The 144,179-nt window shown below is 33.3% G+C and overlaps 1 protein-coding gene across 2 annotated transcripts; it reads right to left on the bottom strand.

Moving 5' to 3' along the window:
* Positions 1–8,315: 8,315 nt before the first annotated feature.
* On the bottom strand, positions 8,316–97,449 carry MTX2 (metaxin 2). Of its 2 annotated transcripts, none has more exons than XM_051986165.1 (10): positions 97,191–97,449; positions 61,826–61,873; positions 60,818–60,864; positions 27,612–27,684; positions 23,961–24,037; positions 22,726–22,818; positions 21,496–21,534; positions 20,952–21,077; positions 19,650–19,726; positions 8,316–12,099 (listed from the first exon to the last, which is right to left on the bottom strand). In XM_051986165.1, exons 1-10 carry the CDS (start codon positions 97,228–97,230, stop codon positions 11,916–11,918), a joined length of 804 nt encoding a protein of 267 aa, XP_051842125.1. In that variant the 5' UTR covers positions 97,231–97,449; the 3' UTR covers positions 8,316–11,915. The 2 variants fall into 2 exon arrangements, with proteins under 2 accessions (XP_051842125.1, XP_051842124.1); XM_051986164.1 differs by lacking the exon at positions 97,191–97,449 and adding an exon at positions 96,651–96,756.
* Between the last annotated feature and the right edge of the window lie 46,730 nt (positions 97,450–144,179).

Genomic DNA, 144,179 nt, shown 5'->3' on the forward strand with positions numbered 1-144,179 from the left:
CCCATTGCTGTAATGCCTTCCCAAGGAGCCAAGATTGGAACCTTATGCTCCCTTGTCATGAACCTTTCTTCGTTTCTGCCTGGGTTTTCCTCCCTCTGATTTACCCCTATAAAAAAGTAATAAATCCACAAATACTAACTAAGCATCTGCTATATGATCCTAGGGTTGTGGTAAGACTCAAATGAGAAAATGCAAATAAAATAAGTTTGAACTATTATTAGAGAAAAATTAATTTCATCTTTTTTCAGTGGAGTTCAGGGAGAAAGAGTCCTAGGACAAGTCACTTTCTGATTATTCCTTTATTTTTAATGGATAAAAGTATTTCCTTTCAGTAGTTATAGGTTTATGAGAGGGAACTTTGATAGAACTGCAGCAACAGAGAGGATGATGGGGATGACATCTATACTTCATCCTGTGTTATATCTCTGGATTTTGATTCGATTCATTCTATGAAGCTTGGAGTTCTTCAGAATGTTTTAGGATGGCATCAACCTAATGTCTAAGAAATTATAGACAATGGTTTAGTTTGTGATAATGCCCCAATTCCAGTACATTTTATTGGTTGAGTTATAAAGAGGTATTTTCAGATTTGTGTTTGTTGTATTGAGATTTGTTCTCTTGTCAATCCATGGAAGATAATGAGCTTATGATGGAGAATACATCAAATTATATCTTGTGCAGGTACTAAATTTTCACAGCTTTCAGGAATGTATTGTTCAGTTTTTTCCTTTCCCCTGCATAATCTGCATTGACCCCTACATTCAGGCTCTTCTGTAATTCTGGTGCTTGTGGTCTAATTCTAATTGTCATTATTATTAAAGCAGAATGAAGAATCTCAAATTTTGGCTTCATCTTCCCTCTTCTCAGACCTTAGAAAACCAAGAGAAGGACCAAAAATTTCAGTGTCAGGTTATCATTTTGTAGAGAAGACTCACTTCGTTCATTTATAGCCATTGGGCAAGGTGCTGTGCCAAGGATGGGGATTAGATGACTCCGTGTTCTAAAAGAGCTCTGAAAACAAAAACTCATGTTAGGTAGACATCACAACCTCCGAATCCAGTGTACTCTATGCAGCAAAGACAGCCTCAGATAATTTCCTCATCAGGAAATCAGGGAGAGGGACTAGTCAAAGCAAAAGTATAGAGGCAGGAAAGAAAGTAATTGTATATAAATGGAAAAATAAAGCAGGAAAGATTTGGCAGGGGGAGGGTATATTCTGAAAGGCATTGAATGCCAGCATGACCAATCAACAGAGATGACTACATGTTTGCAAGAGAATTTATACAATTATATATGTTTGTAAGAGAATTCATATCCTGTTAAGCCACTTATACTTTATTCAACAAATATATAATTCTGAGAAAATTTTTATTTCCCCTGACAACTAAATGCCTCATTGTGCTTTAACAAAAATAGATCTGCATAATTCAAAGTCCATTTTTTCCAATCCCTTGTGTTTCATATTATTGAGATAATAAAACTTGAAATAAATAAAGCTAAATATAATTGAATAGGAATATCTGAAGAATATTAATTCTACTTTTAGGTAATCAACTATGCAATAAATTAATCATTTGTTATCATTTCTTATAACAAATGTAAAATAGCAATTTTGAAACCTTAACATACACTAACCCTATACTGAGAATTTAACCATTTAGAAAGGGCAACTAATAATATGCAGCAATTCTAAAAGAGTTAAGTTCTATTTCACCAATAACTATGTCAAAAGCTATGTACTCATGGGCTCCCACATATATATTTACATGAAAGACCAGTTACAGTCTGTCAAATCAATGATCCACAAGCTAAATGGTCCCAAAGTACATAGTAATTATGGTATTGCTTCTACTTCCATAGCCTCCAAGGAGGAAGTTTCTTTGAATCTGAGTATTGCAGAGGGATTCAAAACCACTTTTGTGTAAAATACGCAAATTAGTCAGTTGATAATAGTGTTTGCCAGTATTTTAAATGTTTCTAAGTGAGGGATATCAAGCCTTCTGCTTTAGAAAAGTAATATTTTAGAGTAACAATTTTTGAAGTCAGAAAGAATAAATGAAAAGAAGAATGAAATGAAATAAAAGAATAAAAGAAAGAAGAAAATGAAGTAAAAACAAGTGACAAAATATGAAAGAATGTTCCAAATAATTAAGGATATAATAAATATAAATCAAAACAACTTAGAGATTTCAATTCACATCGATATACTGGCAAGATTATGAAAGATATAGTTTTGCAGAGGAAATATGCCTATCTTGTGGAAAAATACACAAATTAATAATGCCTTGCTGGTAGAGCTATGAATTGTGTAAAGAAATGAAGAATTATGCAAAGTAACTAAAGGGTTCATCACTGAACCCCAAAGTTCTGCCACTAGATATATGACCCAAGGAGGCCAGTGACCCAAAAAAAAAAAAAAAAAAGAATGGTCACTTAAATGTGCATACAATCATGCAAACACACACACACACACACACACACACACACACACACACACATTGTAAAAATGTTTTGTTGGTGAAAACAAAGAATCAGAAACAAACAGTTGCCCATTGATTAGGGAATGGCCAAATGGTGGCATCCAGATAGGATGAAATCTTTCTATGTTGTTAAAAAAAAAAAAGTAATGAACATGATAAATACAAAAAAGCACAGAAAAACACCATGAAGTAATACAAAATGAAATAAGATGTAGGAAAATAATGTCTATAATGACAATAATGTAATATGAAACAATATAAACAGAATGTGACTCGGTGATTAAGAGAGTATGAAACTTCAAGTTATAAGCCAAACAACAGAAAGTTCAAAAGAGGAAAGGAAGTGAAGACACCGACTAAAGATGGATTTTTCAGCTTAGTGAGAAGAGAGATAAGAGTAAATGAATGTTAGGATCTAGTAGGGTTTTTGGCTTTTTTTTTTTTTTTTTTACAATGGAGACTTGGGAATGTTTTAAGGCAGCAAGGAAAGGACTAGTAGATAGGAAGAGACAAGATTTAAGAGACAACATAAGATTTAAAAGGAGGATGAGAGTTAGGAGAAATAAATTAACCAACCAGCAAGAATTTACTAATCCACCTACTATGTACCTGGCACCTAAGGTTGATGAAAGAAATACTCTCTACTCACAAGTATTCACCCTAATGTGAGAAACAATAAATATCCATATAAGTATCTACAGAATAAATATGACGTGAAGAGAGTGTGACAAAGAGAGAGTGAATTCCAACATGAAGATGCACTAGTGAAAGGCACTGAGATGAGATTTGAGAGGAGGAAAGGGGAAAAGAGGAAAGGAGGAATGGAGGATGGGAGGGAGAGAGAGAGAGAGATAAAGACAGACAGAGACAAAAGGAGACAGAGATAGATAGAGAAGCACTGAGAGGATTATGAATGCAATTTAATGGAGAAGACAAAAGGGGAGAGCTAACTCACATTTAGAAGGGCTGGTCCTGGGAGCAAGGACCAATTTTCATTAAAGACTGGGGAAGAGTATTAGAGAATGGGAGATGATATCAAAAGTTTGCAAGAAGAATAAGACAGACAAATAGTTATCAAACTGCACATACCTTTGATCCAGTAGTTTTACTACTGGGCTTATATCCGAAAGAGATATTAAAGGAAAAGGGACCCCATCTAGAAAAATGTTTGTGATAGCTCTTTATGTAGTGACAAGAAACTGGAAACTGAATGGACACCCATTAGTTGGAGAATGGCTGAATAAGTTATGGCATATCAATGTTATGGGATATTATTGTTCTGTAAGAAATGATCAGCAAGATGATTTCAGAGAGGCCTGGAGAGACTGACATGAACTGATGCTAAGTGAAGAATCAGGAAATCATTATACATGGCAACAAGATTATGTGATGATCCATTCTGATGTACGTGGTTCTTTTTAACAATGAGATGATTCAGACCACTTCCAATGGTCTTGTGACTTGGTGATTAAGAGAGTAATGAAATGAGTGTGGCTCATAACATAACATTCTCACTCTTTTTGTTGTTTGCTTGCATTTTACTTTCGTTATTGGTTTGAGTTTTCTTGTACAGCAAGAGAATTGTATAAATATGTATGCATATGTTGGATTTAACATATATTTCTACCATGTTTAATGGACTACTTGATACCTAGGGGAGGAGGATGGGAAAAGAAGGGGAAACACTGGAACTCATTTTGCAAAGGCTAATCCTGCAGAATTATCTACGCATATGTTTTTAAAAATAAAAAGCTTTAATTAAAAAACATGTAATTGGGGAGGAAAGAAGGAAGAAGGAAAGAGGAGGCGGTGGCAGCAGCAGAAAAGTCAGGTATCATGGTGAAAAAGGATACTTTGGGCCAGAAACTCAAAATTGCTGGAAATGTACTCAGGATCAGTAGATATGGCCACTAGGAACTGGAGAAAGAAATTTGGATAAAGTGAACCTCAAAAAAGAAGATACTTAGTGATGATAGAATGAGAATCTAGACTCAGCAATGAGCAAGCCCAATAAAATCAGTAACAGATCAAGTGAATGCCAAATCTGGAAAGAGAATGATAGAAAGAAGTCTAAAATGAAAGGTTGTGTGTCAATCAGAAGGCAAGAGTCCCAAAAGGTACAAAGAAAGAGACAATCAAATCTGAAATAGGAATTGGTGACTTAAGAGGGGTTAGAATGAATGAGACAATTGAAACAGCAGGAAGAAGGGGGGAATAAACACTTATTAATGGCCTACTGTGTGCCAGATGTTATGCTAAATGCTTTACAAATATAATCTTATTTTGACCTTCACAAGAAATTTGTGAGGCAGGTGCTATTTCTTATCCCCCAATTTATAGTTCAGGAAACTGAGGCAAAGATTAAGTGACTTCCCCAGGATCACACTAAGATTAAGTGCCTGAGTCTAAATTGAACTGCAAATCTAGCATTCTATCTACTGTGCTACCTAGCTGAGGAGTGGAGAAAAACTGGAGGTCTTGATGAGGGCCAAGAAGTGGTATTGAAGAAATGAGACAGGTGGAAAGACAGAAAGTTTTGGTCAGAAAAAGAGTTTCTAGCAAATAAATGGGACAATGATGGAAAAAGGAGAAAGAGGGAATAAAAAAACTAGGGATAGGAGGCACTTTTGGTTGTCAAGGGTTCAGTATTGGGACAGTGGGAAAAGTATGAATCAAAGCAGAGTTCAATGGATAAATCAAACAATCAAGTATTTATTTATCACTTTCTATATGCAAAGGACTGAGGACATAAAGGAAAATTTAAAATAAAATTCCAGCAAAAATAGTGTGAAAACAGTTCAATCAATGAATAAACATTAAAGCACCTACCATATGTCAGACACTATAATATATTTTGGGGATAGAAAAAGAGACAAAAGAAAAGTCCCTGTCCTCAAGGAACTCACAATACAATGGAGAACACAAGAAAACAAATACATATGAAGCAAGCCATATAGGAGATAAACAGAACATAACAAAGGAAAGGCACTAAAATGAAGAAGGATTGGGGAAGGCTCTCAGTAGATGGGGTTTGAATTGGGTCTTATAGGAATCCAGGAGGCCAGTACCATTGAATCAGAGATATGTATCAGGGGATAAGATGTAAGACTGCAAAAGGGACAGGTTAAAAAAGGGGGAAGTTTACAGGGAAAGAGACTAAGATCTATTTTGGCCATATAAAATTTAAAATATATACTGTCCTTCCAGTAGACTTCAAACGTTTTTGAATATGGGAGATCGGAGGTCAGCAGAGGTTGGAGGAAAAAGTAGATATGAGAATTATCAGCATAGAGCAGATAATTAAATCCATGGAAGCTGATGAGATCACCAAGTAAAGCTATGTAGAGGAAGAAGTGAAGAGGAACTAGAACAGAGCCTTGAGAGGCACCTCTGATTAGAGGGTGTGATCTAGAAGAGGATCCAGCAAAGAAGACAGAGGAGGAGAGAACACCACAAGAATGGTGTCTCAAAATATAGAGAGAAGAGCATTAAGAAGAAGAGAATAATTAACAGTGTCAAAGGCTACAGAGGGTTAGGGGGAAAAAAAAATGAGGATTATTCAAAGGTCCATCCTGGCCTTGGTGACATCAGAAATATTGTTGTTGAAGAAGAGTAGTGGTGGGAAGAACTAGAAAAAACAAGTATTGCTTGGAGGAATGCTAAATAAATGGAGTTACATAAATGTGATGGAATACTATTATACTATAAAAAACAGCAAATATGAGGAATTCAGTGAAGCTGACTTCTATGAACTGATACACAGAAAAATAGGAAATTAGGAAAATAAAACACACATTGACAATTTAAATAAATGGAAAGAACACCATTAAAAAAAAAATCTAGGCACTAGGAATCAAATAGATTTAGGCCAATTCCAACGGACTTGTGATGTAAGAGAGCCATCTCCATCCAGAAAAAGAGGGAGAGATCAGGGGAATTGAATGTGGATCACAACACAGTATTTTTACTATTTTTTGTTTGCACTTTTTTATCTGATTTTTCTTATGCAGTGTGATAAATGTGAAAATATGTTTAGAAGAATTGCACATTTACCCTGTACTGGTTACTTGCTGCCTAAGGAAGGAGGGTGAAGAAGGAGGGAGAAAAATTTGGAACACAAAGTTTTACCAGGATGAATGTTGAAAACTATCTTCACATGTATTTTGAAAATAAAAGGCTATTGTTAAATTTTTTTTAAATAAAATAATGTAGAGCCAAAGAAAAAGAAAAAAAAAGTTACCTTACTTTGTTAAGGAAGAAAATAAATAAGTTTTCTGCTAACAGGAGTCAACAGTTTGCCATAATTGATCAAATGTTCCAAAATAAGGCATGCCTATTGTTAAATTAACATACACACACACACAGACACACACACACACACACACACACACACACAAATATATATAAAACAATTCTTGCTTAAGTGTAAGAATACCGCTTTACATTTTTATCATGCATTGTAATTTTCAGCCAATATATCTTCTTCTGCCACCCAGTAAAATACTCCATTAGAATAAAGTGAAGTAAAGTCTAAACGACACTAAACCCATTACAGTGTCTGCATACATACATTCTGCACTCTCCACCTTTCAACCAAGAAGAGAAATACATGCTTCATCATCTGTCCTCTAAAATCAAGATCCATTGCATTTAACCAGAGCTCAGCTACCTTATAGTGCTACTTTCCCTTACATTATTGCAATTCTCTATACTGTATTTCTGGTTTTGATTGCTAAGCATTAACTCAGCCAAATATTTATTTCTCTGATTTTTCCCATTATGTTTTTTTCTTACAGTACAAAAATATTCATAGGTCACAATTTGTTCAGTAATTCCTTCAGATACCAGGATCAAAGATTTAAAGCTAGAAGGGGTCTTAGAGGCAAATCCCTATCATTTTACAGATGAGAAAAATGAAGCTTAGAACACTTACAGTTGACTTGTCTATGACTATACAAATATTATCAAGAAATGGCATATGAACTCAGGTCCTCCTGATTCCAAAAGCTGCAAACTCAACACTATACTACATTGTCAGACACTAGGTATATAGAGAAACATGTATTTGTATACACATATAGATATCAGCTATCTAGCAAGTGTATCCCAAGTGTGTGGTATATATATATATGTGTGTGTGTGTGTGTGTGTGTGTGTGTGTGTGTGTGTGTGTGTGTGTGTGTATACACATATACATAAACATTAGAGATACAGATATATACATATATGATAACTTGTTATTTAACCAGAATATTAAACTTAATTAGTTCATCCTTCATAAGGATCCAAATCACAAGAATCTTTGTACTTTAAAGCTTTTAGGTCATCCTATATACAGAATTTGACAGAGAAATATAAAAATTTATCCTATATTTCATGGTAAAGCCACTGTCTTCCACTCAGGGGAAGTGTAAGTTTACTTATGAGAAAATTAAACCTATATGAATACACCACAACAAAAACAACAGAAGTGATATGTCCATTTTCGAGCATTCCAAGATTTAAAAAATCATACTGAGTTGTGTAACATGGGGAAAGTGAGCATTACAAAACTTGGTAACAAATCAGGAATGCCACTGGTAGACTTTATAAAATGTTAAAAAAAAAAAAACAAAAAACAAAACAAGTGTAATATGTGCACAACCTTTTTTATCGTGACAATCTAACTGAACAGCTGATTTCTATAAAAACTGAAATCATTAAGCAAGGTATTCCTGTGGTCTAACTTGTTACAAGAGGCTCAAATCTCTCTTACAGAATGATAACTATATCCAATAGATGGCAAAAAGGTTTTAAGTTATTGCATGAACAACGCACAAAATCCTTCTCAGAAACCATTTAAAAGGCTATTTATTCTTAATTATTTATTTTTATCTCAAAAATAACAGTTAATATTCAAATAAAAAGCAGGTAATTTGGCACTATCATTTGCTTATTACAGATTTTTCTTTTAAAAATTTATACACTGCTACTTTTTGGTAAGTATGATAAAGATCTAGGCAAGTGAATATAAATATGCTCTCAGAAAACACTTTTGCTCTTGTTCCTATTAACATGACTTTTAAGGACACCAATCCTCCCCAAGGAAGTCATGCAATTACTAAAGGTCATTCCAAAAATCAAACAAACAAAAAAACTTCTTAGGAAAGAATTAGGTCACAAATATTATCCACAATTCATAGATATAAACATTTGGTACAGACAAATTATTTTAACTCAAGTCACACAGTTTTTTGGCAGATTATCCACTAATAGAATAAACTTTTTGATTCTATTTGGCACTATAGCAACTTAATTACAACTTAAAAAAAAAAAAAGAAAACCCAACAAAAAGCACATTCAGAAGGAAAATGAGATAAATTACACAAAAGAACTAAAAGACAAAGATTTTCATCCAATTATATTACAGCTCCAGTTACCATCTTTAGTAGGACAAGAAAGTATTATTATATGAACAGGGCTCCAGACCAAATGATTTAAGAATATAAAGGGTCAAATATCAATTTAACATAAAGCCTACATAAAGATTGGTCCAAACACTCAGGAATTTAAACAGCATGGACATATCGTTCATATAATTCTAAATATTATTTTATTTGAGAATCATAGTAATTTATAAGTCATAATATAAACACACACATACACATACATGAAATCAGAGAAGCCAAAATGCAAAACCAAATAGGCACCTGACCTATTACTTTTAAAATACAACTTTTTTGTTGTATTTTAACTACAAATATTTAAAAATGTTAACATTCCACTCATAAGCTTTCTTCTAGTAATGAATAAACTTAAAGAGTACCAATAACCTGCCACTTATTAGCTATTTTTCAAAAAGTAGTAGGTGCTTACTATGCTAAGAAATATTCTATCAACCATCAGTCAATCAATTATCAGGAACAAAGTTACAGATGAACTTAACTTAACATTCTCATCTATTATCCCAAAATTTAGGGTATCTAAATATAAGCTAATAATTTGACTTTATTACTACTAAATGATCTTAGACAAGTCACTTAATTGGGCCTGGTTTCCTTCTATGCAAAATGAAGGGATTGAATTGATGATTCCTAAGGTTCTATTCAATTCAAAAGCTATGATCTAAAGAAAGAAAAAAAGAAAGATATGCTCTTCCAAAGGTTTAAAACGATCACACTACTTTTTTCTTAAACCACCCCTCTTTTTACTCCTTTTTTCTTTTCTGTTTTTTCCCCCTGAGGCAATTGGGGCTAAGTGACTTGCCCAGGGTCACACAGCTAGAAGTGTTAAGAGTCTGATGCCACATTTGAACTCAGGTCATCCCGACTTCAGGACTGGTGCTTTACCTATTTCACTAACTAGCTGCCCCAACAATTATAATTCTAATAGAAAAAAGCTTCACAGAAATAATTTGCATTAGGACAAATGGGAAAGGAAGGGATGAAATTAAGAAAGAAAGAAGTTAAAGAGTTAAGAAATTATTAGTTTCAAAGTTGGAAGAGAAGGAGAAGGGAAGAGAGTAGGAAGAAAGGAATTTTTAAGCATCTGTTATATGCCAGGCACTATGTACTAAGTTCTTGACCAAGGTCATTTTTTCATATAAGAAACTCAAAGTACATTAATATTGTGTGTAGAGTATCTCAACTACAATAATTCTTTTCTTTATTGTTCTACTCAGTATCCTAATGAATCACTTTGTAAAATTACACATTAAAATTCACAAAATAGGGCAGTATACTACTTTTAGAGTGTTCAAAATAACCTCAAAACATTTGGCAGGAAGAAAAAAAATAACCAAACACACATCTAGCTTTTTTTGTCAGCAAGCAGAATGGGAACAAGCAGCGCTGACTTTTCAGTGATAATTTTTAGCTACTATGACTTGGCTTTAAATGCTCCAATTTAAAAGGTAAGGCAGGAAACTGAATCACCATAATGGGATGTCAAGGTTTCCATTTTCTAATGCATTTTGCCTTGATGCTGATTCACCTTGACAGAGGACAGCAACAAGACCTAAAGTGATCCATAGATAGTAAGTCTTAAATAAGAGCAGAAATCTCAGCTTAGAATAAACAGCCACTGTCTCCTAAAGCTCTTTATCTTAAGAGAAAGATGAGCAAATTACAATGATAACAATAAAAATGAATCTTGTGCTAATATTGGTGCCTTTCCATACAAAAAAAATCAAGAAAAAACCCTAAATTTCATGTACTGAATGATTCAGAAAGAATATCAAAAGTATAAAAGTATGTACAGAAGATATAAAGATTATCAAGTTAATAACATGGTGAAAATTTTAAAATCCTTAAAGAATAAGGTTTATATAAAAAGAGAATTAGAACACAACAGTCAGCATAAGCCAAAGTAACTGAGAATTAGAAACTTTTAAAAAATAAAGCTGGTTTAAAAAGGCTAAACAAAATGGCATTAGAGACTAAATTAAGATTTCAAAAAATATAATTTTGGGGAAAGTGAAGTGGAAGTAAAAATAAACCAAAGAGGAAGCCACAGTACATACCTAGAATGCATAGTAAAAATAGAACTTTGTTAAAATTTTTATATGATAAAATTTCCCACCAATAAGAATAACATTTTCCATTGGAGAAAACAATTCCCACCTAATCCATTCCAGTATTTCATTTATTTAGAAGGGAAGCAAAAACTTAAAAAACAGAAAAATATTTATTAAAAAAACCCCATAAAAACTTTCAATCACAAACCCCATTCCCCAACAAAAACTTTTCAATCACACTTTCACAATTATTCTCTAGGTTGCATATATCTAATGGAATTGTAATCACATTACAACCTTTGTGATTAATAAGTTTAAGGGGAAAAATTTATAAGAAAAATTCTTAGCAAAATAAGGTCCCTTCCAGGTCTAATCTATGCTCTTCTGATCTGTGTCACAAAATAAAGCTATTATTATATCAATGTACTTTAACTACTTTCTAAAAGTATTACTTTTTAAAATGTTAAACTAGCATATGATTCAAACATCTTGTAAATAGGCAAATTTTCTTAATGAATATTTATTCAGTCCTAAAATGACCAGTTTTTTCCCAATAGTCAATTTTATCATCTAACTAGCAAGATCACCTTTGGTATCTTTTCTTTTGTCTTTGTTCTGGGAAGAACTTAAAGCACTTTTTCAATTCACATGCATAAAACTGACATCAATTGGGGGAAAAAAATCATCATTGTTAAAGCTTTATTTTTAACGTGCATACATGTTTCAAGGAAACAAACATACATAATCCAGAACATAATAGAATAATTCAAAACTACTTAATATACATTGGCTACCAAAAAAACACATAAAGGGTCTGTTACACAATTGGAGGTTTCTAAAAGTGTGTTCATTTTAAAAATTCTAATACTATTACAATCATGAAGTTGAACCTAATTTAAGAGTTACACTTTTCCTTGAAGTAGCTTATTCAACAAGTCTCTCTAGGCCAACCTGAGAGGGATATGTCCTTTCCCATTTTCTCCAAAATAATTCTGTTCAATTCTTCTACAGAAAGCAAGGAGGTTGCTGTAATTTTTCACCTTGTCAGAGAGCTCATCATTGGTCAACTGAGTGGTAAGGATTGTGAAGAGATGGCCAAAGACTAAGGCATCAAGTTCAGTTGGTCTGGGAAAAAAAAAAAAAGAAGGAAAGTGTTGACAAAATGCAGTATATCTTACTTTGCAAGATCAGTCTTAACATATTCCCACTGGCTGCTTTAAATATCAAATTTTAAGGTACAATGTAAAGCAGTATAAAATTTTTTCATGATCCTGCCATGTTACAATGGCAACTTCTTTATTTAGCTTTAAAAAATACTTTTACATAATATCATTCACAAATTCAAAAATAGTCACAGAGAAGATTAGGTCTTAAATTAAGCCACAACAAAACTACACTGTATTTTACTTTATTTTTCTTTGTAGTATATTTTTTAAAAATTAATCAGTTCTTTGGTTTGTTTTGTGCAATGGTACTATCCTTAAGTGAGTAAGAAAATAAATTTAGGTTAAATGCTCATCAACAATATACATACATGTATATGAAATGTAAGTGAAATACCTAACATTAGAAAAACAAAAACAAAAAGCCCTATATTATTCTGGCTGTACCACTTTTAAGAACTTCATTCCAACTTTATTTCCTCAGCACTTTAACTATAATTTCTTTTAGAGATACTTTCCATACAATTAAAATATGTATGCCTAAATTTACTTTGCATGCCATATTCTTTTCATAATTGGTATTTAATAAACATCTGTTATTCTATTCTTTAGTGCAAAAGCTCATAATTCTAAATAACAAAGAAATACGCTGTAAGGTGTACATGGATGATGGCATCACTGAACCAATGTCAATAGGGCATAGGCACGAACATACATAATCTATCTATACTAACATCATTTAGCAATGGTAAAACTCAAATGTGTAAACCTTGTGTGAGAGGAAAGCTGAGACCATGAGGAACTCACAAGTGATTAGGAAACTTACCATGATGAATAAAGAGCTGGTCTCACAACCAGAAACCTCTAGATTAAAAGCCAAACCTGTGAAACATCTTGACTATATAATCTAGAGCAAGTCATCTAATTTTAGTGTTCTAGGTAACACTAGTTACAGAGAAGACAGATCAGTTAGGGAGCTTCCTCATCTATAACAATAAAATCAAAGATCCAAGTCTTATCCTATCCTAATTAAAGCAATGATTTTTTTTTTTTTCTGTGAGCTACAAAGAGATAGTAAACTGCAGGTCCAACAAAGGATAAACCCCTAAAAAGAACCAAGACAACATGAGAAACAAAAGCACAGAAGAAAAGACTGGAAAGATTGAGGGAAGTATCTCGGAAATTAACTTTTCTATTTCCCCCAAATGTTGTTATAACATTTTGCTTTATAGATTCAAGCCCAAAAGAATGTGAACCCAACTTCCTGCAGTCCTAATAGTAAGAACTTCAAACACGGGGTATCCAACAAGATTAGTGAAGACTATGACCAAAAAAAAAAAAAAAAAAAAAAAAAAAAAAAAGGAATGTTTTCAAGTTGGAGAGATATAGAAATGTATTTGAAATGTCCAAAATATTTGCTGGAAAGATTTATCTATATAATCCCAAAGGTGGTGAATTATGCATAAACATAAAAAACCTAATTTTTTGTAACTTTGTGGAACATTTAAATAGGGTAGAACACAATTTATTGAAACAAAATGATTAAATTTTACTTGTATTTCTTGACTTTATATTTGCATGTCACTAAGTGATCACATCTTAACCCCAAAACATCAAAGCAATTTCTACAAGTGTTTAATTACAGAAAATGTTCTATAGACACAATGTACTCCAATTTTTTCTTTTGTTTTTAAAATGTGCATTTTCACCCAAATTTTGGCTTTTAACCATTTTATCACCTCAATATACCTGCTGCTGCCTTTTATCATTATCTTCTATCTACTCCACACCACAAAAAGTTAAAGGAAAATCTTCTGCTGGTCAAAGAACATTTGTTGAATAAAATTTGGATGCATAAAGCAATCACTAAAAATTTTTAAATGTTTCAAATACATCTCATTTATACATAGAAAATTTACCAAAAAGATTCTGAGATAACATACAAATATGTTTGTTCAAGGTACCTTTCCAGCCAAACAAAAGTAAGGGAAGGGAATATGCAGTTATGTAGAACCTATATAGTCAGACAGTATGCTAGGAAATTTACAAATATTATTTCATTGGATCCTCATAACAATCCTGTGAGGTAGGTGCTGCTGTTACCCCCATTTTATAGTAAAGGAAAATGATGTTAAATGACTTGTCCAGGATCATGCAGTTGAGTGTCTTGGCATAAAGCTTAACTCCTGACTCTAGGCCTAGCACTGTCTACTGCTCCACTTAGCTGTCTTGTCTATTAGCTAATAGCCAAAAAAATAAATAAATAAATAAATAAATAAAAATCCTTAAATGGTGATGAAAAGAATTGCTTATATTTGCTCTCTCTTTTAATTTCTTTCCCATTGTTCTGCTTCTTTCTTATCTCTTTTCTAGCTACTATAGTACCAAGAGCTCTTTTAGCTCTATTTTTCCTTTTCTAAATTGGTTAAAGTTACTGGTCTAACACCAGTTTCACAATCTTTCCTACAAAGACAATGCAGCTTTGTTTCTTTGAGAAGGAAAAAAAGTTAAGGGGGTTACAGTCTCAACTGTATTTTTCCTTATGGATTCCGAGAGTTAATGTGAATTTAACAATGATCTATGAAATCATGAAGAAAGAAGGTAAAGAGAAATTTATTTCTTGTTAGATTTATCTTTTTTAAAAAAATTTTTGTTTACACTTTCAAATTCTTTCCCTTCTCCTACTCCCTCTACTATTCATTTAAAAGGCAAGAAATTATATTCATCGTACACATGAAGTGTGTATAAGTGTGTATAATGAAGTGTATTTCCATCAGTATTCAGTGTCTATCAGTTTTCTCTCTGGAGATAGATAGCATTTTTCATCATGAATCCTTTTGGAATTGTTATAGATCACTCAAGTTGATCATTGCTACAATACTGTTGTTACTATATACCAGGGATCTTCAAACTATGGCCTGCGGGCCAGATGGGGTAGCTGAAGACGATTATCCCCCTCACCCAGAGCTATGAAGTTTCTTTATTTAAAGGTCCACAAAACAAAGTTTTTGTTTTTACTATAGTCCGGCCCTCCAACAGTCTGAGGGACAGTGAACTGGCCCCTTATTTAAAAAGTTTGAGGACCCCTGTTATGTTTTCTCCTAGTTCTACTTTCTTCACTTGGCATCAGTTTATACAAGCCTTAAGGTTTTCTAAAAATCATCCCTTTCATCATTTCTTATTCCTTCACATCATATGCCACAATTTGCTCAGTCATTCCCCAAGTGATATGCATCTCTTCAATTTCTAATTCTTTGCCACCACAAAAAGAGCTGTTTTGATTTCTTTGGGATATAGAAGTGGTATTAATGAGACAAATAGTATAAAGTTTTATAGTCCTTTGGGCATACTTCTGAATTCTTCTACAGAATGGCTGGAGCAATTCACAATGTCCAGCAGTGCATTAAAGTCTCAATTTTTGCAATGTCCTACAAAAGAATTGCCATTTTTCTTTTCTATCATATTAACAATCTGATAAGTATGAAGTATAACTTCATGATTGTTTTAATTTGCATTTCTCTAATTATTAGTGATTTAGAGCATTTTTTTTCACATGACTATTATTAGCTGATTTGTTCTTGTGAAAACTGCTTCCTCATATCCTATGACCATTTATCAAATGAAGAATGACTCTTATTTTAATAAGTTTGGCTCAATTCCCTATATATTTGAGAAATGAGGCCTTTATCAAATCAAGTTTGCTGTAAATCAACCTCCCTCCCTGCCCCCCCGGCCCCCCGGCCCCCCGGCCCAACTTCCTACTTTTTTTTTTCTAATTTTGGTTGCATTGTTTTTATTGCTTGAATTATCTTGTTATTTTATGGAGAAACATTATGAAGAAAATTTTATGTGAAATAAGGAAGAAAACTATATGATTGAGAATTTTAAAGGAATTGATGAGACACTTATCCAGCTCTGGTTGAAAGTAAATTGAAAGAGTTATAAAAAAGAAGGAATTAACTTTTTTCTTTATGAAATCAGGTTAACCTTTATCTTACCGAGAAATCTCATTATTCTGAATGATGTAAATGGTATAGGCCTAGGATATCAGAAGGGATCACTTTTTTGTTATAAATGGAATTTAGGGTGCCTCTAGGTTTTCACAACTAAAATATTGCAAATAATTATGTTTTTATTTTGCCATTGATTTCACTATTAATAAACAGTATGTTCAGTAATTTTAGTATTTCCTATGATTAATCATAACATCCTTAAAGACAGATGTTAAGAATTTCTTGTTTTACTGTAAAAGGATTTTTATAATATATACTTTTTTGGGTAAAGAATCACTTTCAATATAAATAAAGAATATAATCATAGGAAATAATTAAGGAATTTAATATATAAGAAGAGTAAAAATATTGAGAAATAGGTTTTCTCTAGTTTATTACATTAAAAATATTAGACTAATTGGAATTAGAGTTCTGAGATCAATTTATACCTCTTCTAACTTTGAGCATAGCCATACCTACTCCTGGATTATTCTAGCTTTTGAAATTATAGATTAAATAAAGGGATGAAAGATATCTAGAAGATGATACAGAAGTGAAATTGGGTCAGTCCAAATAACCCTGCTTCATTGGCTTTTACTTGTCACTCACATTAGTTAATATGACAGAAAATTTTAACTTCTTTTAATGCATGAAAAATTAGCAATGCATAAAAACAGTCATCTGCCTAAGGTCTACAGTCATTGTAAAAATATGATTATAATTCAGAATGTATTGACAACTCAAATGTGGTCTGGTAATCTAGCCACTAAAATAGAATGTTTTCCATAACAGGAATGAATGCTTTAAGAAAAACTCTAGTTACATGAAAAGATAAAACCACTTACTTTTTAATGAAGTCTACATAATATGATTAATAAGCAACTAAAACATACTGTGTATAATTCCCACTTTCTTTACTAGATTTTAACCACTGTTACAAAGGACAAGCTTGTCTAAAATTAGTCTAAAATAAAATTATTCTGGTGCTCCTAAAAGTAATTCATTTTCATGTCAATCAAAATTCCTTCAACTCTTTCAAAGCAGGCCTTCCTTTTTCTTAATACCTGTCCTGAATTCTAAATCCAAAGCTCTCATTAAGAATTTAATTATAATTGTACCCCTTTATAATGAATAGACATTTTGATATTTCCTTTAAATAAGCTGCCAACTGATCTCTGATCATCAACCTATTTGCTTTTGAGATCTAAGGATCAAACTGCTTCAGATGGTTCCCTATACCTCTCACCAGGATGTCGTGAATAACAAAAACAACCTTTAAGAAGAATGATGCACTTCAAACAGTAAAATACACCCCTTCTGGGTCTTTCAACTCTTAAGAATTTCTAAATTAGTAAGAAAAGGAACCACAGAGCAGCAACATGTAGATACATTTCTTTTGTGCTGGGGACTAAGCTAATAAAAAGAATTGCATAGCCAAAAATCAAAGAACAGTGATTTCTTCCCTAGAACCACATGAATAACTGTAGTTTTACCTATCATGCTTTCTTAATTTGAACTCTGTGACCTTTCTGTTTTGGGGAGCAATAGGCCCTAAAGTGCATTTTAATATTTCTAACATATATCTTGTTTTGTTTGTGCTTCAGGTTATATGTATATTTTTAAATATTTAAAAGCTGGCCATATACCCACTATAAACTAATAAAGCTCCCAAATAAATGTTTGATATATACATGAAAATGCAACCCACAAAAATGTCATTAACAATCAAAGAATAAAGCTGTGAAAGACAAAAGAAAATTTCAGTGAATTAGAGTTTTAAAACAAACCCCTGGATTTATTAATATTAACTCAATTTAGACAAACGATCATAAAACCAGGTGGCAGATATAATGACATATTTTAAAATTGTAGTCATGTGGAGAAAAGAGAAAATTATATTCTTTATATTGAAAATGATTCTTTACCCAAAAAAGTATATATTGTAAAAATCCCTTTTACAGTAAAACAAGTTCTTAACATCTATATTTTTTTAAGTTTGTTAGTATTTTCACTTCTATGCTGTATAAATACTTTCATTAACTTAAAAAATTTTGATGGCAATAAATGTCTTCAAATTTATATAAACATCCACATGAGTTTGTAAACGTACATACGTGTGTGTGTATGTGTGTGTGTGTGTGTGTGTGTGTGAGATTCACTCCTAAGAAGTGAATGGGAAATTCTGACTAGTGTTGGGGTACCTAACTACACAGAAAAATGTCTTTATGCTTTACCAGAAGGTGGGAAAATAACAATTTCTTCCTAAAAGTCTTCATAAAAATTCCCAAAACTTTATTAATTTCATTTTTATAATAAATTTTATTCAGCTTTATCATGTTATATCAGAACACTATAATTTTACTTATAATCAACAATTCTTTTAAAAATTCTATGACATATTTTCACAGATACTACATTTTTTATTATCGTTGCTTAACCACATAGAAAAGCTGTTAAAGAAAAGACAGCAAAGAATTATATGTTCTGCTCATCCACAGAATCCCATTGTTGGAAAGCACCTCAAAGAACAACAACCTGACTGACCAAGAATTCCTTCTATTAACAAGTAGTCATTTTAGCCTTGCCTTGAAGACCTCTGAGGAGGTAGAATAAGTGAGGCTGCTCCATTTTTGGATAATGCTAATTGTTGGGAAGTTTCTCTTTATGTCAAGTCAAACCTGTTTCTATACAAGTTCCATGCAATGCTCCTGGTTGTGCTTCATAAGAACAAGCTGAGAAAGCTCAATCTCTTAACAGAGCTATTTTCAAATAAGTGATAGCAGCTCTGATGGAGGGTAGGGATGAAGGATGGGTTAGAGCAAAGGTATATAAGAGAAAGAGTGAAAGTTTTGGAGTCAGGCGACATTAGTTCAAATCCTAGATTTAGTACTTTTAAACTGAATGACCTTTGACTAGTAAATTAAATCTCTCTAGGCCTCAGGATGGGGTTGGACTAGAACATAACTAAAGTGCCTAAGGCATAAGGGACCTCATCTAAGAAGCATTTAGTGAAACAACTTTTATTTTACAGATGAAAAAACTGAGGCCCAGGGAGGTTGACTTCTCCAAGGTCATGCAAGCAATAAGCATCATCAATGGGATTTTATCTTCTACTCCCCTTTTTTCTCACATGTTTTCTTCTCCATGCTAAATATCTCTAATTTCTTCAACCAATCTTCATTTGACATGACTTCAAAGCCTTTCACCATCCCAAATGTTTCACTCTAGGCTCTCTCCAAAGCATTTATTTATCTTTACCATTACTGGTATTCCTTCTAGAAAAACTCACCTGAATACTTTAAGCTCTGTATGAAATAGAAGTGCTACTACATTCTAATAAACTTTCAATTAATATATTTCCTATATCCACCCATAATACTGTATCTGTAACTCATTTTTAAAGAAATTAGATCATTCTATCCTGTATGATGTATGTATAACATAACATTTCTATTAATTTTGCCAATTTTATGCAACATATTACACTTTGGGCACAGTCACATGAAATAAAATTACTTACTGCTTATTAAAGAAATAAGGTTGTGTTCCTAGTCTTTGAGAAAGAGCCTGACAGCACTGGTCTACATCTTCTAAGACCTAGAATATTAAAAACAAAACAAAACAAAACAAAAACAGAAAAATAATGTTTTAATTACCCCAAAGCAATGAAAACTTACTTCATTTACATCATATTTTACAATTAGAGAAAAATATTTTATAAACACACACATATGTGTGTATGGGGATTATATGTCTATTTATACAATTTAGGTCAAACTATATTTTAAATCTTCCTGTGGTATGGAGGTGATTTGAGTTTCTCAAAGCTTTGTAACTGTAAGCTTTGAATGGTCCAAAATACAAAAGACTTTTAAGTATGGCTCAAGCAACAGACCAAGATTATTCTGCTTAAGTCAAGAGAGGCTTATACCCAAAAGGTTTGCCATCAGGATGTCAATCTTTCAGACAAATCAACTAACTATACTAAAGTATAGAGAAGTTATAATTCATATCAGTGCAGGGAGAGGCATCCACACTTATGAAATCACATCTTTGTTAAGGCATTGAAACTCAGTCCATCCATTATCTCTAATACAGAAATAATGGTTTAATACTATGGAGCACTCTGGGAGAACAGCTGAGAGAGGGCTATTTTTAAAATGCCAAATATTGAAATCCCAAAATTTAGAAACATTATCTTCAGATACATGCCATCCCCCCAAAATATTTGCATATTAGATTAAACAGGGAAAATATTTATTCAAAACCAATAAGCTTATATTACTTTGTGCAAAATCTTAAAGCCTTTTCTCATCTAATATTTCAATTCTACCATTAGCTGAAAAGATCTGTGTTGTTTTTCCACTAGTGTTGTGGTAAATTTTCTTTGCTCCATTTTCTCCTTGCAACAAAGAGCTATTTCTGATACTGCTGGATAGGGTTAAAGGTAAAAATGGGTAAGGACAAAGCAAATATGCCAATATATTTTCTTGAAGTATTTTAAAATACTATTAATTCTTCTGTGAATTAGTCAAAATGAAGAGAGAAGATATGTTCAAAGTTATATGACTAAGTCAAACTACATATAAGGTATACCAAAAATCTTAGGGCACACTTACACTACTAAAGCTTAACATGTAGATTTCCCAAAATAGATAAAAACTACATTAAGATTTTTGGAATACCCTGTATTATTAAGAAGTAAAGAAATGATTTCCTGGTTTTACAATGCTTTAATATTTCAAATACAATAGATGTCATAGAGAATTTTTTTAAATGCAAGAAGCCTGGAAATATCAACTTTATTAATTACTAGACTGACCTGATCCAAAGTCTTGTTGCCCCATCCAATGGCTTTCATCTTACGTTTTACTTCCCATTGTTTTTGATAAGCCAAAATGTGGTTCAGAGGCCAAGGATAAGGAAATCCATATCGAGAGTGAGTGATCTAAATCAGGAATAATTTTTTAAAGGAAAATAACATTTTACTCCTAGAAATAAAAGATATTTTCAAAAAGAAATTTCTGGGAATAATGTGTTCTTTGAAAGTTGATCTCATTAGTATACAAATGAACATTGTTAGAAATAGAAAAACAATAAATACTACCATCTTAAAAAAAATTAAAATTTTAAACAATTTCCTTTAAAAACCATATGAACTTTTATGTACTTTACAACCAGTTATATCAAACAATGACACATAGCTTCCTTAAAATGTATATGCAAGCAAAATTAAAGTAAGTGAAAAACTATATCACTAATGGTATAAACCACAATGTTTCATTTATGAGCAGGGACTTGCAATTGTGAGCAAAAGTGTTTTCTCATTAAATTTTAATTAAGATAAATGTTGCAGAACCACTCACCTCCCCTACTGTAGCTTCATCACACCACTGAAGATACAACTAGGAACAAAAGAACATTCACTAAATTTTGGAACACCAAAGAAAAAATAAATGAATAAAATGATTTCTTACTTATAATTTTTATAAGCAAACTTTTTATAAGCTATATCTGTGGGACTTTTCCTTTGATTCACATTTCTAATAATCATTATGTTCAGTGGCTATACTTTATAAAATTATTTCTTATTCACAAAGCACATCTCTAAAGAGTTTAAACTGCTTTACAGATATTACTTGACAAAGCCTCTAAGAACCTCTGTAAAACTATAAGTAAATTTAAGATAACAGAAAGGCTCAAACATGAAATGGGTCGCAGAGGTCATCTATCCTAACTCCATCATCTTATTGATAAGAAGTTAAGTAGCATGCCTAAAGTGACACAGAACATGATTTGAACCCAATTCCTCTGACTATATCCAGTGATCTTTCCACAGTACTGTATTACACTATACAAAAAATTTTGCACATCATTTGTGTATTTACAATGCCAAAATGAATCACTTTATTTCTTTAAAAAAAATTCAAAAAAGTCAAGTGGCAAAATATTTGTAGAGCTAGAAAGAACCCAAGTGTCTTGCCTACAGACAGCACTGCTCCACCCTAAAGACTGATATAGGCCTTAGATGTCAACTGGCTAAAGTAGTTGAGAGAATATGGCCCAGAACCAGGAGGAAATTCTGAATTCAAATCTGGATTTAGGCACTCACTGTGTGACCCTGGAACTTTTGTTTGCCTCAATTCCTCATCTGTAAAATGGTGATGATAACAAAAGCACCTGTCTGCCATGGAGTGGTTTCAGAATAAAGTGAGATAACATTTATAAAGTACTGAATAAATGCCATTATTGTTCTTATTGTTACAACACACTTGGGATTTTGTTAACACATGCAAAAACACATTCATCAACTTTTCAAGTAAGGCTTCACAAAGAGGAACAATTTAAAGATTTTTTATGAGTCACTTACCAAATTTTATGAAGATACATAAATGTAAGCCATTATTACTATTGCTATTAGTAGTAAAAATAATAAACTAATAGGATTTTTTAATGAGATAATTTTTCAAAACCTGGCCTGTTTTCATCACTTGATTTAAAATAAAACAAACTACATATTACTTATTTTACAGGACAATAAGTATATTTTCAATTACTCTTACATAAAACCATACAAAAGTTATTATTTATTATACCTCTGCTGTCAACAGCATATTATTGACTAATTCCATGTAGGCTTTCATTTCTGCTTTTTGGACTTCATCCAACCCATCACTAAGAGAATGGCCCTAAAGGGAATTAAAAAGAAAATTTAAAGCATTATATTGTATCAAACTATACTAAAACTTCTAGTTATTTTCCTATTAGTGTATATAGCATTATATCTTAAATATAGTTACTATATTAATCTCTCAAAATACTTTCCAAAGTATATAAAATCTTTAATATGACACCATGCATTAAACTTTATAGTTACTGATGCACAGCTATGCAAATTCATTTCAGATACTTTTCCAACATAGGAATGTATGTATCTTTTAGCTGAATATAACAATGTCAATTAAATACTATAAGTAGCTAACATTTACCAAAATGTCAAATCTATCTACAATGCAATTTTTCATTATTCATTTAACTTCCATTCCTCAACAAAACAAAACCATAATGGTTATTGAATACTTAGATTAACACTTGGGAAACTTGTTAATAATACTCTTCATTATAGGCTAGAATTCACTATAAGTAGGTTTTGCTTAGCTTGCCATCCAAAGGAATTTAGCAACTGAAATAAAGAAAGCAAACTGTTAAAAGGTGATTTCACCTATAAGGCAGTTCAGTGTACTTACAAATGGAAGTCAAAGCACTAAATATAAATACACACTGCTTAATGCACAAATGATGCTTTTACAAGGACAAGAATGCAAGAAGCAGAAGCTTTTATTAGCTCTAATTTTAAGGCTTACGCATACAATGCATCTTTTTTGAAAGTACCATACCTGTTGCCAAGAAATAAAAGTATGATACAAAGATGTGTTAGAGCTATATTCTTAATGGAGTTGGGAACCAACCAACAGCAAACATACACACCACTTGTAGTCCAAACTGAGTAAATTTAAGGTAAAATAACTAGAATAAATAGATTAACCTTCCTAAGTTAGCAAATATGACATTTTGTAATATTTCAATACTTTTTTATGACTGAAGCTCTCATAAGCTATGGTAAGATGGAAAAATATTTACCAAACTAAATTTGCCAATAATTTATAACAGAAAAAAAATTAATACTTTAGAAAAATTTCTCCACTAGTTTATATTGACATTTCATAAACCTAGGTTAAAATCAATGTAAATGTTAAGACATGCTAAAGAATGATGAATGACTTATTTAACAGTAACTGTGATCAAATGCATTTAATATCTTTTTTATTACCTTGGCTTTTACGAACTGGACTATTGGACCAAGTTCAGATACCACTTGATTTCCCACATGAATAAAAGGTACTTTACCTGTTGAGGAAAAAAAAAAACCAACAAAATTCTTCTGGGATAAATTCAAGTTTATATGAAAAAAATTAATACATGAATATGCATATTTGTTTAAAATAGTGCATTCTGAATTCCATAAAAACTGATACTGATTTATCAAGTTTTGACAGAAAAATAAAAATTGCACCCACCTCTAAAGTCTGACAACCACATATAGCAAAGACTTTTGTCTCTCAGTATGATAAGGATCAAATGAGGTAACACATGTACAGTACTTTGTAAGCGTTAAAACACTATGTAAATGGTAAATATTGTTATTACTATTATCATCATATCCTTTTCCTTTTCCTATGCAATCTGCAGATTTTATAATCTAAGAAATTGAGACTACTTCAAATCAGGGGGAAGTATGGATTCAGAACCACTGGGCAATCTCCAAAAGAAGAAGAAAAAAATAATATACTATATTGGCAATAAATCCCCTCAGAATAGTCATGTTCTAATAGTATTCTTTATAATATGATTTAGAAGACATTTTTAAAACCTTGTATTTTAAATTCTTACTGATTCTAAATCATAGAAACATGTACCATGGATATTTAGTATCATTTATTTTTAATACTCTATTATTATGTCTCATAGTCATTTTTGTCAAAGTCTATTAATCTGTGAACTGAATAATACAATATATTCTGCAAATGTGAGGGTGAGGGGTAAAGGGAAAAGAAAGACTTTCTCTGGATTTTAAAAACTACATCAAACATTTAGTGCTTTATTTCAATGCTTATCAACCTTAGGTAATAGCACTAGAATTTATATAATCAAAATATTTACCAAAAATGAAAAGTCTGCCTCAAAGGCCAGTGGATGAAACCTGCTGTCAAACCTAGTTCAAACAGAGTTCACAGTAACAGCAGGCTCCTTCATGCTCCCTTTCAATAGATTTGCTTCTCTCTGGCTCACAGTCAGCCTAAGGGTAATGGATGAGGTGCACAGCACCAACAAAAGCTTCATCTGCATCCATAGCATAAAATGCATTACAAAAGAAATGCAGGCCTTTTTGAACTACAACTCAATAGAGTTATTTGGAACATACTTCCACTGTGGTCAGTGCAAGGAAATGGCTTGGCATTCCTGCTCCTCATTTTATGAATCTTATCAGAAAAAAATTTCTCATTTCTTCTACTCAGTACCATGTTGCCTCTTCCTTAAACTTATCATGTCTTACTTGAAAATGATCACATCAATTTAAGCTATAAATACTTCACCATCCTTTTCTGACTCCTTCATGAATGAAAATAATTTATGATTGAAAGGGTTCTATGAAAAGGCTAAACTGAAAGTAATTTCCCAGTGTGCTTAATTTTAAAATAAAATTTATTTCTTATTCCTGCCACAAAAATAATTTGGATCAATAATTATAATCAAGGACATATAGGGGAAGATGAAATACAAGATTACTTCTTACACCACCAGCTTTGTTTAGAATTGGAAACAAAGCTATTGGCTGATTATTTTGCAGGTATCTGACATCTGCACACTGAAGCTGTCGTTGTCTGGCACCAATCATAGGACACTGTCTGAATTATTCTCTTCACAAAAGAAAACTCTGGGTTTCATGCTTTTCACAAGATATAAAATAAGAGCTGGTCCTGCCTTGGTTTTTATTTTTTAAAGTGTTCTTTCCATTTCTGTACAAAGTTAACTAAATCAAAATACCAAGTTTGAGGAATTTTCTCTCTCAGATCTCTTTAAAAGGATACTCATTCTAATTTCAACTATATAACCTATAACAAATTGCTTACTATTTTAAGGAGAGGGAAAGGAAGGAGAGAGAAAGAAAAACTTAGAAGTCAAAATTTTTTGAAAATGAATGTTTAAAATTGTTTCCCCTAAAAAAGGCAGATATTCAAGATAAAGTACAATCCTTTTTAGGAATGGGGGATGCACTAGATGGCTTCTCAAGATTTTTTCCTGTTTAAGATTTCAATTTTAGCTACCAGTACAATAAGTCTTTTATATGAGATCCTATGTTACCATTTTTAGAACATTAGCTATCTTGGAAAGGTCAATTGAAATTTGTGTTCAAAGGACCATTTACCAATAGTCACACAAACAATTCTCTTCATCTCTTACTACAATGACTTTCATCATGGAAAAAAATAATAAAAAAGCTTGTGAAACTATTACCTTGAATGCTGGCTCTTAAGTCAGGAAATATAGATTTAAATCCTGCCCATGTAACCATGCTACTTATTATCTCAAAAGTTCAGTTTCCTCATTTATAAAATAGAAATAATAATACTGTTCTACTGATTGTTTAAGATCATGAAGAAATTATTTTGTAAACCCTAACCACTGTAAGTATACAAGTATTTATTTCTGTTATTATACAAATGCTCAATAAAAAGTTTTGCTTAAAGATATCTGAGAGATTTCATCATAATAATCACTCTTAATTTGTAGAGTAGTTCAGGAAATAAAAAGATGGGAATCACTTTAAATATGGGAATGTTACAATTAGGTAGTCATAAGGCTAAAAATATAGGTGGTATTCAAGTGGAATGTTGAAGTAGGAACAAAGTGAGGGAATTTTCTCATTCTAATTTATTTTATTGGTATACTTGGGACGGAAATGATATTTAACACTACACTTCATTCAGCTATCACTGCAATGATAAGACACTGTTTTTCCCAAAAAGCACTGTAACATATTTGCATTAGTTGGTTACTACCAAATGATGCCTATTCATGAAACTTACTTCTAACCCAGGTATTATTATTGCCATATACAAACCAACATTATAATTATTATGTCAATAATACATTTGGAATTCATTTTGGAAAGTACATAGCACTATACTTTTTAAAAAATTAAATGAACTAAAATTATTTAGTCCATATCATGTAATAGCATTTTAAATGGTAAATATTATTTTTGTATTTGTCATTTTATATCTCAGAAATTACAATAGATATGAAAATATCAGAAAAGTCACAATGTTAATAAAATAGCATCCTAAGACCTGCCATCTAAAAAAGTGCTCTCAGCATTTAAAGAAATAAGAAAGATGGAACTAGAAGCCATGAGTTTTCAATTGGTAATTTCATGTAAGATCTATGGCTAGTCATTTTAGTTATGCTACTTATTGATGTTCTTCCATCTGTAAAACTATAAAATTGAACAGAAGTCTTGAATAGATTAATATTTACAAAATGTTCTGAAGATGAAAGAGCTCAACGTAAGGGCTAAATGTAAGATGACCAAAAAAAATTGAAGAATTTAGGGATAAAAATGCTAGGTTATACACTCTTTTAACACTTAATTTTTTGAAGCAATTTATACAGCATTCTAAAAATGGTCTTAACTCCATTTAAGTGAGTGGGCTTTACCATCCTAAGACTCTACAGTTTAAAAAGAGTTGATTTTATAATTCCAAATAACAGCAAACTGTAAGATAGGCAAAAAAAAAAAAAAAAAAAAAAGTACAAGGGCATTAAAAGGATATTCTGTTCTTTTGTGTTTGGATGTAACAAGAATATTATTAACACTTAAGTAGTTTATGTAATACAACTAAAAATCCATATAACTTACCAGATGGAGACATGTATTCAGCATTTGCTCTACAAACCACTTTGATGGGGAGCTCGCACATTTGCAAAAAGGCCTAGAAACCAGCAGAAGCAGAGTAAACCCATGAGAATTATCATTCATTATGGTTTCCTAAAACAAACTTCTGGTAGAACAGTCAGAGTTCAAGCCAGTAGCACATTATAATCTCTTTATGGCAAGAAAATAAAATATGCATGTTTCAATTTAAAAAAAAAAAGCACTATAATATATGTGAGCATAGTCAAAACAATATGAAAAAATCTGGCAACACAATTTAGCTGTGAAGCACCTATTTTCCAAACACAAGCAAAATGTCAGTTTACTATTAAAAATCAATATTGCTAGTCAGGTACCAATAGATAAGACAAAGAATTCTTAAGGATGTAAATGTAAAACAGTACAATTCTATTTTTTTTTTTTATCAATTGTTAATTGTTCTACTTCTCAAGTCTAAAAAACGATGAAAAGTGAAAAGTCACTATTTGACTCCTTTTCCCCTTGACTTGTGATTGATTTTCATTTTCTTTTGCTCCTCCACACCCACTCTTCATATTTTGCCAAAATGCTGCAGATTTCTACTGCTTCAATTCCTCTTAACTAATAATACTGGTTTCTTTACCAGCTAGTTCACTTAAAAATATTGAAGGTCAGTAACATCTTCCTTCCATGGTCTCTCTTTCACAGCTTTTTACACCCCTCTCTTATCTGGAGGAGTCCAGGGCAATCTATATAGATATCATTCCTATTGTTTTTGTCTTTCCCTAGGCCACAATACATGACTTCTCTTTGTTTAACAAACATATGTCTTGAGTTTCTTAAGCAGTTTTCAAAGAAATCCCACCTAATAACAAATATATGGAAAATGTCCCAAATTATCAATAAATGCCCCCAATTACCAATTAAAGAAATGCAAATCAAAGCAACTCTGGGGTCAGATTGCCAAGGATAACCCCCTCACTCACCCTGAGAAAAATAACAATTACTGGGAGCTGAAGGAGAAGAGGCATTATAACTACACACTGATTTTCCTATTCTGAAAAGCAATCTGGTGCTATGCTCAAAAAAAAAAAAAAATCACTAAACGGAAACTATCCCAAGAAAATCAAAGAAAGGAGATAAGGTCCCATAAGTACAAAATTATTTAGACCAGCTGCTTTTGTGGAAACAAAGAACTAGAAACTAAGGGGGTATCCATACATGGAGAAATGGCTAAACAAATTATAGTATACAAATGGAGATTTCAAAGAAACCTTAGAAGACTTGCATGAACCGATGCAGAGTAAATTAATTAGTGTTAGGAAAACAATTTATTCAACATTATAATGGAAAACAACTTTGAAAGACTTGAGAATGCTAAACGACACAATGACCAATCAGTTTTAGAGGACTAATGATGAAGAAGCATGTTACCCACTTCTTCATGAAGATTTTACAAAGTGATTTTTATCTCCTTTTATTCTGACAACAACTTGGGAGATAGATCTTATATCCCCATTTTACAGATGAGGAAGTTGAGGCAGACAGAGGTTAAGTGACTTCCCCAAATTCAAGAATAGAAAGGAAATGTCTAATAGAAAATATTGGGGAAATAGCAATATTGGGGGAATCATTTCCTCTAATACTTTTGGAATATGTTACTACCACTTAATATAAATGACTTACTTATCACAGACTTGAATTCAAATATATGTTTTCATTATTAAAAGTCAGTCAACTTTAACAATACCCCTTAATTCTCTATTAAATTAAAATTTTTCATCTTAGGCTTAAGGCCCTTTACCAATACTGGTCCTGAGATGTATGTTTTTTAGAAGATGATCTTTGTGAATCTGAAAAATTCTTCATTCCCATAGACAATCTACTGGTAAGGCTGATTTCAGACCAAAAGACAGACAATTACTGGGCCCTATTCAAAACTTTTCCAATTTGGTACATAACCTATGAGAGCTTGTGCTTAGTTGGTGTAACCTTCAAGAATTCAGGATCACCTCCATACCACAATGAGGCAGGCATAAGAATAGTTTAATGGAAGCATAAATATATCTGATAAAAACTGACATTAAAAATCAATAAGCAATTAACCCAAATTTATAAATGTAAGGTCTATTCCCTGATGGATAAATGGCCAAAGGACATGAACAAACTGTTCTTAAAGATGGAACACAAATAATCAGTAATCATCAAAACATTTTTTCAAACTATCTTAAAATCAAAGAAATCCAAATTTTTAGAATTCTGGTATGTCACAGTACATCCATTGGCAAAGAAAATTTAAAACTATAAAATTCAATGTTGGTAAGGCTGTGAAAAAGAGACATGATTCCACTGCTGGTAGAAATGTGAAATGGTCCAGATAAAAATGCTCATCATTACAAAAATTTTCTGATGCAGTGATTCTAATTCTGACTATATACTAGAAATTTTTTGAAAGGGGGAAAAAGTAAAACAATAAACAGCATACACACATGTAATATATATCACAAATTTAGAACTATCAGGAACCTTCAGAAAAAAAATACATATATGTGTGTATATGTATGTTTGTGTGTGTGTGTGTATGTGTATGTGGTATGTATCTCACAATTTTAGAGCTGGCAGGGACCTCCAAGGTCATCTAATTTAATCCCTTCATTTTATATTTTAGAAAACAGAGCCTCACGAAGTGAAATGGCTTATTAAGTGACAGAACTGGATTTAAACCCAAGTACTTTCTGACTCAACCTTGTCAACTTTCTCTTTTTCAGCCAACAAACTGATTTTCTTTTAATAGCTCAGGTCATCCTATTTCCCTCTTCCCCACTTATTCCAGGGGTTCCTTATTGTTTCTAGGATCAAATACAAACTTTTCTGGTTGGTATTCAAAAAGTCCTTCATAACTTTGCACTACCCTTCTACTTTTCCAGTCTTCTTACACCTTACTCTCTTGCAATGTACTCTTCAATCCAGTGACACTGAACACAAAGTGCCATCTTTTGGCTCTGCTCTGAGTATTTTCTCTGGCTATCCCCTCTGTTTGGAATGTCCTTTCTCTTCATTACTACTAATTGCCTTCCTTGACTTCCCTTTCAGTCCCAATCAAAATACCATCTTCTAAAAGGAAATCTTTCCTCATTTCTCTTAATTCAAGTGCCTTCTTTCTCAATTATTTCCTATTTAAGAGTCTTTGCAAATACTTGCTTATTTGTACCCTTCACTCTTAAATTGTGAGCTCCTTAAAGGCAGGAGCAGCCTTTTGCCTCTTCTTGTAACCCTAGATAGTGCCTGACATATAGTAGATACTTAATATTTACTATCAGCCTATTATCTGACTATTTTTTTCATAGTACCACGTCCCTGTACAAAAATGTCCAAACTTTATAAAAAAAGAATAAAAAAATTTAAAAACCTATAAAAAACAAAACATGAACTCTCACTCCCCAAACTGGAAACAGCCCATATATCCAACAACTGAGTAGTTGCATATATTGTCCCTAAATGAATATAATGCTATTATGTCATAAGAAATGTTATGTAGTAATATTCAAATATGCAAAAATTTGTTGCTTGTCTTTTGTTCTGAAAGGTCAATGACAAAGCGAAGAAAGCAGAATCATAATAATACAGAGACAATGACTAAAATAAATAACAGTAACAAATTTTTATGGAGACAGGAAAAACATGGAATAAACCTTTGTTCAAATTAACTAGACATTTTAAAAACAGTGTAGGGGCAGCGAGGTGGTGCAGTGGATAGAGTACCAGCCCTGAAGTAAGGTGGACCTGAGTTCAAATTTGGTCTCAGACATTTTAACACTTCCTACCTGTGTGATCCTGGGCAAGTCACTTAACCGCAATTGCCTCAGGGGGAAAAAAAAAACTAGCATAAATTTAGAATTTATAATTTTACATACAATCCTTTTAAACAAATTGTTGAGTTACTAAGGTAACTTTATGGTTACTAAATTTAGAACAATTTTTAAAACATTTTTCAAAAGTCATCATGACATTTCAGTTGTCCATCAGTTAATAAATTCTACAGTTTGTAAAACTGTAAAAAGAGTATCTTCTCGCTGGCATTACCATGCATAGTGGCAATGAACTAATGAATAATCAGAAATTCCACAAGCAAATAAGATTAGAAAACAAGTGTATGCCTCTTAATTCTAGTTTTCTTTCTTTTTTCAAAAAAGCTACTGCTGTTTAATTTTGTCTAACAGGAAACCACAAAGAACACCACAAACTATATTATTTTAGATATGATGAGTTAAATTTATGCTCGGTATGTCTTTCTCATCTTTTGAATCATTCTAACATTTCTAATTTACAGAATTCAAAAGATAAACAAACTTATTAGAATAATTTTGATAATAAAAGCAGAATCACAAATATAACTTTCTATTTAAAATTTTTGTTAACCCATGTGGGTTAAGGTAGGGAAGACTATTCGTAGGGAAGACTATTCACATACCTGAGACTCAGCCTTGGAACTTTCATTAAATTAATTCTCTCTACCAATATATATATGAACAATCATTCTGCAACTTAGAACTTTAAATCACTGAGAGGTCAAGTAAGTGATCTTCCCAGAGTACAAGTGTATCTATAAAGCTTCACTTAATTTTGCTTCACAAATATTGCACTTAAAAAAAAAAAAAACCTAACTAAAGGTTTGTGGTAACCCTGATTTGAACACTTTTCTTGATAACACTTTTCTAACAACAGCATGTGTTCATAACATATCTCTTGTGTCACATTTTAGTAATTCTCATAACATTTTAAACTTTTTTCTCTATTATTTTATCTATTACGGTGATCTGCGATCAGTATTCTAGTATTCAATTAATAAATGTGTATATCCTGACTGATTTACCAACTGGCTGTTCCCTATCTACCTCCAACCTCTCTCTGGGCCTTCTTTCCTGTGATACAATATTATTGAAATTAGGCCAATTAATAACCCTATAACCTCTAAGAGTTCAAGTAAAAGGAAGAGTCAACTGACGAGGCAAACCTCACTTTTCTTAAGAAATTGCCAGAGCCACTCCAAGCTTCAGCAACCACTATCCTGATCATTCAGCAGCCATCAACATTGAGGGAAGACCTTCTATCAGGAAAAAAGACTAGGGTTGCTGAAGGCTCGATGATAGTTAGCTTTTTTTTTTTTTTTTAAACAATAAAGTAGAATTTTTTTTTTTTTGGACAAAATACTAATACACACTTAATAGACTATAGTATAGTGTAAGCATAACTTTTATATGCATCAGAAAACCAAAAATTCATGTGATTCAGTTTATTATAATATTCACTTTATTTAAGTGGTCTGAAAATAAATCTGCAGTATCTCTAAGGTATGCTTATATAACCATTACTTCAAGAATCCTTGATTCTAACTATGTTCATATAGCCATCACCAATACAGATCACAATTCCTCTACAACTGAGATTATTCCATAGTGGGCAGGGGGAGAGGGGCAGGGGTTTCAACCTTTTGGTGATGGATCTTTCCACCTTGGCAGGGTATGTGGCATACTATTTAAGAAGAAAGTTTGTATAACACAGCAAGACATGAGATTGGGGCTTTAATGAAAATAAGGGAGAGATGAATAAAAGTTGACTTTACTAAGAATTAAGTGACAGGCACAGTTATAGGTGGAACAATGGATAGAGTCTAAGTCTAAAATCAAGAAGAAATCCGAGTTAAAATCCAATCTCAGACCTCAGAAGCTATGTTATCTGGGTAAGTCACTCAAACCTCTATTTGTCTATTTTCCCATCTGTAAAATGAGGACAGGAGCACCTCAATGCTCTTGTGAGGATCAAATGAGATAATAATTGCAAAGTGTTTGTAAGCTTGACACATAGTAAGCTCTATATAAATGTTAGTTATCAGTAGTTGTTGTAGCAAAAAAGGTCATGGTTATGAGGAGTGAGATATTCCAAAACTAAGTCATTTCCATTGAATTCTTGCAGAAAATTTCCCATTTATCATTAACTTTGCTATAGGTTTTTTAAGTGAGTAAAATTGAAGTTCAAGTAAAAATGAATTCTATAGGTCTGAATATCGAAAAATCAATTTAAATAACACTTCTATGATTTTTAGAAAGGAACAAGTAAATCTTAATAGCAGCACCTTTATCAAGATTTCATCTTACCAGTTCTAAGAATATTTTTAATCTTTGACCACAGAAATAGTTATTTGTTTTTTATATATACCTGAACCCAAAATGAACCAACATACATTTTAATTATGATAAATAATCAAGATCATTCAACTTGTTCCCATACTTTAGATGGACACTTTAATGCAAACTAAATGACAAGATGAAATCATTGTGATCAAGGATTTGGCACACCCTACCAGAATAATGTTCAATACCAATGTCAATCACTGCTAAAATCAGACCTCCTTAAAGAAAAAGCTGACATCTGAAAGTGATTAGGCTAAATAGAATGAAAACAACTTGCATTAATAGAGTAAGTACTATGGCATCCTGTGGGTGCTCAATCAATATCTGATGATTATATGAAAGACCATAATGTTTCTAATTCAAAATGAGATAAACAGCAACTAATCTGAGGCTTCTTTCATTTACTGTATAATTGCCAGCATAAAAAAATATTACAATACTGCATGGTTATACAAAGCATACTAAAAATATAGGGATCAAGGAAGTGTCTGAGTAAGTCTGTCTCAATCACCAACTTGGGCAGGATAACAGCTTGAATAGAAAATGAACTATCTACATGAATTAAAATAGAATGAAATAAAAGAGTCAAGAGAGCAATAGTTATCCCTTCCACATTGTGAGGGTTAGGCATGTGCACCCCCCAAATCTGGAAAATCTACATAAATTTTTTGGCCCTCCCTTCGAACTAGAGAAGATATCTGAATTACTATAGTATTAAAAGGTAAAATATGTTGATTTTATACAATAGTATACATATATTTTACGCATTCTTGAATTTCAACTTTTTCTGTGGTATTTGCTGACCTTTGCATGTCATCTACGGCTTCTGCAAAACTCCCCAAAAATTCTCATTTAATTTCTTATGCCAACCTGTATTATCAAAACCATAATAGAGAGAGTTGTTGTGGAAAGTCCCAATGCAAATGGGATAACTATAGCCAGTAATGACTACAACACCATAAATAAAAAGAACTAACAAACACACGCAAGCATACACATGAAATCAAAGGTGAACACTGCAAAATTTTTTATAAAGGAAAAGCTAGGCTTGAAAAAAGAGACATAAGATATTCTTCCATTCCACCCCTTTGCAAAGAAGGAAGGTCCACAAATGATGCACATTAAATATATATTTCCAAATTTTTTAAATATAATTAATCAGCTATGCTGATGGAGGATGGCTTTCTGGGAGAGGAAAAAGGAGGGGTACTGGGGAAAAATAAGGTGGTGGGGAAAAAAAAGATATAAAATGCCCTGAATCAATTTCAATCACATCTATATTACATTGACTTACCAGGTGTCCATGAAGATCAAGGCAGCAATGTTCTACCTTTCAAAGTTGTCCATAGCAATCTATATATTGAAATGTTAGTCCAGAGGGACAAGAAAAAACCTATTTCTTGGGCAGTCATTGGACAATGGATAGTACAATGTACAGAATCTTCCTGCAAGACCACTTGACAAATTATAAGCTCCACAAAAGGTAGAGATGGCAATAGTAACTAGAGGCAATTTATCATGTAATGAAATGCTGGACAGATCACACAAATATGATGACTAAGAAATGGACAGCCTGCATTTTCAGGAGGATCCTAACAGATCAGAAGGTGGTTAAAAACTAGGTAGGATAAACCAACAGTCTAGTTGTTTATACAAAAATGGAAACAGCAACACAAAAATGAAAACTTGTATATTAAATGGTTCTGTTTATCATATTTGAACAATTACAGATCTCAAGATAAATTACAGATGTATTCAAAGAGAATGAACGTGACTGACTAGAAATATGAGTAAAAGAAAACTAGGATGAATGCTTTTTAAATGACAGTACCATTATTTAAATCAACATTTTTTTGCATGACATTTATACAAGATAGGTAAAATAGGGCAGAAGAAATAAGTAAAACAATTGTGCTCTAAAATACCTGTCCAATATGCCTGAGTTCCATTGTATTCAAAGTATTATGGGGATAATGAAAATGTATCTAAGGCAAGATCCTTAACAGTAAGAACTTAAAACCTCAAGGGATACTAACTATGGTTTATCTTAAAAGACCTCATTGTCAGAAAATTTTACCAAAGAGAATGGACAGCAAAGTATTTTTAATAAATTTACCCCATCTCCTCCCCTCTCCCCCCAAAAAAGATCATCGTGTCATTGGAATGACTGAAAACAGTATCTAATGAGGATCAATGAGTAAACATACTACCCATCTTCTGATACAAAGAGAGTAGATTCAAGATATAGAATGAGTCATACATTTTTGTACATAGTCAATGTGGAAATTTGGTTTGCTTAACTATGTATAATATACTAAAAAGTTGGTTTCTCTTTTTATTTTTTTTTCAATGGAGGAGACAATGGGAGATAGGAAAGAAAATAAATGTTTGCTAACTTTAAATTTCCCAAAAAAGAAGCAAAAAGCCATAACTTTAGAACACAGAAGAATTCTCTTCTGACCTTCAAGAAAGGACACAAAGGAATAACTTAAGGATAATAAGTATCCAAGGAGAATGTGATGAAACAAACAAAAAATGCTGAATAACATAACACAACAAATAATACAAGAAAACTACAAAGAATCTTTGAACATAGAAAATGAAGTGCTAATTGATCAGTTTGCAATGAACTGCCAATGAAAAACTCCTCTAAATTTCACAACTGTATTTAAAAGTGAACTAAATTTCACAAGCTGCCAAGAGATCCTAATTTCTAAATGAATGCCAATTTGAATAGTTTAGGTTTATACCACATGATTTCAGTCATGAGAAATCATAGAAAAACAGTAACACAATATTCAAAGTCAAGGAATTTAAGATGCAATTCAAAATAAGAAGTCTTCAAAATTAAGCCTAATCTCAATGAAAAAAGAGGGGGAGGGGTAAGAGGAAGGAGAAATACAACTGAAGTATTTTTATAACAAGGACAAAGAGGTGACCAGAATATTATATTCCAAACAAAATAAACACAAAAAAGGTAAATAAGTAAAAATTATCAGGAAAAGACTAAATAAAACCACTTATCTCAGATAAATACTTTTTAAAAAGAGTGATAGAAATAAATTGGGTTGAGGGGTAAAATAAACAATCAAGTTACAAAAAGAACCTAAAAGAGCTAAAGGTTTAAGGGAACTGAACGAGATAAAATGAGATCTCTCAAGACAGTTGTGAAAATCGAGTAAGGCTTCATTTTTTTCAAAGTTTGAGTAGGCCTGAAGGACTTTAAGGTCAAGGGCATACTTAAGTCCCCTTCTTGATATCCTCCCTATTTCAGCCAAATATGGGCAACTATGTACTTGTTGGCCAAGTTCAATTTCTTGGGTAGTTCCCGCGTTTAGAATGTAAGATCCTCAGCCAATAAGGATGAGGGTCAGTGGTGGGAGGGGGAATTTGCGTTAGGGATAAAAGCGCTCACCCTACCCCCTAAGGTGCTTCCTCCCTTCGACTGTCTGCTCGATGGTGGGACGCCCGATTCTTGGAGAACGTAAATAAACTTTGCTTTGCTTCTAGAGATCTATCCAGTTGTTTTATTAATGGTTTCTGACCCACACAGAACCATAAAAAAGCATGAGAAAGGAAAAAAGGGAAAGCTGAATTTTTGTTTTGTTTTGTTTTAATTAATAGTTTTTTATTTACAAATTATATGCATGGGTAATTTTACAGCACTGACAATTGCCAAACCTTTTGTTCCAATTTTTCCCCTTCTTCCCCCCACCCCCTCCCTTAGATGGCAGGATGACCAATACATGTTAAATATATTAAAGTATAAATTAAGTACAAAATAAGTATACATGATCAAACTGTTATTTTGCTGTACAAAAAGAATCGGACTCTGAAATATTGTACAATTAGCCTGTGAAGTAAATCAAAAATGCAGGCAGGCAAAAAATATAGGGATTGGGAATTCAATGTAATGGCTCTTAGTCATCTCCCAGAGTTCTTTCGTTGGGTGTATATAGCTGGTTCAGTTCATTACTGCTCCACTGGAACTGATTTGGTTCATCTCATTGCTGAAGATGGCCAGTTCCATCAGAATTGATCATCATATAGTATTGTTGTTGAAGTATATAATGATCTCCTGGCTCTGCTCATTTCACTCAGCATCAGTTCATGTAAGTCTCTCCAGGTCTTTCTGAAATCATCCTGTTGGTCATTTCTTACCAAACAATAATATTCCATAATAAGCTGAATATTATTTAAACAATTATATTCTCTCCTATCAGTGATTCACTAACAGGAATAGAAGGGAAGCCAATACAAAATGTGAGTTATGGGAATGGGGAGAAAATAGTCAAAAGAATTAATTAAACTAGAGATGCAACTTCACTCAGTCTGAAGATAAACAGAGAAAAGAGCAATTTCTTTGTCTTAAGAAAGAGTAAGTGGTGTGAGAAAACAAGGTAAGATCAAAAAAGAAGAGATTTGGGGGTAGACATATTGTAAGATGAGGGTCAATTATGAAGAAGTTAGACCATGAACCTGTCCTTTTAAAAAAATATTTATTGATAAGATTGCAATATAACTGGTTTCCTTTATAATCCTACTTAATTTTTTATGCATTTAAAATATTCTAAAAAAAGATTCTAAAGTAGGGAAAGGGACCCACAAGGCAAAAATGTTTGCCTTTTTGTATGGCAAGAAACTGGAAACTGAGGGATGCTCATTGCTTGAAGAATGGATGAATAAGTTATGATGTGAATGTTATGGAATATTATTGTTCTATAAGAAATTATCAGCAGGATGATTTCAGAGAAGCCTGAAGAGACTTACATGAACTGACGCTAAATGAAGTGAGCAGAATTAAGAGATTATACACAGCAATAGCAAAATTATGTGATGATCAATTCTAATGAACGTGGCTCTTGAATAATGACATGACTCAGACCAGTTCCAATGGTCTTATGATGAAGAGAGCCATCTGCACCCAGAGAAAGGACTTCAGTGAGAATTGAATGTGGATCATAACATAGTATTTTTAACTCTTTTTGTTGTTTGCTTGCATTTTGTTTTCTTTCTCACTTTTTTCCTTTCCGATCTGATTTTTCTTGTACAACATGATAATTGTGGAAATATGTATAGAAGAAATGCACATGTTTAACATATATTGGATTACTTGCCATCTAGGGGTGGGGGAGAGAAACAGAGGAGGGGAGAGGAACAGAGGGAGTGAGAAAAAATTGAAACACCAAGTTTTGCCAAGAGTGAATGTTGAAAATTATCCATATATATGTTTTAAAAACAAAAAGCTTTAATTTAAAAAAAAAAAAAGAGATTCATAGGTTTAAGCCTACAAAAAGGTCTATGACAAAAATTTTTTACAAAGTAAGAATATCAATACTAAAGCTAATATGATTTTTAATGGCAATATTACCTAAATTAATTTATAATCAATATTATACCAATCAATTACACTTGGAAAGGTACTATGGAGTTAAAATAAAATAAAAATGAAATTCATTTCAAAAAAGGGTTCTGAACTTAGGATCCACAGAATCTCAAAAGATCTATATAGACAAGAATTCAGGGAGTCTATTAACTTATATGAGGGGAAAACTTTATATTTTTATTTTTACTACCTTTAACTAAAATGTATAATGTTTTTCCATTTAAAATGTAAGTAACAAACATTATTCTGAAGAATCTGAAGTTTTACTGTTCCAGCAAAAGGGTTCATAACACAAATGCTTAAGAATCACTGACGATGTAACTAAAAATCTATAATCCCAAAGGAAATAATTTTAAAAGGCAGGAATAAAGGGGGATATAAATAGAATTCCACATCAACTTTCATTATAATGCAGGAATCATTAAAAATTATTTGGTACTAATTTTAAAATAGAAAAGATCAATGAAACACAGAAGAGAAGAAATAATTAGAAGCATTAAAAGTCAATAACCAACTCATTGTTCAATAAATCCCGTAACAACTAACTATTTGAGGAAAGATTACATACATGCCAAAAACTACTTGCAAAAACGAAAATGTAGTTTGGTAAAAAAAAAAAAGTAGGCTTAGATCAGCATTTGACACTACATGCCATAATAGATCAACACTCATCTGATATAAATCATATAAAAAATAAATGCAGAAAAATGAACAAGAATCTTTCATTGCTTTGTTTATATATGAAACTGAACTTTTTATCACAATGTTTTTAAGAAAACAGTGATTTTAAGGATGAAAATAGTTACCTGGTTTAAATCTTAAAATGTTTTGTATTTTTACTTCCACTTTATCATGTCCAACTCTATGTGACACCATTTGGGTTTTCTTGGCAAAGATACTGTAATGGTTTGGATTTCCTCCTCCAATTCATTTTACAGATGAGGAAACTGAGGCAAATACTGTTAAAGTGACTTACTCAAGTTTACATAACTAAGAACAAGTTCACATAGCTAAGAAATGTCTGAGGCCAGATTTGAATTCAGGAACATGAGTCTTCCTGACTCTTGGCCCAGCATTTTATCCACTACACACCACCTAGCTGCCCCAGATGCCAGATATGTCCAATCTAATGAAGAGGTAAGAGGGTCTGAACAGGATAGAAGAAGTGATCCTTAAATGGCACACATTTATCTAAAGGAAGGGAAGAGAAAGAAGTCCTTGAAAAATTTATTTCAGATTAAAATTGGGATACATATTTGGCAATTGAAGTAAAGGAAAGAAAAATATGTATTGGAGGAGAAAGAAAAGGGGAAAAGTATATGATCATACATTATCTGACTTTGGAAAGATATCAGAAAAAGTGGAGGAATGACATACAATGCTGGTGAAATAATGAATGTGCCAAATTATATAATACAAAGGAAGAAAACCCAAATTTAACAATTATATTCCAAGGCTGAATTCACTTGGGTGAATATGGCATGGGGAGATCCAATAATAATATGCTCACAGAAAAACATACCTAAAACACAAGGTTACAATATAGATTAAAAACAATAGGCTGGAAAAAAATTATGCCTCAGAAAAATTAAGCTTAAAGCATAATAAAGCAAAATAAAACATAATAAAGCAGCATTATTATATATTATAAAATACACTACATACACACACACACACACACACACACACACAGCTTAAGCCTCAACATTCACGCATTTAACTTTTAGGTCTTCAAACATTCACATCATTTTATTAATAACCTCATTTTTACTTTTGCATTGGCAACTGTACACATTGTAACTATACACAGTAGAGAAATAAAAGATAGGTGATATAAGCAAATTTGTTAGATATGATAATTTAATAAGGTCTTTGGGACAGCAAGCTCCCGAGATTGGCCATTCAGTTTCCAAGACTGAAGAGTGGCTTGACATAACTGACCAGCAGGCCAGAGACATCAAGATTGCCAGTCCCAGAAGCAGCTACACCCAAAGAAAGAACAATGGGAAACGAATGTGAACTATCTGCATTTTTGTTTTTCTTCCCGGGTTATTTTTACCTTCTGAATCCAATTCTCCCTGTGCAACAAGAGAACTGTTCGGTTCTGCAAACATATATTGTATCTAGGATATACTGCAACATATCTAACATATATAGGACTGCTTGCCATCTAGGGGAGGTGGAGGGAGGGAGGGGAAAAATCGGAACAGAAACGAGTGCAAGGGATAATGTTGTAAAAAAAATTATCCTGGCATGGATTCTGTCAATATAAAGTTATTATTAAATAAAATAAAATAAAATATTTAAAAAAAAAAAAAAAAGATTGCCAGTCCCATCATCTACTACAGTCTCAAGGTTAAACATCAACTCACCTCAGCTATATTCCAATACTTCGAGACCCTTAAGAATCTCAAAGAGTCATAAAGCAGATGTTGCTGACATTATTTCAAGCTGGTGTTTCATTCATGATTTCCAATACTAATCACCAAGTGACTTATTTGGTACATAATACAACACATTCACACCACCATCTGACACAATGGAAGATTAAGATTCAAGTTATACATGTTTTCACTTTAAGAATTTTATTTACTGCACAGTATTGATGGTACTATAAATTTCATTTTACTAAGAAATGAATACTAGGGGGCAGCTAGTTGGTGTAGTGGATAGAGCATCAACCCTGAAGGCAGGAGAACCAGAGTTCTAATCTGACCTCAGTCATTTAACACTTCCTGGTTCCCATATATGGGAAACTGGGATTCATCTTCAGAGGTGGTGACTAAAGTAAAAAAAAAAGCTTCTACCCTAAACAGTAACATAATTGCTTCCTGCCCAATTTACAGAATTGGGCAGAATTTACAGAAGAAAGAGAGAATTTACAGAAGAAATCAAAAGAGAATTTAGAAACCAAATGAGAGAACTTGAGAAAAAACTTAAAAATTAAAAACCATCTAAAAAAACAAGGCTATGGAAAATAATAATAATAACCAATTAGAAAAGGAGATAGAGTCTCAAAGACAAAAATAACTCTTTGAAAATTAGAATTGAGCAAGAAAAAGCAAGTGAAGCTATGAGAAACCAAGAAATAACAAAACATTATAAAAAATGAAAAAATAGAACAGAATGTGAATCATAAAAAAAACAATAGATCCGGAGAGCAGATCAAAGAGAGAAAATATAAAAATAAATTGGACTATTTGAAAGTTGTGAAAACTCTTGCCCTCTCCCCCAAATCACACAACAATTCAAGCAATGATTTAAGAAAACTACCCTGAATAGAACAGGAGGGAAAAGTAGAAATAGGAAAAAAAAAAAATCTACCGATCATCACTGCCTCAATGAGATCCTTTGTGGAAAACACATAGGAACGTTATCCCCAAATTTCCAAATTCCAAAATCAAAGAGAAAATTTTGCAAGAAACAAGAAAACAATTCAAATATGCTAGAACTACAATTAGAATTGTATTTATTTATTTATTTGTTTGTTTAGCAGCGGCCACAATAAAAAACTATAGGTCCTGGAATCATATCTGCCTACAATCAAAAGAATTAGGCCTGCAGCCAAAAATATCATATTCAGCAAAATTGTCTATAATACTCAATGAGAAAAAAATTGGACATTCAACAAACTTGCAGATTTTTAGGACTTTCTATCAACCAAACCTAATCTTAATAGAAAATTTAACTTATAAAAGCCAATATCAAAGATCAATTTTAAGGAACTCAACATGGACAAATTGTTTTTTTTTTCCTTACATGGGAAATATATAGCATATGATTAAGATTGACATCAACAATAGGACAGCTCAAAAGAAAGATTGGGGCAAAGTTAAGGTAAAAATAATAATCATGTCATATAAATGAGGTACAGAGGAAGAACAGACATAAGGGCACAGAGAAGAGAGGGGGACTTACAGTTCTGAAAACCTACTCACATGGGAAATGTGTTTAATAGGTTACACTACATATATAATTATGAAGGGTATAGCACTCTCCAAAATCTATAAAGAAATAAGGGGGTAGGGATGGTTGGACAGGGAAGCAAAGGATTTGGCTAGAAGACAAGGGAGGGGGTTCATGAATGAGAAAAGGTTAAGTAATAGCAAGGCATGGCAGAGGCAGAATGATAGCAAAGGGTTAGCAGGGACAGGATATATTTGTGTAAGGGGTGTGTGTGTGTATTTTTTTTCCTTAACTATTAGTGTGTTTGTGTATTTTTTTTCCTTAACTATTGCCTCCTTGGGATAGGATAAAAAGGAGGAAAAAAAGAACAAAGTAAAAAAGGTTAAGTAACAGAAAACAAAAGAACAATTTGCAAGGAAGTAAAGAAAACAGACAATTATGAATATAATTTCTTCTATTAATATATATATTTTCATGAATTAGTATTTGTTGTTATATACTTTGAATCCTCCCGAATGTTCTGCTGGTCCCAAGACAACGTTCTCTTTTGTTTTGTATTCCTTTTCTGTTTTCCTTTTTTCTTATTTGATAGTTTCTTTAAATAAATTTGAAAAGCAAATACTAAAAAAAAAAATTAATACTGCCTGAAATCATTATTTTGTTTTGTTTATTGAGATGTTAGCATGAGGGCACAAAAGTCTAATGTTTTACAGTTACCAATTTTATTTACTGTAGTTATTTACTTTATTTTGTGGGTCATTTTGTGATTACTGTGTTAGAAAATATGCCTTTTATCAGAATTAATGTTTTGTTACATGGGATTAAATGCTGCATAGTTTTGTGTGGCCATAGGAAACTAACTTCCTATTTCCCATAAGTTCAATGTATAAACATTGCATTTTTTACTTTTGCATTGTTTTCCAAGAAAGCAATTACCTCCATGAAAGTGGAGTATTAACTACATATGTATCAAATGGAATATCATCTAAGTAAAGGAAAAGAAAAGAAATGAAAAAAGACATAGCTTAGGAAATTATTAAAACCTAACAAGATTTTAATTCCTCTAAGAATTGGACAAATTTAACAAAAGGATACACAAAAGAATTAAGGCCTCGAACTAGTGGAGACCCAATGCTTAGTGGAATTCCATGTATATGGTAGTCACTGAACAAATTTTGTTAAACTGAGAAAGCAAAAATATCCAAGGGAATGGACAGAAATTAATTATGTTCTAAGGTTAAAGAACTCATTAATTAAACACAATAAAGGCAGAAATTTTAAATAACTTTGTAAACCTTAATATAATGAAATAGTAACAAAGGAAAGATGAGCAGAAGAGGCTGACTTAAATGAAGAAGACTGATTTTCTAAATAACAAAAAGGCTAGGTTAGGGGGAAAAACCCAACCCTATCAATATTTTAAGTGCTCATCCATTGGTAACAAATTGTGGCAGATGAATAAAATAGTATATTAAAGTCAAAGAATGAGAGAAAATTAAAAACTTTATTACAATTAATGACAATTTAAGTACAATGGAATTTTTAAATTAGTACAAAAACAAAAACAATTTTAAAAAGTAGATTAAAAAATATCAAAATTTATATGGAAGAACAATGGGTCAAGATTACTAAATAACACACATGTTCCTTGATATATATATATATATATATATATATATATATATATATACACATATATAGCTCTCTATGTATGTATATACATATTTGCCTATTTATTACCTGTAAAGTATCAATCCAAACTAATGGAACCAGTCCCTCTTCCTTCATGATACATAGATCTAGATATGTAGTATCATAGAATCAAAAATCTGGAGCTAGGAGTGACTCCAACTCATTCACTTTACAAATGAAGAAATGGGCATAAAGAGATTAAATTGTACTATAAAGTAATCATGATCCAAAGTACTCATACTACATTAAAAATATATATCAATAACAAAAACATGGATTAATGACATATTCTAGATAACCAAGGTTTAGAACCAAATGTTTATAGCAGTGTTGTGTTTGTTGAACCTAAGGAGGAAATTCATTGCTTCAATAGATATATACTGTCATCAATATGGGTACTTCCTCCAATTATATAGATCAAAATTTATCTCCATCTCATTCTGTATAATTCCTTTCCTTATTTTCCAATAGGTTCTCTATCAGTCATCATCACTCTAGGGCCCCTCTAAATCTCTTGACATTACTTGGATTATTATCTCGTCACTATGTGACCAGTCCTCATTTCCTAGTCATACTTGATATATATACACATAAATAGCTCTCTATCTATGTATATACATATTTACCTATTTATTACCCGTAAAGTATACATCTTTAATGATTTTTACTATGTGTTCCTTATGCACAATTTTTTGTTATTAATATGTACCCTACTAATGTCCATCATGTGCCTATCTAATGACTTTTTGGTGAACCACAAATTTATTTCTTTGTAAATTGTCACATTATATATGTTTTATGAAAAAAAAACTTTTCAGACTTCTCCACTATTCTACTAATAATTTAAAAAAAATAAGTGTGTATATTCTAAAACTGTTCCTATTTTTGGCTATCATTTTCATATTGCAAAGAGCTCAAGCAAGAAAACACTGAGGCAATTTCTAAGTTTCTCTGATTTTCTTGCTATAACAACTGATTTAAATTTGTTAAATTTTCCCTATGGAAATGTGATGTCTCGGTCAATTTACTCATGAAATAAAACCTCAGAGATGTTTAGGTTTGAATCTCTCATTACTAGTAATTTAGAACAATCTTTCATACAATTATTAATAGTTTTCTTTTTTCTTTTTTAGAATTCGGTTCATAATTCTTTTGTTATTTACTATGGGAGAATGATTCCATTTCTTGTTTCTATATGAACATAGGCATATAACTCAATCGTTTTCTGAATTTTCACATTCACCCAATTTATCTAAGTGCTTTTACCAAGCATAACCAATCATAAAGTAAAACAAAACAAACAAAAATCCAAACCTCACATTAAGCAAAATAAAATAAAGTGACTATAAATGCCATATCACTATATTCCTTTCTTTTACTTGCCAATTGGAAAAAACAAAAACAAAAACAATGTTTTAAAGTATGTTATGCAAAAATAGTATATAAATAATATCGAATTTGTGAACTGTTCCTCTTTGAGATTTCATTAAATAGTGAAAATCAACATGTATGCTCTTTTTGGGGGTCTATATTTTTCACTCAGGTATCATTTCATATCAGTTTTTTTGATATTAAAATATACAACCACTTCATAGGACACTGGATTTAATCACAAAGTTCAAGCTCTTGCTATCTGTGTGATCCAGCAATCCAACTAACCATCATCAGCCTTACATTTCCTTAACTTTAAAATGGGGACAATAACACTTACTGCAAAGGGCTAAGAATGAAGAACTAATGAGGTAATATATTTAAGTACTTTGCAAATGTTAAAGTGCTATACAAATGTCAACTATTATTATTTTTAGTATTATTCATATTCTATTACATGAATATACAACAGTTTCGATATCCGCCAACTGTTGACATATCATTTATTTTACTATTTTTCCGTTAAAGATAATGCTAGTTTGAAAATGCTAGTTTGCTCACCAGTCAGGGTTAGTTTTCACCTGTCTCGAGCAGGGGAAATAGCTTTTCCAAGGATATTTAAGCATCAGTGATCTCCATGATCTCCAAGTCTTTGGTAACCAAGAGAAAGCCATTGACCAATCAGCTAGTCTAATTAATAAATTGATTACTTACCCAAGAAAAAAATTAAGATAGTGTTAGCAACTTATTTTAAGTGATAGGGGGCTCAATATTTAAATGTTTTAAATTTATAAACACTTTGGATCATAACTTAGGGTTCTCCTATATTTCCTTCTAATTTAATCTAATAATATTGCTTATTGCTTTTTTAAAAATATACATTTAGTGTTGGAAAATTTGATTAAAATATTATTTCCTCCTTGCTCTCAACCAAGAGGCATTTAAAGACAACAAAGTTTGTTCTTTTTGTAAGTGATCACTAATTTCTAGCTTACTATTTTGTTAACTTAGGGCTACTGAGTCAAACTTGACCCCTTGAAAAGTAATTCAGATGATCTCACTAAAAATCTCACTAAAAGTTGATGAAACAAAATGAAGGACTTCTAAGCTTTTAGGCAACTGAAATTATCTTCCATATTGACAACAAAGCCTTTCTCATCATAATAAGTAAATGTGAATAGGATGGGGAAGACCCCTGTGCACATGTGTTAATTAATGAACAAGTGAGCTAAACACTTAGTAGAAGTGACTGCAAGAGATGAATGACTACCAGGATTCAGTGTGAATGCAGGATCTCCTAGGATTCCGAGTACCATGAAACCAAAAAAGCTTTCTGTAACAATCTGACTGAATTTTACAGGTTTTTATTGCTATGATGGCATTTTTTTGGACTGATCAAAAACATCAAATTGGCTCATCTCCCCTGCATTTGGGAAGAGATCAAAAAATGAACTTTTTAAAATGAAAATTTGATGTTAACATTTCATATTGTACTAGGGACCATTATTTTCATGTTTAAAAACTGGTTTATTGAATAATTATAACACATGGAACATTTTTAAAAGCTAATTGTATAAATAATAATTCAAAATATTAATATTTTGGTACAGTAACATACAGTAATATATTTTATAAACTTTTCAAATCATGCCTGAATTGCTATTAATCTATGTGGAAACATGGAACAAAAATATCCCTCTCAATCATGGCAATTAAGTGAGAGAAGTTAATTTACTGGATAGTGAGAAAGGGATAAATATGAGATACATGAAAGAAGTCAACAGAGACAGGGAAATTAGAAAGAAGGGTAAGTTTAGAAGGAAAGATACTAAGTTTTGGACATGTTAATTTTAAAATGCCTTCAGAACACCCAAGTAGAGATGACCAGCAGGCAAATGGAAATGTAGACTTGGAGTTCAAGAAAGTGACAAGGAAGCCTCAAAGATAGGGACCAAGGTTGTGACAGTAGTAGTGGGATTAGGTCATCATGGAAGGAAGAAGTTACAATGCCAGATGAGACACAGTCTGCTGCCACCAGCTCCCAAGGAAATTCATGAGGAACATGACATTCCTACTGAGAATGTTGGTGACTCAAAGCATGATCCACAATTGTTCTAAAAACATAAATAGTTCTTTGAGAATAAAAATTTAAAATGAGAATATAATGAAACATAGGGAGAAAGAAAACAGAAAATTCTTCAGATCTGTGCAAATCATTAGATAATCATGGTTGATGGAGTTGAAGTCTAACCTAAGAAGTGAAAGGGTTCAGGGGAAATGACAGTCCTCAGACTACATGGATGGTAATTTGATTTCAATGCAAAAAACAAAACAAAACAAACAAACAACAACAACAAAAAAAAACAAACACATAAATTTAAGGCAAACTTTTAAAAATGTCATTTTGAGACAGATAGAAAAGAAAGAGGGCCAGGCAAAAATAGTAATGCTGATAATGTTGTTGAAAAACCTGAAGCTCTTTCAGTAAAAGATGACAGAAGAGGCCTTGAAAGCCAAGAGTCAGAAAAGACAAGAGGCCAAGGACAAAAACCAGAAAAGTGATAATAAATCATCAAAAAATGACAATAAATAAAATTTCTTTAAGGAACTTAATTTAAAGAACTAAATTTCAACAGTCAGGTTATTTTTCCCTGTATAAGATGTCTACAGGGATGTCTTCATCCCCAATCATGAAAATATACCACACTATCTTTTCTACAGTAGAAATATTTACTTGTAGTTTATCAGAAAGAGTGAATAAAAGATCTGAAAGGGATGGAGTGAAAGGGTTGGGGGAAAAGAGACAGAAACAAAAGAAGGAAAAGACAGAAAAAGAGATAGAAAGAGGCAGGAGGGGGTTAGAAGAGATAGAGAGAAAATGCAGAGAGACAGAAGCAATACTAATACAACTAATACAAATACAAATAAAAATAAAATCCCTATTCTCAAGAAACTCACATTCTAATAAGGGAAGACAATTCAGAAGGCAGTTAGATATAGACTTGGGAGTCATCTGCAAAGAGAGGATATTTTACCAAAAGAAAAGTCAGAGAGAAAGAAAAGAAGAGAATCCAGTTCTCCCTGTGCAACAAGAGAACTGTTCGGTTCTGCAAACATATATTGTATCTAGGAGATACTGCAACATATCTAACATGTATAGGACTGCTTGCCATCTAGGGGAGGGGATGAAGGGAGGGAGGGGAAAAATTGGAACAGAAGCAAGTGCAAGGGATAATGTTATAAAAAAATTATCCTAGCATGGATTCTGTCAATATAAAGTTATTATAAAATAAAATAAATATAATTTAAAAAAAAAAGAAAGAAAAGAAGAAAGCACAAGACAAAGTCCTGGAGTACACAAATGTATAGGAGTGAGTCATGGATGTTGATCCTGTGATCAAGAAGTCTAAGAAGTTAAAAGAGAGTCATGACAGAATCGCCTCACGAAATCACCTGATGTCTACTATAAAGACCATTGCTCTTTAGTAAGTTTTTTTTTTAACAAAGATATCTCTAGAAGCCTTGAAAAGCGTAGTTTTAGTCAAGTGGTGGAGAAAGAGCATGGATTCCTAAATGTTGAGACGTTAATAGTATGTAAGAAAATAGAGGCAATCAATAGATGGGTTTTCTTAGGAGTCTGGCTAAAACAAAGAGCTAGAGAGGTACAATATAAAGGGATACTACATTGAAGGGATATTCTGTTTAAGGATGGGAGAAATCAAGGTATACTTGAAAACACCCAGGAAGAAGCCAGTGAGAAAGCCAAAAAAGTAGAAGCTGAGAATTAGGGATAGGAAACAATCAAAGGGAGAAACTCCTGAAAAAGATTCTTGGGAGAAAGAAAAGCAATTTCATCCCTGAGCCTAAAGCAAAGGAGTTAAGAAAAAGGAATGCTAATGCAGTGGGTGAGCAAGTTTGACAAGTAAGAATTACCTGGGCACTGGAATGGTTTCTCAGACAAAAAGGTGTTACTGTCATATAAAAGAGGATAGAATTAAGCAGCATCAGGAGATTGGTTGGTGGGGAAAGGGAAGATGTTTACTCTTTCCTTATTAGTTAGATCTTTTCAAGGGAGATGTTTATTTCTTTAACATTGGCAAATTTTGGGAAAAACAAGAAACAAATATATAGCAGGACCCAAGCTTCCTAGCATTCTGTTTACTAGGATCCAAGCCCTTTGCATCTGGGTATATGGTTAACTATGTCTTGTTTAACTCAACACAAGTCCCCTGCACCTATCCTGGTGGGCAACAACAACTTGTTTTTCTTCCCTGCTCCTAACTATAAACAGATACCCTGCTGGGGTCCATTTTACTAACATGATCTGAAATGTAGATCTCAGAAGATAAGGGTGTTTCAGATGCATGGCCTCATTTTTTCAGGGAGATATGAGGCAAAGTCCTTTACTGAGATGGAAGATGTTGGCATAGGTGATTTGAGAAGAGAAAAAAATAAAATATCTGTTCTCAGAAGTGATCAAGAAAACTAAAAAGATCAGCAATGGGGAAAATGGGAAAAATTCAATTAAAATTGGATGCTAAATTTGTAATAGAATCTGTCAAAGCAATTATGTGACCTTCTCCAGACTTGTTTAGCTATGCCCAGATACAACCTATCTGCTAAACCAACCTAAATACAGCCTTGGATAAGTCATCCTCCATGCAGGAATACTTTCTCCAAATCATCTCTAACTTGTACAGTTTCTAGTTTCTTTCAAAGATCTACTTCTACTTCCTTCAGGAGACCTTTCCCGATGCCTCCCATTTGACAGTACTCCCACCATCCAGAAACCACTATACATTTAATTTCTGTGTATTTTAATATATGTCTATGTAGAAATTTATATATCTGTCTATATAGAAGTATATATTATATAAATCACTTATAATCAAGATTTTCATTTTTGCATTTGCATTTGCATTTTGCCTTCAAGGACTAGCACAGTGCCAGGAACATAGTAGACATTTAATAAATGCTTACTGAATTGTTAAATCCAAAGTGAGAGAATTTAGCCCAAAGAAGTTAATGAGAACACCACAGGAGAGAGTTTAAAGAAAATTGGCAGAATCCAGTCAATATCCTTTCTGATACTCATATATAAGAAGTGAGACAGACTAAGAAATTAGTAGAGGGAAAGGAGGGGTACAAGAGAAAGACAGCAACAGAGAGAAACCTGAGGTGATAGCAGAGTCAAGTCAATGTTTTTGAAGGAGGAAAAAGACAGCATATTTGTAGGAAGCAAGGAATCATTAAGAGAGGGAAAATTTAAGATGAAAAGAGTGATCAATGAAGCAAATTTTAGAAAGAGAAGGAAGAAGACTGGAAAGATAGAGATAAGTATCTTAACTCCTTCACATTGGTTTATTTTATAATTTGGGGCAACTATTTCTAGACATCAACCAATTTCTTCTCTGCTGCCAAAGATGGAAGATTCTGAAGAACAAAGGCTTTGACAGTTTGTTGCAGGATTTACTCAGAGGAATCTTAGACTCTATTCCTGGATAAATCATGTAAAATTGTACTATACTAACAATTGATATTAGCTTTCCAGCATCAAATTCCAAGTATTTCCAATTAAATGTGCTAGCTTCTCACTCACATTTCTGCCTTTTAATCTTAAATCTAAAAGATTTGCAGCAACAAGAACAAAATTAGCCAGTGAGAAGTTGCTTTCTTCTCTTTAAATTTCTCATAAACCAGGACAACTGATAAAAAATCAGGGTACGATTATGGGTAAGTGAAGTTGTACATAGTATTTTTCATAATATTATACATCTGAAATTGTAAAGGACCTCAGAAGCCATTTGGTCCAAACTTTACATTTGATTATTATTATAACTTTAAATCTGTAATGGGTATTCAAAATAAATATTTGATACATTTCCTTTACCTCTTCTCATCAAAACTTCATTTTAAAAACAAAACAAAAAACTTCATCTTGGCTTCAACTGTCTTAAAATTTTAAATTTCTATGGACAAAACTACAATATTATTTAGTAAAAAAGAAATAATCAAGGAAAGGGAGCATTTGCAGTATTTTTTATTGTAACTGTTACCTAACTTCTTGAGTGAATTGTCAGATACTAAGAAAAAAGACTAAGAGATTATAACAGAAACTTTAATATGAGAGAATATTAAAACTTTAGAATAAAAAGGCACTCAAGGAATATCCATTGGGTTTTTGTATTTCCTGATTCTGTTGAGTTAATAGGTTTTTAAAAGGAGTCTAGGGAGAAACTAAAAATTAATCAATGAGAAGATTCTGATAACAGTATATTTAAAGAAAAGATACTAGTGAAAAAAAGTAGCCACTATTGACTGGTGGACCTTTCCATTCTCTAAAACTGTGGCTACAATTTTCCTGGCATTAAAGCTATTTAGACATTGCAGCATGAATGAAATATGCATTCAGATTTGGTAAATACACAACAAGGAGAAAAAGGAGGAAAAGGGGGAAGGTAGATATGATGAAGATGGGGACAGAATATAAAACATTAAAAAGGCATTGTTAACATAGCAAAATGAAACAAAAAACAATCATAAATATTAATCAGGTCTGGAAAGCAAGAGCTAATCGGTTTCCAGGGAAAACAAATAAAATGATGGCATTCAAGAAATAAAAGTTTAGAAAAACTAGAGAAATAAAAAACTAATGCCTTTAATATGTTTAACAAAAAAGAATCAATAGGCAAGCAGGTTTGTGACAGAAATAAGAGAATAAGGCTCACAATAGCAATAAAAATACCTATGAAGAATAATTCAAATATTAAACAACTATTGTGGCTTTATCAAGACTCAAAAGGAATGATAAACAGATACAAATTCTCAAAATAGTAGAAGGCCAGAACCTTGGCTGAAAGGAAGAGGCTTGAGCTACCTAGCTGCCAAGAAAGAAGAAAGTTACTATTAGTAGCTTAAGTTTTCTTTTAGATTTTAACTGACATATAGTGCCTAGACATTATTAAAAACATCCTACGTTTGTAATCTTGCCATACTAGAATGTTTAATGGAATTAAGAAATTTGAATTCAAATACAACCTCAATATTTACAACTTGTGCCACTAAAGCTAACTTCTTAGAGCTTCAATTTATAAGGTGGGGTGCCTATATAGACAACTTCACAGAACTGTTGTGGAGTGTAGGGGAGACATATGTAAAGCACTTTGCAAACACTATCAGTTCACAAAGATCAAACTGGTATTATTAGCCACTTTTTTACACTTTTTCATACATCATCATGAATTACTATAACCCTTCAATCAAAGTCCAGTATCCTTATATAGCTCAACATAACAATAAGAATCAGGTTTCCAGGTATTGAGTACAAGACCACACTATTTACATATGTACATGTGCTAAGAATTTCAACCTTCTGTATTAGCCTTAAAATGAGCCACTTCTTTTTCAGTCCAGAAAGAAAAACAATTTAAAAGAAACCTAATTATATTTATTTTACTACCTTGGTATCTCCTTAAAAGGAATAGATTAATAATTAGTATATATTAAGTTTATACACACACATACACACACACACACACACACACACACACACACACACATTTTATAAGTTATTCTAAATACACTTTCAATATCCAGTAAAAAATAACACACTAAAAGTAAAAGACCATCCAGGAAATAATAGATGGGTAAAAAGTGAATAAATATACTTCCCATAAACCTGACTAGAAAAATATTTGTTGCTTTTAAAGAATAATAAGAAACAACTGGAGCTTTGTAGTTAACTTACCAAAAAACAATTTTTAAATCCATAGAATACAATGGAACTAATTAATTGCAAAGAAAGACTAAAGATAAAAGCAAATGTATCTAGGTGGGTGAAATAGAGGGTATGCCCTCATAAAGATTAGTGGTTAATTGGCTTATGGATGGCTTACTAAAAACCAAAATAACTGCTATAATTCAGAGGTAGCAAAGCATCACAGGGGTTAAAAAAGATGCAATAGGAATAATATATATTATTTAAAAGCAAATTAAAAAGATTAAAGTTAGAGAAAGGAGAACAACTGCTGAGAAGAAGTAAGCAGAAAAGACAATTCAAAAGATAGGAGAAACCTTAGAAAATCTACAGACAGAACATATTCCTAGGGACCACAAAGAGACACAATATTAGAGAGCAGGATTCCCTTTCTTAACACAATTTTCACCTGGAAATTACATCTGAAAAGCAAGGTTCAATTTTTATTATCTGTGGCTACAATTCAACTTGCAGGTATGATTCAAATAAAAAATACAACAACAAAGCAATAATGAATAAGAAAATTAATATATTTCCCACAAAAGTCCTAGATAAAACTAAGTTATAGTCTCTAAAATGGAACATAAGAATTTCAAAATGTGTGAATGTATAGACAAAGGAGTGGAAATCATCTGGCACTATTGTTTTTACTGATCTTCCACTGGACATGTTTAAGCCAAGTTAAATCTTGTTACTCAGGAGTTACTATATAAATGTGAAAACTATTTAGCCAAGTTTAGTGTAATCACTGCTGTGCGATATTGGCTAAGTATCATTAACTTTAAACTTACAACTAAATTACCAGATTCTGAAATTATTAAAAGAAATGCCATTGTCACTTAAAGAGAAAATATATGATCTTTTTCATATTTAGTTTTGATAAACTAAGAGTAGCTCTTAAAATGGAATAATTTAACATAAGTGGCCCTCCTTTGTCTTTCCCTTTTTGTAATTCTCCATGCAACACTATTTGTTCTAAAAAAGTTATAACAATTTTTATGCTAAAAGTGTCAGTATTACTTACAAATATAATGAAAAACAATTCTGATTTTTAAAAGACTAACCGTATTTCATCTCAATGTCAAGATAGTTGCAATGATTTATAGTTTTGAATTTTAGGGGTAATCATAGTTCTCAAATGAATTTAAACTTCCAATTATAAAAATTACCCACAATTCTCACAGTAACCATATAAAAATTATCCTCAGACAACAGCCCTCACATTTTTCCTTCTTCAGAGACCAACATCCTATTCATCTCATAATTAACTCTGAAATATTTTGTGTAACAACTCACTATGGAGTATTTTAAAGCATAAAAAAAATGCTACTGTGAAATCACAAAGTAAAAATGGTTTTGTGTTTTCATTCATATTCTGTTTCACCAAGACACAAAGGAAAATCTGTGAAGACAACTAAAGAATTATTCTCCACCTTATTGAAGAGACATGTTTTAAAATTAAAAACCATGAACAAATCTATCTACAAAATAATTCATTTTTTATATCAAACAGCTGCAGACCTTGTAATTGAAATAATGTGTCTAAGGTTACAAATGAAAAGTGTTAGGTATCATTCTTGAAGTGACAGATTAAGTTCCTAATCCAGTTATGGTAATGGCCACATTTGTAGTTTAACATAAATTAAGACCTTAATTATATTTGTGGCTATTTTAAACAAAATAACAAATTCCTTTGTACCTGTGAATGTAATTTATAGCAAAGCCAGGTTCATTTTCCAAGCCAATCTATTTCCCCCTGCAGAAGAACCCTGTTATAATGGTATAATGTAATTCTTGTTGTAGAATGTTGAAGGAGTAGATTCGCTGGTAGCACAGAGGAGGTTTTGAAGATAAATGAAGATGCTATTCATTCAGGGGTAATTTCATCTTAGAACTATATGAAAGATGTTTCACTCACATGTGGTAGCTGTATGGCCTGGAATTTAAGTGTATTTTCAGCTCAAATGTAATGCTGCTAGATCGATTATGTTGATACTGTATATCTAATAATGAAGAATTCTAGCCTTTTTCTGTTTAAAAAATGGGCTGTCATTTTTTCATTTCACTACTGAGTCTGTATTGTTCTGTTTACTGAAACAAATTAAAATTTGGCTTGCTGTTTACTTCATAAACAAAAAGTATACACTGGTATTGCTAACTTAAAAGTCTAAGAATTCTTGACCAACAAAATCTATTACAACAGAAATAATCACCTATTTGTATTATGAAGTTTTTGGGAAAAGTCTTTAGCATTTATATTTTAGTGACATCTAAATGTCACTATTTAAATTTTAAGTTACTCTGTTCACACATGGTAACTATCAAAAGGAAAAGAGAATATCTGTTAAATCAGATTCTACACATAACCACTCGTAAGCGCAAAGGCTCACTATTTTTTACAAAGTTTAGATTTCATACATATAAACCAGCCCAAGGCTAGTTCACAAAATGTTTTGTTATACCAAGTATGCAGATATGATATAAGAAACAGTACTTCAGCTTAGGTATTTCCCCCTCCCCAACATAAGAAGAAGAATAGATTTAAAGATTTAATGTGCTTGACTTAAGTTTCTTTTCTTTAAGAGGCAATTAGGGTGTTTGTGGGAAGAGACTGAAGAAAAGAGTCAGGGAAGAAATGGGTAACTCAGAGAAAAAATTAATTTCAATAGTTCCTTTTTACTTTCAGAAAGTTATAGCAAATTTTATTAATATTTTAATATAATGTTATTAGTTCCTACTATTAAATATATTAATTTACATTAACAAGTGATGGCAGACTCACTTCTAGCCCTAGTTATATATACAAACCCCTGTAATTCCTGTGAAAAGTCCTGCTTAAAGTAGGAAAGTACCTGACCAATGTATGTCAGAAAATCTGAAAAATATTTCCCCAGGAACTTTTTACTGAGCTCTTCTGAACATCACAGCATAAGTTTAGATGACTAACAAATACATGTTGCAAATCATTTCTGTAAAGGTTATTGTTGATTTCTACAAACTCCTTTCCTAAAATGTTGAATTTTTTTCTCTTCATATATACGTGCAAAGATGACAATTCTAGAACTGAGAATCTGTTTGACTTGCCTAAGAACTATCAATCTAACCAGTGAATGTCAGTCAAGAAATGATCAATGATTAAAATAAAAGCAACCAATAATGATGAACCATTAGAATACAACCATTTCATCACCAATTAATGTGTCAACAAAAAAGGCACATTTTCCTGAAAGGAAAAAAGCAAGACTCAGCTATTTCTTTATCGGCAGGTCTGACATGTTCATGTTCATGGCCCTGCATTAATAGGACCTATAAAAATGCTGACTTTTTTTTTTAAACCATTCAACTGATTAACATAAGGTAAAGAATTAGTTCTTGTTGACATTTTCCTTTCCTTTTAGAAGAATATTTTTTCAAAAAGTATGAAGGAAAAGGAAGCTAGGTGGGACGTCAGCTTATTTCCTTTCTAAACTTAAACACTCACCAAAGAAAAGTTTTTCACTCCACGCAGTATTCCAATAATAAGCATTACAAAAATTTTAGATATCTTAATTATATTGTTGGTTTTTTTAATAGTCAGGCATTTTGAACAAGCCTCAATTTATAAGGCACATATACAATTTTTTCTGTTCAATAAAAGTTATTTATTCAAAAACTATATAACATTCCTTTCATTTTTTATATTTTCAAAGAGCACTCCTTCTTATGATTTAATCTGAATCTCTTAACAAGTTTTGTGAGACAGGTGGAATCAGTATGCCTATTTGACAGATGAGGAAAATGAAGAACATTATACTAAATACTTTTCCAGTGCTACCAAAAAAAAAAACAAAACATAAAACAGTTAACAGTATTTTCTTGAAAGTCAAAAATTAACATTCACTATCTGTCAAAATATCCAAAGATTTCTTATAGTTTAAAAAAAAATTAGTGTAGCATGCATTTTCACATTTATGAATATATGAATGAATCAAAAGGAGACTAAGAAATATAGAAAGAAAAATAGGAGACTAAGAAAAATAATAGGAGACATTATTTTCATAAACAGATATTGCTTATCCTTCTGGCTTCTACCTTTGGCCTATCCATCTCACTATATACTTCTGTGAAAATATAAGGAGAATAAGGAAGAAACACAGCCACTTAATTATGTCCATTTTTTGCTCCAAAGGGCTCCTGGCATTTGTGAAACTCACTACTTAAAAAAAAAAAAAAAAAAAAAGGTCTTCTGAGTAGAAAGCAAACATCTTTAAAAATTTAGTTTTATTCAAGTAACCCTTTAAAAGTTATTTATTTATACATTATTCTAAATCAACAGGTTTAGGCTAATAAAAGATGATTTTAAAAAATAAATATTAACACCACCATGAATTTAAACTTCTTTAAAGTTTTCAAGATGTTTTCTTCATAACAATTTTGTGAAGCAGATAATATCAGTTTTAGTATAACCATTTTGCAGTACACTAAAGTTCAGAGAGAAAAAAAAATTTTTTTTTCTGAAATACGACTAAAAGTCAGGTTTTTTGGTAGCAAGCCAGGACTAAGAAAATAGGATCTACTTAATTTTCATTATCAAAAATATTTTTTTCCAAAGTCCAAAAAAAAAAAAAAAAAAAGTGTGTGTGTGTGTGTGTGTGTGTGTGTGTGTGTGTGTGTGTGTGTGTGTATCTCTCCTTCCCTCCTTCCCTCTCCTTTCCTTCTTTCCCCCCCTCCTATTTCCCTCCACTGACCAAAGGAACCAATAATTCTAAGACACTAAATACAAGGCTATTAAAGTCAATACACAAAGATTATTTTTTAGTCATACAGTATCATATAAACAGAGGGGAGTTATTATGTGGAAAGAACATGCTTTAGTAGATACCAAATTCCCTTTAAAGTGAAATGATAAAAATCACTTTAATCATTAAAGATCTGACCACTTTAATTTTACAGGTAGAATAAATACCAAGTCTATGTGCTAAGTGGAATTTAAATTTCCTGATGGTTAAATAGGCAGACTATTAAAAATTAGATACCTGATAGTTCATTATCTTTTAGAAAATAATCAGGCATTTTATAGATACCTGTCACTGTTTTGATCAGTTTTGCACATCACAAGTGAGTCACTTTACTCATTCTTCTAGATCAATCCTGTTCTACTTTACAGAAGAAAATTACTCCATAAAGTTTAAATCAGATATCTGCAAAAGTCACATTTATAGTCATGGCTACTATCAGCTGTCAAGCCAAAGAATATTGAAGAAAAACAAGAATTTTTAATATATTCTAGTTAATTTATCATCTAAGTGACACGTGTAGGATAACAAAATTAAAATGGTAAAATGGTTAAGTAAAATTCTACATTTAAAGAGTAACCTTTTTTCTTGTTTGGTTTTAAATCAAAACTGAACTGAATTTTTTTTTTTTTTAAAGGAGCAAGCCCAGCAATCAAATGAATGGCTGGATAAAGTCAACACTAAGATGAAGTCATGAACCATTCAGCAAAAATGCTCATTTTTTTTTTCCATTTCAAAGGATTATTTAAAACATGTAACAATATGGGTGGACACTGCCATCTTGGGACTTTTCTAAATAAACAGAGACTTAACTCATTTATTTCAACATAAAATACCTTTTTGATAAAATGTACCGCAGCATTTTCCAAGATGTTACTCTTTATCTAGAATAGTCATTCTTTTTAAATATGAAAAATAAAAAGTATAATGTTAGATTAATCAACAACTTTCTGTTTTCAGGTATAAGTCAAGGTATAAGTGTGATGGAAACAAAGTTATAAAACCTCAATAGAAGTATATGTAGATTTTATGAACATGATATTGTAACTGAAATCTTGTTAGTTGTAACTGAAATCTTGTTAGTTAAGATGATGAAATATGAAGTGCTGGTTTTAAATGAGAATACATTACAAACAACTGATTAAGAAATTCTACTCATCCAAAAAATTACATATGCAAGAAAAATATATTAATTAGCATATCATTACATAAAAGAATCCAATTTTTTTAATTAAAGAATTATATAACACTTCACACACATATACGTGCTCAATACAATTAGACTTTTTTATTTTCTAAAGAATATTTCTATCTTAAATTTCTCATATTTTTATATTAGCTTTTAGTCATCTTTACTTTCTGAAAATAGTTTTCTTTGATTTTAAATTACTTAATTCAGCTAAATGGAAATGATCCTAAAAATAAAATACTGCAATTTGTATCAGCTAAAATACTATTGTGAAAAACTCATTCCTCTCCTAAAAGTTTTTTGTAAAAGTACACAATGTCAGTAAAAGAACAATTTCAAAAGTACAGTTTGAGAATTATACAATGATCTTTTCCAATATAATTCTGATATCCATCAATCTGGGATTGATGTGTACATAACAAACAGTTACAAATGAATAAAGTTTCTTTGAGCTGTTTCAAGCTAGATTAAAGACAGAACAAACACAAAAATATCTAAAGTGAGATGTCTAAACTATTATTCACACATATTTTAATCTTTATATTACTATAAGAAAAGATGAATACTATGCACTTGCCCTTCATTACTACCACCCTCCAATTTAGACAGAAAAGGAAAAATTATAGTCTAAAAACAGGATTTATATACTAAAAATATCATGAAGGTCAAAATTTTAAGTTGGCAAATATTTCTTTAAATAATATATTTATTTATATATATAATATGTGTATTATATATTTATATTTATAACATATTTATATATAATATATTTATAATAATAAATAAAATTTAGAAGTCTGTTTAATAGAACTGCACCAATAAGGCAATATTATATAATTATAACAAATTATACTGGAAATTTAATATATAGTGCGAGAGTATTTTTAAAAATTCATTCCAACCAAGAGAAATTTAACATCTCCATTTAAAACAAATCTTTATTTACCTGAACAGCGAGAGAAGAAGCATTATCAGAAAGCAAAATTTGTTCCCCTGTAGGAAAAAAATGAAAGGATGTCCATTCAAACTGCTAAAATAGTGATTTTTTATAAAAATTAATTTTAGCCTCAAAAAATTACACATCAATGTCATTATGTAATTACAACAGAACTATTATGTAATGATGGTTTTCAGCTGTATTACCTATGTATGAAGGTAAAACAAGATCTTTCCTCTAGAATCGCTTTATCATTTATCTTATCAAATTCATATGTACGTAACATATATGTAATTTAAAATCCTTTCAAAAAATATTTGTTTTAAATTTTTTAGGATAATTCCTTTTTTCCCAATCAAAATTAAGTAAAATAAGTATCTGCTTACAACTCCTCTAGTTAAAAGTAAAAGCATTCAGAATCCTATAAAACCAGCTTGCAGTTAATATTGCACAGTGTGTCTAGGTCTGTCACACAAAAGAAAGATGACAAGTTCGCTGCAATAAAAATTCCATGCTTAGAAGACTAGGGCCGCTGCCTATTAGTCTTCATTACTTTGCAGTCTTCTGACAACTGTAGCAGGCTGCTGAGCCCCAAATGGGGTCCATAATGTGATCTGATGATATATGAAGAGCTGCTAAAGGGAGCCTGAACCATCCTAGCCTATACATTTTAACAGTTCCTTTTTACTGAGAGCCCACTTTACCACAAGACTTCAAAAATCTGCTGCCTCAGCTATTGGTGCAGTAAATCTGCCAACAGTGCCTGCTATCACATCATTTTACGCTGCCTACAGCAGCCAATATAATGAGTCAATAATAAACCAAGGACCTTATAGGCCATGAATACTTGGTTTATGTTGGCAAAAGCAAGTTTAACTAAAACTTACTCATAATACAAATATAAAGGTGTCCCTCTGTTAATGTTCTGCTTCTCTTTCATGTTAATGGCACTGAATGAGGTTTCTTTTAAACATTTTAATAGGAAGTCATTACTAATTGCAGAAATAAAGCATTCACCTTTCAGTTGCTGATAAAGTGTAGCATCTTCAGGCCAAGGTTCTGTAGCTGTAGGGGGAAAAAAAGTTGGAATTATACATACAGGAAAAAAAAAATAGTCCTTAAACCAAATTAATGAATGGATATTTGCCCAAAACAGAGGCAGTTGCCACGGTTACTGTAAATATGGCAAACTTTCATTACACTGCATTCCAGATGATAAGGTGGGATGCATAAAGATGCATGGTGAGGAGAATGGAGGAAAAGAAGAGTTTTATTGTGTCCTTAAAAATTAATGTAAAATTTTAGAAGGTCTACATGCATGCCATCATCCTCAAAAATCATGTTTTTTTCAACATAATCAAATCCACATGAAAGGTACAAATGCCATCTTATATTACATATTTTTCTCATTGTCCCTAGCCAGTATTATATTAAAAGTCTTTTTATACTATTCTAGAACATTCCACTGCCCTTCCAGCCCACAAAAACAAACTAAGACAAGCAAAGCAAGATGATGAAGAAACATGCATGTAAGCACAAAGTAAAACACAACTAGTCAAAATATTTAAGTCTGAATTCAACCTTAGCCTAACTTCTTTTCTGATAACTTCTTGTAACTAAATTATAACAGCTTTAAAAGTACACTGAATCCAGAAAATTGGGCATATACATGATGATTTGATGAATTAAATATTATAAATTATTTGTTGACATTGCTATTAAGACATTAACTTAATATTTTCAGTTCTGATTATAATAACTATAGCTAAAACAACCACTGTTAGCAAAAGAATTTTCTTAGGCTATGATACTTCAAATGTATATTAATGAGCAAATTATTACTATTTATATGCTAGTCTTGAAAAACATATCATTAAATTTTGATTGTTATTCAATCCTGATTTTTCTTGGGAAATATTACATAAGAGTCATTCTTAAAAGCCTGATTTAAGATTTATGACAAAAGTAAACCTCTCTAGAAACAAACAAAAAAAATTACAAATTTAGCTAGATAAGGCTTCAGAATTTTAAAAACATATGGGGAAATGTTATTATAATATCATTGCTTTGCTAGGGAATTGGAGGTTAATTTTCAAAATAACTAACTATAGGTCAAGTGTAAAACTCAAATAATTATAAAATAAAGTTCACATTGTGGTTTTAGATGTGTGTTTATGTGGGGTGGGGGGGAGCAAGCAGGACCTTAATCTGTTGATTTCACTAGTATAAGAAATTTCTAATAAAAAAATGCCCTCTCCCAATGCAGATGGGTACTTGTTTTTCAACAGTGACAGAGCAGGGAAGTGAAAAGGAAGGGAAGTAACTATCTGGAGTCAGAGAGCTCAAATCAAATATTGGACTGGAGCTTCTATACTCCTACAGACTGAGGCCAGATCTCTATCCACGCGACTTATTGCTTCTCCTACTTATATGCATAGATTATTTGCCTAAATATTATACTTACTAAATATCAACCAAAATATTATACAAAAATGTTTATAACAGCTGCTATTTTGTTTCATATACACTTAGACATATGGGTATATCTGGATATATAAATATGGGTAATTTTTAAAGATGATATTCATTTTACAACCTACTCATAATAATTCTTATGTAAAAACCCCAAATATAAAATTCCAAAAACTAAATGTTTTCAGGTTATCATAAAATTTTTAAATCACTAAAACTTCAATTAACCAGAAGGCCATAACTCTTCTGAATTGTTTTTGAGCTGTTTTCATGTTATGGCCTAACTACCAGCCCTACTGATCAGTAAACTTCATCAGCCTACATTACATTTAGGATCAAATATAAAGTCCTGTTTGGCATTTAATACTTTCCTACAACTACCTCTTACTACTTTTCCCAGTATCCTCACACATTTCAGAGTCCTCCTGCACTCTACTTGCTAGGTTCCTAGTATGCTTGCTTTTACATATACAAGTGCACCTGTCCACTACCATGCCTTTGCCCTAGTCTTTATACTCAAATTCTCTCCCATCATCTCCAACACCTCAGAATTCCTGGATATCTTCAATACTCAAGTCAGCTCCAGAAAGCTTTTCCCAGTGCTTCTCCCGTCCAACCAATTCAGCAGCTAGTACCATCTCTCCAAGGTTATTTTGTATATTTTTTTTATGTTTCTTCTATACATTTATTTTATGTATATGCTAAAACCCATTAGGATGTTCTTTGAAAACATGGACTTACTTCATTTATGTCTTTATGTCCCTCATGTTCCACATTTTACCTAGAACACAGTAGGTGCTGCTTAAACAATTCCTAATTGATTCAACGCAACTAACATTTATTAATCATCTATTATGTACAAGGCAGATGCCACATGATAGATATGCCTCCAAAAAAAATAAATAAAATCCCTATTCCCAAGGAATTTTTCATCTTGTGGAAGATACAACATGTCCTTGTCTGAGTATTATGTCAGAATTATTCAAGATGGGAGGAGAGAGAACTACTGCCTTTCTCCCTCAGAGTTGGGAAAAATGACAAACAGCACCTGACAGCTAATATACATGTATAGGCTTAGGCAAGTCTGTGCCTGATCTTAGGGTCCCTGCAAACTTGCTTCTGTTTTATTTCTTTCCTAACTAGTGCTACCCAAAAATGAGGGCTAAAATAGATGTGTCCCCTGTGACAATCTTATGAGTATGAGAAATCAGAGGTCCCAGGTCCTTCACTGAAGCTGCCAGGTGTCAAGGGGAACTTCTGCAGAGCCACAGATAAATAGTATGAGGCAAATTATAGTCTAACTTGCTAAAAGACAGAGACTTAGAGCCTGTTATTTGAATAGTAGCACTGAGGAGGTAGTGGTAGTTGTTCTAGGTAATGAAATATAAAAGGCCTATTTAGCAGATACAGACTTGTTTGTATTATGAAGTTTAGCTCTCCTAAGAACAAATGTTATTTCTGTTTTAAGTTTCCAATAATAGGTGCCCATTACTCTTTGTGTTTAGCATTTCTCTTGAACAGAGAAAACAAAAAGCTAACTTACAATGGATTCCTATTGTACACTATTACCTTTCTTTCTTGGAAGGGAGACATTTTAAGACATAAGCCAAGACTTTCTTCCAAAGGCCCCAAAGTTGGGAGTAGGTAGGGGGTGGCAAAAACAACAACCATCACAAAAACCACTCAAGAGGGAAGAAAGGGTTTTACTACTTTTATCAGACCAAGAACTCCCTGGACAGAACCCAGGATGCACCTGTGTGAGTATAGAACGGAGGAGTTCCTTAGTAAAGACAGAGAAGATGCAGTGCCCAGCAGTGGTTACAATGGTTATAAGATACAAAAGGATATTGTATTAGAAAAGTTTTCACTTGAAAAATGCATCTCAAAAACATTCATGAAAACAAATGTTTTCAATTTCATTAGTGCTTTCAAATTCTCCAAAAGATAGAAAAAAATAAAAAGGAGAACTGTATTGTTAAGAAAGTCACTATTTTTTTTAATATTAAGAAGAAACCAAAAAAAGTTTAAGAGAATATACTAACAAGAATTTTATATTAATAAACTTTTTAAAAAGAATCTCAACAATTCAGAGGTTTGTATATAATTCCGTTTTTTCATACATTTAAAAACTGATGTTTATTGATTGTTATAGTAAAAATTAATTTTTAATTCTATTCTAAAACTGATTTACTTACAGGAAAAATTTTATTACTAGACCAGAAATGAAGGAACCCTAAGAGAAAGCAACCACTACTTCCAAAAATTTATGTCAGAGAAAAAGAGGAACTTTGGACATAGTTTGATGAGTAGTCTAGATTTTGTGAAAGCAAACTATAAAGGATTAAAAAAAAAAAAAAACCTAGGTAGGATTTCATGGACAAAAGTTCAATATAAAAAGTCAATTCACAAAGAATAGAAAATTCCCAGGGGTGAAATTCTGAAGACATGAAGAGAAACAATGCCAATGAAAAAGAAAAACTGGAGTTTTTTGAAAAGACTGACATAGATTCACAAGGAACTCTGCATGCGACTTGAATTTTACAGAAGTTATACTGAGAAAGTGGAAGAAAAATAACAGATGATGAATATAAAAGGAATGATACCATTTAGGCAAATGGATGTAAGGGAGATGGTATAATATGAGATTGCTAAATCTCAGGATGAGCTGAGGCTGACAGCCAACAGGGATTTTAGAAGAAATGAGAGCATCACCCAAGAGAGGACCACTGATTGAGGGGGTGGGGAGGGAGAGACAGATGATAACAAACAATGGAGGGAAAACAGAAACAGAGCCAAGAGGAAAGAGTAGCAGGAAGAATCATGGCCAAAATCTCCTACCAATCTTTTCCACAAAGATCCAGAATGCAAAATTATGATCAGGAAATTCAAGAAAAAGTCACACCATGAATTTTTTTTTTTTTTTTTTGGTGGCCCAGATTTTCTTGGAAAAACAGAGAAGTCTGCAGATGCTAAGGACAAAATCTAGTCAGAAGCATGCTGCACAAAGCAGAGACACAAAGAAAGCTAAGCCTAGACATCAGAGAAAGAAGTATCCCAGGGAATCCCTGAATTAGCACAAAGTACAGGCAAATGTGCCATCTGGCAATTCTGTTGTCCATTACCCAGTTCCAAGTGATAGATGAAGATGGACTGAAGAGAGAACTTGAACTTGGGGTGGTATAATGGAGTAACAGCAATCATGGACACTAGTTGCATACTGAGCAAGGAACAAATTCAGAAGCAAAAAGTAACCATGTGGCTACACAGTTTTAGATTAAAGCCCAGGCTGAATGAAGCCTGCAAGAGAATAACAAGGACAAGAATCCCAGACCAAAAGAGTCTTGCAGTTCAGTTACTGTATCTGCAGTCTCCCAGGAGGTGCTAAAAGAGGCTGATTTCAATAGCACTCTATCAAAACTTCCAACCAGAGACAAAACAAAAAGATACAAATATAAGCCAGTGAGTTTAAATTATAAGGATATCCTGCACTGCTCATTAAAGAAACAGTAAACATATAGAAAAGAAATGATCATTACAAAGAGCCAGCATGATTTCCTCAAGAACAGTTCCTGCCACATTAATAATCTTATTTTCTATTTTGATAGGATTCCTTAACTAATGAACCCAACGAAATTTTGAAAATAAGAGTTTTACCTAGACTTCGACAAAGCATATGAGAAAGTATTTCATGTGACTATTGTGGAAAAGATGGAGAGATATAGTCAAGAAGAAATACAACCAGATCAATTTGAATCACAATTCTTTGTTGTTCAGAGTCAACTTTAAAAGGCCTCTAGAGCATTCAAGATCCCAGGAATTTGTGCTTGGTCTAATGCTGTTGACCACATTTACTAAATGACATGGATAATGCCATAGAAAGTACTTTCATTAAATCTGCAGAAAACACCAAGATGAAAATAACTAACATAGTATACAAAAAGATTTTTTTTAAAAGATCCTTACAAGAAAAGAACTAAAAACAAAGTAAATTCCATCAAATGATGAATGGATAAACTATGCTGCAAACATATAGAATGTTACTGTCCTTTAAAAAATTATGAAGGGGGGAGGCGCGGGTAGCTGGGTGGCACAGTAGATAGAGCACCAGCCCTGAAGTCAGGAAGACCTGAGTTAAATGTGATCTTAGACATTTAACACTTCCTAGCTGTACAACTCCAATTGCCTCAGCCAAAAAAAAAAAAAAAATGAAGATAATAAACACAGAGAAACATGGGAAGATTCATATGAATAGATGCAAACTAAATTAGTGGAAAAACACAGCGACTATAACAACACAAATAAAAATAACAACAAAGGAAATGAAGCTGAGTATTATGAAATTATGAGAATTAAGCTGAGCCCAAAGAAGTAATATAAGAACATATACTTTTTTTTCTTTGTGAATGTCAGAGATAATGGGTAGAAAACAATTCATATAATGATAGACTTAACTGATGTATTGGTTAGTTTTACTAAATTTTTCCCCAATTTATTTATTTATTTGGTAATAGCTTTTTATTTTCAAAATATATGCAAAGATAATTTTCAACATTCATTTTTGTAAAACCTTGTATTCCAATTTTTTTCTCTCTCCCTTCCCCCTTCCCCTAAACATCAAGTAATTCAATTTATGTTAAACATGTGCACTTCTTCTATACATATTTCCCCAAATATCATGCTATTAAAAAAAAAATCAGATCAAAAAAAAAAGAAAGTAAATGAGTAAGAAAACAAAATGCAAACATAAACATATAAATATGTTTATACATATTGGATTTAACATATATTTTAACATGTTTAACATATATTGGATGGTTTGCCATCTACGGGGGGAAGAGGAGGAAATCTGAAACACAAGGCTATACAAGGGTCAATGTTGTCAAATTATCCAAGCATATGTTTTGAAAATAAATTTTTTTTTAAAAAGAAGGAAAAATCATGTCCATCAGAATTGATCATCGCATATCCTTTTTGTTGCTGTTTTACTAAACTTCTTATTCTCTTTTTTGCTATTTATTTTGAGATGGTTATTTGAGAAATATAAGTGATATAAAAACAAAAACCACTGAAATTGAAAAAAAAAAAAAAAAAAAAGATCTGTACAGGCTAGAGACCACTGGGTTGAAACCAGTAAGATGAAATTCAACAAAGATAAATGAAAACTCTTATACTAAAGAAAGGTAGGAATTGAAAGGCAACAGTTTCTCTGAAAAAGACCTGAGGACTTTAGTAAACTGAAAGCTAATAAGAACCAACAAGGTGACAGGTAACTGAAAAAGCTAGTACTGTGGGCTATGCTCAGGAATAAAGGGATATAGTCCTTAGACCAGGAGTCCTCAAACTAAGACTCGCAGGCCAGATGCAACAGCTGAGGACAATTATCCCCCTCACCCAGGGATATGAAGTTTCTTTATTTAAAGGCCCACAAACCAAAGTTTTTGTTTTTACTATAGTCCAGCCCTCCAACAGTCTGAGGAACATTGAACTGGCGTCCTATTTTAAAAGTTTGAAGACCCCTACCTTAGATTATATGTGGAATATTATATTTAATTTTGCGTACCATATTATAAGAGAGAGACTGATAAATTGGAGAACATCCAAAACAAGATAAGAAGATGACGAGCTTTTAAATTAATAAGGAACAGTTGAAAGAGGTAGAAATAGAAATGTTTAGTCTCATGACTTTTCTGTACTTACTTTTCTGTAAAGATTTTCAGGGCTTTTGTGAAATAGAAGGATTCAATTTGTTCTGTTTGGCTTCAAAAAGTGTTGAAGACCCCAAGCCCATCTTCTTTATTTTCTTTCTGTGTTGCCTGGGAAACTATCCCAAATATAATGCAACTTAACAAACACTTCTTAACCACCTACTAAGTGCAAGGTATAATGGTTGGTACTGGAAATCAAGTTTTGGTGTGTTTTGTTTTGTTTTTTATTTTGGGAGGGTATGAGGGGAGAGGTGGGGGGGGGGGGGGCAGACCTGTAAATTTATTTGTACAGAAAATTCCTATAGAGGAAATTCCCTCTATTAATGCAGATCAGTAACTGTTCTCTAATTTATAGTCTTACAGTTCCCTGGGGCATTAATAAGTCATTTGAACAAGGTCATTCAACCAGTATATATCAGACGTTAGTTGTGATTTCAGGTTTTACAGTTCTGTACCAGTTAAAACAAAGTATCTCTGATGGAAAGATGGAAATACAGAAACAACAATCTATAAGACAATAAATCCTAATTTGGCATTTGCGATCATCAGTTAAAGACCACCAAACAGATATTCAAAGACTGAAAACTAATAAATCTACATTGCATTAAAAGAATAGACTAATTTAAGTAATTTGTCAGTAATATCTGGCTACTTCATTTGAACTATACCTTAACAAGAATTACCTCAACAACACAACTGGGCATTATTGGACAAGTAAGCTATCCAGCCTCTCACCAAAAGAACTCATGTGACAGGAAATTCACATTTCACTTTTGAACAGCTCTCAGCTCTAAGGTTTTTCACAGAGGAAGATTAAATTTGCCCCTCTCCAGCTTTTACAAATCACATTGTAGGACCAAGGAAAACAAGTCTAATAATCTGCCACAAAACAGTCTTTTAAATATTTATAGTCTGCTATAAATAGTCAGTACTCACCCTAGCTTTCTCTTCTTCAGGCTAAAACATTGCCAGTTCCTACAGCCCTACTCAATATTCTGGCTCTTAAGCCCCGACCAATGCATTTCTATTTATATAACCAAGTATTCTCAATGCTGATATCTTATGACCTTAAATATAAGATAATTTACTTATAACTAGGCAAAAGAATGCATGAATAATATTTGGAACTCTAAATTTCAGTGCCTTCTGTCTCAGAAACTGTAAAAAATTTCCTAGTGAAAGTAACATCTGCATTAAATAGATGCTTCCACTTAAAAGTAGTTGATCCAAATTATGCTTAACTAACACTTCCCTAGACTACACATCTCAACTAATAATGAAAAGAGACTATTATCTAAGAGAAGCAAAGTTATAAATATCAAAACAGTGAAAACTATTTGATCTGTTAAGTGACTGCTCAAATTCTCTTCTTCAGATCTGTTCCTCTATCACTTATAACTTTAAACTTAGTAGGTGCTTAATAATGTTCATTAAATAATTAAAATTATAAATGTTTTATAAATGATTGAAATTAATCAATTATGTCTGAAATGATGTAGTTCTGAAATCTGTTTTTAATCTCTTACATGGTGATTGGGGGGAGAAGAATTGAGTTTAATACAATTTAACATCTATGAATTTAACAAAAAGAAGGTATCTAGATAATTTAGAATGCTCTTATGTTTTTCAAAGAATCCCTCTCCAAAACTATAAAAAATACTGTGAACAAAGATGCTTGGAGTGAGCAATAGAGGGAGAAGAAAGTGAAAAACTAAATATGGATTTGTGAAAAATATACATTAACAGATAATCTATTTTATAAAGTGATTTATTTTGACTTAAAATGTACAGTAACAGTGAAAAGTAGATTTTTACAAAGATGTTTTACATCTTGCAAAGATGAAAATATACCACCATATACATAATAATGGAAGCATAGCTGTAAATACTTAAACACTAGATAACTGATAATTCACATACAAGTCACATATACACATGCTGCTCCATTAGCACAGAATTTATCTCTTTTAATACCCAAAGTTGCCTCTATGCCCTCAGTCAACTACTTAATCTGTGTTAAGAAAAGATTTCTACTGCAGTTAAGAAAAGAAAAATATTTCCAGTTTTTAACCATCCATTCTTACAATGCAATTGTAATAATTTTGACACTGACCAGTTGCAGACTTTGGCCATAATTTTTTAACTAAGAAGGATCTTGAGAATCTTCTAACTCATCCCCCTCCCCAACTTTGCAGATTACAAAACTGAGCATCAATGGAAAAGTGATTTTTGCAAGTTTAAACAATGAATTGGTAGATACACTTGTAAAGAATATCAACAGATAAAATATGAATGTGGGGACAAACGTGCAAATGCACCCCCCCACCCACACACACCCACACAAAGTCACAAAAAGCAATATGAAATTATTTCCCATTTCCCCCCTTTTTCAATCAGTGTTGTTTAGAGCAAATCAACTGTCTTAACTACTAATCCATTATAATCTGTTTCTACCTCCAAACAATTGGGCAAGTAGCAATCTGCTAGTTTGACATAGATATATATTAATGTGTCACTTAAGGTTTTTCAAAAACATGCCTAGAGAAGACACTCGGAAATCAAGTTCCATAATAAGTCATTTCTAGATGCTTTATCCCATTCAATTTTGGAACAAACAACTCTGAAAGTCTACAACCTTCTAAAGTCACAATCCCAACAATCTTATTTTGGCTATATAATCTAACAGGGAAAGAGAAAAGCCAAGGGAAAGATGCCCTTCATGAAAAGCTATTTTGTTTTGTTTTTTTTTTTCCTAAAGCACAACATTTTTAATATATAACATGATTCTTCTGGTATATGAATGTAGGTGAAGCCATAATTTGTAGAATAATCGGCACTAATATTACACGCTGTTTCAATTCTGTCATAGTTCTAATCCATCAAATTGATTAATGTTATAATAACTCTACATAAACCTATCATTTGTGCACTAATGAAGTCAAACCCAGTTTATCCGTAGGCAACCAGATTCCAAAGGCCCATAGATGTCATCTCCATCAGTTTACCAAGTCTACATGCAGAGTTCAAGCTAAAAAAAAAAATAAGAAATCTGTGTAGCTGCTATCTAAATTTGCAAGATTTTTTGCCAATAAATTCAAATAATATTAACAGAAAAAAATAAAAATGCCCTTAGTATTAAAAGAATGTCTGGCAATTCCTTAAAAGAACATGTTACTACTAGACTTCAGAAAAGAAACAGCTTGACTTTTAAGTGAGAGTTGTAAGTAAAAGTAGGAAGAGAAAAGTGGACACACTAAGCTATACAGCTCTAAAATAGTTAGGGCATGAAATTAACATTTATTGAAGGTTTTAAAATTTCTTGACTTTTAAAACTGAGATTAGATAAAGAGACAATCAATTATAGTTATCATTTATGAGGACTTAAGTACTCAATACAAAAATACCAAATTTAGTATGCTTTAAAGATTCAAACTATGCATGACAATTCTAAATAAAGAAGTTTTAAAATTCATGAATATTCTTGATTAAAAATCTAACTTTTCCCTTTCCCCTTAAAAAATAAGTTATATTTTTAAAGTCTTATATTATCATTATCTGGCAATCATACTTTAGAAATAAAAACAACCATTAATAGCATCTCTTAAACTAACAAAAGACCAGTAAAGGTTACAAAGAATTTAAGTGACAGGATACACTTTCTTCCAGGATGCCAATAAATGCCAACTTCTTAGGCACATGGCAAATAGCTCAATGATTTTCTAGTTACAATTTACCAACATCTTCAGCCAATATTTCTGACAAAGTGACAAGCAGAGGAGGAGAAAGAATGAAAAGACCTTATTCCATACTCCTTACCCATACCCCTCAACTTCCTAGGCAATGGGAACCTGACCAACCCAGTTGAAAGGATTAAGTGGATTAGGATAAATCACTGTGGCTTCAATTTGCTGATCTTTGGGAAACAAAAATTATTTTGTCAATGACTACAACTCTTAAACCAGAGAGATGTCTAGAAATGCTAAACAATATCTGAAGGGCAGAGGATCATCTTTGACCAGTTTCTTCTATTTGTCAGTTGAGCCAAGTACAGGGATTAGGACAGTAAGTAGTTAATTGTGGGATTGGAGTAAACCACACTGACTCCATGTTGTGACTCAATTCTAGAGCTGACTCACTTCCCTTTCTATTATGAATCTAGTTCAAATTCTGTCCCATGACAAAACTTTGTTCAATTATGGGAATTGAGATAAAATCTTATTGAATTGTTTGACCTAACCTTAGTTATCTGGGAAACTGGACTACCTCTTCTTATTGTTTAGAGATCCTTAGGTCTAAGGACCAAGGTTATGCTCACCAGAAATCCAGTCATACCTCAAAACTGATGTTTTCTCATAACTGTACATCTCAAGCAATTCATATGTCTTATCTGAAAACTTCATACTGATCAATCAGATACTAGTTTTATGTTCATTCAAGTGTTTACAAACACTTTGGGGACTGAGACATCTTTTCTGATTTCAGAAATTTATACCTGTTCACTCTCCCCATCCCCCCAACTTAAAAAGTCCTTAATCTTTCTATTCAATTAGAAATCAGGTTAAAATTTTATTATCTCCTTTTAATTTTGAATAGGTTTTTTACTATATAAAAGTCTTATCTCCTCCCTATGCCCATCCCTACATTCAGGGTCCATTCCTAAGCTGAGGAAAGCTACTGGTCCCAATTTGTTGTGCAATTGGTATGTACCATTTAATAAATGGATATGTCTGGAAACTTGAACCATTTTTTCCTCAATCATTTCGTCTTTCACCTGCCACATAATCAGTCAACCAATATTTATTAAGCACTTATTATGTAAGAGACACTGTGTTGAGCACTCAAAAGCAAGAACAATTCCTTCCCTCAAGGAGCTCACATTCTAATGGGACAGAACACATGCAAATAATAATCCTGTACAAAATGTACATATAATATGTTAGAGATAAGTGGGGGGATGGAGAGACATTACTGATGAAAACAGAATGGAATGGAATCACTTGCACATTTAAGAGGTACTGGCCTTTAGGAAGGTCACCACTTCATGTGAAATGGAGATAAGGAGGGGAAAAGAAACTCTCAGTATATAGTCTCAATTTTTCAGAGAATTAAGAGGCAAAGTTCATAACTGAGAGGATGGGAAGATGGGAAGCTATGCAAAATTTGAGGAAGAATAAAACCACTAAAGCGACTTAAATAGTGAGTCAATTAGAGAGGTATAAAAAGACTGCCTCAAGGAGGGTCTGACTGAAATTATGTAATATATATTTGGCAAGAATCCATCTTGGGGGTTTGGGGGTTTTCTTCAGCTTCATTCATATCAACACCTGAATAGAAGTAAAAAGGACTAATCTAAAGCTGAGCTTGGCAGGACAAAAACTGTATTAGTGAAGGGGACAAGGGACCTGAGAGAAAAGGACAATGTAAAATTGAAGTGGTTCACCAAAGGGTCAAGAAAAGGAATGAAGAGGAAAGCAGAGTATTCCAACTCTGCTAACCCAACCACTGAATAGGGGAAATGAATGAAAGTGGCATCCAGGGGCACAAAGACTGGCCAGGAAAGCTGTCATCAAGAAGGAGCCAGGTCTTAGAGAGAGACTTTCTATATTCCAGAAAACAGTAGAAGTGGAAGTAAAAAAAACAAGTTGAAACCAGATTTGTTACCTATGGAGCAGACATTCCAGGGAGCACAGTGGAAGGGGTGGATAAAACTAAGAAAGGGATATGGCAGGGGCAGTATAGAGGGTTGAGAGAAACAGGAATAAGAAATCAATCAATGAAAAACAAAGAATTGAGATCTGAAATGACAACCAGTGGTTCAAAATTACTGAATCCCAATCCAGACTGGATTTTTTTTGAAGTAGGTAAAAAAAAGAGGTATTTTTTTGACTCAATTTACTAGTCTTTTTTTTTTTAATAATTTTTTATTGATAGAACGCATGCCAGGGTAATTTTTACAGCATTATCCCTTGCATTCACTTCTGCTCCGATTTTACCCCTCCCTCCCTCCACCCCTTCCCCGAGATGGCAAGAGTCCTTTACATGTTGAATGGGTTGCAATATATCCTAGATACAATATATGTGTGCAGAACCAAACAGTTTTCTTGTTGCACAGGGAGAATTCAGAAGGTTTAAATAACCCGGGAGGAAAAACATAAATGCAAGCAATTTATATTCATTTCCAGTATTCTTTCTCTGGGTGTAGCTGCTTCTGTCCATCTTTGATCAATTAAGGCTCTCTTTATCGAAGAGGTCCACTTCCATCAGAATACATCCTCAAACAGTATCATTGTTGAGGTATATAATGATCTCCTGGTTCTGCTCATTTCACTCAGCATCAGTTCATGTAAGTCTCGCCAGTCCTCTCTGTATTCATCCTGCTGGTCGTTCCTTACAGAACAATAATATTCCATAATGTTCATATACCACAGTTTACTCAACCATTCTCCAATTGATGGACATCCTTTCATTTTCCAGCTTCTAGCCACTACAAACAGGGCTGCCACAAACATTTTGGCACATACAGGTCCCTTTCCTTTCTTTAGTATCTCTTTGGGGTATAAGCCCAGTAGAAACACTGCTGGATCAAAGGGTATGCACAGCTTGATAACTTTTTGAGCATAGTTCCAATCAATTTACTAGTCTTAATCACTAACTAGGCATTGTCTCAGTTATCTTAAAAAGACCAAGGTCTCCCATTGCATCAGGCTATCTTCAATAGTCTTGATCCATATCATGACTCTGGAAGAGAAAGTGAAGCTGGTGACTTTTGCACAGCTCTCCCTCACTTAAAGCCAATTCACTTGCATGTCATGGCATCACTTCCCTGATGTCATGGTACTCTTTGAGAAGGAAAGACAAATGACAATGACTATTCCAGTCTTCTTAAACCTTAATCTCTTCCACATACTCTTTTGGTTCAGTGACTTTGGCCTCCTTACTGCTCCTTACATCTATTACTATAAATAGTTTTGTAATATGAGTTCTTTAACTTTTTCTTTGATATCCTTGCAGTATACCGCTAGTAGTGATATTGCTTCTTGGAGATTTTAAAGCAAAGGCTTGATGATTATTTGTAGGATATATTATAGTGGGGGTTCCTTTTGTGTATGAATTGGGCTAGACAACCACTGAAATGCCTTCCAACTCATATACCTTTAATGAAGTCCAAGAAGGGCAAGGACCCACATATACAAAAACACTTAGAACAGCCCTTTCTTTGTAGCAAACTAGAAGTACAATAGGTGCCCATTAATTTGGGAATAGTAAAAGAAATTGTGATATACAAATATAATTAAATAATATTGGGCCTGAAAAATATGAAGAACACAAAGAAATGGGAAGACTTATGTGAAATGATACAAAGCAAAGCAAGCAGAACCAGGAGTACAATTTGAATATTTCCCCAATATAAAGAAAAACAACAAAAGAGGCCATCAGAACACTAACAAATGTAGCAATTTCAAAGGATTGTCAAAGAACTGACAGGACCTGTTTCTTGGTAGAAAAAGGTGTTCAACAAGCCACAGATTTTCAAACATGGTAAAATGTGGCTTAACTGTATTTTATTTTTTTTAAATTAGAGTTCACTGGGTAATGAGAGTGAAATGAGGATCATAAAATATTAGAAGGGCAGTACATGATTAGGAATTGTTAAGTAGCAATTACAGATGATTTTTTTTTTTTTTTTAAGAATTTGGCAGTGAAAAAGGGAAGAAATAAATAAGATAATAGCTTGAGTGGACAGCAGAATCCAAAAAAAAAAAAAAAAAAAGGCTACTTACAAGCTAGAACAACATATTTTCTGGGAATGTCATCAAAATTAAAGCCAGCAAGTGATAACAGAAAACAGACATAAATGCCATTCTCAGTAAGAAATATTTAAGCTTTTTCATTTGTCTCTCATGCATTTACTTCTGAAGAATTTGGAATGTGGACAAGTCAGGTGGAGAAGAGGCTGACTACAAATTAATCTGTCAGGAAGACTGCTCCCATTTTGCTCTGCTTGATGGTTACAGACATGGCCTAAAGTCATATTTTAAAATGTTCCTTAGAGATTAATATTGTGTTACAATTTTATGTTATTCAAAAATAAGTCTTTATTAATGAACTGAAACTGCATTTATTTTGGAGCCAAAGTAGTTAAAAGATAGTTTTTCCATTAGAAGTAATCAATAAGGAAAGCATAATTAAGTTGGTAATTATGAGGCCTGAACACCAGCCAATTCAACATACCTATGTGAAAACAGAGATCAATTTTTAAATGATACTCAGAAATCAATTACATAAAACTGACCAGGTTCTATAGATTAACCAGGGTCAAGAAAAAAAAATTCTTAGTGTCAACAACTCAATGATTCAGAATAGAAAAAGTACCAATTAAAGAAAAGGCTTTCAGTTTACCTTTGGCATGATTGTTATTTCCTCAAAATGTCTTTATTTAGCTTGTGTACTACATTATTACATACATTATCATTTTTTAAAATCAATTTCCTCAGAAAAACAGAAGATAATAGAGAATTACTCAGAATTAGTAGATACAAATTGGGCCCCACTGTGGTGTTTTTCTTCTTTAAAATATAATTGTTCTCTCTGGGAGCAGGTTTCTCCGGTAGGTTTTCTGGAGGCAGCCTTAGTATCAGTTAAAAGTAATAATCACCCAAATGCAGCCAGGTGCTAAAAGTTCTGATCTTTTATTGTCTCTAATATAACCTGGTTAGTTTTCTTAGAGGTCTCTCTCTCTTTCTCCTTGATTCTAAGAGCTCTTGCAGCTTTGTCCTTTGCTTCTGCCTCTGCTTTCTTCAGCCTCCAGCCAGCACCAAGGTGAAAGTTAGAAATGAATCTGTCTTGCCTCTGAGAGAGAGCTTCTAGCTCTCAATCTCCCAGAGTGCTCCTCTCCTACCCCTGACCATGTTCCAAAGTAACTCCCTAACTTGAAGCTAAGAGCCTCTTTATATATGATCTCCCAAAGGTTGACTCCTCCTTCTGGAGGCAGAGATTAAGGAATCTCCCAAACATGTGAACTCCAATGAGTACTTAAATACATTAGTGAGCTAGAGGATTTGCTAAGTACCATGCTAAATTAGCACTTTGTAAGGATTCCAACACCCCACCATTGCTATGACCTCCAGTTTTTTAAAGGATGTATTTACTATTCTATTTCTACTAAAGTCCTATGATGATATTCATTGTAGCATGGAAGTAATTGAATTTTCAATGTGTTTTGCTACATCTTGCCAACCAGAAAAGGCTTCAAGTTCCAAAATAGACCATGAATGTATTGTCAGGGAATCAACCTAATAAATGCACAAAGGTTCACACCAGAAATCAGCCTGCTATTAGGTGATTAGTTTTGGTGGGAGCAGAAAAACTCATATTAAGACCCACCTACTCAAGTATGTAGGTAATGTCATGGCAGTAGAACTCCCTACTGACAAAATCAAAGATCTTAAGGAAAAAGTGCCATCTTTCACATGTGAAAAATAGAATAAAAATAATCTATGAATGACAAAGCATTTTCCTTTTTACAGCCTTGTGCTACTTCCATCTATAGGCGAGAAAACAGCCTCAGAAAAAGTAACTAATTTGCCCATCATCACACAGGTAGGGAGCATCAAAATCAGCACGCACAAACAAGATTTCTGAGTCCAAGTCTGGTATTCTTTTCTCTATTCTGTGATGCCTTTCCATGTACTGAAGTGTTTTATCAGTGGTGGGCATAGATTTGCACTAGTTTGGACTGATTTTCTCAACTGCTTTTCCTTAAAGCCAAAGCAGACATTTATAAAACAGTTTATTTAAGTTTATATAATAATCTCAGGTCACAAAATAGAAAAAAGCTAGTTAGGTAGCTAAGCTCCACAGATAATAGATTCTAACAATAGTCTCATGGCATAATACTTTCATCTTTCTGAATCAAAAATCCAAAATAACCACAACCATAACTAGATCCTCTTAGCAACTGGGACAGTTCCATGTCCCTTTATCCTAGATGAAGGAAGAGATGGAAGACAGTAACCTCATCATCAAGAAAATTCACTGTCCTTCAACATTACAAGCCTTAGTATTCATAGATCAAAATCCTCCACCTCTTCAAATTGGAGGGATGGTGAACAGAGCAGAGCTTTCTCCATCCACTGCAGTTCTTTGGGTTATATTTCTTTATCTTTTCTTTCACTTTCCCCCACTAGATTATAAATTCATTGAGGTTTAGGACCGTCTTTTTTCATATCTGAATCCATTGCACTTTGCACTGCGCCTGGGCACATAACTGGGATGTCATATTTATTGAACTGACTGACATACTATGAACCTGAATTGCCCCTCAGCTCAAGGATATGATACAGGGCTCTCTTCTCTCTCAATTCCCAAATAATCCAAAGCACAACTTGATGCCTTAAAAAACCTGTCATTTGAATCCAACTATTCTGGAGAGCAATCTGGAATCTTGCTCAAAAAGTTATCAAAATGTGCATACCCTTTGATCTAGCAGTGTTTTTATTGGCCTATATCCCAAAGAGATTTTAAAGGAAGGAAAGGGACCCACATGTGCAAAAATGTTAGTGACAGCCTTTTTTGTAGTGGCAAGAAACTGGAATCTGAATGGATGCCCATTGTTGGGGAATGGCTGAATAAGTTATGGTATATGAATGTTATGGAATATTATTATTCTGTAAGAAATGATCAGCAGGATGATTTCAGAGAGCCCTGGAGAGGCTTTCATGAACTGATGCTAAGTGAAACGAACAGAACCAGGAGATCACTGTACATGACAACAACAAAATTATACGACAACCAATTTTGATGCACATGGCTCTTCTCAACAATTTAATTGATTCAGACCAGTTCTGTTCAGTAATGAAGAAAGTCATCTACACCCAGGGAGAGAACTGTGGGAACAGAGTGTGGACCACAAAATTGCGTTTTCACTCTTTCTGTTGTTATTTGCTTTTATTTTTGTTTTTCTTCTCAGATTTTTTTTTCTTTCTAGCTCCGATATTTCTTGTGCAGCAAAATAACTGTATGGATATGTATACATATATTGGATTTAACATATATTTTAACATGTATGGGAATACCTGCCATCAGGGGTGGGGGGAAGGAGGGAAAATTTTGGAACAGAAGGTTTTGCAAGGACAGTGTTGATAAATTACCCATGCATATGTTTTGTAAATAAAAAGCTATAATCAAAATAAATAAATAAATAAAAATAAACCTTTCATTATTTCTACCCAAATGGAGAAATCAGTTAGTTTTGGCAGGATACATGAAGAAAATATCATGATTCATTATGAAGGAACTTAAAATCTCCACCTTTTATATCCCCAGTAGAGTCAGGTACAACTGCACATAAAAGCATTACAGGAGACTTTTCATTACAACTAAAGACAACTTAATATGACCCAGAGGACCATAATACCCTCTCAAAATTGGCATAGATCCCCCAGAGCAGGCATTCTTTAAAGAAACATTGTGGAATGAGTTTTAGGATGTGATCAAATAGGTCACTCCTGTCACATCATTCCCATTTTGTATATGCAGAGCCTGGGGGAAAAGGGGAGGAAGAATCAGTTAATAATTTGCTCAGCATCATTAGGCAAGAATTTTCAACTTTTCTTCTCAGAAGCAGTGTTCAATAATTTCAGAAAAGTAGTAGACTCCTACTTGTCACAGAAATAGCAATCTGGTAAATTAAATACCAAGGAACAAGCTGAGAAAATTAATGAATATGGAGGGGGAAATAAAGGAAACAAAAAAAATCCCAGACAGTTTTAATACTGGCATCCAAAAAAAAAAAATTAAAATCATTCACAATTTATATGAAACAATCAAAATAAATGTCAAATTAAAAGGAACAAAGCTATACAATGGCTGTACTCACTTAGTCATCATTTTAAAACAGTTCAGGGCTTACGGTTCTATCACAGAGAACTGAGGAGAAAAGTAGGATCAGAAATATCAGCTTATTTTTCTTCTAGTATAATGTCTTCTCATTCTTGTGCTTTACTTTGATTAAAATATTTTTATCCTTTGTGAAACTAGGCACATACACAATATAATTTTCAACAAATGTGTCACACTCTGCTCTCCTCCCCCCACAAAAATATTTTTTGTCTCTGTATACAGAGTTCCAGTCAAGAACCTGGCACATATTAGTGAGCATTTCATAAATACTTATTGTTTGTTTCCAGAAGTAACTATAATAGAGTCTCATTTCACTGGCTGAGGTTCTGAAGAAATGGTTAAGGTTAAAAAAAAAAAATCAGATACATTCAAAATTTATACTTGAAAATCCCTTGAATTGCTCAAAAAATAGAGTAATTTTAAGCAGCAACAGCAGAAAAGGAATAGGATCTTTTTAAAGGATGAAAGTCTGTATCAGCTCAATCTGCATAAAATGATGGTTGCTATGGAAACTAGATTTTTTTTTCAATATAGCTAGGGTATTGACTAAGAGAGATAATAACAATGCATCCTTTTTTAAAATTAGTGAAACTAAATGTTTACATGAATAAAACAGAGAAAGAACAGATCAATGAATTGGATATGCAGCTAAAAAAGCTAGAAAAAGAAAAAATTAAAAACCCCCAATTAAATATCAAATTAGAAGTTCTGAAAAATCAAAGGTGAAATGAATAAAACTGAAAGTTTAAAAAACTACTGAACTAATAAATAAAACTAAATTGGTATTAAGAAAAGACCAATACAATAAATAAACTTGTGGTTACTTTTGATTAGAAAAAGTTAAGAAAACTAAATTACCACAATCAAAAATGAAAAGGGTAAAGTTATTACCAATGAAGAGGAAATTAAAGCAATAACTAGAAGCTATTTTATCTAATTATATGTCAAGAAATATGATAATCTAAGTGAAATGAATGAATACTTTACAAAAGCACAAGATTTCCTAGGTTAACAGATGAGGAAACATATTACTTAAATAGTCCCATTTTAGAAAAAGAAATCGAGCAAGTCATTAATGAACTCCTTAAGAAAAAATCTCCAAGGCCAAATGGATTTACAAGTGAATTCCACCAAATATTTAAAGAACAGATGATTCCAGTACTATATAGACTATTTGAAAAAATAGGGGAAGGAGTCCTACCAAATTACTTTTATGATACAGATATAATGCTGACACCTAAACCCAAAAAGGCAAAAACAGAGGAAGAAAGTTATAGACCAATTTCTCCAATAAATTTTGATGCAAAAATCTTAAATAAAATATTAGAAAAGAGATTACAGCAATTTATCACCAGGATAATATACTATGACCAAGTGAGATTTATACCAGGAATGCAGGACTGGTTCAGCATCAGGAAAACTAACAGCATAATTGACCATATCAATAATCAAACTAACAAAAATCATATGATTATCTCAATAGATAAAAATCATTTGACAAAATACAATATGGGTATTTTTATTAAAAATACTAAAGAGCATAGGAATAAATGGAGTTTTCTTTAAAATGATAAGTAGCATCTATCTAAAATCACCAGCAAGCATTATATGTAATGGAATAAACTAGAAGCATTTCCATTAAGGTCATGGGTGAACCAAGATTGCTCTTTATTGCCACTACCACTATTCAATATTATACTAGAAATGTTAGCTTTTACAATAAAAATAAAAAGAAATTTGAAGGAATTAAAGTAGGGAACAAGGAAAGAAAATTTTCTTTTTGTGGATAATATGATGGTATACTTAAAGAATCCTAGACAATCAACTAAAAACTACTAGAAACAATAACTTTACTAAAGGTACTAGATATACGTTACCAATGAGGTCCAGAAGCAAGAGATAAAAAGAGAAATCCCATTTAAAATAACTATCAATAATATAAAATATTTGTCAAGGTAAAGTTAGGAACTATATGAAAACAATTACAAAACACTGCATACAAATAAAGTTAGATCTAGACAACTGGAAGAATATAAAGTGCTCATGGATAGGCTGAGCTAATATAATTAAAAGATAATTATACCTAAATTAATCTATTTATTCAGTGCCATACCAATCAAACTGCCAAGAAATTTCTATATAAAGTTAGAAAAAATAATAACAAAATTCATCTGAAGAATTTCAAGGGAATTAATGAAAAAAAAATGAATATGAAGATCTAGCTATACCAGACCTAAAATTATATTATAAGTAGCAGTCATTAAAAACGTTTGTTCCTGGCTAAGAAATAATAGTAGTGGATCAGTAGAACAAATTAGGTTCAAGACAATAATCAATGACTACAGTAATCTAATGTTTGATAAAACTCAAAAAAAGATTCCAGCTTCTGGAATAAGAACTCACAATTTTACAAAAGTTACTGGGAAAACTGGAAAATAGGTACTGATCATCTAACATTCTATACCATTCTGTACTAAGATAAAGTTGAAATGTATTTATGATTCAGCCATACAGGAGGACACTAAGCAAATTAGGAGAACAAGGGATAGTTTATCTCTCAGATCTGTGAAAAAGGAAGGAATTTATGGCTAAAGAACTAAAGAACATTATGAAATGAAAAATGGATAATTTTGAGAATTTATGGCTAAAGAACTAAAGAACATTATGAAATGAAAAATGGATAATTTTGACTACATCAAATTAAAAAGGGGTTGCACAATAAAACCAATGCAGCAAAGATCAGAAGGGAAATGGAAAACTAGAGGAAAAATTTTAATGCAGTATTTCTGATAAAGGCCTCATTTCTAAAATATATACAGAAGTGATTCAAATGTATAAGAATACAAGCCATTTTTCTATTACTAAATGGTTAAAGGCTATGAAGTTAATTTTCAGATGATGAAATTAAAGTCATTTCTAGTAATATGAAAAAATGCTCTAAATCACTACTGATTAGAGAAATGCAAATTAAGACAACTCTGAGGTACCATTTCACATCTCTCAGAATGGCTAAGATGACAGGAAAAGATAAAAATGAATGTTGGAGGAGATATAGGAAAACTGGAATACTAATACATTGTTGGTAGAGTTGTGAATTGATCTAACCATTCTGGAAATAATCTGAAACTGAAGGGAGAGGGAAACTGTTCTCTTTAAGATTATCACTCTGAAACTGTGTTCCCTTTTGATCTGTGACCCTTGGGAGTCTCCCCCCCAGATAAGTTATCTTTCAGGGATGCCAGACCCTTTGATTCAATTAGAAATCCTGGTCAAAAAGCACCTCTTTGAAGTCTTGTTAATTCCAATAGGAGATCTGGGCCAGATACCAATAAACATCCAGGCCTAGGAATCTTGGCTTCCTGAAGCTTCAAGACTCCTTTTAAAGGGCAATTTCTAAACTCACTCCTTGCAGAAGGTCTAAAGTAGCTTGCTCTGACCCTGCCCACTGAGAAGGCATTTTCTCTCAGTGTCAGACTCCATTTCCCTAATAAGATTTTGCCACTATAGAAGTCAGTCTCTTAGCAAAACTGGCTTCCTGTCCAACAATAAATTTTCATTTTTTCCAATTAATAATTTGGGGTTTCATGAATTCATTCATGAAGAACCCATGCCAACCCAAAGGGGATTTTAACAATTCTCTGTCACTAACCTCATCAAAACTATGCCCAAAGACTATCAAACTGTACATACCCTTTGACCTAGCAATGTCACTACTGGGGCTGTAACCCAAAGAAAACATAAAAAAGGGAAGTTTCCACATGTGCAAAAATCTTGGAAGCAGCTCCTTTTTTTAGTAGCAAGAAACTAGAAATTGAGTGGACACCCATCAATTGGAGAATAGCTGAATAACTTATGGGATATGAATGCTATGGAATATTATTGTTCTATAAGAAATGATGATCAGGCTAAATTCAGAAAGCATGGAAAGATTTGATGCTAAGTGAATAGAAGCTAGAGAACATTATGATGATCAATTGTGATGGACTTGGCACTTTTCAAGAATGAGATGATTCAAAGCAATTCCAACAGACTTGTGATAAAAGAGTCATCTAAATCCAGAGAGAGAACTTTGGAGGCTAAATGTGAATCAAAATATAGTATTTTTACTTTTTTAGTGTTGTTGCTGGTTTTTTTGCTTGTTTTTCCTCATGTTTCTTCCTTTCACTTTCTGATCTGTTTTTCTTTTTCTTTTCTTTTCTTTTTTTTTCTGAGGCAATTGGGGTTCCCCAGGATCACATAGCTAGGAAGAGGTAAGTGTCTGAGGCCGGATTTGAACTCAAGTCCTCCTGACTTCAGGGCAGGTACTCTATCCACTGTGCATCCTAGCACTAGAATCACCTCCAACAAGAGTCCTCCCACATTAGATATGGCCTCACTGCCAGGCATTAACATTTTCCTCCTCCAGATTATGGTGGTGGATAAAAGATGAAATGACAGTGGAAACAAAGGTTCAAACTTCCAAACATATGGATTTATTAAGCAATGTATGCCAACTGATCAATAAATCAAGACCAATAGCCTTTCTCAGCTCTGGCACTGACCTCGAATATAGAAGAGGAATTTTATACATTAAAAACAATCAAATTGGGGCAGCTAGGTGGTGCAGAGCACCAACCCTGAAGTCAGGAGGACCGGAGTTCAAATCTGGCCTCAGACACTTAACACTTCCTAGTTGTGTGACCCTGGACAAGTCACTTAACCTCAATTGCCTCAGGGGAAAATCAATAAAACAAAACCAAATAATTAAAAGAAAATAATCAACTATTATGCAGATTAGATTAATAAGATTAGGTAACCTGCTTCCTAATTGTATGAAAGATTAGGATCTTTACAAATTAGATAGGAGAGAGTGAAAAGATTCAATTCTCTGAAATCAGAAAAAGACATGACCCACTCCCCCAAAGTGTTCAATCAAAATGAACAATCAAAGGAACATGGAAACAGTAATAATTTTCAGGTAAGACATATGAAATGCTTGAAATATGCATTATTGAGAAAACTCTGCATTAGTCTTTGGGTCCAAATGGATTTCTGGTCAGCATAACCTAGGTCCTTAGTTAAGGGTTCTAAACAACAGGGAAGTGATCCAGTTTCCCAGCTACACAAGAGTAGTTTCAAAAACTACAATAAAATTTATTACCAATTCCCACTATTGAATAAAGTTTCCTCATAAGACATTATTTAGACTAGACCTATCACAAAATGGAATCAGTATGGTTCACTCAACACCTACAATTAACTACTTATCGTCCAATCCCTTCAATTCCCTCACTAATATGGCTACATATACTTTGTATTCGAATGTATAATAGTTATGTTTCTCCTCCCAATTCCATTCCCTACTAGGTAAACTGAGCCTCCAAGGAAGAGACCATTTAACTTTTTAACTTCAACACAAAGTACAGTGTCCAGCACAAAGTAAGAGTTTAAATTTGTTTCTTGAATTGAATTGAAATAACCCAAAACCACAAATAAAGAGGAAATTTTTCTGCTTATCTAATGAATGCAAGTTTCTTTAGCTATAGAACTTCTTTTGTAAATATTCTTTATTTAAGCTAAATTTTTAAATTACTTTTATTCCTTGAGCCTATATTCATTGATGATGAAGGAAGTAGGCTCAGACATATGGCCTAGATAAGGGAGAAGCCATTTTGGGACAATCTGTCAGGGACAATCTATAGCATAGATTCATGACAGCTAAAAATCAAATACCAGCTTACATGGGGCTAATATCAAATGCTTGTTCCCAGTTTTTTCTCAATAACTAAAATTAGAAATTCCAATTCTGAAGCACTACAATAGGAAAGCTTGTAGCAATAATAATAACATTCTAAGAATCTAATAGAAAATAAACATCAGTTTTATTTTAACATTAAGTTTTATTTATGTGATATATTTCATAACATTTATAACATACAAAACAATGAAAACCATATGCAAAATTACAGAGTTAAAAAATATTCTCTTTCTGCTGCATATTTAAAAGAAAAGTCAGCTAAGGGTCAAATTTTTAAAGATTCATCTGCCAATATCATTTTAAAGAGATGAAACCCATTGAAGTTCTGTTGTCCATTCAATGTTTAATTACTAGCATAATTCACTTATACAACAACTCATGTAAAATACTTAAAGCCAGTGCTCTAAGCTGAACCAAATCTTGAAATATGGCATCTGTAGGAAAATCCAATTGTAATGTCTGAGGAGAATTCACAGATCTGAATAAATATATAAACAAGATGTCTGTTTCTAAAAAAGCAAATAAAAAAATCCACACAGGTTTGGAGTCATGACTTTATGACAAAATTTCTTTGGCTTACATAAAAACGCTTCAAAATAAAAATATACATAATCAGCAAAAAAACACAGCTAAGTGTACAAACCCAATGAAATGCATTTTATGGTTTCTATTTTGCTAACGCAGTTACAGTTAATGGAAATTGCCATGACAAAATGATTGTTTTTATGAAAAGAGGCCGCTTTATTACTAACCAATCAAATTTCATTTTTATTACTGATGTTAAAAAGTTCAAAACCACTATTCATTCCTAGAGCATACAAAAATAAGAAAAGTGATCAAAACTAGAGTAGAGGTTCATTTAAAAAGCAATAAAAAATTAAAGCATTTCTTTTACTGGCAGAGCAAATACTTCACTACACATAAATGTGCTTGTTCAAATTTGGTTGCTTATTATATAATTCCATGTCTTTCAGTGATGAATGAGTCAATTTTCAGAGTCTCTTCAAAATGTTTGGTCCATCTGACAACTGCTTATCAAAATACAAATGTTTCGAAAATGGTTTAAACATACAATATGGTGATATATATATGTATTAATATATATATAATGCAATATGTCATGTATATTATATGTACTACATATTATTTTCTATTTTTATATTATAAATTTTATATATATATATATATATATGTGTGTGTGTGTGTGTGTGTGTGTGTGTGTGTTTATATATATATAATTAATTTAAGTGTTTTAGCAAACATCTTAAGTGCCAGGAAAGCAAATTCTCAAACAGAAGGAAAAAAGAAATTTTATGGCATACTAATTAACAGACATGTTTATTAACTAAGCTAAAGGAATACTTAAAAAACAAAAAGGTATTGCTACAATAAGAATATTGAAGTTCTAAAATCAAACATTAACACTGCCTTAACTATTAACAATTTCAAGACCAGAGCAACTCATTAACATTTTGTAAAATGTTGTATACTTTCTCTTTCAAAATCTAACAGTGGAAAAAGTTCTTTTAAGTACTAAAAAGCAACCAGACTGGTTTTCACTGCTGTCAAAGTAGTATAGCAAAAACCCTTTAAAGAGCCTAAAATACAAGTGAAAATTTTTTTTAAATTTGTTCTTTTTTCTTTATATGAAAACCTCCCCCCACCTACCATATATACCCTTTGTCTTCCAGCAAGGAAGGCTCATTAATTAAGTACTACAATGAGCATTATATATGGATACACATAAAAGTTCTGATTTCAAAACCTGGAAAGACCTACATATACGAATGCTGAGAGAAGTGAGCAGAGATAGAAAATATTGAACACAGTAACAAGATTATGTGATGGACTTGATTCTTCTCAACAATTCAGTGATTCAAGGCAATTTCAATGGACTTGGGAGGGGAAATGCCAAAAGCATCCAAAGAGAGAACTATGAGGATTGAAAGTGGATAGAAATATAGTACTTTCACTTTTTTTGCCTGTCTTGTTTTTCTTTCTCTTGGTTTTTTCCCCCCTTGGGTCTAATTTTTCTTGTACAACATGACAAATATAGAATTTTTTTATCAGATTGCCTGCTATCTTCAGGTTGGGGGAGGTAAGGGAGAAAAATTTAAAACACAAAATCTTACAAAAACAGATGCAGAAAACTATCTTTACATGTGTTTTGAAAAATTAAAGACTACAGGGGGAAAAAAACTTGCTTGTTTTTTTTTTTTTTTTTTTTTTTTTTTTAAGTTCTTCCGATTTCTAGCTCCTGGCTCTGGAAAGAATATTTTCTCTAATTCTGGAGAACTCTCAGAAAAATAACAGGAAAAAAATGTAGAGAACACCTTTATTTTCAAAAGTAAGCTGAATATTACAAGTTTGTAAGTATTCTTTTCAATACTCTATCAACAAAATTACTGTGATTTAAGTGTTCAGGTATCTAGTTGCAATATTCTTTATAATCATATTAAAAAAAAAAAAACCTGTGAATTTAAGTCATAGCACACTCACCAAATTCTCATCTTGGTCATACCTTCCCATTTTTTTGAGCCTAACAGACATTTTAAACTATTTTTCATATTCAATTCTTCAATTATTAATGAAATTACCAAAGGCAGGGCTTAATCATATTCCAGAAATTACAAAAAAAAAAAAAAATGCCATGCTTCCTTTGATTACTTTATCTTTCAAGAGTTTATATGTTCTATGGACTACAACTTCAAAGCCACTTTCTGAGATCATATGACAAAAGCTAGTACAAAAATCCAGAAATGTAATGTTAATCATCTACACATTCAAGGTATCATAAAGAATACAGGGAAACAGTGAAAATACTATACTTTGATCTACATTCTTACTCCATGGTTCTCTCTCTATTTGTGGATGTCATTTTCCATCAGGTCTATCCAACTAACTTTTAATCTGTTTTCACAAAAAAGAAAACAAAGAGATGGTTAATTTTCATTAAAAACAAAAGTTTCTTTCAAGAAGGAATAACTTCAGTGAATAGCACAGTACCTGTCACACAGTAGGCACTTAAATATTGATGGAGGGAGGGGAAAGGAATAGAGGAAAACTCCCATACCATCTATTTCCAATCTCTCAAGGGAAACAACAGTGTATATAATAGAAAAAGTGCTGGACTAGGCATTAAGAGTTCTGGAGGTTCTAATTGCAGTTCTGACATTAACCTATTTATGTATCCTTTGGTTAGATTATTTCTCTTAGCCTGTATTTTCATCTTAAAACAAGATTGAACCAAATGATCTCTAAGGTCTCCTCTCAAGCTCTAACATACATAATGTTATTTTGTAAGGCTGTAACTTGTTACCCAAATTATTAAAATGAAGAAGGCATAACAATATTAAATTATGATCAAAATGCAGCAAGTCATTGTGAAATAACAAGAAATATAATTCAGGGGTGTCAGGAAAAAAAGCGAATGGTTCCATGGATAAATAGTCAAAATGTATGGGCAGACATTTCTCAAAGAAATACAAATTATCAATGTACACTTGAATATTATTCAAATTCTCTAATAAAAGAAATTAAAATAAAAACAAGCTGGATGTCAACTTATTTCCATTAAATTTACAAATAATAGCTTTAAATTATGAAATTAAATAGTGATGAAGGAATAGTTCCGTGAAGACACAATTACATCAATTATGTGACTGACAACATGAAATGGCATTGTAATTTTGGAAAGTAAAATGGAAATATAGTATAAGAGTATAAGAGTTACAAATGAACAACTTTGTAACTGTTCATACCTTTTGATTCGGATGACCCCGTTGCTAGGAATTTATTATTATTATGGCATGACAATATATGGTAGATAATATTGTATAATGTTATAACCTAATTTAGTAGTGCAAGGTCAGTCAGCCAATAAGCAATTACTAACGTGTCTACTATATGCCAGATACTGGGCTAAACATTAGGAATCCAAAAAAAGAGACAAAATATAATCCCTGCCCTCAAGGAGCTCATAATTTAATGGAGACAAAACAGTCCAGGAATGAGATGACAAGTGCCTGTATAAGGGTGGTGGTTGCCTCAAGGGGAAAATGGAACTATATCTGAGAGTTGCATAGGTGAAATAGACAAGCCTTGGCAGCAGATTGGAGTGAGGAGAGTAAGGAGTTAAGGATGAAGGGGGGAACAGGGGTTGAGAAAATGGTGGTGCTCTCAAGAGTAAGAATGAGGAGTATTTAGAGAGAAAGAATGAGTTTAATTTTGAACATACCGAATTTAAGATGTCTACAGGACATCCAGCTCAAGATGCCTAATAAGCAGCTGAAAACGTGAGCCTGGAAGGTAGCTGTGAGATCAGTGTTAGATAAGGAGATCTGAGAGTCTACAATATAGACTAACTCCATAAGAGCTAAGTAATGGCTAAAGAACTTGTGATGTATACTGATATAATCCAAAAATTATTATACCATAAGAAATAGCAAATATAACTGATAAAACAAATTTTTAAAAAACAATGCAATTGACTATATGTATGTAAAATTTACTGCTGTTCAGTTATATCAAGACTCTTTGTGACCTGCAGATCATACTGCCCATGAGGTTTTCTTGGCAAAGATCCCAGAATGATTTGCCATGTGGATTAAGACAAGTTAAGTGACTTGCCCAGGGTCACATAGCTAGAATCTAAGGTAGAGTTTGAAATCAAGTTTCTGGTTCTAAGCCCAGCACTCTATCCACTGTACCATCAAGCAGCCTCTATCTAAAAATACAGCACCCAGTCAACCCACCCAAAAGCTTAAGAGATTAAAAGGACATAGAGAAGCAAATATAGAGTTTTTCTTTTGCTACTTAACTATTTAGAATTTAAAGAAGTACAATGGTTCTCAGTTCTGTGAAATTTGATTATTTTTACTTTTGATGATTAAATTTAGACATTTTTTAAAAGAAAAAGATCTGAAACTCAAACTAGTCTAAGAATCCAAAAGGCTTAATTACTTATTCTCCTGCACCTACTTGCCAAAATGAGTAAAAAGTGATCCTAAGGCTTAATGGAAACCTAAATTCTGCATACTCCTATTTACCAGGGTAGTTTTCAAGACTGGCAATGTCAGACAGAAGTTATATACAAACTGAAGAAACAAATTAGGAAGGAAGGAAATAAACTCTAGATAAGAGGGTTGTTGGCTCTTGCTGATGACCAAAAACTAGTGGCAAAGATTGTTGTTTGGCCTTCATTCTCAGAGACCTATGACATGAGGGAAATGGTACCTTGAGTGAGTTGAGTGAGTGGCAAAGGTGGAACAATATATATGTATGATTTACCAAAGTACACATTTTTACTTAAAATAAGTAACCTAGAATTCTACATTATGAACTTCATTCACATAATTTCAGTTACTGTGTTATAAACAAAACATCCAAATTAACCAAGAACAGTGTTCAAATCTTGTCAAATTCACGACTAGGGCAAAACCAGATTAAAGTAATAAAATGTCAGGAGGACACCAAATGAGACAAGAAGGTGATAGTCTTAAGGAACAATCTAGAAGGGCTGTTAGGCGATGCAGTAGAGAGCACTGGACTTGTAATCAGATACCTGTGAGGGTTCAAATATAACCTCAAACACTTTCCAGCTATGTGACCCTAGGGAAGTCACTTAACCCCAGTTTGCCATTTAATCTCATCTATAAAAGGGAAGTAATAATATCTACTTTCCCATGGCTGTTGTAAGAATCAAATAATTGTAAAAACACTTACCACAGTGTCCATCACATAATAAGTGCTATATAAAATCAAGGCACAAATTCAGAAGAAAATTATGTCAAAACAATTACAGGCCTCAAAGAAAAATGTGAACTGGATACAAGTCCAACAGAAATTCCAAGAAGAGCTCAAAAATGATTTTCAAATTCAAACAAGAGTCAAAGAGGAAAAATTGGGTAAAGAAATAAAAACAAGAGAAGAAATTTATGAAACAACAATAGTTTGGTAAAAGAGACAGAGAAATATTAAAGAAAATAATACCTTAAAAACAAAACGGGGGGGGGGGGGGGGAGGAAGGAGGGCGCGAGGGAGAGGGGGAGGCGGTAGGTAGCACAGTGGATAGAGTACCAGCCCTGAAATCAGGAGGACCTGAGTTCAAATCTGACCTCATACACTTAATACTTCCTAGCTGTGTGATCCTGGGCAAGTCACTTAACCCCAATTACCTAGGCAAAAAAAGAAAAAATAAATTGGCCAAATGGAAAAAGAAATACATAAACTCACTAAAGAAAATAATTCCTTAAAAATTAGAACTGCACAAGTACAAACTAATGACCCCATGAGATACCAAGAAACAATAAAACAAAATTAAAAGAAGTGACTATGAACTTCTTGAGAGCAGAGGTTATCTTTTGGTTTTTTGTCTCCTCGGTGCTCAGCAAAATACTGGGCACATAGTAGGCGTTTAATAAATGTTTACTGACTTTTGCCACTTAAGTCAAGTAACCATTAAAAAAATTTTTCAATTCCTTCCTTAGAAACCTGTTTTGGACAAGCAAAAAGTAAGCTTTCATATAAAGACAAAAATCAGCAGAATCTGTTTCACCATCTTTTAATATCCCATACCTCTCTCACAATATTTTAAATATAGCAGGCAGTTTTACTGACTTATACATCATGTTACAGATTATTACAAAAAATCAATTAATTTCTTAAAATAAAAAGCTGCAAATCTGAACTTTGCTATCCTAAGACATCTGTAAATTAAAGAAAGTATGGCTAGATGTTGAAAATCTAAAATCTATCTCTAGGGTTTGCCACCTCTAAAATTCTATCATTCTATTTCATTAGATCTATGATGTTTAGGTATATGTCTTACCTCCTTATGTACAGAGGGCAATTCATCCAGAGTCATTATTAATTTGTCAATGCTCTCCAATGAATCCTCCAGCACAAATTTGTTAGTGTTTGTCCTTCATTTCAAACAGGACCATTGACATCATGGAATAATATCTTGACTTGTAAGTAAATTGACTTTTTAAGGGAGGCACATTGTTGTAACAAAGTTGGTGCCTTCCTCTCTCTTCCTGAGTCATCAAAGTCCAACTGCAGAACAAAAGTCAAGATGACTAGTAGCGATCTGGGATGCCTTGACTGATCCTAGCATCTGCAATGTCTGAACAAGCTCTAAGTTGATATTTGAAGCAAACTAAAGATTCTAAGAGGCAAAGGTTAAAAAGAAAGTATATGCCAGGCACGGGGAAAGAGCTTATACCAAGTCACATAGAGAAAAATGGAGAATTGTTTGCAAGGAACCAAAAGTTAACTTACTTTTGATTGGTTTTGTAGTAAGAAGATATAATATATATTGAAGAGTAATAATATATATATATGTCTAAAAATGCAATTGTAGTCAAATTCTGGAAGGGATAATCCAACTTTGTCAATTTACAAATGAGGAAACTAAAACACTTAATAAAGATTACACAGACATTAAGCAGTAGTTAGAATCCATGTCACCCATGAAAAGAACTGAACAATTAGCCAAATGCAATCCACAATGTTCTATGTCTCTCACTGCCATCCTAGGCTCAGCTTATTATCTACAAAATAGTCTTAAAGTGAACAAACTGATGAAACAACTCAGAGAACTGCCATTCAACAACATATAATTCTGAGAAATTACCATTCTTTATCTATTTGATTTATTCTATGTGATTATTAGCTCACAGATCTCAAAGAGAAGGACTTGTTGCAATCAGCACATGTTATCAACAAAGAGTAGGATCTCACCAACTAAAAGAAATTCCAGAGCTACTTGAATTTTTTGCCCAGGAAAACAGGGAACACATTAGGAAAATATAGAACCTCATCCTTCTCCCCTCCATCCCACCTAGTTTCAAGTGAAATTCAAATATAGTAGCCCTTCCAGACACAAGAAAGCTAAATTGATTTTGACTCTTCATTATTTAAAGGAACTACAAATTAAGAGTTCACCCAGTCACCATAAACTCTCAGAGGTTCTAGATTCTGTGTCATGAAACCCTTAAGTAATCTGATAAAGCTTTTGCACCCCTTCTCAAATGAGACATTGCCTGGCAAATAGGAATTTAATAAATGATTGTCCCCTTCTGCTTTCTCTGGGAAAAAATAATACATACAGTCATGAGATTACCAAAAAAAACCAATTATATTGAAAGAGTTAAACTCTCTTCCTAATCAAGTCCATAACTATCACTAACCCCCCACCCCCCCAAAAAAAAAAAATTCCACAAACCCCTTACTGTGGACTTTAGGTTAAGAATTCCTGTCTTGAGTGCATGTCTTAAATCTATATAGCAATCAACAAATATTTATTAAGTGTCTACTATGTATTAGGCAATATGCCTAAGATAACAGGTGGCAAAGACAATCCCTGCCCTCAAAAAACTCAATCTAACCAGGGAGACAACATGGAAATATATAAAAAACTGGCCATAATGCATCTGAGTGCAAGTGAGGATATAAAGAATAAGATTAGAAATGGAGGCAATGACTAGGTTATAAAAAGCTTTGAATGCCAAAGAAAGCATTACTATTATTGAGTGGAAATCAGGTCAAAATAACTAAATCAGTGATTTAGTGGCCAAATGGGTATCTCTGGTAAAAAGCAGTAAAAAATTATAGAAAGAGCACCAAACTAGAAATCTGGACAGCAAATTCTTATCCAGGCACTGACGCTTTGCTGTTTAACGTTAGACAAGTTACTGAAGGAAGTTCCTGAAGTTACTTAGACAAGTTACTTGAAGGGACTATAAAATCTATAAACTAGATTATTTCTACCATTCCTCATGACTCAAAAATTCTGAACTGCAAATTTTTGCTTCAACTAAAGCATCATGAAGGTCCAATTTAGCATTTGAACTTTTAATAAATAAAATACTAAGAACTGAATAGAAAGTCTAATAGCTTGTTAAATTCCACCTAGATGTCACTAAATACACAGGAACTGGTGACTTCCAGAATTAAAAAAAAAAAAACAAAAAACTGTAATTTGATGTTTGTATAAAGGAAAAAATGCTTATGAATCCTTGCTTTATTGAAAAATTACATAACTGTTATTTCTTATTGATACAAAATCTAAAACAAAAAACTTAAAAGCCAAAATTAAGGTAACACTGATCACAGGCATAGAAAGGAGTAAAAAAGCTACATGGGACTTTGAACTTAATCTGATTATAAAATGAATATCCCTTTGAAGATTTTTATGAATTGATGCAACATGAATTGAGCAGAACCAGACAAAAATTGTACAAAATAACAGCAATATTTTAACAATGATCAACTGTGAAATCTTTAGCTGCTCTGATCAATACAATGATCCTTGACAATTCCAAAAACCTCATGATGAAAAATGCTAACCACAGTTAGAGAGAACGGATTTAATTGTGAGGGTCATTAAAGCATATTTTCTTTCACTTTTCTTGCTATTTTTCTGCAGCATAACTAATATGGAAATACATTTTGGATGTCTTCATATATACAACTGGTATCATATTGCTTGCCTTCAAGGGATGGAAGAGGGGCTAGACTAAAGAGCAGTTTGGAGCTCAAGAAAAGAACATTAAAAAAATAAAAAAATTAATACCCATTTATGGAGTCAAAGCACTTTTTTTTTCTTGCTAACTTACTAACAATCTCTCCAAAATTCTCCTTACTTCTAAGTGTTCATTCAGACCAATTCCAGATATTTACATGGCTTGAACTAAGTGCAAAAACATCGGGTGGAGTGTTAGATATAGAAAAGCCTTAAAAAAATTATATTAAATTTCCTCTGCCCTTAAGAAATTCACTTAGATTTTTCCCAGATTTTCCCCATTCCCTACTTAATTTTTAAGCATTTGACATTTTCATAGTTTCTTCGTTTACATTTCCTGTTTTAGATTCTGATCATCAATATCTACAAAGGGTTACTTAATTTGTCAACAGTTACTGGATACTGAGGGTTCCGTAAAAAGACATATTTGAAAACTTAAGGTTTTGGAGTCTGAGCCCCGAATTCTAATCCTGCCTTACGTATCCTGGACCAATGGCCAACCTCTCCTGAATGCAATTTCCTCATCTGTTTCCACTTTGGAGCAAGGGGAGCTGGATGACATCGGATGACTAAATCTGCTTCCAGGGTCCATGCTACTGCTCTTCTACTGCAATATCACGATATGAACAGTTCGTGCTAAGAACCCCCCCCTCCCCCATGTATAGTCCCACCACCAGAGCCAGGATAAGAGTAACACTTCAAACTTAATTCTGCCCCGCCCGCCAGCCACCTAGGCAAGTGAATATTCCAAATTGGGGTCAAAGGGCAGCAGGCACAGTGACGTAGTCGAGATGCCCACCCTTCACAGCCCAATCGGCCAGTCTCATCTAACGTGGCCGGGGTATAATGATCCCCACAATCCCTCAGAAATTCAACCCCCTTGGCCCGCGGAGGAGGCCGGACCTTCCAAGTTCTCCTCCCTCCCCCGCCCTAGCCAGGCAGCGGCTCCTCGCGTCACCCGCGGGGGCCCGCAGGGTGCCAGAAACCGCCCCGGCCCCTCACCCCAGCCGCGGCCCCGGCGCGGAAGAGCACACAAGCTACCTGCGACCTGGGACACTAAGGCTTCGGCCACCAGGGACATGTTGACGGTGCGGCCACGTAGGCCTAGCCTCGCCGCCTCTGCTACCTGCGCTTCTGGGCCGCAGCCCGCGCCTGCTCCCGGGGTTGAAACGGCGGTGCTCGCGGGGAGCTGAGCACGGCGCTTCCGGGACGCTCTCTCCTTCCCTACGCTCCGCTGCGGCCGGGAAGTCGCACAAGGTTACAGCCGGAGCCTCAACAGGAACTTCCTGCGCAGTGACAACCACGCTGCCGGGCAGCCGGGGACGGCTTCCCGCCCCGCCGCGCCGCGCCGGCCCCTCCTCCTCCCGAGCCGCCGCCAATCCTTTCTACTTCTCAGTTTCCCCATCTGTAAAAGGAGAGCGTGCACTCGCATAACCTCTAGGACCCTCTTCTGCCCTCCTAGAAGTTAAGAGCGAATTCCTGTGCTTGGCGTTCAGTGCCCGCTCCCCTCATCCTTTTCAGGCACGCCCCCGTTAGATTTGAGCTCCTTAAGACTGGTTTTGTTGCTGTTCTTTGCATCCTTGGTATCCCCGATATTTTAAGACAGTGCCTGACAAATAATCGGCGCGCAATGAATGATGGTTGACATGACATTAGAACATATCTCCTGTACATCCTCTTCTTTCCACTGACCACATACCTAACCCTAATATAAGTCTCCTTACCTCAAGCCCAGACTATTGCAAGAGGAGTCACAATGGCTAGAGCTCTGGATCTGAAGTCAGGAAGATCTAAATTCAAATATAGACCTCAGACCTTTACTAGTTATGTCACTCTGAGCAATCCACTTTACCCGAGTCTGTCTCAAGTCTCCTCGCTTGTAAAACGGAGGGTAGTTAATAATCCCTTTATGGAAGGGTTGTTGTGAGGATAAAATGAGATATTTGTAAAATGTTTAGCACAATGTCCGACATAGAATTGGCTCTACATAAATGATATTTCTTTTCCACCACCCCCAACCCTTCCACTCTGATTGCTCTCCTAGCTTCAAGTCCCTCCCTTGTATCCTCCATTCAATATGAAATCTCCCAAAGTCCAGTTCTGACCATGTCACATGCACCCATACACACTCAATAAACTTCAATGGCTGATCATAGTAAATTGATGTTTGATAATCCTCACTATATGACAAAAACTACTGGGAAAGCTGGAAAACAATATTTTAGAAAAACCAGGGAAAGTCCCACCACTTTACACCACACATCAAAATAGGATCAAGATAGACATAAAGGATGATATTATAAGCAAATTCGGAGAATAAAGAATAGTACACTTATTCAATCTATAGAAAAGGGAAAAGTTTATGACCAAATAAGAAACACCATTATGAAATGCAAAATAGAATGTTTTGATTATATTAAAAATGTTTAGCACAAAACCAACAAAACCAAAATTAAAAGCACAAAGCTGGGAAACAATCTTTACAACTAGTGTCTCTGATAAAAGACCTCATTTCTCAAATATGGGTAAAATAAGAATACAAGCCATTCCCCAATTGATAAATGGTCAAAGAATATGAATAGGCAGTTTTTAGATGAAGAAATCAAAGCTATCTAAAGTTACATGAAGAAATCCTCTAAATCACTTTGATTAAAGAAATGCAAGATATAAAAAAAAAAAAAAACTCTGAGGTATCTTATGCCTATCACAATGGCTAACAAAAAAGGAAACGGATAAATGTTGGAGAGGATGTGGGAAAAACTTAACGGGTTGTTGGTAGAGTTGTTTAACTTACATTTACAATTTTCAGATGAAGAAATTAAAACCATTTCTAGTCAAATAAAAAAAAAATGCTCTAAATCCCTTGATCAGAGATATGTAAATTAAAGCAACTATGAGATACCATGACACTACCTCTCAGATTGACTACGATGACAGGAAAAGATAATAACAAATGTTGAAGAGAATCTGGAAAAACTGGGACACTAATATGTTGTTGGTAGTCCTCTGCAGAGAGCAATCTGGAACTATGCTAGAAGGCAACCAAACTCTGCATACCCTTTGATGCAATAATGCCCCTACTAGGTCTGTATTCCAAAGAAATCATAAAAAAAAGAAAAGGACTTAAATTTACTCTGCATACCCTTTGATCCAATAACACCACTATTAAGTCTATATCCCAAAGAAATCATAAAAAAAGAGAAAAGGAGTTACACTTACAAAAGTATTTATAGTAACTTTTTATGTATTGGGGAAAATTTGGAAATTAAGGAGAAACCCATTGATTGGAGAATGGTTGATCAAGCTGTGATATGTGAATGTAATGGAATAATATTGTGTAATAAATCATGAGCAGGCAGATTTCAGAAAAACCTGGAAAGATTTGCATGAAGTGATGGACAAGGAAATGAGCAGAACCAGGAGAATATTATACAAAATAACTGCAACATTGTGTGATGATCAATTATGAATGACTTAGCTCTTCTCAGCAATACAATGATCCAGATCAATTACAAAGAACTACATTCAGAGAAAGAAATGATGAACTCTGAATGAAGACCAATCATACTATATTTTTCTTGATAGCTTGTTTATCTTTTGGTCTGCTTCTTTCACAACATGATTAATATGGAAAATATGTCTAACATGATTGTAATTTTTACTTTATTCTTTTTGCCCCCTTTCATCCTGTCCCCCACTCCTCCTCCTTCCCCTGACATCTCCCTTAATCAGGCTATAGTTAAGCACAGATAAATTTATGTATGTAATACATGTATATGTGTGTGTTGTGTGTATGTGTATATGTAGATACGTGTATGCATATGTATTCATAACTCATGTCTATCCAAGTACATATAATTATATATATATACATACATATGCCTGCATGAAATACATGTACATACATATTTACACATGTGTAGACATGTATCTAAAGCAATATTAATACGGATGACATATATCCTTTCTTGGAATCTTTAAGTTTGACTTTATCTGAAATCAGTGATTACTAGGCCTAACTTTTTTTTTCTTAATTAACCCTACTCATGATCCTTATTATATTGTTTGTATACATCTTTTATTTCCTGTACCTGCTAACACTTCTACTTTAATTTACTTCTTAACTTTGCCTTGCTATTACTTCATTATCTCCTACCTGTGGAGCCCTCCCTTATTCTCGCTATCTTTTCTCTCGCTCTTTATCCCATTTCCATTAATCTACAGACCTTATTCCATTTCCTTTAATCTGAATACTCTTGTGGCCCCACTTTATCCTATGCCGCCTTTTCCTTCCCTTTTTAACCCTATTCCAAGTAATCTACACACCTTGTCCCACTGCCATAAATCTACATAACTTTCTATATCCCATCTTATCCTATTCCTTTCCCCTTATTTCTTTTTAGGTTTTGGAGGGTGATATACCGTTCATGGTATATACACATATGTATTGTACTCTATCTCATTCCCAATATGAGTAGATTTTCAGAATACTAGCCCATCTTCCCCACTCTAATGCCTCTGTATCAGTTCTTCCTCTGCACTTGATTCTTATAGCATAATTACTATTTTTATCTTTTCCTAGACAGTTTTGCTTTTTAGAATCAAATCATACTCAGCTCTGCCTAATCTTCATTTTGAGCTACCCAATTACTGATGTCAGCCTTAAACACATGATTTACATTTTCAGGTAAAAAACATAAACAATTGTCCTTCTTAAGTCCCTTGAGAAAAGTGGCTTTAAAGACTTGAGAATTTTGATCAATGCATTGATGGACCATAACTCCATAGGACTATAAGGAACGAAGCTTCCCACCTCCTAATAGAAGGATAACATGGTCAAGATATTGAATAAAAAGTAAGATTTGGGAACATGGAAGTAGGAAACACTTGATGAATCTAATAGAATTAGAAGAGTCTGAGCCAATAACACTGTGTTGAATTTGGAAAAGAAATTTTTCTGACCTAAAGAGACCATTTACAAATAAGGAATACTTACTGCCTCTTCCCCTCCCCCAAAGAGGGGAGGAGTTTGTTTTAGTACTTCTAATTAAATATGAGAAAATCTCTATCTCCCTTTTCTCATTAGGTAAATTTGAGAAATGGGACAATTACTCATCTTAAATTCACACTTCTCACAGGAGAGATTAGGTCTCCATTGGTTCTCCCTAGTAAACCTTCTTACCCAATTGTATTAACTTCAAAACAACAAATTCTTTGTCTTGCTCCTGTTGATAACTACTTGATGTTTCTTGAACTACTTAGATAAAATCATAATTTCAGAGCTGGAAAAGTAAAGTCTCTCAAAGAGATTCATTCATTTCACAATGGATATAGGAGGCACCCAGGGAGCACTAGCATTTTGATGTACTAAGACTAATGTATTCTCTTTCAGATGGCTCGTGAAGCTTTTTACAGGGTTGCTCTCCTCCACCTTTTTTTGTCTACCTGTCACCCAACTCTCACTTTTTTTTTCTTTTTTCATAACATAGGGGTTTAATTATATTATATTGGGAAAAAAAAGATCAATTATTCTTAACAATTAAATGAAAGTGTAGTAAAACGTTACTCTTAATGAAATTGGTTTGAGAATGGGAACAGTAGATGAATCTCTCAAAATACATATCCAGCTTTATCTTGTCACTAGAAGAGAGAATGAGACTGTTGACTTTACAAATCTCTAACTCACTTAAATCCAATTGACAAGAAAATCAAGACATCACCCTAGATGTCATTGGTTTTCTTCAAAAAAGAAAGATAAACAGCACACACAGAAGCCACATTTGAGTAAAGTTGTCTCAGCAAATGGGTAAAACTGGCTAAACCAGAACGAGGGTAACCCCTAGGCCCCAAAGCCATCAGTGAGTTAGGGAGATACCTACCCCAAACAAGAGAAGATTTCCCCTGTCAGAATGGACTGATCAGAACAATTTGTTCTAAGGGGACACAGGAAGGCTGCTGAAGCAGGCATTGGCAAGCTGGAAAGTTTAATCAGACATAGAGGACACTAAAGTCAGCTAGTGTATCTAAGGCCATAATTGGTCATCTTAACTTTTGTCTTATCACTGGACTTAGATGACTGGAATTGAAAGCAAGGCTAACTTTATACACCTCTGCCTCACTTAAATCTAATTCAAGAGCAAATCAAGACATCACCCATACATTATAATGTCATTGGTCCTCTTTGAAAATAAAAAGAAGAGCAACAACACTTAAATGTATTTAGATAAAGTATATTTGCTTCTTGCCTTCACAGAACTTACAGAAAATTTGACAAAAAAAAAAAAAAAAGCACAAAATTTCTCTGGGCCTATAAATTATGCTACTTTGGCAAGTAGCTAATTTAAAAAGCTTGTTGAATTTTGAAGTGGCCAAGTGATTTTGGTCTAATAAGAATTCACTGAAGGAAGTTAGGAAGGAAAAGGAAAAGTAGAAGGAAAGATGGGTACATGAAATTTAAAATTCAAAAGGAAGTTGCAGATTATCTATTCTTTCATTTTACAGCTAAAAATATTAACATAAAGAAAGGTTAAGTTAATTTGCCCAAGTATTCAGAGGCAGTACTTTTTTATTATTTTATAAACTGCAATATGGCCACAGTAGTATAGTAAAAAAAAGAGTATTGACTTTTTGATCTGAAAATGTTGGTTCAAATCTGTTACTATTTTTGACTAATTATGTGAACTGTGAAATGAAGAAGTTAGACTAAACTGATTAGCAAACTTTCAGGCTTATTGGATTTTTTTTGCCATTCAATGACAGATTATGTATTATTGATGTGAAGCATTTATTAGTTCTGGCTTTACTTGTACAGAAAGTAAACTTGCTTTGCCCAGTGTTATCTTATTATTTCTTCTCCTTTTTAAGAACTAAAGAAAAGGTGTGCCAGATGTTTGCCATAATAACTATTTAATAATTAACTTTTTTGGCTTTATATATTTTTCTTATACAAAAGAGATCCATCATCTTAATACAGGAAATGAGAGTCCACAAATAGAGGGTTGATCTATTGTTATTAAATAGAAATATATACCATTTATATTTTTATATTTCATGATTGTCATTTCTAGTGCAAAATAAGAATATATAAAGTAAAGTTCACCCATTTTGGGGTTAAGCCCACTTTTGGAAATGGGAAAGCATTAAAGGAATGAAATAATACAGCCAGCCACATTATATACAGATGAGATTACAATTCCTGTAAATAATATGGTTTCCATACTTGTTCAATCTTCTAAGGATCCATTATTTCATCTGTTTGGTTGCTCCCTTCACTGGTTCAGATCATGACCTTCTAGGTTTTACTTAGAAGAAAGTTTCAAAAGCAACTGTTGTCCCAAAAAGAAAAATCCACCATTCTTTGGTTAAATTTCAGGTGATTAGCCCCTACAAACTAGGCTGATCTTTATGCAGCAGCTACACAGGTTATCACTGGGCTTATCAGCAATGTCTTTCCAGGGTGGTCTGACAAGTTAGTGTTTATATTCCACTTGCATAACTTCAGAATCCAGAATTAGCTCCATGTCATAATGAGACATCAGAAAAGAAATTCAGTGGAGTCATACATACAATATTTATCTATTAAGGGAGAGCTAGGTGGCATAGTGGATAGAGTGTTGGGCCTGACTTGAGTTCAAAATTGACCTCAGATACTCACCAATTGTGTGACACTGGGCAAATGACTAAACCCTGTGTGCCTCGGTTTCCTTATCTGAGAAATGAGCTAGAAAAGAAAACTGCAAGCCACTCCAGTCTTTTTTGCAGAGACAACTCTAAAGAGGGATATAAAGAGTCTGACACAACAAAAATAATTGAACAACTATTATTAGTGGTATCCCAAATGTAGTTAAAAGGCTCTCTCACCAATCATTAGGAGCCAAGAATTCAATTCAACAATGATACAATGAATGCTAATTATGCACAATAAAATGTGCCAGTCTCTGAGACTCCCTCTGAGAAGAGAGGAATTTAGTAATATGATACACAGTAAATGAAAGAGAGAAGGGGGAGGGAGACGGGGGGGGGGGGGGGGGGGACAGAGAAGTGGAGAGAGAAAGAGCGAGAGAGAGAAACTATTTGTAAATCTTCTGTACATTTTTCCAAACTATATTAAGAATCAAACCTTAGAATATTCATGGCTTTCTAGTCCTTTATTTTAAAGTAATATTGGGCAAAATTCAAATCCAGTCAACAAACTTTTAAATGCCTGCCAGGTACTAGGGTTACAGAGTCAAAAAAGCAAATAACAGTCCTTATCTCAAGGATGTACATGCTGTTATATTTCCCCTTCTGAGCCTCTTCTTGACCTTCTAAATCCCCAGATCATGTCTGTACTAACGAAATGATCTAGCTTCCTTTTCACCTAGAGCCTACTCTCTGTAGATCATCCTACTGCCCCTTAGGCCAACTCACCGCGGAGCATCCTCCTGCAAGATCCACCTCTCTTTCTCCCATTATTGAGTTTCTCCACAATACTCCATTTTGTGTAGGAGACCCGGCTAGCCAGTTTTCATATTTTTCTTAGCTCTGTTTCTTCCCTTTGGGACTTCAAAATCATGCCCCCTGCCACCAGGTAAATTCATCTTCCCTCTTTATCCATTAAAATGGAAGCTCTTTGAGAGCAGGGACTGTGTTCCTTTTTTGTTTGTATTTGTTTCCCCAACACCAATACATAGTAAACACATAATAAATGCTTATTCCTTTCTTCCTTCTTTCCTTCTTTCCTTCTTCCTTCCTTGCTTGCTTCCTTTCTTCTTTCTTTTCTTCCTCCTTCTTCTTTCTTTTCTTCCTCCTTCCTTCTTTCCTTTCTTTATCCTTCCTTCCTTCCTTGCTTGCTTCCTTTCTTCTTTCCTTCCTTCCTTCTTTCCTTCTTTCCTTCCTTCCTTTTCTCAGGCGATTCAACATGTAAACAGAATGAGCTGATAACATGGGGAAATCACAGAAGGATTCCTATAGAGAAAGTGGCACCTGAGCTTCACAATGAAAGATCCCCAAGAGACTACACAGGGAAGGCCTACTTCAGAGGTCAACAGAGAAGCCTATTTGGCTGGAACTTTGAATTTGTAAAGAGAAGTGCTGTGAGCTATCTGAAAAGGAATGCTGGAGCCAGATGGTGAGGCACTTGAAATGTTTACTAGAGGAGTTTATGTTTTATCCTGAAAGCAATGGAAAACCACTAAATATTCTTGAACAAGGCAATGACACCTCAGATCTATTCTTTCAGGTATACCTCTTACACAAAGATTTTGCTGAGCCAACTTCCCCACCTTCTTCTATGTTAACACACTATCATATGTGACATTATTTTATATTTATACTTATTTTGTATCCTTCAAAGCTCAATAGAATATAAGATCCTTGAGGCTAAGTACTTTCGTAGTGGTCTTTGTATCCTCAGCACTTAGAATAATTCCTTGCACATAGTAGGTTCTTAACAAATGTTTGTTGAGTTGTATTGAATTCATGGATAGGAGAGGGAGAAAACCTAAAGACAAAGAGGTCAATTAGGACAATATTATAATAGTCCATGTGGGAGGTGATGAACCATTTCAATTCCACGTGAGTATAATGAGTGGTACAAATGCAGAAGATTCTATGACAATAGAAGGTAAAATAGAAAAAACTAACCAGTTAGTTGGATATAGATGGTGAGGAAGACTGAAGGCCTGAACATTACTCTCACATTATTCATTTGAGTGATTAGAAGGATGCAGGTGAAACAGAAATAGGGATGTTCAGAAGAGGAACAGATTTAGGAGAGATGAAACTTTAAATTTTGAAGCATGTAGTAAGCACCACAAAATGTACCAGCAGGCCAAAGGAGATGAAAAGCTGGGGATCAGTTTTAATTTGCACGGATAAAGGAAATGCTCACAACAGTGAGATATTAAATCTGTTGGAGGGCAGTGTAGCGAAATTTAAAAAAAAATCATGGGTTTAAAGTCAGAGAATAAGGGTTACTTTCTGGGTATTGTGGCTTATCGTTGGTATGACTTTGGGCAAGGTTACTTAACCTCAAGCTCCAGTATTTTCATCTCTAAAATGAAGAAGCTAGAGTATTCAGAGGCCCCATATAGCCTAAAAAACTCCTGAGTGCAGCCAGAAACAGATTAAAATATAATCAAGAAATGTTCAACAAAATAAATAAAAATTCAACAATATAGATAAAGTTAACTTGTGGTTTTCCAAGTCAATATATTTGAGTTTGACACCACTGGACTAAATGATCTCTAAGGTCCCTTATAATTCCAAACCTATGATTTATACTGACCAAAATAACCTTAATTGACCACAATATAATTAACAAACCCTTGGCATCTTCTGCAAAGATTATCTTTTATAGGCATTTTAAAAGATAAAATATAATTCTTCAAAATGATCTTCAGGCTTACAGAAAATGTCTTGCAGCTGCAATATAGGCTATCTAAAATACTTTTAATATTTTAAACCTTATGATCATATGATCCTATCCTATATTTTATTTAATAAGGTTCTAAATATTTATCATGATAGTTGTGTTTTGCCAGACAATGAATATAACAATACAAAATCTAAACTGAAGGCATGAAAATGCTTGTGTGTAAAAATAATTTTGCACAGAAAATGGGTAGCATTAGTTGGCAACAGATTTTCTTACCATAACCATAAACTTATTAATGCCAGATGAATTGTTATATATTTGTTACATTAGTACTTTACTTGAAATGCAATTTTATGATTGTCTTTGTTTATCATATTTGTACCTTTCTATACTTCTGTTTTAGAACTTCACTCTTAAAAATTTCAGTGGTTTGTTTTCTTGTGTTTTTCTTAATTATGGTGATCTTAAACAGATCTTCAGTTTTAAATCTGCCAGCCAGTCTTATACAGATGCACAAATATATTTATTCTGGTTGGCTATTTATTACAGAGACAGCTTGTTTGTAGGCATTCTCTGGACATCTGCATTTTATTTTATTTAATTTTTAGTAATAAAGACCTCCCACATTAAATATTCTTTCCAGCCTAAATTTCCCTCTGTGGGAAGCAAGAGAACTGTCAGCCAGGGAAACAAAGTGAATCCATATGGCCCTGATTATTCTACTTCTCTGAATCTAGTCAAGGAATGGTGGGAATAAAAGGTACCAATAGCAGATCATATCCTTCTTTTCTAAACAAACAAACAACAAAATCTTTTGAATAATGTTCCTATTTTTCCTTCTTAGATAATTTTCAAAAGACTAAAGCTAGGTGAAACTAGTGATTCACCTAACAAATATGGGTAGGAATTCTTATTTAGCTTTGTTTTCAGTAAAAGAATATAAAATTTTAAAGAAGAGCATTAACTTCTCTTTAAAGTTGGATTAGTAATCCTATTAGCATATTTTGCCATAAATTAATTATTAAGATGTGCAAAGAAATTGTTAAATTCGTAATAGTAAAATTTTATTTTAAAAAAAACTCAGGTCTAGTTTTCCACCTCCACTTATCAAAAGTTGAAGTAGCACAAACTAATATAAAGAATCTTTCAATAGACTTATCAGTGATGAAGGAATTCAGCTCCTGCACATAAAATTCCCTGAGCTTAAATGGAGAGGACTATGAGGAGGGAGAGAGACATATCATGAATTCTTACAATTGTGTGAAACTTTACAGCTTTTAGAGTATTTTTCTTTACATTATTGCATCTTATCCTCACAATAATCCAATGAAGTAAAAACAAGACAAGCATCATTCTCATTTTATAGATGAAACAATTGAAACAGAAATTAAATAACAAAAAGTTCTTCTTTTTTATATTTTCAGAGGATTTGTGATTGTACCCTATGTAACCAAAATAAAATATTTTAAAAATACAAATAAACTTACAACAAAATCCTGTGTTCTTGAAATGAGATAGGATTTCTTCATTTATTGTTTAGTCTAGACCTAAGATTTAATTGGTATAGGGAATGTGTATATGTGAAAAACATCTTCTACAATGTAATCAGCAATTTTTCTGCAACTTAGTGTCTTAGAGAGTTGTCTGAGTGTAGTCAGAGTTTAAGTGACTTACCTATCATCACACAGTCCTTATGTATCAGAAATGGTATTTCAATCTATTCTGGTCTTCCTGATTTAAAAGGTTGTCTCTGTCCACCATACAATACTGCCCCTCATAATACTAGATACTATCCATTAAAAGGATATAATATGATATTGTTGTATAATATAATACATTATGTAATATAATGATATTTCAAAGATAATTTGATAGCTTTTTAATTTTCCTGTGATAAATTACAAATATATTCTTGAAACTTTCTTTAATACTCTTATGTTGATTTTAATTATCGAACATAAGGCATTCAGGAAAGAAGTGGCATAATGGAAAACATTTTAAGCTTAGCACTGCTGCCAGGTCTTGTGGTGGGAAAGAGAATGTATTGTTCAAGGAAAGCACAAGCTGCATTAAAATGCAGTACAACAGATCTAAAAATACAAAATTAAAAGATGAACTAGTATTACCTGTCCAATAGTTGCTCTTAGTTTATTCTGTGAGCTATATTATGTGCAATGTCCTATATTTTGAAAATAAATGCTAATAGTTGAGCTCTTTTACAATAAAAATGGACATTACTATTTGTATTTCCTTCTTAGTGCCCCTGTTCTAATGAGCAGCTAAAGTATATTATATAAACCTGGACCAGTAGGTCTTTTTCTCCCAAGTGTCCATTTGTACTCGTGATAATAATGCTCAAAATTTGAGAATTTTGTTAATGATACAGAGGATTTTATTAATAAGCAAAAGAAGTACTATTTTAGGGGGTATTTAATTCATAGTAAAGAATTTCATCCTCTTCTTACATTTGTGTTATATATATGTTCTAAATCATTTCCATATAGGTAATATAACTGATTTCTTGTGGGATTAGTGCACAATCAATACATTCTCCTCAAATCACCTTGATTTATTTATCTATTGGAATGTTAAATATCCACTCTCAGTGCAAAATAAAATGTAATCCCTTTGAGAATAAGAACTATGTCTTTTTTTGCTTCTTTATCTCTACTACCTGCAGAGTGCCTTGTACATAGTAGACAATGAATTAATCAGTCTCAGAAATGATAGTCCAGATATGAGGAATCTAAACTCCATAAGATCTTGGCATTTTCATCAGACTGTTAAACATCTACCCTACTCAACCCCATCCTTCAAATATTTTTTATTTCTAGTGGGCCTGGAAGTCTTAACCCCAGTGAGAGAATAATGAACTTTGATAAATGTATTGATATACTGAGAAACAGAAGTGTTTGGGAAGAATAGAAATTCCCAAATGGAAGTAGACCACTATAACAAAAATAAGCATCATGCCACACATTAAGAAATTTATCTAAGAGATTAAAAAAAATCTTTTTCTATGGCTTGTAAAATCACTTGATTTAAGTCCCATTGAATACTGATGGACCAAAATCAAGACTATACTTGGAAAAATAAACCATCAAATATATATTTGTAAGGTGATAAGTATGGCGTTATGAAGAACATGAAATAATGTGTTAAAATCTTATAAACTCAATGCTAAATCATGTTAAAAAGTGGAGTAGAAAAAGGACATATTGCTAATAAAATGTTCTTTTTACATTGTAAATTTACATTTACATGTAAAAAGTTATAAGTTAATACATTTGCTTACTCTACTTTGTTCCAGATAATATGCATGTCATTGCATATTTCTTCCTGTTCACCACAAATATCATGCCTCTTTCCCAAGGCTCTATAACTTAGAATAAAGAATTCCCCTTTAGTTTCTGTTATTTCCTGATTGTCTGTTGGCAACTCTTAAAAATCATTTCAGCGTTGTCTTTTCAACAACTTGCCATCTTATCTGGGCTGAGTCCCCTCAGTTTTCTGCAGCATCACAGATCTCTCCTAATTAAGGAGAAGGAAGGCAAGAGCAACAATTGTCAGCTAAATCTAGGATAAGGTATAGTCATCCTTTCTCCCCCAAGTTCCTATCTATATTACGGATATCTGGTTGGTTATATGTGTCCTGATTTCAAGCTACCCTATGCTACCCTAAAGATTATTTATAAGATTTTTGTTTGAAACTCAGAACAAATTTTCCATAGAAACAATTTTGTAGAGTCCTAAGTTAGCCATAAAAACAATGTAACTATATTGTAGCATAGTAGTAATAGTAGTAGACTGAGTAGTATATATGTATGAGTATTCCTTCCTTGTATGTACAAGAAAACTGAAATTCCCAGAGATTAAATGATTTTATCTAAGATCAAGCCAATACTCCAACTCAGGTCTTCTGATTCCATATGCAATATTTCCCATCACATTAAAATAACTTTCTTTAAGGGTACAAAACATGTCTTATATTTCTTTATATCACCTCCAGTGCCTCGCCCAGCACCTTGCAGATGGTAGGCACTATAAATGTCCAATGATTGATTGATAACACTATCAAAGTTGGATTATGATAAATACGCTATTAAACTTGTGCCTAGATTAATTTTTAAAAATTGTAAACAGCTGACTGGAGTGATATGCTATAGATAGACTAAGAAATAAAACTACATGGTATAATATCTAATGTAATATGAATGCTCTGGCCCCATTCTCTCAAGGTCTAGCCATTGTACTACTCCTCAGAGTTCTAGATAGTCTCTGAGTATCTTTTTTTATTTGCATCAACTTGAGCATCACAAGTTCTATTCTCATAATTTTCAGGGGAAACAGTAACCAGCACCTCAGTTCCACTTAATCATTTAACACTGATGGACTTTTACAAAGGAATATTTATTTCTTTTTTTTATTTTATTTTATAATAACTTTTTATTGACAGAACCCATGCCAGAATAATTTTTTTTACAACATTATCCCTTGCACTCGCTTCTGTTTCGATTTTTCCCCTCCCTCCCTCCACCCCCTCCCCTAGATGGCAAGCAGTCCTATATATGTTAGATATGTTGCAGTATATCCTAGATACAATATATGTTTGCAGAACCAAACAGTTCTCTTGTTGCACAGGGAGAATTGGATTCAGAAGGTAAAAATAACCCGGGAAGAAAAACAAAAATGCAAATAGTTCACATTCCTTTCCCAGTGTTCTTTCTTTGGGTGTAGCTGCTTCTGTCCATCATTTATCAGTTGAAACTGAGTTAGGTCTCTTTGTCAAAGAAATCCACTTCCATCAGAATACATCCTCATACAGTATCATTGTTGAAGTGTATAATGATCTCCTGGTTCTGCTCATTTCACTCAGCATCAGTTCATGTAAGTTTCTCCAAGCTTCTCTGTCTTCATCCTGCTGGTCATTTCTTACAGAACAATAATATTCCATAACATTCATATACCACAATTTACCCAGCCATTCTCCAATTGATGGGCATCCATTCATTTTCCAGCTTCTAGCCACTACAAACAGGGCTGCCACAAACATTTTGGCACATACAGGTCCCTTTCCCTTCTTTAGTATCTCTTTGGGGTATAAGCCCAGAAGTAACACTACTGGATCAAAGGGTATGCACAGTTTGATAACTTTTTGGGCATAAAGGAATATTTATTTCAAAGATATAGCAATAACTCTTTGGATAAGTGTTTCAGGTGGGTTATAAACCTACAGGTCACTTCCAAAGTTCATTCTTTGCTCCTTAAGGGATTGATGTTGCACTTTCTGGAAATCCAGACTGGTTTCCTGAAGCTTACTCTCCTAGTTTCTGAAGCTCTAAAGGCCATAGACTCCACTTCCTGCACTTGAAAAAAAAAAAGAAAAGAAATCCTTCATTTCTTGGGAATCCATGTGACCTCAGAGGAGGACATCTTCATGATTCTTTCCTTCAAAACAATACAAAATTAAAGCAAAGCTGAAGACAGTGAGGCAAAAAAGAGCCAGAAAGGAAGGCACCAAAGCTGAAAGGCCTTTCTGAGTTCCTCAAAAGCCAAAGAGCTTCCCTGTTATCATGTGGATTGGACAATCACAATCAGTCATTATATATGCTCCATTCTCTAAGCTGCTCCCTTCACAGGTTTTCAAGATTCTTCCAGAAGAAGCTTCCTACTATTTCCATGTGGAGAGTTGCCAACTCAGGTGGTCTGGATATGTACCAGACAGACCTTCATTACACAAAAATAACGGCTAAACACATTTTGGCAATAATCTTGTTTAATGCTAATGAGCATCTTCTTATTAATTTGCTCCCAACCAAACTGATTCTATCTCAAATATATCTGGAACATTTTTGCCTTCTCATCTTTAATCATTAAAAAAATTAGCTATCATAACTTCTGCCTTCTCTATCAAGTATTTTTCATTTATCTTAGGCTTCAGAGAACTCCTACAGAAATGACATCTTCCTTTAACGATATTCATTTGGCAATTTGTTTATGCTACCTTGTTTTACAACATATATATGTATATGTGTGTGTGTGTGTGTGTGTGTGTGTGTGTATGTGTGGATGTGTGTGTATTTGTGTGTACCTTGTCTCTCCACTTGACTCCAATTTCTCTTAATTCTAGTACTTTTCCTCTTCCCACTCCCCCTTCCCCATTTTTCCTATATATAGCTTGCTTATACATATGTGTTTACTTGTTCTCTCTCATTAGATTGTGAGCTCCTCTGAGGTAGAAACTCTTTTGTCTTTCTTTTTATTTCCAGAGCTTAGCACAATTCCTGGAATATAGTATGTACTTGTTTGGTCTCTGAAGTCCTTTCTAGATCTAGGATCCTATGAAATCCTTACTTGACATTTATCCATTTATGTTCACAGTGATAAAGTTCAGTATTGATTCAATAACTGAACTAATTACTACTATTCTTTGAGTTGAGCTATAATTGCTTTGTATAAAAGTTTCCTTTGTTATTATCTCTGAAACACCCTACTTCTAAATGCAGCAAAGAGACAGAAATCATCAAGACTGAAACTGACTTCCATGATTTATTTTGAACTGTTTCAGAAGCAAAAGAATTCTCCCAGTTAGATATTTAAATGCAGTTAATTTCTCTGCAGAGTTCCTGGGCCCTCCAAGAATTTCTATTATATAAACATAGCTTCTCTGATCCTAGGAAATTAGTGATGACTTTTTCATCCTTTTTTGAATATTCTGGATAAAATTTATGTTTATTATATGGAATCAAATCAGTGACAAACATAAGTATGATGCTATTATTTCATAATGTTATTATTAAACAATAGAATACTTCAAAACATGTAGTGCTTAAGGGTATTTAAATTAGGGTGCAAACTAACATAGGTTCAGGTAGATGACCTAGAAGTTGTCAATACCAAGTCCAAAGTTTATTATTAAAACATTAATTACATTTTGTTAAAAAAATTACTTAACAGAGTAAAATGTCTTTAACAAAGAAATTAACTTTCCCCTCCTCCCATTGTTTAAGTTAAAATGTAATGGAAAATGAATTTTACTTTTCAGATTATTGATTCAGTTCTGTTATTTTTATATCTACAGGGAATAAATTCACATTTTGAAAAATACCATAATGTTAAAGTGTGCATACACTTCTTAGATGATGTATCAGAGGTATTATACAATAACATCTGGGAATATTAAACTTTGCCTTTACTGGCAATACAATTGGCATCATTAATTTCTAGTGCAGATGTTTTATGCTGATGTGTTTTGGAAATATTTGAAGTATTCTCAAGACATTATTCTGAGGTTTCTGCAGTGGTCCATTTTACTCTTTTGAAGTTTTCTATACAATAGAAGGCATATATTCAGTTTCCAAAACATGGAAAGAAGGATGAATTCAAGCTGATCCCTAGCATTTTATAAATCGTCAATGAGTGTGTACCTAATTCCTATCTTATTATGTATTGTTTCTTTGAGTATTTATGATACTGTTCTGACATATCTATTTTTCTGTCCCTGCCTGCACTTGGGACTGAAAATCATAAAAAGGGTACTCAAAGAACAGAATTCATATTTCTTTCAAGGGAGTTATCCTTTCAGTCACCTACTGAAAGTCCTTCACTGGAAGACAAAAGCAGAAGTGGCTGAATGAGCACTTGTCAATGTAGAGGGAATTCTTTCTGGGGTTTGACTTGGTTCCCCCGAAGGAAAATTTCCTGACAAATAAGCAGGTCAGGTTTGAAGTGATGTCGGAAAAGAGTTTCTGATAAAAGATTTCATAAATTTCATGCTGAATTCAAAAATTCTGATTCCAAAGCTAATCATACTGGTGTAGGAGCACTGCTATACCGGAAACTCTTTTTCCTCTGAACTCTTAGTGTCACACTTTTATAGCGAGTCAGAGGATAATTCTGTCTGTGTGTGTGTGTGTGTGTGTGTGTGTGTGTGTGTGTGTGTGTGTGTAACAGAGATAGAAACAGAGAAACAGAGATAGGAATAAATAGAGACACAGAATGTATAAACAGACTAATGAACCAATGAAAATTTTTTAGCAGTTTCAACACCTACTCACATTCCTAGATACTGACAGATTTAACCTTGGAAATACATTATTTGCTAACTTTCTTGGATTTAAACCAGGTCTTAGAACTTTTTCTCCTTTCCCCTTAATCCTCCTAGGAGATAGGAAATGGGGAAGGATGTTATCTCTGAATTTGGCTCTAGCTTCCAGCAGAGATTGCTCTGCCTTGTGCACTTTTTGTTGTTGCTGATACAATTCACACTGTAACTCAACCACCCTCAAGATTAATTTCTGCACTTGATTCTCAGCTGTCTTTGTCCACTTAGAATAAGGAGACTCCTGTTAACCCAACCACATTGGCATTGGAGCTATCCATCTCTGCACTTTATTTCTGACAATGGAACTGCATCTTCTCTTTCTCCCAGTAATTTACTTTCTTTCCTTCCCAAGGTTCTTCTGAAAATGCCCTTTTTACATTCTTATGGAACAATAGTATTATTGTTCCATAGTATAATAGCATTATATTCATATAATATCATTTATTTGACCATTCCCTAATCTATGGGCACTCCTTTATTTGTAATTCTTTGCTAAAAAAAAAAAAACAATCAAATGTGTTGGTACATATAGATCTTTTCTCTCTTTCCTTTATCCCTTTGATGAATATGTGTGATCATGATTTTGCTGGACATGTACAGTTTAGTTTCAAAGCTTTTCCAGAATGTTTGGACTATTTCACAGTTTTATCAACAATGCAACATTATTTTTATCTTCTCTAATGATTGGTTTTTGGTTTTTGTTGTTGTTGTTCTCTGTCAACCTGAGAACTATGAAGTAGAGCTTCAAGTTGCATTAATTTGCATTTCTCTATTCATTAATTAGAACTTTTTTTCAAAAGGCTCTTGATAACTTGGGTTTTTCCTTTTGAGAACTGCTTGTTTATGTCCTTTTACCATTTATCTATCAAGGAAAGGTTATTATTCTCATACATTTGAGTCAGTGTCTTTTATATCTCTACCGGGGTTCTCTAATATTATGCTAACAGAATGAAAATTCTGGCAGATTTCACCAAACTAGAAACTTATTGTTGACCAAAGACTAATCTATGCACGCAAGTCTCATACCCAGAACATTGGTTAATAGATTTTTTTAAATGATGAACAATCCAAGATGTAGAGCCACAGACAGAATAATCACATATATCTCAGTTTTCTCATCTTTTAAATGGGGATTTTCTTTTAAAGTGACATACTTATCTCATAGTATTATTGGGAAGATTGAGTAAATGAATGTATTGAAAAATATTATTTTACTTTCAAATACAATCTCAGATTAGGAAAAAACAAAATAAAACACTGGACACTCTTTAGGTTTACTGTAAAGGAGCTAGAAAAACACTAACATATAAAGAGCATAGGTACATAAGATTTGAGCAAGACATATTTATATATGAAGAGAATATTATTCTGACTGTCTGTGGCTCTACACCTTGAATTGTTCATCCTCTTCCTATGTTTTGGTGTGTCATCTGTCACTTTTTCTTCCATTATAAACCCTCTGGGCAAGTAAGATATCTTGCTTAATCTTTTGAGCAGTATATCTATGAGTAAATGTCATGAAAAATAGCAAACACCAATTGTAGCTGAAGTTTTCAAAAATTCTCCAAAGAATATCCTGGTCCTGACTTGTCACAATATGCCATGAGCCATTGAAAAAAAAAAAAGAAATAGCTGTAAATCTGCTGACCTGTCAAGAGCAAGATGAAGGGAAAAAAGATAATATAAGAAGATAATAGTCAATGGGGACAAATTAAAGAAAATAAAGAATTCTGGTATGATTTGAACTCCTGCTGAGGTGGCAAGATCCTTTAATCACATCATAAAGTCAGTAAAAGTGTATCATTCCTAGAGATGAGAAGTCTTTACTGAAGAAAAGAAAGAGTAAGAATGAAGGATCAGATCTCCAGGAAAACCAGATCTCTTCTATCATAGACTGGGTCTAAAGTGAATGTTTATTTTGGAAGATAATTGAATGTCAAATTTAAAAATGATTTATCAAGAAGACTCACTATTCATGATCTCAAAGAAAGAGATAATATCAAAATGTGAAAATATATCTTTTTTAGACAATGTATGAATAGATCATGGACACCTGCAAATTCTGTCTTGTCTTATAATAATTCCTTCCTTTGAGGAGAGATTTTTTTCTTCTGGAGACCATCATCACCAGAGTCCTTGGGAAGTAGTCAGACCAGCTCAGAAAATGAATGAATACTTTCCAAAGAATGAGGGTAAAGAGATAAATACATACATACATTGGTGGTCTGTAAGTCCATACCTTACTTTTCTAAAGTGCTTTGCAATTTACAAAAAATAATGCACAGGTAGCATGTGAAGTTGATAGCATAAATATTATTATCTCATTTTACATATTAGTAAACAGATTTAGATCGGTTAAGCAACTAAAGAGTGCTTTTTTGGTTTTTTGTATTTTGCATTTTGTGGTGAATATAAAAATATATGTTTTTTGCACAAAAGAGGTGTGCTCTTTGCAATTACTTTGGAGGAAGTGGCCTGATTTGGCTTCTTATTGTTATAGTAATTGAACTATTTGTTAATGTAACTAATGCTATCCTATTTTGAAATAGCAATCTTATATTCATTGCATGTATTTATTCATAGCCTTTTTGTCATGTATAACTTCCCATATAATTAATAAAATAGATATTTATGTATACCTGTTAATTGATTCTTTGAAAGCATGACTAGATTCCATACCGTAATAAAGAAGATACATTAAAATGAAAATTAATTGATGGCTTATTTATTATTGTTTTTTAGCCCCTTCAAATTGACACTGTTTGGATAGATTTTCCTTAGGGCACAATTATCAACAGATTAATGCAAACTTTTACTGTTATGAAGGAAAAAACAATGTTATTATGATCATCTTTTTTCCTATCATATGGCTGAATTATGGTTAAAAGGGCTATGACAGAGAAATGTGCAAACAATTTTCCACAATAGATTAAGCATTTGAAAGTGTGAGTCAATTATTATTGTTCTCTGTCACCTATTTTTTACCTTGATGAAAACTGTTATTTTTTCATTGATGTAAAGTGAAGCCTGTTATCTATAAAATCCGTTTTAATAAGTTTTCACTAATCCATTGATTATAGAATCATGCAAAGCCCAGTTCAAGGCTGCCTCTTCCATGGATCCTATTTTGATCCCACCAACCAAATGTGAGCTCTCCTTCCTTTGAACTTCCATGACATTTGGTACCACTCAGTTGATCCTGATCACATCCTACCTTGCTCTGGTAATTTATGTATTATCTTTTCTTCCCTTTGCTTGTGAATTCCTTAAGGTTGAGGCTGTTTTTAAAAATTATTTTCTATTCAGAAAAATATTTACTTACACTCTTTATTAACTCTGGTTCTAAAGAAGCCACATTCAGAGCTTCCTTTTTCATTGCAGTCCAACAGTGTGGACAAGAACCTTTACGTTTTCCAGTTGAAAAGAGTGATTCCTTCAAACAGACTGCCTGAAAAGATAGTGGGGTCCTCACTCTAGGTCTCCCAGTGAAGAATGGTTAACCATGTTGTTGAGAAGATCTCTATGAGTTAAAGATCTCCAAGTTTCCTTTTAGTACTAACAAGTATGATTCTCTGGCTTTCTGTATGTTTTATTGACCTTTGAATTCTTTCCACATTTTATCAAACAAAAAATACTTGAATTCAAAGGATCATAAATGTCATAGGATCACAGATTTAGTTCAACTTCCTTATTTTACCGAGAAAAACACTGAGTCCCTCTCCAAGACCCCAAAATAAAGTCACGTGCCTATGTGACTGTCAGAACTGGGATTCCAACCCAAGTTCTCCAATTCCTAACACCATTCTTTCCTTTACAAAATGTAGCTTCCAGATGGAGTCTAGAGAGTTTGATTTTTAAGTATTTCTTGAAATTAGATTTGTCCTTTGATTCCAGAGCCAATGTTCTGTTCACTGTACTGGAGAAAACTGAATCCCTCAAGCCTGAGGTGACTTAATTCACATAGGTTGTAAGTAATAAGCCAATCTAAACCGAAGTCTCCTGATTCTAAATATAGTGCATTTTTTGGGGAGAGGCAATTGGAGTTGAGTAATTTGCCCAGGGTAACACAGCTAAGTAAGTATCTGAGGCCAGATTTGAATGCTTTTTCCATTGAATTGAATTATATTGGATTGAATTGGAAAGTAATTTACTCTTCTAGGGACTTCAATTCCCCCATCTGTAAAATTAGGAGGTTGAGCTAGATGATCTTTAAGAAGTCTTGTAGCTATAAATACTATGATCCTATTATTTTCTTCCATTTACTCTTTTCACTAGTCATAGAGTTTCTAGGTTTCTGTTGATCCTTTTCTCTAAATGCCATATTTCTGTAACAGAAATTCCCTATTCCATAAATATCCATTTTATTTGATTTTTTCAGTTAGTAATGTTATTTCTAAATATGAAAGAAGCATACAAGATGACCATTACTCAAGTTACATGTTCATTATCCACAAAGTAAACTCTCTTGCAGATGGATTTTGTCTTTCATTGTGAAGTCATTAGTTCACCCTACCAGCTGACGTTGAATTCAAAAAAAAAGAAATCTTTATTTTAGCAATGGCAAAGTTGGCAATCAAAAGAATCAAAAGGAATAACAACATACTCCCAGGTCAACAGACTACTTAGGACTATTCTAGATTAGATTTTCTTTGTTTCATTACCACTTACAACTTTTGGTTATTCAAACTGAGGAATGGTTGTCTAGTGAATGTTTTGCCCTTGATCACTTCTTTACAAATGTTTGGGGATTCCCAATTCTGGATTTGGCTGAACATTTCTCTTGGCCTAGAGCTATTGCAGATGTGCAGGGACTAAGTACTAACACCTGCTGTGTTATGAATCATTATCATATGCTTGCTTTTAGCTGCTACTGATAATAACCACCTTGATGCTCTGGAGGAAAACAAATGGAGCCTAAAGATGGTAGTAGAAAAACCTGAGCCGTTCATAGGAGTTTCTCTAGTTTTTCAGGCACTCAAAGAACTCCATTTTCCCAGGTACCTAAGTCACCACTGGGAAGTAACTTAAGCATATTGTGAGACATATAACTCTTTTTTTTACTAAATTTACTAATTTACTAAATGTTTTACTAAATTTTACTAAAACAGTAAATGTATTATTACTGCAGGGAATGAGAAGCATTGTGGGAAGAGCTGGTTTAGATTTGCAACAACAACAAAAAAGAGTCTCTTGGGAAAAAATGCTATCTTTTTCAGCTGAAATTTCAATTCTTCTGACTAAAGTAGCCAACTGTAGAAATAATGACTTAGTAGCAGTTGGCTCAAATTCAAAGTCTTATCTCTGTTACTCATAATAAGTCATATGAAAAAGAAGCAAATAATTGTTTTAGCTATAACAACAGTTTTACATATATATTTATATGTATGTATACATTTATATTATGTATATATACACTTACATACATATATGTATATGTATGTATGTATGTATACAGACAGAGACAAGAGAGGAAAAGAAAAGCGAATTTCATTGATTGGTGTCTGATCTTTTTTAACATTTATTTTTGTTCATGAGAAGGCAACATGACACACAGAAACAGATTTGGAGTCAGAGGATTTTGGCTTGAATTCTACTTTTTGCTGGTGACTACCTGTGACTTTGATAAAGTCATTTAATTTTAATTGCCTAAGTTTCCTTAGCTGTGAAAAGATGAGACAGGACTAGATAGGCTCTACAGGCCCTTCTAGCTTTAAATATACAACTCTATAATGCAGAACTTGAATCAAAAGTAACAATATGTGACATTTGTAATAACAGGCTCTTTAAAGTAGTACCTATGGTTCTATTACAAAAAGAATCTAAACTGTTCCTTAGTGACTTCTACAGAATTAGTACCTATTGATTGATTATTTTCTTCTGTTTTCTTCCAACATTAGCATGGTGCTTAGATCATGTAGGCATAAACATACTTGTTGACTGATTGGATGAATAAATTTATTGATTTAAATATCCTTTATTTTTGTTAAATCTAGAAATTCTTCAGGGCCTTGTTTCCTGAAGACATCAACCACTATTACTTTAAGACCACAAGATTTATTATTAAAAGGGGATTAATGGATCATCTAATGCAACCATTTCATGTTATAGATGAAAAAATTGGTACCTAATGGAATGAAGTGACTTATACAAGGTAACTCCGGTAAGTGAAACAAGCTGCATTGGAACTCTGGTCCCCTGATTGCAAATTCAGTGTTCTTTCCACCACACCACACAGTGGATAGAACTCTAAGCTTTGAATCACAAAGATCATCTTCATGAGTTTAAATCCAGTCAAAAGTTGTGACACTAGCTGTGTCACCTTAGCCATGTCACTTAAGTCTGTTTACCTCAATTTTCTCATCTCTAAAATGAAATGAAGAAGAAAAGGCTAAACCATTCCAGTAGCTTTGCCAAGAAAACTTCAAACAGGGTTCCTAAGAGTTGGACATTACTGAAACTGCTGAACAACAGCAAGTACAAAATAAGCAATTTTCATTTCTACAATCACATCATTTTAACACTATCATTATCCTGTGGCACTTAATTGAATGCATTCCTGTGTCAAAAGACTTCCATACAATGTTTGCATACGTGTACTATGGAATAAAACATTAATATTGGTATAAAAACCTGATATCACCTTATGAGTCCCATGTTGGTGGATATGTTGCTATTTTTGAGGAGCTCTTCAAACCAAAACTTTTCTTCAAAACCTTTCATAACAGGCTTTACACTAACCCTTCCAAGCCACAGAAACTCAGATGGCACTGGGCTCCACTAAACAAAGCAGGCATTCATACACATGAAGTGCTTTGAATATTACCTAACTAGTACAAAGTACCATGATTAACTGGACAGGATAATCAGTATTATTGTGAATATGTATGTCTTGGGGGAGAGGATGCTGTCAACTTCATTTAGTGCATATTTTTTCCCAACAATTTCCCATGTTGTCAGCTTTGAGTGTAAAGTTACTACAGCATCTGCTAAAGGTGTGTCTGGTTCAGGAGCATCATTCTTAATTGCTTACTTCATGTACAAATCTATCACACTTGTCCAGAAGCATTCAGTAACCATGGTAATCCACGCAGAATCTCAGTATTGTCTTCCACAAAGAAATATTCAAACCAAAGGACTGTGGATTTTCTCCCAAAGCTCATCCTATAGAATCTATGGTTAGAATTCAGGGGGTCTATGAGCTTGGAGGAGGGAAGAAAGGACATCTTTATTTTCTCTAACCTTTGTTTTCCTTTATAATCCTATTTTATTTTATGTCTTTAAAAACATTATTCAAATAAGGGATCTATGGGTTTCAGCCAACTGTTAAGGGGAACTATGACATGAATAAAGATTAAGAACTTCTGTTCTAAAATCTGAGAATGTATAGTACAATAAATTAGAATTATAAAATTGATTTGCTTTATTTTAGTTCTTCTATTGTCCAGCCCCCTTTATTGATTGAATTTTATTTACTGTTTCAGTCACTTTATGACAATGCCACATGATTTACCTTTACTTCTGAAAGCAGGTGACAGTGGATTACTTTGTGGAAAACCTCTGTAAGAACTAGAGTTCACAATAGTGCTGAGAATTCCCTTCACTCACAGATGGAGACCCCAGACTCTTCCCATTTAGACTATTGAAGTCCTACTCTCTTAACCTGAAAATAGAAGTATCTCCATCTTTTTCCACTTGTGATCCCTTTTTACCCAAGAAATTTTAAAGTGATCTTGTGTATTTAGATATGTAAAACAAATATAATAATCAAACATTTACTGATAATAAATAATAATTCCAGAACTTCCACATTCAGTTATGAATCTTCATATGGGATCACAAACCACAGTTTAAAAAACTAGGAGTTAAATGACTTTTGAACTTCTTTTTTTAAATCTAAGTGAGTCACAGAAAGAGCTTAGACAACTTTCCCTAGTCACATAGTTTACAGTAAATGTTAAAATTGGCATCTGAATCTAAAATGTACTGACTTGAAGCCCAATAGTATACAGCAACAGCTGTCTCTGCCAAAGTGACAATTCCTTGGAAAATTCAGTTGTTTCCATACTAACTGAATAATCTGAAGGATTGAGAATATAAAAAGCAGAAATTAAACATTTTGTTCTTCCTGAGGTAATATGTTATATCTATATAATCATCCCTTCCACATTGGGCCTTTCCCCATCTTGGTTTTGTGAAGTTGCAGATCAACATAAGAAATTAGCTGGAAATTTGAAGAAAAATTTTACAGAAGCCACAAATTACAAAAAAAAAAAAAAAAAAAAAAGCCATAGATAACACAGAGCCTATGACCAAATACTTAACTAAAATTTTATAATAAAGGACTGTATATACCCCATAAAAGAAAAAGAAAAAATCAGATTTCTTTGATACAAAGAGAATCAAAAAATTTTATGCAGATTTTTCAGATTGTGAGAACACTGCACCCCTAACATCCTTGATGTGTATGATGTACTGTATTATATAGTTACATATCTATCTATATAAAATTTATTATGTGATATTTATTATGATATGTAATATAAATATAATATATATTACATGTATTACACAGACATACATTCACACATATACATATACTTATAGAAGGCTATACTTGTATACATATGCATATATTTATATGTAAAAATATACATGTATATCTATGTGTATATATAAATGTACATAGATAAATGAAGTTTCCTCTCAGTGAATAGATCCTAAGCTTCTGAAATTTTAAAACAGTTCTAGTTTAGATCATTACCAAAAGTGGTAGAAGGAAAGGGTTATGAGAGAGAGGAATGAGCAATGTATTTAATAAATAATTGTGATGCCCTATAATTCCTTTTTAAGGGTGAATAGTTTTTATAATATAGCAGTTCATGACATGCAACTCTCTGAGTTATATTTCTACTTCCAAAAGAAGTTTGGTCTCCTAAGAAGCTTTATAAAAGAGGGACAAAGTAATATACACAAAACAAAAATCTAATTGAATTTTTTGCTCTAATTTCTTTCCTCTATCTTTTTCATAATAGTTAGTTTTGGTGTAACAGAGTCCCTTAAGGAATAAAAGTACACTACTCTAATGAATTCCTTCCTTGTAATGATAGGATTTAAACATCATAACAGCTGCAGATATTAATGCCTCTGATTTTTCTCTTTTTGTTTCTTTTTGCTGTATTTTTTTTTTTTTGGCCAATGTGTGTTCTAAGCCTGCTAAGTCTTTGATTTATCTAAAGCATCTCCCGCTAAGTGCTATGCTAGTTTGGCTTTCATTTCTAGCTCTCTTGCCAGTTCCCACAATTCAACTTCTAAGTAGCACTGTAATGTTTTTAAAGGAGCTGGATGATAAGGTCATGCTCACAATTTACCACAGACCTAAGACAAGCATAGCTGGAGAATGAAGGAAAACTGCACAAGAAACTGCTAGGATGATCAAGTATCATATAGGCAATGTTCACAATTGTTTCTAGTGCTTTAGGTATCTCAAGAGACCCAGAAAAAGCTAAGCAAATTCTAGTACTTCCAGTCTGGATCATCAAATTGCTTTGCTCCTGGTAGCTGATTTATACCAGTGTTTCCTAATATACACTTACTTTCAAGACATAATAATAGCAGCTAACATTTATATAGACTTTTAAGGTTTGCAAAGCAATTTACAAATATCATCACATTTTATCATTATAATAACCCTTATAATATGTAAGTACTATTATTATATCTTCCTTTCACAGATGAGACAGACTTAAGTGACTTCCTAAGGTCATGCTACTGCTAATAATTGCCTACAGCAAGACTTGAACTCAGGTCTCTCATGACCCTAAATCTAGTCTTCTATCCACTATGACACTAGCTGCTAACTAAAGTATCAGGAAAGGAAAAGTCACTGTCAGTCTATGAGCAAGGAATGATGTAGTGACTTGTATATCATGAAGATTAATTTGGCAACTGTGAGAATGATGAATTGGATGATGGATTTGAGAGAAAAGAAGCTAGGAACAATGAGACCAGTTAGGAGGCAATGGCAATAGTAAAGGAAAGAGATGATACAAGTGAGAAATAGGGAGGTTGTGGTGTGACTGGAGAAAAAAGGTTACATATTAGAGATGCTGTACAGATAGAATTAACTGGGAGAAAGGAGATTTAAGGATAGTGGGGCTGTCAGTAGAATGCAAGTTTCAGGGAGAAAATGATGAGCTCATTTTTGGATATGTTGAACTTAAGATCCCTACATGACAAGCAGATGCAGATGTTTGAAAGAAATTATAATATAGAATTGGAGGTTAGAAGAGAGATGAGGTTGATATATTTAGGAATGTACATGTAAGCTTTTAGAGAAGAGAAACTGTTTTATTTTTGTCCTCATATACCCAACATCTAGTATACTGTCTGGCACATTTAAATAGATATAGAGCGATTGTTTGTAGATTCATTTGTTCGTTCATTTGTTCATTCATTCATCTGCATAGAAGTGATTAAGAAAACTTTGGAAGTAGATAATCTTGTCAAGATATAAAGTTATTGAGGGTAGAGAAGAATATGTAGATTTTAAGGACACTCCTACTTAGAAGAACAGAAAGAAATCAGTTGTGTGACTAAATAAGGGGAAGAATAATTAAGAGGGACACTGGTGTAATGGAAGCCAAGGGTGAAGAACGCATCAAGAAAGAAGGCTAATTAATTAATGGTGTCAAATGCTACAGAGAAAACAAGGAGAATGAAATCTGGGGGAAAGTTGTCAGATTTGACAATAGATCACTGGTGATCTTTGAAAGAGCAGTTTCAATACAATTGGTGGACAATAAACCAAATTGCAAAGAGTTCAGATATGAATATATAGAAGTACATGCAGTTAAGTGTAGACTTCTCTTTCTAGGAGCTGAGCAATGAAAAAAAGGAGGAGGAATATAGTGAAATAGTTTAAGAGGTTGGCAGGCTGAAGAGGAAAGGTTTTAATGCTAGAGAGCTGAGTATGTAGCAGGAAAGTAGCCAGCCCAGTAGATAGAGATTAAAAATGCATACAAGAAGAGTGGAAGGAAGGAGAGAGAGAGAAACAGAGAGAGAGAGAAGAGAAGAAGAAGAAGAAGAAGAAGAAGAAGAAGAGAAGAAGAAGAAGAAGAAGAAGAAGAAGAAGAAGAAGAAGAAGAAGAAGAAGAAAAAGAAGAAGAAGAAAAAGAAAAGGAGGAGGAGGAAGAAGAAGAAGAGGAGGACAAGGAGGAGGAGGAAGAAGAGGAGGAGGAGGAGGAGAAAGAAGAGGAGGAGGAGGAGGAGGAGAAGGAAGAGGAGGAGAAGGAGGAAAGGGTGGAGGAAGGAGGCAATGATCAGTGAGGCAAGCTATTGAAGGAGACAGGAATGGATGATTACCTCACTCTCTGATTCTGACACAAAGAAGAAAAAAATGGATTAAGATCAGCACTCGAATTATCATGGAATAACAGAGTTGTGATCTAAATGCCAGCATTATTAATTCATTCCTCCTTCCCTTCATTATAACCCAACAGTTTGTTGTTAACTCTCCTTCATCTTAGATTTCTTCTGTCACCATCATTTAGTGTTCATCAAACTTCTAGAGATACCATATTTATTAGCATTCTCTCTAAACTTAGATGTTCTCTCTCTCATTCTTTGACACATGGGGCCAGGAAAGATTAACATATTCCATTTTTTTCCCATTTCAACATTCATTCCCTCTTTCTGTCATCACTACCAAGGAATTTGAAGTTCACTCCATCCTATCCTTATTCTCATCTCATCCACAAACTTTTGGAGGCTTCTTCATCCTCATCAATAAGTGGCTACAGATGTCCAAATAGACTACCAATCATTCTTCTCCAACTTTGTTCTTTTTGAATATCTTGTCCTCCTAGCTTCTTCATCTCCTCAATTCTCATGATGTCTGTCTCCATATTAACTCAACTATACATGAAAGTATTCATATTTTATGTATGAGTCAGAATTAGGGCTTTGATGAAGATGTGGAAGGTTATAGAAGTATGTAGGAGTGTATATGAGGTAGCTTATAGCAGACTAATTTCAATTTTCTTATTAGGAGATCTTCCCAAAAAAAAGTTATAGAGGAGGCAGAGAGAAAAAAAGTTTGTTTACAATTAAGAAAGCTATCTACAATAGGTGCCTTCTTTTTCTCCTTTCACTCTCCTTTAAACTCTCTGTAGTCTGACTTCCAACCACATTGTACAACTGAAACAGTTCTTTACAAAGTCATCAACAATCTTTTAATTGCAAAATCTAATGGTTTTTAAAAGATGGATACTGTTCATCACCTTCTTCTCCTAAATACTTTCTTCTTTCTAGGTTTCTGTGTCCCTATTGTATCTTGAATCTTTTCCTACCTGTCTAATCTTAGTCTCTTTGACTATATCTTCAATGAGGTGATGTCTATAATTGTTCAGTGTCTCCTGGCCTCTATGCTGGGCCTTTTCTCTTTTTTCCTGTATACAATTTTATTAGTGATCTTTTGTAATCTCTTTATTTTCCATGGGTCCAATGCAAATGATCTCAGATCTTTCAGCCAGTTCTAACTTTCCTTGACCTCCATTTTGGTCATATCAAATTGGATGTTCCTTAAACTTTTTAAAGTCATTATGTCTAAAAAATGAATTCATATCTTTGCTCTCAAAACCACAAATCTTCTCAAATTCCTTGTCACTGATGAACTTCACAATACCAGTGTCATCCTTAACTCTTCACTCTCGTTCACTCCATATATCCAATCTATTGCCAAGTCCTGTCAATTCTACTCTCACAATGTCTGTCATATATTTCCCCCTCCCTACTTTGACACTGGCACCATTTTGATGTAGGTCTTCATCACCTCATACCTCGATCTTTACAGTAGCCTCTAATTGTTCTCCCTGATTCAAGTCTTGACCCACTCCAGACCATCCTTTACTCAACTTCCAAAATAATCTTACTGATAATTTTGATCAAAGTCATACTTTCATTGTATCTCCCACTCAATAAACTTAGTGGCACCCAATAAATTTAACTTTTTCTGGAGGTTATTTTCAAGGAGAAACATATTAATATAAATCAATCCCTAATTAGTGGGAATTTCAGAGGGAATATTTTTTAGTAGAGAGGTAATCCAGATTCCTCTTGTCTACTTTGGGGCTCTGTCACTTCATTCTGTTGTTTCAGGCTTCATAGGATACAAATGGAGTGATCAGAAGTGTAGACTTTTCACCCTCTTCTTTGTATCACTTTTAGAAAGGAAGAGTAGCTTCCTATATAGGCTTCAAGAGGGGAGGAAATGAACAAGGGTAACTCTAGATTCATTCTTCACATCTTTTCCTTACCCTTCACTCATCTTCTCATGTCTCTTCTCACTTTATCTCCAGAGACCAGAAGTGTTTTTGAAGACTTCATGTTCATATTGGTACTCATAACCAAAAAGTACTCAAATTTTATATTTCCGATGATATGGTTTCAAGTTTCGCAGGACATTCCAGAAATATAAATTGAGGCTCAACTATAATTGATAAAAGGAGACAATTAGGTAGTACAGTAGATAGACCATTGAGTCTGGAATTGGGAAGATATGAATTCAAACCAAGTTTCAACACTTACTAGCTTTTTGACCCAGAGGAAGTCAATTAACCCCAATTGCATCAAAAAAAAAAAAAAACTTCATCAATAAGATATTCTCCTGGAGAGAGGAAGTATGGAAACATGATTTTCCAGAGTTTGAAGTCTCTAACCCAAACAATGTTTTTGTCTTAGGGCAAAGGATTATTTGCTCTAAACTAGCTGAAATGGTAAGTAGAAAATCAAAGAAGATTATAAAGGAGAAGACTAATCAAATGACCACTAGTATCATAAAGATAAAAATAGTTTTCATGTATATGTTGCTTTAAGATGAAAAAATCTCTTTACAAATATTACCTCATTTTTTATCCTCCCAATAATGCTGGAAAGTAGATCTTACTATCCTTATTTAAAAGATGAGGAAACTGAGGCATACTGTGGTTTTTCAGACAACCAATAAACATTTAACATGTACTATGTGTCATGTACTTTGAAAATAGAAAGAAAGAAAATTAAGTCCCTGACCTTAAGAAGTTCAGGTTCTAATGGGAACACAGTTTGCAAAAAACTATTTGCCAACAAACTATATAATGGATAAATAGAAAATAATCAACTGAATGAAGACACTAGGATTAAGAGGGAGTGGGAAACATTTCCTGTAGAAGATAGAATTTTAACTGGACTCGAAAGAAGTCAGAGAAGCCAGAAGTCAGAGAGGAGGAGAGAAAGCATTTCAGCCTTGGGGTCAGACCAGGAAAATGCCTGTTTCAACAGCACAGGCAGAAGTAAAAAACCTAATAAATAATATTCCCTGAATCTATCATCATTGTGGTCACTTACTAATGCTGCCTTCCTTGATTGCATATATCCTATAAGAGAACACAGTCTTCAACCAAACTCAAAATTTACTTATAAACACAACTTATCATAAAAATCAAGGAAATTAAAGCACAAGATGAAACTGTTTCTTTAAAAAAAAAAAAAAACTTGATTTCTTTAAAGCCTGCTCATGAGATAAATTGACTAGAGAATACTGTTTTCAAAGATACTCTAATACAAAAATAAAGAAGGCTTAAAGTGGTTTGATTCACTTTATGAATCTCTTCTCTTGATAAGTTCAGGGCTCCCATTTGTACTAATTGATTCTGGCTCATTGGAACAAGCTGGGCCAGCTTTGTAAAAACATGTATACCTAGAGATACTTAAGTTATTTTTTAAAGGGTTTGAAAGAAATACATCTCACCAATGATCATCAAAAATTATAAACACTTTCTGGGCAAGCAGCCAAGCTAACTCTCTTGGAGTGGGATATGTGTGAGGTTTGCCAACTCTTGTTCAACTCTGACCAACCTCCACTAGTATAAAAACAAATCCTTTCCTTCTAAGAAGCAAGATGCAAATGCTCTTTTAGAAAATTCAGCATTCTTTTATATTTGCAACTTGATTAAGTGCCAGTTTAAGTAAAAAGCAGTGTAGCCTAGTAGATAAAGTGCTAGACTTGAAGATTTGAAGATCTAGATACAAATCTTCCTTTTGTTCTTCTGTGCCATCATTTTTTAGTCATGTCTAACTCTTCATTATCCCATTTTGGGTTTTCTTGGCAAAAATACTGGAATTGTTTGCCCTTTTCTTCTTCAGCTCATATACAGATGTGGAAACTGAGGCAAATATGATTAAATGATTCTCCCATGATCACACAGCTAGTAAGCAGCTGAGGCTAAATTTGAATTCCTGACTCCAGGACTGGTATTCTATACTGTGTACTACCTAGTAGAGTACCACCTCAGATATTTACTATGTGATTATGGGAAAGTCATTTAGCTAAGAACCTCAATTTCTATAAAATGGGAATGATAAGATCTGTACCACATACTTCTCAGGGTTGATATGAGGAAAATACTATACAAATATGAGTTGTTCTTATGATATAAGAAAATAGTTCCAACCATTGATGAGCTTAAATTCTACTGGAATGAAATGAATGAAGATTAGAGGGAATGGAAGAAAACAACATGTGCATCAATACTAAATAAAAAGAAGAGAAAGACAGACAGACACAGAGAGAGACAAATAGAGACACATAAAGAGAAAGACGGAGAATGCTACCTAAAGAAGAAGGAAAATAAAGGAAAGCCAGTCTACCTTTATTATTATCTTTATAGCTATATCTTTTATATTTGAATTCATAGTTTTAAGTGAGATTGAGCGATTAATTTTCCTCTAGTTTTAAAGTATTCTCTGGGACTCCAGAGGTATCAAACTTAGCAGGCAGCAAATTTCTCAGGCAAGAGGTCTGTGATCATATCTTCTACAAAGCAGGTTAAAACCTCATTCCTGCCTGCCCATCCTGTGCAATATTTGTCCATATCGTCCCATAAAAGAACAATTGATCATACTGGGAAGTCACCATAATGATTCTTGCAGCAGAAAATTTTCAGGTATATTTCCCCTAGGTTTCCCATGTCTGTCTTAATGTCTAATTAAGTACATCCCAAATCTCACTGAACTCCAGACCACACATTTCTCTTAGCCCAATGGAAGTTTTTACAGGGAAATCTCACATATCAGGTACAACTATTAAGTTGCAATTAGTGTTGGTTATGAAATGATTCACTATAATAGTTTCATTTAAAAGGTTTAAAAGACAAGGAATATAAAAGATCTTTTTTTCCCCAGCAAGTTTCTGACTTCAGCTGACCTCCAGAAAGAAGTCAGATCATGGAATCATTTCTTCACCGCAGGAATGAGCAGTGTCTTAGTACCAAGTATCAACAGAAAGACTAAGTGATGTGTTGAGTAAGGATAATCCAGATGAATCAATACTTAGATTCTTCAGAAATGTTTCTGATAACTAGCACAGTGGCTGTCCACAGGGCTCCTGTCCTCTCTGTTAGGGATAGCTGTGGCTCTCTAAATTCTTTTTAACTCCCTCTTGACAGGGATAGGGCACCTTGGGCCTCTGGTTTTCTATGGACCCTTTTTTGTGGTAATTCAGGGACTCAGGAGTTGAGGAATTTTGCATGAAAAATCAAATATATGGTTGTGACTTTGGTCTTTGATCAAAATATTTTGTGTAGATTGTGGGTTATGGAAAATCCTTTGATAGCAAATGGGGGTGGTAGTGGCCAAAGTGGGGTGAATAAGTAACCAAGTAAAGGGAGATAAAGAACATTAAACAGCAAGGAGAAAGAAAGTCATTTTATAACTATTAAGTTAGTTGTTGTCACATATACATAAGATTTTGCTATAAAAACTGTAATTGTTCCAGCTGTGGGAAGCCTTTTGTTTCAATGTAATTTTTCATCTTTTAGATGTAATATCTTTGTGTGGCGGACTGACCGAATGAACGAGTGCTAAGCTCTGGAGTTACAGATAGAAAAGACAGTTCTTATTCTAATGTTTTAATATGGGAGACAGTATATTTGGAAAATTTCTAGTTCTGCTCAAGTCCCATAGTTGTCAGGATGCAGCAACAAAGCAGATGGTGATATTTCTTTAATGTTATTTCCACTGATGAAGTCGTTATCAGTTGCTGATGTTGAACCATTTACCGGTGCCAAATGGATTGAACATTTTTGAAAGGCTTAAGGCATGGGATAGGAGTAGGGGATAAAGGAAGAGTGAAAAAGAAAGGGAATAAGAGAGAAAAATGAGAACTAGAAAAGAAAAAAAGAAGAGAAAAGAGAAACTAAAAAGATGAATAGGGAGGACTAGCAATTTGTTTCCAGTTATATTGCTGTCTCTTTCCTAAATGACCTTGGATGATTCTTTTACATTTTTAATCTGTAAAATGGGAGGCAAGAGAAGGAAGGAATAGACTAATGATCTCTTAGGACTAGCCTTATATCATATCTTTTGATCCAATGACTAACTGCCTCAGGTGCCATTCAGGGTCACCCACTGCCATAAATTTCCTTCTAAGAATCTAAAAGCATCTAGTCTCTCCATATCTAGCTCAGAAAACTGAAATTTATACCTGGAGAAAGCAAGTGACTCACTTAATTCTATCCATTTCATTTCTGATCAAGTAGTCCTCTCTCTCTCTCTCTCTCTCTCTCTCTCTCTCTCTCTCTCTCTCTCTCTCTCTCTCTCTTTCTCTCTCTCTCATTCTCTCTCTTTCTTTCTCTTTCTCTCTCTTTTTCTCTTTCTCTCTTTCTATTTCTCTCTCTCTCTCTTTCTCTCTCTCTCTCTCTCTCTCTCTCTCTCTCTCTCTCTCTCTCTCTCTCTGTTTGTGTGTGTATTTGAAGAGAGCTATTCATCTGAACTGCCTCTACCCCCATTATTAGTGAGGCATTACTTACTACTAAGTCCTACTTACTGCTTGAAACATGAGGTAGTTTAAACCTTGTAAGATGAGTGTGCCCCTGGAGTCTCAGAGCTCTGCCCAAATGGTTTGTGTAATTGCTCCATATCTGAGAAGCCTAACTCTGTCTCAATGTGGCTGATTTTGCAGCTGGTTCTTTTGGCAGTCTGCAGTTCAAAAAGCCTGCTTTAACCCTCCAAGCCAAAGGACACATCCCCCTCCAGCTGAGATTTAAAAAAAAAAAAAAAAACACCAGAACTCTTGAAAAAGAATCATTTGTCTGACTTGGTTGTATTTTTTTAAAATAGAAACATGGAAAGGTCTTATTCAGCCACAAAACAAACAAATTGTTAAACTGCAGTTTATTTAGTCTCTGCTACATTAAATGGTTATTTTAGAGTCAGGGAGTTGACAGAAATGTATGAATTTCTAGATCTGGCTTGTAAGTCTTCTGCCAAAGTGGCCTCATCCAACCATTATAAGTATTAGAAGTGGTTGCAGAAATAATTATGTTAAATTTCCCATTGGCTTTTCAAATTGTGCTGATAGTAGCTTTCAGCCACTCTATAAACTAACATACTAAATAAAGAATTTGCAAGATACAAGTTTCTTTGTTGAAATTTAGGTAAATAAAAAATAAATTAAAATCAAGACTGACATTTTCTAAGTGACTAATATGTGAATGCCTTTATAAGAATAAAGTCAGTTCTCAGTTTTCCCCTAGCCAAGGATCCCAAGACATTTTGACCACAACAAATGCACAGCAAACTCTTTTAACATTCATGGAAAGCTTGTCCTTCAGGTACTAAACTGCATGAAGTCCCATTAATCTACTTTAGAAAGATAAAGAGTGTAGTTAGCCCTGTGATTTCAGAGAATTCGTTCATCTCAAAACAGAGTGGTCTAGTGAATTGGGATGTGTAAGTATGTGGCCTGTGTCCCCAGAAGTAAAAAGTATTGAAATATTTGTGGGGTTTTTCTTTTCTGTTTTTTCCCTTTCTTTTTTCTATGAAATAGAAAACTGACATTTGAAAAAGCTAAAAGGCAAGTTCTTCTGAAGCATTCAATGAGCTTCCATTAACACTTAGGGGAATTATATGCAAGTATGAGTGGGAGAATATATCTCTAATATTCTATTTTTAAATTTTTCGATTAACAATTATGTTTACTCAATCCCCAGCAGTATCCATGCAGTGGTGAGATTGCTGGCCTAATGCAGGCTTTTTCTTAGTTAGCTGAGCTAATGCTGATGGCATGTTTTCACTTGATAGTTCACTGTTAGATATACCTAATGTCTACCTAAATGCATTTGTGAATTAAATCTTGTCTGGAATGGCTTGTTCATTCAACCTGGGGATTAGAAATTACTCTGGTTCAAGGAGCAAGACTTGCTATATTTAGTTCAGGATCTGTGCCAAGAATACAAAGCCAGACCAAGGGACCAGTGGAGGCCTGGCAGTTCTACTCCCGCCTTATAAAGCATTAAGGCTACCAATTACATTATATCATTTGAAAGATGTGCAATGATTCCCAGGTTTCAAATTATTTAAAAGTGTTTGTTTCTAGCTTCCTTTTCAGGTCAATGACATTCACTGTTGAAGTGAGACAGAAAAGGAAATAGAACAGTTTACCATTTCTATCAAGAAATAAGGAAGTGGATGATTATAATGGGAGAATATTTTCAAATCTTCCTGGGAAGAGTAGTATGACATCTTGTCTCATGTTTCCATCCACTGAGTTAAATAGTCTCCCTTTCTTCTCTACTTCCTTCCCAGTTAAAGCCCTATTAAACCAAAGTTTTTCAAAATAATTTGACCAAGGAACATTTTAGCTTGAAATATATTGATGAATCTCCTAAAAAATTATTCCGTAGATCTAGAGCTAATGATTAGTCCCCCGATAAAGGAGAGTGAGCAGGGAAATTTGGAGTAATTTAGAGAAAAGAGGAGAGACTCTGTGAAAGATGATGAGTTCATGTGTTTCAGATACAGAATGTAAGAAGAATTGTTGAGGGTATGTGTCAGCCACACTACGTGAGGTAGGGCACTGGTGGTGGTGGAGTGTTTGTGTCTTTGAAAGTGAAAGATAAAGCATGAATAGAATTTGTATTATATGTCTGTATGTGTGTGCCTAGGCATAAAGGGAGATAGAAGCTATGTGTCTGACACTTTAGGAGAAGCAATATCAGACAGAGAGTGTAGTGGGAGTACATGGCATATGTCAGACACATGGGAGACAGATGTATTGGTCAGACTTGATCTGAGGGGATAATGATGGATTGTGTGGATGATGGAGAGGGGTATAAGAGGCAATTGTGAATGTGTGAGGTAAGACAGGAGGCCAGGAGAATGATGAAAGTATTATGTAAAGGAAAAAAGTAAGGCAGAAGACATAGGGAACATATGACCACATGACTACATATGTATGTGGTCAGTCCTGAGGAAAGCTGGGGGTGATGGCTGGTGACCAAATTATAGTATAAGGGTAGCTCTAGTGTAATGAAATATATATCATATGCCAGATAGGACAGGAAAACACAAGGTCAAGGGTTTGCCCCCAAGACCTATATTAGTGGTGGGTCCAAGGCCAGGAAGGATTTTTATTGGTTCCCAACTGATACATTGATCTCTTTGTTCCCCCATCCCTGAGCCTTTACTAGCATCTGAAAATTTTCCCAGAACCCTTTTGGACATGAATAGAATACTAGGCTTCATGGAATCTGGACAGAAAATGCTACAGTAGAGTTGGTTTTGGTTTTTTAAAATAATATTTGCCTTTGGGGTATACAAAAGTGTAATGAACATGTTGATAAACTCAGTTTTGGATTCATTGTTTAAACTATTGCTCAAAATCTGGATGAAGAGATTTTTTAGCTAATTACAAAGACTTTTGAAATATTTCTGCAATACAAAATATATGTTGAAGTTTCTTAAAAGGTAGATAAACCTAATTGGTCCTTTGAGCTAAGACAGATGGATGTGAAGATGAAAAATAGCTGGGTGTTTGTTTGTCATCTAAACTGCCGACAGCTTGACCAGAAGCCACACTTAGTCAAGATCTCCAGAGACAAGAGCAATTCCAGCAAACAGTAGCTTGCCAAATGTCATTGACAGAATAATAACTTCCTTTAAAGTTTCAGGCATGTTGTTTTAACTGCTTAAGTCTCCGTAAGGGATGAAAGGGAAGGAAGGTATAAAATTCATTATGTTTCCTTGATATTAAGAGCAATATAGTTAGTGTCATAATTAGATTTCTAAGATGGAATTCTATTTTCAGTTATTCATAATGTCTCCATCATATTCTCCCTTTTTTTAGTTGTTATTGTTGTTTAGTCATTTTTCAGTCATGTCCAATGCTTCATGACCCCATTTGGGGTTTTCTTGGCAAAGATATTAGAATGTTTGAGACAGAACATGAAGCAGATATCTACTGAACATCCAGTTAAAGATGTCATAAAAGCAGCTGGAGATGCAAAATTGGATATCAGCAGAGAGATTGGTGCAGGTTAGGTAGATTTGAGAATCATCAGCATAGAGATGGTAATTCTATCCAGGGGAGCTGCTCATTGAAGTGAAATAATAAGAGAAGAGGACCTAAGACAGAGCCCTGAGGGACACCTATATTTAGAGTCACTCAGGTAGGAAGTAGAAGAGTTAGGCTTCTAATTCAGACCGTTACTATGATAACATGCATAGATACTAAGCTGCTGTTCAGGATCATTCTAAGACAAATTCTTTGTAAATCTTAAGGTTCTGTACAAGAATGAGTTTTTGAATTCCTACTGATGCTTTGCTAGATTTAGGAAAGTTCTAATGTAGAAACACTACCCCTTCCCCTCCAACTTATATTCATAGTGAATTACCTAAGAGAGTAAGTAACTTCTACTTCATGGTAACAAAACCAGTATGTATCAAAGTTAGGACTTCAACCCAGGTCTTAATTACTCTGAGTAAATGTCTATATCTACTATATTGTGCTGCCTCTCCAGAAACATGAGTTATTATTAATGTTATATTAACTAATTAACATTAATATTAATAATATGTGTGCTCTGGGGTAGCTATCCCAACTCCCACTCTCACTGATGAGTTAGACCACCAAACCATAACTACTACATTTCTCCTCAGGGCTCTCTAGGGTGAACCCCAATGGGCTGGGTTTTTCCCTAATACGATAATTCACAAATGAATGTATTTATTAATGCAACTGCAAGTCACAATTACAGCTTTTCACTATGACCATAAGTTGATATCAATAATTTAGCTAGACTTAATTAGTTTTTTTCAAAGAAAGAGGTATTTATTAATGTATATCATATATATTTTATCATGGCCAATGTGGGAATTTATTTTATTTGCCTATACATGATTATAAAAGGAATTTTCTTTTGCATTTTTCTTAAGGGGAATAGAGGAAAGGAGGTGGGAGTGAGAGAAGGTTTCCATTGATTGAAAAAATAAAATTTAATTTAAAAAAGAAAGAAAAAAAACCTACTTTCTCTTTAGAGTTCTAGAGATAAGCCTGAGGTATTAGAGTTTCTCTTCTATTCATGAACTCCCATATGCTGAGCTCCCAAATATCTCTTGATCAGTTAACTTCTCCACAATATCAATTAATAAGTTGATATCACATAGCTTTTACAGAAAGATATTTTTTGAGATACAAGAAAACCAAAGAACAGAAACATTTTCCAAAATCTAGAGGCATAGTCTTTTCTCTGTACACATTTGGTCACTAGGGATGGTGGCCACAAGTTTAAAACAAAACATTCTTGCTGCAATCCATCATATACTTTCTATCATGTACATGCTCAAAGTCTCAGAGAGAAGAGGCTCACATTTGAAACACAAAGATGTTGAAACATATACATTAAAAAAAAAAAAAACACAAATGGTTAGGGGATACATCTAAGCCCTGTGAGTCTTTTCCTTTCATGGAGTCTCTATCTTGTCACTTCTGGCTGTTGCAAAGCTGTTAATTCTATGCTTCCAGAATGAAATATCTCTCTCTCTCCACCCATTCAAGAGTAGCTACACTCTCAAATCCCCTGATACAGTGATCCAAAAGGAAGAGCTGATGTACTCCTTACCCACCAGAGCTTTTTTTGTGAATATTTAACAACCAATTCTCTGGGAGGGAAATAATAGCAATATACTTTTTTCTCAGTAGTATTTTATTTTTCCAAATACATATAAAGATAGTTTTCAACATTCATTTTTGTAAGACTTTGTGTTCCAAAGTTTTCTCCCTGCCTTCCTTACCTCCCGCTTCCTCAAGACAGCAAGCAATCCAATATAGGTTAAATATGTGCAATTCTTCTAAACATATATCCATATTTGTCATTTTGTGCAAGAAAAATCAGAGCCAAAGAGGAAAAAACATGAGAAAGAAAACAAATAAAAAGGTGAAAATACTATGCTTTGATCCACATTCAATCTCCATAGTTCTCTCCTTGAATGCCAATAACATTTTCACTCACAAGTCTATTGAAATTGCTTTGAATCACTGCATTGCACAACATACTTTCAAGTTTAATTAGCATTGTTAAGGTTTTTCCACCACTTTCTTAATTCTCTACAACAAATCAAGCCCTGATTTGTAGTGTCCACCAATTTCAAAGGTATAAATGTTCATACTAAAAATTTAACAATTGGTCCATTTTAGTTTGCTTCAGCATATCCCTGTTTCTCATCAACATTTTCAGATGCTTCCTCTGCAACCACCATTCCACAACCACTCCTTCTTCCTTTAAAGTTCATTCCATGAACTTTCTATATTTTTTGCTGTCATTTGTGTTTTTTATATATTTTGCATTTATTTGCCTTCACAATTTGTATATCTATAAATTTCATGATACTTGACAGTAACAACTGCTTTAATTTGTTTTTAATAGTATTTTATTTTTCCAAATACATGCAAACATTCAACATTCACCTTTGCAAAACATTATGTTCCAAATTTTTCTCCCTTTCCCCCTCCTCTCTTCTCCTCCAGACATTTGCCATCAGTTGTAGACCTTCAGATCAGTTTCCTTCCTCCTCATTCAAAACGTTGCCCTACTGGGCAACTCCTTTGCTTGTGGAAACATTACCCCTTCACCTCCAACTTATATTCATAGTGAATTATCTAAGAGAGTAAGTCTTTGATAGTTTGAACTCCTGGCTTCCAAATTCCTCAATCTCTTTTCTTCCTGGGTTCTCTGTCTCTAGGCTACGTCAATTACACAAAGAATATCCATACCTTAGATACTCTATCTCTATCTCTCTCCTAAGCACTAGAATTCCTCTCTACCGCTCTTGAGACTTCTTCTAATACATGGGACAGCTATAATGCAAACCTCCCTGAAGCCACAGGACAAGAACCTGACAAATAATCTCATTTACAGATGGGATGCTCATCAGTGATAGCACAAATGAAGCTTTATTTTATTTGAGACCTAGTTTCAACAGACTAACTAATAATGAATAATTTTATGCCAGAAATTTTGATCCCAAAAAATTCTTCACCAAGCCACTGAAAGTCCTACCTTTGAAAAAGATGAGGAGCAGTATTGAAGACTCTGTACTATAGTGAAAACAGTGAAAAATTGCACCTATCAGAATCAAATCTACCATACCATGATCTCTAATTGCAAAACCTGAAAAGCCAGAGGTTTAGCTCTATCTTTTTAGCTACAATGAATCCCAGAAGGAGAATTTAATAATTCTGCATACCAACCAAAATCCTTGCATTTTCATTCTTTGCATTTGTCCTTACAAGCATATAAATAGGCCAAAAGTTCAAGTCTACTATTTACCCAGTCTTCATAGAAGTTTGTCAGATCTTGATCATGGATCAGCAATAGATATTAAAAGAATCATATCTCTGTCCTACCCCCCACTTCCAAGTGAAATAATATTCTTATATCGCATTCAAATGTATGTGGACATGTAATGAATCAGGATCATAAACACATTTTAAAATACAATTGGAAGAATAGAATGTTTCTTAATTATTAGGAAAAGTACTTCTGGGTATGGATCTTTTTCTGTTTTCAAATGTCACTTAAAAATATATAGAAAGACTGATCCATAAAAGTAGTTTATAAATCTAAGTAAATTCCTATACCCAGAGCCATGAATATGGATCATGACAAAATCAATTTCACCCAAGGGTAGTGTCTCATGCCCCAGTATGTCACAGAGGATGCAGTAGAATCAAGTTAGCTTAATAGTAGTACAAATGGCTTCAAGTGTAATGTGCCCCACTAGGAAACAGAATAGCTGTTGCCCTGTTGAGAAACTTCAGCATCCCCTTGAGACCAGCTCCTTGGATTATGGTGTATGAGAATAATATAGGACCATGATATTAATCAATATTCTCTGCAAGAGTCATCTTCCAGGCAAAAATATTTGGGGTTTTTTTGAATTTTATTTTTTATTATAGCTTTTTATTTACAGAACATATGCATGGGTAATTTTTCAGCATTGACTCTTTTTTTTAAATAACTTTTTATTAACAGAACCCATGCCAGGGTAATTTTTTACAACATTATCCCTTGTACTCACTTCTGTTCCGATTTTTCCCCTCCCTCTCTCCACCCCCTCCCCCAAATGGCAAGCAGTCCTTTACATGTTAAATAGGTTACAGTATATCCTAGACACAATATATGTGTGCAGAACAGAACAGTTCTCTTGTTGCACAGGGAGAATTGGATTCAGAAGGTATAAATAACCCAGGAAGAAAAACAAAAATGCAAGCAGTTTATATTCATTTCCCAGTGTTCTTTCTTTGGGTGTGGCTGCTTCTGTCCATCCTTGATCAATTGAAACTGAATTAGCTCTCTTTATCAAAGAGATCCACTTCCATCAGAATACATCCTCAAACAGTATCATTGTTGAGGTATATAATGATCTCCTGGTTCTGCTCATTTCCCTTAGCATCAATTCATGTAAGTCTCACCAGTCCTCTCTGTATTCATCCTGCTGGTCATTCCTTATACCCAATCATTCTCCAATTGATGGGCATCCATTCATTTTCCAGCTTCTAGCCACTACAAACAGGGCTGCCACAAACATTTTGGCACATACAGGTCCCTTTCCCTTCTTTAGTATCTCTTTGGGGTATAAGCCCAGTAGAAACACTGCTGGATCAAAGGGTATGCACAGTTTGATAACTTTTTGAGCATAGTTCCAAATTGCTCTCCAGAATGGCTGGATGTGTTCACAATTCCACCAACAATGTATCAGTGTCCCTGTTTTCCACATCCCCTCCAACATTCCCCATTATCTTTCCCTGTCATTCTAGCCAATCTGGCAGGTGTATAGTGGTATCTCAGAGTTGTCTTAATTTGCATTTCTCTGATTAATAATGATTTGGAGCATATTTTCATATGGCTATAAATAGTTTTAATTTCTTCATCTGAGAATTGTCTGTTCATATCCTTTGACCATTTATCAATTGGAGAATGGCTTGATTTCTTATAAATTAGAGTCAATTCTCTATATATTTTGGAAATGAGGCCTTCATCAGAACCTGTGACCGTAAAAATGTTTTCCCAGTTTATTGTTTCCCTTCTAATCTTGTCTGCATTTGTTTTATTTGTACAAAAACTTTTCAATTTGATATAATCAAAATTTTCTATTTTGTGGTCAATAATGATCTCTAGTTCTTCTTTGGTCATAAATTCCTCTCTCTTCCACAGGTCTGAGAGGTAAACTATCCTATCCTCTTCCAATTTATTTATAATCTCATTCTTTATGTCTAGGTCATGAAGCCATTTTAACCTTATCTTGGTGTATGGTGTTAAATGTGGGTCAATGCCTAGTTTCTGCCATACTAATTTCCAATTTTCCCAGCAATTTTTGTCAAATAATGCGTTCTTATCCCCAAAACTGAGGTCTTTGGGTTTGTCAAACACTAGATTATTAAAGTTATTGGCTGTTTTGTCCTTTGAACCTAACCTATTCCATTGATCAACTAATCTATTTCTTAGCCAATACCAGATGGTTTTAGTAACTGCTGCTTTATAATATAATTTTAGACCTGGTACAGCTGGGCCACCTTCATTTGATTTTTTTTTTCATTAATTCCCTTGAAATTCTTGACCATTTGTTTTTCCATATGAACTTTGTTGTTATTTTTTCTAGGTTATCAAAATAGTTTTTTGGGAGTCTGATTGGTATAGCATTAAATAAATAGACTAATTTAGGTAGTATTGTCATCTTTATTATATTTGCTCGCCCAATCCAAGAGCATTTAATATTTTTCCAGTTGGTTAGATCAGACTTAATTTGTGTAGAAAGTGTTTTGTAGTTTTGCTCATAAAGTTTCTGATTTTCCCTTGGCAGATAGATTCCTAAATATTTTATATAATCAGTAGTTACTTTAAATGGAATTTCTTTTTGTAACTCTAACTGTTGGGTTTTGTTAGTGATATATAAGAATGCTGATGACTTATGTGGGTTTATTTTGTATCCTGCAACTTTGCCAAAGGTGTGGATTGTTTCTAATAACTTTTTAGTAGAGTCTCTGGGATTCTCTAAGTATACCATCATATCATCAGCAAAGAGTGATAATTTGGTTTCCTCATTGCCTATTCTTATTCCTTTAATCTCTTTTCAACTCTTATTGCCAAAGCTAGCATTTCTAATACAATATTAAATAGTAACAGTGATAGTGGGCAACCTTGTTTCACTCCTGATCTTACTGGGAATGGTAGCAGTTTGTCCCCATTACATATGATGCTTACTGCTGGTTTTAAATAGATGCTACTGATTATTTTAAGGAAAAGTCCATTTATTCCTATACTCTCAAGAGTTTTTAATAGGAATGGATGTTGGATTTTATCAAATGCTTTTTCTGCATCTATTGAGATGATCATATGTTTTTTGTTAATTTGATTATTAATATGGCCAATTATACTGATAGTTTTCCTAATATTGAATCAGCCCTGCATTCCTGGTATAAATCCTACTTGATTGTGGTGTATTATCTTGGGGATGATTTTCTGTAATCTTTTTGCTAATATCTTATTTAAGATTTTAGCATCAATATTCATTAGGGAGATTGGTCTATAATTTTCTTTCTCTGTTTTCAACCTACCTGGTTTCGGTATCAGTACATGTCTGTGTCATAAAAGGAATTTGGTAGGACTCCTTCATTCCCTATTTTTTCAAATAGTTTTTCAAATAGCATTGGGGTTAATTGTTCTTTGAATGTTTGGTAGAATTCACATGTAAATCCATCTGGTCCCAGGGATTTTTTAAAGGGAGTTGATTAATAGCTTGTTCTATTTCTTATTCTGAAATGGGACTATAAAAGCAATTTGCTTCCTCCTCTGATAGTCTGGGAAGCCTGTATTTTTGGAGGTAGTCATCCATTTTGCTTAGGTTATCAAATTTATTGGCATAAAGTTGGGCAAAGTAACCCCTTATTATTTATTTAATTTCCTCTTCATTGGTGGAGAGTTCTCCCTTTTCATTTTTAAGACTACTAATTTGATTTCCTGTCTCCTTTTTCTAATCAGATTTACCAAAGGTTTATCAATTTTATTGGTTTTTTCATAAAACCAACTCTTAGTTTTATTTATTAGTTCAATAGTTTTTTACTTTCTATATTATTAATTTCTCCTTTTAATTTTAGAATTTCAAGTTTAGTAATTGATTGGGGGTTTTTAATTTGGTCTTTTTCTAGCTTTTTAAGTTGCAGGACCAATTCATTGATCTTCTCTTTCTCTATTTTATTCAATTAAGGCTCTAAGGATATAAAATTTCCCCTTATTACCGCTTTGGCTGCATCCCATAAATTTTGGTATAATGTCTCACCATTGTCATTATCTTGAGTGAAATTATTAATTGTGTCTATAATTTGTTATTTCATCCAATCATTCTTTAAGATGAGATTATTTAGTTTCCAATTACTTTTTGGTCTATTTACACCTAACTTTTTGTTGAATGTAGTTTTTATTGCATTGTGATCTGAAAAGAAAGCATTTACTATTTCTGCCTTCCGCATTTAATTTTGAGGTCTTTATGCCCTAATATATGGTCAATTTTTGTATAGGTTCCATGAACTGCTGAGAAGAAAGTATACTCCTTTCTGTCACCATTCAGTTTTCTCCAGAGATCTATCCTACCTAATTTTCTAATATTCTATTTACCTCTTTAATTTCTTTCTTATTTGTGTTGTGATTTGATTTATCTCAATCTGAAAGTGCAAGATTGAGATCTTCCACTATTATAGTTTTGCTGTCTTATTTCTTCTCGCAACTCTCTTAACTTCTCCTTTAGGAAGTTAGATGCTATACCACTTGATGCATATATGTTTAATACTGATATTGCTTCATTGTCTATAGTACCCTTTAGCAAGATATCCTTATCTCTTTTAATTAGATCAATTTTTGCTTTTGCTTGATCTGAGATAAGGATGGCTACCCCTGCTTTTTTGATTTCACCTGAAGCATAATAGATTCTGCTCCAGCCTTTTACCTTTACTCTGTATGTATCTCCCTGTTTTAAATGTGTTTCCTGTAAACAACATATTGTAGGGTTCTGACTTTTGATCCAGTCTGCTATCCTCCTCCTCTTTATGGGAGAGTTCATCCCATTCACATTTACGGTTGAAATTACTAATTCTGTATTTCCTGCCATCCTAATATCTCCAGATTATACTTTTCTTTTTTTTTTTTGCCCTCCTTCCCTTCTTCCCTAGTATTAAACTTATTGGTCCCACTTGTGTCATGCA

Source organism: Antechinus flavipes, chromosome 3 (genome assembly GCF_016432865.1).
Source record: "Antechinus flavipes isolate AdamAnt ecotype Samford, QLD, Australia chromosome 3, AdamAnt_v2, whole genome shotgun sequence".
NCBI classification, from domain to species: Eukaryota; Metazoa; Chordata; class Mammalia; order Dasyuromorphia; family Dasyuridae; genus Antechinus; species Antechinus flavipes.

Bases quoted from the DNA above. Each gene is read 5' to 3' on its own strand.
- MTX2 (XM_051986164.1), bottom strand. From the start codon at position 96,741: ATGGACCCTGGAAGCAGATTTAGTCATCCGATGTCATCCAGCTCCCCT. The intron at 27,685-60,817 runs GTAAATAAAGAT...GCTGGTTTCTAG, and splicing joins CTTCTTCTCTCGCTGTTCAG to GCCTTTTTGCAAATGTGCGA. The intron at 22,819-23,960 runs GTAATAAAAAAG...AATTCCCTTTAG, and splicing joins TCCAGTTCGTAAAAGCCAAG to GGCCATTCTCTTAGTGATGG.